General features: G+C 43.3%; 7 protein-coding genes, 2 long non-coding RNA genes and 1 pseudogene across 10 annotated transcripts in view; 5 read left to right on the top strand and 5 right to left on the bottom strand.

Moving 5' to 3' along the window:
• Positions 1–369, top strand: part of LOC308284760 (histone H1-like) — a gene marked incomplete at both ends in the record, with an annotated part of 807 nt that extends 438 nt beyond the window's left edge. The window contains one exon of the mRNA XM_080725490.1: positions 16–369. Coding sequence (XP_080581616.1) covers positions 16–369 — 354 coding nt within the window. The remainder of the gene's footprint in view (positions 1–15) is intronic.
• A 13,176-nt stretch (positions 370–13,545) lies between these two features.
• LOC308284759 (histone H1-like) lies at positions 13,546–14,157 on the bottom strand (the record flags this gene model as incomplete). Its single annotated transcript, XM_080725489.1, has 1 exon — positions 13,546–14,157. The coding sequence occupies one exon, from the start codon at positions 14,155–14,157 to the stop codon at positions 13,546–13,548; it is 612 nt and encodes a 203-aa protein (XP_080581615.1).
• A 392-nt stretch (positions 14,158–14,549) lies between these two features.
• LOC308284952 (histone H2A-like) lies at positions 14,550–14,993 on the top strand (the record flags this gene model as incomplete). Its single annotated transcript, XM_080725675.1, has 1 exon — positions 14,550–14,993. The coding sequence occupies one exon, from the start codon at positions 14,550–14,552 to the stop codon at positions 14,991–14,993; it is 444 nt and encodes a 147-aa protein (XP_080581801.1).
• Positions 14,994–15,801: 808 nt separating this feature from the next.
• LOC308284951 (histone H3.2-like) lies at positions 15,802–16,589 on the top strand (annotated as a pseudogene). The gene is made up of 2 exons: positions 15,802–15,881; positions 16,188–16,589. The product of its transcript is annotated as a histone H3.2-like (transcript).
• Positions 16,590–25,097: 8,508 nt separating this feature from the next.
• Positions 25,098–63,130, bottom strand: LOC308284758 (histone H1-like; the record flags this gene model as incomplete). The annotated part of the gene is made up of 2 exons (XM_080725488.1): positions 25,098–25,232; positions 62,618–63,130. The coding sequence occupies 2 exons, from the start codon at positions 63,128–63,130 to the stop codon at positions 25,098–25,100; spliced, it is 648 nt and encodes a 215-aa protein (XP_080581614.1).
• On the top strand, positions 56,634–56,945 carry LOC308284764 (histone H4; the record flags this gene model as incomplete). The annotated part of the gene is made up of 1 exon (XM_080725494.1): positions 56,634–56,945. The coding sequence occupies one exon, from the start codon at positions 56,634–56,636 to the stop codon at positions 56,943–56,945; it is 312 nt and encodes a 103-aa protein (XP_080581620.1).
• On the top strand, positions 58,263–58,637 carry LOC308284762 (histone H2B-like; the record flags this gene model as incomplete). The annotated part of the gene is made up of 1 exon (XM_080725492.1): positions 58,263–58,637. One exon carries the CDS (start codon positions 58,263–58,265, stop codon positions 58,635–58,637), a length of 375 nt encoding a protein of 124 aa, XP_080581618.1.
• A 35,137-nt stretch (positions 63,131–98,267) lies between the features above and the next one.
• Positions 98,268–100,310, bottom strand: LOC308284767. Its single transcript, XR_013962042.1, has 3 exons — positions 100,136–100,310; positions 99,836–99,951; positions 98,268–99,244 (listed from the first exon to the last, which is right to left on the bottom strand). It is a non-coding gene; the product is annotated as an uncharacterized lncRNA (long non-coding RNA).
• Positions 100,311–100,492: 182 nt separating this feature from the next.
• Positions 100,493–105,733, bottom strand: LOC308284766. Its single transcript, XR_013962041.1, has 9 exons — positions 105,621–105,733; positions 104,237–104,339; positions 103,502–103,597; positions 103,073–103,145; positions 102,569–102,660; positions 102,153–102,317; positions 101,474–101,570; positions 101,174–101,289; positions 100,493–100,582 (listed from the first exon to the last, which is right to left on the bottom strand). It is a non-coding gene; the product is annotated as an uncharacterized lncRNA (long non-coding RNA).
• Positions 105,734–123,060: 17,327 nt separating this feature from the next.
• On the bottom strand, positions 123,061–125,864 carry LOC308284950 (histone H2B-like; the record flags this gene model as incomplete). The annotated part of the gene is made up of 2 exons (XM_080725674.1): positions 123,061–123,417; positions 125,829–125,864. The coding sequence occupies 2 exons, from the start codon at positions 125,862–125,864 to the stop codon at positions 123,061–123,063; spliced, it is 393 nt and encodes a 130-aa protein (XP_080581800.1).
• Positions 125,865–129,918: the final 4,054 nt, after the last annotated feature.

Below are 129,918 nucleotides of genomic sequence, written 5' to 3'. Positions count from 1 at the left end.
GGCACCCTGGTCCAGCTCAAAGGCACCGGCGTGTCTGGCTCTTTCAAGATGAACAAAAAGGCAGAGGCGGTGAAGGCGAAGAAGCCTGCTGCGAAGAAGGCAGTTAAAGCAAAGAAGCCCGCTGCCGCCAAGAAACCCGCAGCGGCTAAGAAGCCCAAGAAGGCGGCAGCGAAGAAGCCCGCAGCTGCCAAGAAATCACCCAAGAAAGCCAAGAAGCCCGCCGCCAAGAAAGTAGCAGCTAAAAGCCCCAAGAAGGCCGCCAAGAGCCCCAAGAAAGTGGCTAAGAAGCCCGCAGCAGCCAAGAAGGCTCCAGCCAAGAAGGTTGCCAAACCCAAGGCAGCAAAGAAGGCAGCCCCCAAAAAGAAGTAAACCATCTGTTCCATCTCTACCCTCAAAAGGCTCTTTTAAGAGCCAACCACTTGATTTTATGAGAGTATCCTCGCTTTATTTGTGAGCACTGGAATAATAACCAGTCCGTTGTATTAACTCACAAACGGTCTAGAAACATTTAATTGTTTATGACAAAGTTAATACATTTCGAATGTGGCCTTTCTCTCACTTTATAGAGTAGAGCCTTGCCAACAGGCCCCGCACACCTCCCCTATGACCTAATTCTGTTCGATTCCCTATTGTCCTGACTGCTTGTATGTTTTGGTTCAAATTCAACATAACAATAGCTTTAAGCAGCGATAAAGTGGCCAAGGTAGAAAAAGTAGGAAAGCAAAAAAGCATCAAGGGAAAGCAAAGAAGAAATCAAAGAAAAACTGGAAGCAGTGTTCTTCCGAACAGGTCTCCGGCAGGTCAGGTGTTTTTTTTTGGCCTAGTGGTGACTATAATAGGCCAAAGTCAAAAGGGTACCACGTGTTCTTTGGCCTTTCACGGCAATCGGACGCTGCATGCGGGATTTGAGGCATTTTGTTCCAAAAATGGGTTTTGCAAAAATTGACCCGCTGGTGGCGCTATAACAGGCCAATGTGAGAAGGGTGGCATCTGTTCCTTGGCCTAGTGGGAATGTGCGTGCAAAATCTCACACAAATAGCAGGCTGCGTTTGAGACATTTTGTTCAAAAAGGAGCAATCCTGCAAACCTTGGAATTCAATGTTAGCCAATTAGATAGAATATGATATTGGACAAATCCATCATGATTACATCACTGTAGAGATACTGTGTGCCCATTTGTGTGATTATCGGATAAAATCTGAAGGAGTAATATCGAAGAATGCGTTTTCGGCCTTCTGGTGGCGCTATAAATGACAGACTCTGCCGATTTTACACTAATCGGCATAGTTATTGGTGAAAGCACAAATTGACCTCTACACAACATGTATGCAAAAGACTATATGCAACAGACATAAAATAGTTCCAAAGAACTCAAGGTTTTAACTCAATATCTTTATTTTCCAACTGTTTCATTAGTTGTCTTTGTTGAAGAGTTGGTCATCAGGTTGTAAACCTTCAAAACAGAGGGTTAACAATAGGGATGCGGTATCGGTACTCGTGGTATCGGTACTCGACCCGATACAACCCTATTTTGCTGTACTCGTACTCGCCAGATACTTCTCACGGCAGCGCCCGATACTCTGCTGGGGCGTCACAAGGGGGAGAAAAGTGGGACTGAGTTACTAGGGCTCAAGGTGAAAGCCAGGGCCTTAATTATTTTATACTTTTGCTATTGAAAAATAGCAGATATGCAAGCTCACAGTGCCGCACTGCGAACGAGGCACCAGTGCTCCAACGATACAGCTGCGACCACTTAAAGGCATCAGCATCACGGCATGCCTTGTTGCGCTAAACTTACCTCTAAAGTTGAATCTCTTTCATATATCCTTCACCACCTCACGCAAATTGCAAAGTATAGGCTACTGTAGGTAAGTTAAACTTCCCACTAGAAAGCTGTGTGTGTGTGTTTGTTTGTTTGTCACTGTCGCTCTTGTCTTGAAAGCTCGCTCGGTGAAGTGTGTGTCTGTCTGCAGGGACGTGCAGAGACATTTTAGAGAGGCAGGGGCTGATATTTCTAGAAGGCCTTTTGGTGGACAATTCTCTTGAATGCAGCCTTCAGTTATGGTATGGAAAGGGCCCGGGGACATTTGCATTTTTTACCATAGTAAAAAAATGCATTCATGGACACTTTTTACAGACTGATCTGGCAGGGGCTCAAGCCCCCTTTGATGTCAAATTGTCAATGTGTGTACGTGCCTGCCTGCCAGTGTAGCACAGCTGAAAAAAGACGATTGATTGAAGAGAATAGAGATTCTGTGGGCTTCGCCACCTAGTGGCGGAAGAAATGACCTCTGGGAACTCAGATTGCTGTGGGCTAAATCAATGAATGCATTTCTGAGAATACCAGAAAAAAAGAATAATTTGACATTATGTTATAGTTGCGGATGAGGATGGATGCGGATATATAAATTGGATAATATTTTTTTTTAGAGGGAAAAAAAAAGCGTAATTTAAATACATTTTGTATTATTAATTGTACTCGTATCGGTACTCGGTATCGGCGAGTACTCAACATGAAGTACTTGTACTCGTACTCGGTCAGCAAAAAAGTGGTATCGGGACATCCCTAGTTAACAACCTAGCCATTTTCAGGCATGTCTTTTAAATCACAATGTTTTCAAATAATTCAAGTAGTAAACGTCTTTGTTCTGCCCTCCAGGCAGTTATTTTTGTGTTTAGCACCACCTTTGGGTTCTAGTGTGGTATTGCAGCAGCAGTGGGACTGGGGGATGGGTCATTTTGTACACACCTGTTTAGAGCATGTTTGATCTCTAGAGTAGCACCTGATGTTGTGAGTGAGTAATCAAGGCACAGGCCAGTTTCTGTCAGTTCAGCAGCAGTTTGAGGAGAGAACAGCACTCCAGTCCAGTGTTTGTTTAGCACATGTTGCATTCTGTGTACACCAGCGCAAGCATTGTCTGTAAGTAAATGTTTTTAATTTGGATTGAATGTGTAATGTAAGATTACTTTTTGTCTTGTTTGCTGACAGAATGTTGTGTTTGTTTTATTTTCTGTATTTCAGTTTACTCCTTTGTACATGCACAAATCAAGTCATAAAACCGGAGCTAGAACGCTACATCCTGACTCTCTGTGTATTATTCCATGGGAGTTTGGCTGCTGTCTACTAATAGTTAAAGGACACCTTTAGGAGGGCAGTACAGTAAAAGACAAGCGACCAGTTGGTGCAACATCAACCACTGCAACATACAACATCAAACACAGTTTGTAAAGCTACACAATGTCCAGCTCAAGGAACACATCTACATCTTCAAGCAGTGGTGCAGCAAAGGCCCGAGCCATGGCAGAGGCAGCACGCGTACGTGCATTATATGCACAGAAGGAGGCTAAACTTAAATTGGAGCAGGCTGAGAGAGAAGCAAGGCTTACGTCGGAGCAGGCTGAGAGAGAGGCGAGACAGAAAATGGAGGATGCATACAATGTTTTGGAGAAGGCAAGAGTGGAGGTTGAATTGGAAACATTAGCAGTCGAGAGAGAAGCTGCTGCCACCAGCGCACAGGCAGAGGTGTTGGAGGCAGCTGAAGGGGAGGACAAATCACAGCACAGCAAACACAGTAAGAAGTCTTCAAAGGAAGAGATTGAAGATCGCACTAGTGCATATGTAAAACAGCAGTATGAGATAAAGAAGGAGTTTATCTCATCTCCTGATGTTCCCGATCCCATGACCGACCAACTTGATAACAGCCTAGTTACATGGGGAACCCCATACAAAAAGCCTGATCAGCATACCCCGGCTGCTGATCCCGGGCCCTCCAAGTCAATTCCTCACGCCAGTAAGACCCCAGTTGCCGACCACACGCCCTCCAAAACACTTCCTCATGGCAATAATACCTATCAGGAAGACAGTAAGCCACATACTGTACCACAAGGTACGTTTTTGAACCCTTCAGCTCAGTCCTATTCTCCTCACTACCCCACACAATCCAACCCATTTAAGTCCTATACTCCTCTTCACTACACCACACCATCTGGCCTAGACTTTGTTAAGTATTTAGCACGCCGGGAGCTGGTGACTACAGGGCTTAACCAGTTTGACGACCAACCTGAGAGTTTCAGGGCTTGGCAGTCTTCCTTCCTTAACGCCATCAGAGGTCTCGACCTTTCACCCAGTGAAGAATTGGACCTCTTGACCAAGTGGCTGGGCAAGGAATCATCCAACCATGTCAGGAGGCTTCGTCAGGCGCATGTCAATAATCCTGGGGCGGCACTGAGGAAAGCATGGGACAGACTGAGCGAGTGTTATGCCTCACCAGAGGTAATCGAAAATGCTCTCTTCAAGAAACTAGACATGTTTCCCAGGATCTCCAGTAGGGATCCTATCAAACTCAGAGAGCTTGGAGACCTTCTCATGGAGATTCAGTCTGCAAAAGAGGATGGATATCTACCTGGGTTGAGCTACCTAGACAATGCTCGTGGCATTAACCCAATACTAGAGAAACTCCCTCATGCCTTACAGGAGAAGTGGTTGTATCAAGGTTCCAAGTTCAAGGAAGAACATAAGGGGCTCTTTCCTCCATTCTACTTCTTCACAAACTTCATCTGCCATGAAGCACAAGTCAGGAACGACCCAAGCTTCACTCTCCCCAGCAGCAACAATCCTCTCACCAGGGACAAACCAGTCTATCGGCCAGAAAGAATCTCAATGTCAGTCCACAAGACAAACATCTCCCCAGATACTGAATCTGACACAAACAGCTCTCCAAAGCAAGTTGAGGATCCGGGAAAGAATTGTCCTATTCATCGCAAACCACATCCCTTAAGGAAGTGTCGTGAATTCAGAGCAAAACCGCTGGAGGAAAGGAAGGCTGTTCTCCGTGAACATTGGATATGCTACAAGTGTTGTGCATCAATCTCCCATTTAGCAAAGGACTGTACAGCCTCTATAAAATGCAGTGAGTGTGAAAGTGAACGCCACATTACTGCTATGCATCCAGGACCTGCACCTGAGGTACCACCAGTTCCAACTACGACGCCGGAGCACAGCGAGGAGGAAGAAGATCCTACATCTTCAACTAATGTCACCTCACACTGCACAGAGATTTGTGGTAACGGGAAGCCAGCAATGTCCTGTTCTAAAATATGTCTGGTGCGAGTGTTTCCCCAGGGACAGCGTGACAAGGCGATCACAATGTACACCGTACTCGATGATCAGAGCAATCGCTCACTCGCAAAGCCAGAATTCTTTGAGCTATTTGATGTCAAGAGCCACTCTTCTCCTTATTCATTAAGAACATGTGCCGGAGTCATCAAAATGTCTGGTAGAAAGGCTGAAGGCTTCCACATAGAGCCAGTGAACGGAGGAGACACCCTTGCATTACCGCCACTGACTGAGTGCAGTCAGATCCCCTCCAATAGGTCAGAAATACCCACTCCGAAGGCAGCTCTCCTACATCCTCACCTGAAATCTGTGGCAGGTCACATTCCCGAGCTCGATCCGAACGCCCAAATCCTTCTTTTACTAGGAAGAGATATTGTCAGAGTTCACAAAGTGAGACAGCACATTAACGGACCAGACAATGCCCCTTTCGCACAGAGATTGGACTTGGGCTGGGTAGTGGTTGGGGAAGCATGTTTTGGAAATGCCCACAAGCCTAACACAAGCACCTTCAAGACTCACGTGTTAGAAGATGGACGTCCTTCCTGCTTGACACCCAGCAACAGTTTCATGAACCTGGAAGAGAAAGTGTGCCATGGCGGGGAACAACCGAGTAGTTTAATCAGCACCCACAAATCCAACCTGGAGAGAGCAACAGAGCACAAGCCGGCTGATCATACGCCCAGGGCGGGCTCAGCGTCCCACCTTGGAAAACCATGGTCGACTGCACAAGCTTTCCTTCATGGACCATATAAGGACATGCAAGAGGAACCCGAGTCCTTCGACCTCATCTGTCCCAAACTGGATGGCAAAACCTTGCCAAAACGTAGTCCACTCTTCAAGCTAAATTCTGTGCGCCAGAAACACCTCATGGGAATTGGTGGCAGACTAAAACACGCTGAGAAGAACACCCTTGTTCTACACGAACACAGCCACATCTCTACTCTACTAGTACGCCATCACCACAAGCTGGTAAAACATCAAGGCCGCAAGTGGGTTGAGGATCACCGCAACCTGCAGAAGGGTGGTGATGTGCTGTTGAAGGACAGCCAAGCTGTAGGAATCCAGTGGCCCATACCACTGGAAACCTCGACCTTTCCAAGCCAGTATGGTAAGGTCCGCAAGGTCGACTTAAAGACTTAAAGGAGTTCAAAGACATTCCTACTCTAAGATCCGTCACAGAAGTCATTCTTCTTTTGCCTAAAGATGACTCAATCTAAGTTGTGTGTGAACATTTTTGATAGTGGTATCTCAGATACCAGACGGGGAATGTTCTGCCCTCCAGGCAGTTATTTTTGTGTTTAGCACCACCTTTGGGTTCTAGTGTGGTATTGCAGCAGCAGTGGGACTGGGGGATGGGTCATTTTGTACACACCTGTTTAGAGCATGTTTGATCTCTAGAGTAGCACCTGATGTTGTGAGTGAGTAATCAAGGCACAGGCCAGTTTCTGTCAGTTCAGCAGCAGTTTGAGGAGAGAACAGTACTCCAGTCCAGTGTTTGTTTAGCACATGTTGCATTCTGTGTACACCAGCGCAAGCATTGTCTGTAAGTAAATGTTTTTAATTTGGATTGAATGTGTAATGTAAGATTACTTTTTGTCTTGTTTGCTGACAGAATGTTGTGTTTGTTTTATTTTCTGTATTTCAGTTTACTCCTTTGTACATGCACAAATCAAGTCATAAAACCGGAGCTAGAACGCTACATCCTGACTCTGTGTATTATTCCATGGGAGTTTGGCTGCTGTCTACTAATAGTTAAAGGACACCTTTAGGAGGGCAGTACAGTCTTCAAATAAAGTTTTTAAACATTAAGTATTGTGAAGTCTGAACCCAAACCAGCACACGGAAACAGTTCTCAAGGTGAAAACGCAATAAGCGTTGTTTTATTCAATGGGGCGTTCCCCTAAAACATGAAATAAAGTTCTTCCCAAAACCGGGGCTTTTAACACGTCTTCAAATAAACATTAAGTATTGTGAAGTCTGAACCCAAACCAGCACACGGAAACAGTTCTCAAGGTGAAAACGCAATAAGCGTTGTTTTATTCAATGGGGCGTTCCCCTAAAACATGAAATAAAGTTCTTCCCAAAACCGGGGCTTTTAACTCAAAATATGCTTCTTTCCAGAACTTAACAAACAGGGGTTACATTCGAAACACATGTTTCACAGTATGCCGTTGCTTCCATTAACACATGCCATTTCTCTTCCAAGATTCAGATGCAGCTCCTAATTTGCCTACAATGGGAACAGATAGAACCACCATTAGTACAGAGCAAATGAACATAGTGGAGTTTTGCTTACTGCTCGCTGGAAGAGTCCCTTTGAGAGCCAGCTACACAGTGAAGCAGAGCTCGGTGGTTAAGAGCAAAAACATTTGGATTGCCTGACTCGGAGAAGCTGTGTTGCGGCCAGGTGCTGACAAATCAAACTGATTGCAACAAGCAGCCATCTTAGCTGCTGCATTCTGGGAAATGTAGTTTTTCTGAAAACCAAACAAAGCCATCAGTTAGATTCAGTTCACATGCAAAAAACAGGGCCTGGATAAAAAAAAGATATCAACTAATCAGCCGATCTACAAGGTTAAAACAAAATAAAGTCAACAGATCTGCTGATTTGGAGGTTGTGATTTGCCATCCAATTTGCGTGATTTTAGGCCAAAATCTGTAGGAGCAGTGTTGAAAAATGTTTTGCAAGAATCGGCCTCATGGTGGCGCTGGAGGGCCATATGAGAAATCAGGCAGCCAAGGAGTGTGCAAAGTTTGGCATGGATAGGGGCAATGGTAGCGGAGATATGAATAGGGCAAAAGTATGATGTCACACGGACAGAGTGACAGCCGGTGGAGGTTTCGATAGTAACTGCGACCTAACAGTCGCAATAATACTCACATCTCTTTAGTTAAATGCTTACATTAAAGAAAGAGATGAGGCCACACCCCAAACAATAGTGGACACAGGCAATCATCCACAACTAAACACTCCTGACAATATAAACTAATAAAAAAAAACTAATCAGCCGATCTACAAGCTTAAAACAAAATAAAGTCGACAAATCTGCTGATCTACAAGCTTGCCATTGAACTCAAAACACATCAATAATCAACTTAGCAGCTTATCTACAAGCAATAATTACATTCCCGAAATGAATCTTTTTACATTCCAATCCCAAAACCAGAAACAAACATTTCTGAGCCACATGTTCACTTACCAATTTATCTTCCAGCCAGGTGAGGTGAGCTGAGGTGAATGAATTAAACTGAATGAATGAATTAAAACTGTTAGAAATAGGAATAGTTGTTGAAATAATGAACAGTACAGATCTGCAGCAGCTCCAGTGATGTGCACCTCACTGAGCAAACTGCAGACTGACGGTTTTATACTGGGTGTGGTGATGATTGTCAATTGCTGCGCAGCTGTGTGACTGATTGTGACTTGGGGACCGGGACCAGGGGCGTCACAAGGGGTAGGAAAGTGGGACTGAGTTACTAGGGCCCAAGTTGGAGGGGCCCTAGTAACTTTAGCTATTGAAAAATAGCAGATATACAAGCTAACAGCGCGTCGGTGCCGCGCTGCGAGCTTGTAGATCTGCTATTTTTGAAAAGTCGTGAAAATGTGTGCAAATCTTTGAATATATGTGTTTTTTAAGCGAACATTTGTAACTCAAATTTTGCTTCTGGGGTGTCCCTGGAACTAAATATTTTGAGATGGGGGTCCGTGGCTAAATACATATAATTTTGGGGGTCCTTCACATGAAAAAGTTTGAGCATCACTGACATGGAAACATATGTTTCTTGCACACATTTTCACATTTTTTTCAAAAATAGCAGATCTACAAGCTCGCAGCGTGGCACTCGGTGCCGCGCTGTGAGCTTGTATATCTGCTATTTTTCAATAGTTAACATTCATGGGGGGCCCGCTGTGAATCCTTGTACCCAGGGCCCAGAATTTGGTGTGACGCCCCTGACCGGGACCAAAACATTGCATGTGGAAATGAAGAAAACATTCCATTTAAAAATAAAATGAAACTAGGAATAAGTGTCACTGCGGCTGCTTTTTCCTACCCATAACCATAGGTCAGACAGGATTGTGTCAGTCTTTCTGCAGGCTCGCCATCTTTCAGATTCAGTTCTAGGCAATAAACCTGGCCTGGATCAAAGAAAAAGGCCAAATGAATAGAAAAACAAAAATTCAAATAATCTGCTGCACTACAGGCTTGAAACAAAATAATTCCATTAATCTGCCCAACTAGGCATTGGCATTAAACTCAAAATACATCAATTCAATAATCAACGTTGCAGCTAACATACAAGCATTACATTCCAAAAGAAATCGTTTAACATTTAGATCCCAAAACCAAAAACAACATAACATTTCAGAGCACATGGTTAGCTTACCAAGTCACATTGTTCCTCCATCACACACAGCCAGTGTATCGAGTGGATCGGGTAGGTATGGTCAGGTGAGGTAAATCTAAAAGCCAAATTATAGTATGGGTAAGTATAATGAATAAAACTGTTAGAAATTGGAATAGTTGTTGGAATAATGAACAGTGTACAGACCTGCAGCTGCTGCATAATGTAGCAGTGAGTAGCAGCAACCAGCAGCACCATGCAGCTTCCAAACAATCTGAGAGGGGGGGAGTGGCTTCAACTCAACCACTATTTATACTCTTGCTTAAGAAGGTTGCCATGTTTGGTCGGGTTGCCATGTTTAGTTGCAATACCAGGGTTTTCACGGCAAAATGTTGTAAAATGTATTTTAAATGCATGAGGTAAGGCTTGAACAGGAGACTTCTGGAATGATAGACAAAGGCCTTACCATGTGAACTATGCACAGCTCTGCACAGTGAGAAAATATTACTTTGAATGTTTGTTTTAGAGGCAGAAGAATAATTTGCATAAAACCGCAATATGAATTGAATTATTAAAGAAGCATGTTTCAATTTTTAAAAAAATCCGATCTGACATATCTTTAGATATTGGTCCAAGGTTCATGTAAAAAAAGTTCCGTGCACGTGACGCGAAAGTTCCGGAATAAAAGCGGGTTTAAGTGTTTTACAAACTGCTCAACATTGCGGAAAATCTAAGGGCGGAGCTTACTTAACAAAGACACAGATGTCTTCCGCTTGAGTCAAGGCACGCGTGTAAGCAAGTTGCATGTCTTCAAACGAAACGAGGCATGACTTATGCCCCTTTAAAGTTTGAGTTTTCAAACGCTTCGTATAGCGCCCCCCTTTGGCCAATTGGAGTAAGATTGCTTTCAGTGATATTTGGACTAACCCTCTACATATTTGCCAAATGCCATGAACGTGTCACTTTGCATGTATGATTTAGAGGCAGAAGAATAATTTGCATAAAACTGCAACATTGAGTGAATTATTAAAAAATAATGTTTCGCTTTAAAAGAAATCTGCCGAGACAGATCTGACCGCATTGGTCCAAAGTTCATGTAAAAAAAGTTTCGCGCACGTTACACGAAAATCCCAGGAGGAGATAGATTTTGACTGTTTTTCATATAATTCAAAATTGTGGGAGAAGTAAAGGTCAGAGGTCAAAAGTCAGAGCGTAAAAGTTGTTCGGCATGAGGAGACGCATAAGTGTATACAGGTTTCATTGCTGTACCTGAAACAGGGCATGAGCTACACCAGTTCAAAGTTGGCATTTTTCAAAGGCTTCCTACAGCGCCACCCTTTGGCCGATTGTTGCGAGCTTCGCATTTTAGCCGTTTGGCATAGTCCTCTGCCATACTGCCGAGTTTCGTAAAAAGCGACTGCACGGTCTAGCCACAAGTGAAAAAGTGGCGGAATAATGATGAAGTCCAATATCAATGAGTGGCCATTTGCCACTTCGTAGCCTTGGCCACTAATTACGTTATAGTTCAAACTCATTGGGAAAGGGAAAACAAATCATAAATAGTAACCCTGGTCCACCTCTACATCAAGACGATCTCATTGTGCAACAAATGGCATATCATATGTCACATTGCTCAAATAAGCGAGACATGAAGGCAAGAATTGTCCGTATTAATGCTTAATTATTTATGAATTACTATACATGCATTTAGGTTATGTGACAATAAAAACGTTTAAAGAAAAAAAATGGGGGGGGGAAAAAGTCAAAGAAATGTTTTGGGCAGAGAAGGGTGTACATAATATTTATATTTGAGAGTCTGGAATAAATGCTATAGCCCAGAGTGTGTATGCGCATGTTTTTAGTAACATCAACTATACATTGACAAGCTCTACTTTGGTGGCTTTTGGAGCAATAAATAATAGCCGATCTACAAGCTCTCAACGGGGGCGAAGCGACGCGTTGTGAGCTTGTACATCAACTCCCCAATGCTTGTGGATTGTAAATAACATTATATATCACAATTCAATGGAATAATACTATAAAAAATATATTTTTTAAATTGTATTCATTCATTGGTGAATGAATGAATAATGTTTGTGCCTATTCGTCTCACATGCAGACATACACCCATGTTTGTGATAAAATAGGTTATTCTTGCTAATTTAAATAACATTATTTATCATGATTATTATCATCAGCTGTGGAAGGTTGGGAAGAAAGAGAGAGATCGAAAAAACAAAAGTCTCCAGCGTCTATTCTCTGTATATTCTCTTCATAAACAACTTTAGAGCTTTTTTCATCATTTGTTCTCTGGTGACAAGGCTGTGGACATTCGTACGAGTTATTTTCTTTAGCCGGTGGTTCTGTTACGAGCGGCTCTGTTGCTTTTGCTACGGCCCAGAGACGAGCCTGCAGCGTGCATGTGCGCGTGCTTACTGTATGTGCGTGCTCAAAGCGCGAGAGACGGCGAGAGAGCGGCTGCCGCGCAGTGCACTGTGGGATAGCTGAGCTCAAGCCGGCTGAAGTAGTGACCATCCAATCCTCACTACAAATCCAAATGCATTGTGGGATACTTCAGTACACTATATTAGGGTACAAAAATGCTCACTATACATTCGGACACTAGTTCAAAATGGCGGAGCCCCATTTTAGTACACTACATTAGTGAATAGGGTGGATTTCGGACACAGCCCATGTTTTTGTTTGTCTGCTTTTAGGCCAAGGAATGTTTTTCATGCCAAACCAATGCTTGCAATGTATTCAGAATAATTATAAACCCATAGTTTGACCCCTCAGGCCCTCAAATGCTACTTAAAGCAGATTTTGGGGGTATTTCTTTCCTTTTATATTATAGTGTATAGTAAATGAATGGGCCCCACACTTTTACCCCCATAAAATAAATTGCTCAATGCTGATAGGCGGTCAGCAGGTGGATTCATGACTGTATGTATATAGACAATATTTTAGGCCAATAAAAAAAACTATATACCACATTCCATACCCCACCTCAGCCCAGACAAAACTGTCAAAACTCATCACAAAATCATATTTGTATGCGTCTGTTTTTAAGCCAAGGAAAGTTTTTCATGCCAAACCAATGCTTTCAATGGATTCAGAATAATTATAAACCCCTAGTTTGACCCCTCACATGCTACTTGGGGGGTATTTTTTTTTCCCCTTTACAGTATAGTGTATGGTAAGTGATGGGCCCAAACTCTTACCCCCTATAACAAAAATTGCTCAATGCTGACATGCCGTCAGCAGGTGGTTTCATGAACGTACATATATAGACAACATTTTAGGCCAATAAAAAAAAACTATATACCAAAAATCATACCTATGTTAGCATATGCTAAGTCGGCAGCCAGACTAGAGGTGAATGATTCTTGGGCTCTAAGCCATGCCTTTTTATCTGTGTTCTGAGGACGTAAGGGAGGACAGGCAGACTATGTGGGCGTTGCCATATCCCCCCATATAAATACCCCCCCACACACGCGTGCGCGCGCACACTCATATACACATACACACACACACACACACACACACACACACACACACACACACACACACACACACACACCACCCCCTAATATTTTCTAGACAAGTCCTCTATAATCTATATCATAATTGTTATTTTTTATTTATTTATTCTCCCCTATTCATATTCCTTTCAATGTGTACATTTGGTGTTACTGAATACATGGTCCTCTGGCCCATAGCATTTCTTTCTACTCTACGTATGTATTATCACATTTAAGCTAAATAAGGTATAGTAATCCATCAATAATTAAGTATACGGACTTCATGTCTCGCTTATTTGAGCAATGTGACATTTTTGCCATTGTTGCACACGTGATGTAGAGGTGGACCAGGGTTACTGTTTATAATAATGTATATGATTTTGTTCCATGACGATGGTAGTAGACTTATGTCACATTATTTGAGTGGTAGACCATTAACACACAATGAGACTGGCCAGTGCTCACATATGACCATGGTGTATACAAGTGAGGATACTCTTATAAAATGAAGTGGTTGGCTCTTAAAAGAGCCTTTTGTGGGTATAGAGAGATGGAATAGGTGGTTTATTTCTTTTTGGGGGCTGCATTCTTTGCGGCCTTGGGTTTGGCAACCTTCTTGGCTAGAGCTTTCTTGGCTGCTGCAGGCTTTTTAGCCACTTTCTTGGGGCTCTTGGCGGCCTTCTTAGGGCTTTTAGCTGCTACTTTCTTGGCGGCGGGCTTCTTAGCTTTCTTGGGCGATTTCTTGGCAGCTGCGGGCTTCTTTGCCGCCGCCTTCTTGGGCTTCTTAGCCGCTGCGGGTTTCTTGGCGGCAGCGGGTTTCTTTGCTTTAACTGCCTTCTTCGCAGCAGGCTTCTTCGCCTTCACCGCCTCTGCCTTCTTGTTCATCTTGAAAGAGCCGGACGCGCCGGTGCCCTTGCGCTGGACCAGGGTGCCTTTAGCGACCAGGCTCTTGACGGCGATCTTGACGCGGGCCTTGTTCTTCTCCACATCGTAGCCGCCGGCAGCCAGAGCTTTCTTGACCGCAGCCAGAGACACACCGCTCCGCTCCTTGGAGGCGGACACGGCCTTGACGACCAGTTCAGCGACGCTGGGGCCGGTCTTCTTGGGTCGGGGAGCCGCCTTCTTCTTAGCGGCCTTGGCCGGAGCCGGGGCGGGTGCTGGTGCTACTTCTGCCATAGTTGTCTCGGATAGTAGTTCGTCCTTTTCCTTCTATAAAGTAAAGTCTGACAGACTGGTGCCGAACGCTCTGAAGGGGCTGGACTTAAACACCACATGAGAACCATATAGAGACAACATACACACAGCTCCTCTTGTCTAGGTGGCATAGTGTGCTACTTGTGTTTTCTCCTCGATTAAAACAAGTTATAACAAACTGCGGTGCGTGTTATGAAATGAAACAAAGAGCTGACCAGTTAGCACACATGTGCCTTTTTGTTATCAATGTAACTGCGATGAAAAAAGCAATCTCGTTTTTAAGTGATACGCTCAAAACATCACCCTTGCACAGTCAGAGCATAGTGTTTCCTCAGTCATTTTGCTTCTAATGTACTTACATGCCTTTGATTTGTATGTATGATTGCAAATGCTTAAATAATTGTAAACTGCCAATTTTCAATAAAGTTCATTTAAAAATAAAAAAAAGTAAGACCGGCGGAAAGGCCAGGGCGAAGGCAAAGACTCGCTCATCCCGTGCCGGGCTCCAGTTCCCCGTGGGTCGTGTCCACAGGCTGCTGCGGAAAGGCAATTATGCCCAGCGTGTCGGTGCCGGCGCCCCCGTCTATCTGGCGGCTGTGCTCGAGTACTTGACCGCTGAGATCCTGGAGTTGGCTGGAAACGCTGCCAGGGACAACAAGAAGACCCGTATCATCCCCCGTCACCTCCAGCTGGCCGTCCGCAACGACGAGGAGCTCAACAAGCTGCTGGGTGGAGTGACCATCGCTCAGGGCGGTGTGCTGCCCAACATCCAGGCTGTTCTGCTGCCCAAGAAGACCGAGAAAGCCGCCAAGAAATAAACCCCACAAAGGCTCTTTTAAGAGCCACCAACTGTTTCAATTTAAAGATATTTTCCCCGTTTCTTAAATATGTACATTTCATATAAGCTCATTTTGTCAAGAGCATATGAGGCATTTGTAGGCAATGTAATGTAGTCGAGCCTCACTTGATTCAGCATTGAAGGCTGATAATGTATCTAACACATTCGTGTTAAATATTGAGACAATTCAATATAACTGGGCATAACTGTTTATACTGGTGTATTTATTACTAGTAAGACACCCGAGGGTGGAATGCGACCTCAGGGTGACATGCAACCTCGCCCTAAAGGGCGAGGTTGCGCCAATTCTTGATAATCTGGCCAACCACAGCGTTTCTCTGACGATTCTAGTTGTTGTCATTCTGGGGGGAGTTAGTTCATGTTTTTGTGAGGGTATCAACCCTAGGAGACACGGGGAGAACACGCAAACTCCACACAGAAAGGCCCTATCGCTCACACCCTAGGTTCGGTTGGCAATAGGGCCTTTCTGTGTGGAGTTTGCGTATTAAGGACATATCTGGAAATGCCCATATTTGGTAATGTCCACATATGGGCAGGTTTTGACATAACATAGTCAGGGAACTCCATGTATGGGCATAAAATTGATTCTGTGAGTGTGCCATCACAATGAATGTTGTCAGACTGATCTCATCACTATGACATCATTGACCTTATATAAACAAGCATCACAATTCAGTCGTGGCACAATCACGACAGACGTCTTGCAAGACCCTCAGAGGACGTGTGGATAACACCAGAAGATTCGTCGTACATCGCCACCGAGCACCATGGCACCGAGCGCCCAGGATAAGATCTTCAATGTTATGACCGCCCAGCTGTGGATGAACTGGGTTTCCATCCAGGACAAGTTAGCTGGTAATTCTCTGCCCTATATGTGGCATCAGTGGGACTACTACATGCTAAAACTTCTGAAAGGAGGCAGGGTGCAATTTAGAATTAAGGCCGGTCGAACACTTGGGTTTCGTGACCGGGACCAACTCCAGGGGCGCTGGCATATCAGCTTCTGGTATAAAAAGTAATGCCCTTATATAGTCTGTACATAATGTAATTACACCCTAAATGACATGCCTGCTTATGATTGGTTTCTATGAATGTAAATGCTTAAAAAATGACTAAACTGTACATTCTCAATAAAGTTTATTTAAAAAGCCAGAACCAAGCAGACCGCGCGCAAGTCCACCGGCGGCAAAGCCCCAGGAAGCAGCTCGCCACCAAGGCAGCACGCAAGAGCGCGCCGGCAACCGGTGGAGTGAAGAAGCCTCACCGTTACCGTCCCGGTACAGTGGCTCTGAGGGAGATCCGTCGCTACCAGAAATCCTCCGAGCTGCTGATCCGCAAGCTGCCCTTCCAGCGCCTGGTGAGGGAGATCGCACAGGACTTCAAGACCGACCTGCGCTTCCAGAGCTCCGCCGTCATGGCTCTGCAGGAGTCAGCCGAGGCTTATCTGGTCGGTCTGTTTGAAGACACCAACCTGTGCGCCATCCACGCCAAGAGGGTGACCATCATGCCCAAAGACATCCAGCTGGCCCGTCGTATCCGTGGAGAACGTGCATAAACTATCCGTCACTGTCTGAACCCCAAAACGGCTCTTTTAAGAGCCACCCATCTACTTGTCTGAAGATGACATTCCTCCTTTGTGCAATTATGTACGTTATCATCTATCGACGGGATAGACCTGTGAACAGTGCATAACCATTTGGTGGAAATGCAATGAGGCTGCTTTTTTGTTTCACCTGCAGTCCCCACAAACACAGCGATAAAATGGCATATACAGCAACATTTATTAACATAAATCACGTATTTCACTCATCAAACTACGAAAACCCACCAACATTTTGTTATGTGCCATTGTGTCATGTTTTCTGGCAAAGGGTTTAATATTGTATTTGTTTTGGTGTGTGGGCCTCATACAACATGTTCACGTGTAACTATTAGGCCTGAATAAAACGGCCTCTTGTGGAAACTGTTATGGTAGATAGTATACAAATCGATTAAATACATACATAATACAGTCTTGATCCAAGTCCAACCTTGCAAGTTGTGCTCTGAGGACGTAAGGGAGGACAGGCAGTGGGAGTTGCCCCCCCCCCCCCCCCCCCAACCCACACACTGAGTGATTATTGCTAGTCAACACCTCTATTGCATTGCTAATTACTGTTGTGTTCATTTGTAACACCATTTATTCTGGTCCACAATGATAACGTATTTTAAATAATACATTATATATAAATATATAAACTACTACTGTTAAAAGAGTTCAGACTCGGGAGTCAGCGTGGCGTGATTATGGATCCCACGGGGAAAGATGAATGGAAACGGCATAGAGCGCTCGTTTTCAGTTATTGTCCACGACATTACAAGCGGCGCGAAGGCCAGCGGACCTTGCGGCGCGAGTGGCCGCGAAGAGCAGGCCAGGGCCGGCCGCGCGAGTTACGAAGCCGTGGTGAATGCGGGTCCGCATCAGAGTTCCGACGGTCCGGTATTCCGACATGGTGAATGCGTGGTGAATGCCGTGGTGAATGCGTGGTGAATGCACGATAAACGCCATGATAATTGGGTTTTGGTGCACCTTGCGCGGTCCAAGTGACTACAACGGAGCGCTTCCTACGTCCGGTTCAGCCAAAAAAAGTGAAAACGTACTGTGCTAAAGAGAACTTTTAACTACTGTATGTACACTAAGAAAATGATGTCAATTATCACTACTGTGCTAAAAAATATTTATACTTTGTAGGCCTGTGCTAAAAAAAAGTGAAAACGTTGTACTGTGCTAAAGAGAACTTTTAACTACTGTATGTACACTAAGAAAATGATGTCAATTATCACTACTGTGCTAAAAAATATTTATACTTTGTAGGCCTGTGCTAAAAAAAAGTGAAAATGTTGTACTGTGCTAAAGAGAAAAGCCTTTATTTGCACAATGCACAGCTATTAATTTGTCACTACAGTGCTCAAAATAAACTGTGCTAAAAAAAAAAAAAAAAATCGAAACTTTACTGTGCTTTAAGGGAAAACGTTGCTAAACTGTGCAATACACAAATTGAAACTTTACTGTGCTTAAAACTCATTCCCTGCCAGGCCCGATAGTCCCGAGATTATTCCAATGTCTTTCCCCGCCAGGCCCGATAGTCCCGAGAATAAAAAAAAAAAATCAAAACATTTTTTTTTCAAAAAAATTTTTTGACCCCCAAAAATGGAGTAGGCATGATAGCAATCGCGAAATTGCATGTTTAACCCCCATAGCAACCCCATCTTTCAAGCATGGCAGCCATTTTGGCAGCCATCTTTGTTAAACATAGTGGCTGTTATCTCATGAATGCCTGAACGGATTTCCATTCGGATTTTTTTGTTTGAAAGCTGTGAGCAATGTGGACACACGTGGTGCATTATCTAGGCATGGGTGTGCATGATCCGTGCACACCCAATTACATGGAAGTCTATGGAGACGAATGGCAGGTGGGAGTACGGAGGTATGTTAAAATGGCGGTCAATGTGTTAAAAAGGAAAACGTAGCAACTTTGCTAAAGAGAAAAACGTATTGAGAAAGTTAAATTGTTATAGTTTGGATATGGCTTTGGGCGTATTATGCTGGGGTCTGAAGGCGACCAATGAAAGGCTTTCTTGATAGGGGCCAATCAGCGTGTGTCTTGTTAGCTGATGCAGCGATGGCTCCCCCATCGCTGCACCGCCCAACTGGGACACCGCCCAACTGGGACTAGCCCATGCGGACTCCGTAGTCCAAGAGGGGCTGAATTATTGCACCAGCTATGTTCTTCATGGGGGGGGAGGGGGAGGGGGGGGGGGGGGTACCGTTCACCTCCACCACCTGTTCCCTCCCCACCAGGTAAGACTGCATCCAACTCACTGCGGCGCTGTCAAAACCAATAGCTTTTATTTTCTCAATCAGAATAGAGTGATTTACGTTGTCAAATGCCTTCTGGAGGTACATCATGACCATGCCGCTATATTTGCCGTCATCCGCTTCGCGTTTGATTTGGTCAGTCAAATAGAGAAGTAATGTTTCAGTGGAATGGGATTTTCTGAATCCAGATTGGAACACGTAAATCAGATTATTCTCATTGAGATATCTTGCAATCTGTTCGTAAACTATTTTTCCATGACTTTGGATATGGAACTGGGGGACATGACCCTGTTTGATGGATAGGTTAATTAAGTGGGTAATGATTGGAGCAATGAGTCGGCTGAGTCTCTGAGAAATCTAGCTGGAATTTTATGCACATCCTATCTTCTCGGGAAGAAAAGCCTTTAAAGCCTGCTTTAAAACATGTAAATAACACCTTGGATGGTCTGATCTGTATTAAATTCAGTTAGTTTTCGCTTAATCCTGAGTATGAATTTATCTTTATAATCAGCTGGACCGAGGTGACCAGACCCAAAACGAGGAGTGACCGACAAGAGCTCCTTAACCACAACTATGTTGGCCCTATATATTTTGGGGAAATATTCAAAGCTTTTCCCCAAATGTTCATACAAGATTTGAAAATAGCCGATTTACAAGCTCTCTGTTTTTCATTAGGCATTTAAGCTTGTATATCTGCCATTTTTGCTTGTTGTCATAATAATATGACAATATCACAAGTCTGTGATATGCAATGATCCAAATGCAGTCTTTCGAGTGACCTATGTTTAGACAAACTGCTGTAATTTTGTGCTGTTAATCATTAATGTAAAAAAGAAAAAGAGAGAAAAAGATCAACCCAAGCCAAGAATCTTGGTGTAGTCCTGGACTCAGACCTGCATTTTAACAGGCACCCACACACACACACACACACACACACACACACACACACACACACACACACACACACACACACACACACACACACACACACACACACACACACACACACACAGTTTAGGCATTTAGCAGACGCTTTTAATCCAAAGCGATTTACAATAAGCAGATAAAAAAAAACATCACAATAATAAACAGGATAATATGTCAATACATCAACAGCAATAATGCAAATGGATATCTATCTAGAAAACTGAATAATCAGTCAAGAATAGGTTCTAAAAACCTAAAAAAAAAAAAAATGCTGACTAGCTTCATGTATGGTCATTGAGTTTTTCCTTTTTAAATAACTTTATTGAGATTTGCAGGGTTTACAATCATTGAGCATGTACATTAAAGTGACAATAGTCATACAAATACAACAAACATATTATAGCAAGTACAAGGAATACATGTATGTAAGGGCATTACCTTTCTTTTCTTTCTCCTTTATACCTCCCCTTTTTACATTAAAGCCACGGTCGGCCTTTAAATATTCAGTACAAAAGAGTATAAATAGACAAAATATAAAATATGAAAATGGACAGATATTACACAATAATTTTTTCTCTTTTTTTTTCTCACAGTGTCAACAGGTGCCATGGCTTTAGTCTCTTTTGTCGGGAGTCAAGTATTCTTTGCCTCTTAAGTTCAGTTTTGATTTGCTTGTAAACCACCTCTCCTGAGATGAACTCCTGTTTAATAACCATGACACTTCTTGTGTTCCAGATTTTGTTCACAACAGTGCACACAATAGACCACATGAACTCCTGGTCCATGGCAGACAGCTCTTCTTCAAAAACTCCATACATAGCAGCATTATATGTAACCTTCACATTAAAACCAATTTGTGACATTTCTCTCCAAATATACTGTGACCTGTGACAGTCGACAAGCAGGTGTTCAATCGTTTCATCTTCATTACAGTTTTCAACTGGACATTTAACAGTAGTTACGAAGCAGCTCCATTTAACTACTGCTCTAACAGCCAGCCTTCTTACTGACACCAGCCACATCACAACCCTCTTTTTTTCGGACAGGTTTTGATTCCAAATGTTTTTAATACACACCTGCTTTTGTCTGTCATCTAGGTTTTTATAGGGGAAAGTGCCACCATACAAATCATCGCATAAAATGCCATATATTTTCTTACTAGACATTTCAGTCCAATTTATATTCAAATGTGCAGACTCAAATACCTTCTATTAAGACCTGACGCTACGTTTTTACAGAAGGAGAGCCTTAATTTTAGACCCAGGTCCACAGCCCCAAGCCCTCCAAAGTACTTATTTTTATATAAAATACTTCTTTTCGTAACTTCTCTTGTAGTTCCCCAAATAAAGTTTACCAAAGTTTTATTTATCTTTGTAAGGGTCTGGTCCTTAGGAGGAAAAATGGTGGCCACAAATAAAAGTTTTAAAAGTATTAAAAGTTTTGCCACTATAAATGTTTTTATAATTATAATCTTTGTTTTAAAGCAACAACACACACACACACACACGCACGCACGCACGCACGCACACACACACACACACACACACACACACACACACACACACACAGACACATGCACGCACCCACACACAAACTATAAATAAATAAACAAATCACAAATATGCTGCTGCATACTACAATCCCCAAATCAGCCTTTGTTGTCCAAACTGCAGTGTATTGGTGCAAAGCATTATTAATATTGTTTTAGAGTCCAGTTCATGTGCATCACCAGTGATATAACTCCCATGGGTGAGTGATGTATGCATTTTGCATGACTGCATACCTTAGTTTATTAATTGTTCAGCTTTTTTTTTTTAAGTCATATATAATGTATTATTTAAAACACGTGGACCAGAGTAATTGGTGTTACAAATGATCACAACAGTAATTAACAATGAAATAGAGGCGTTGACTAGCAATAATCAGTGTGTGGGGGTTGGGGGGGAGGCTGGGGGCCAACTCCACTGCCTGTCCTCCCTTACGTCCTCAGAGCAGACACTCAAGCAGAACTTGCAAGGTTGGACTTGGATCATAGACTTGGATCAAGACTGTATTATGTATGTATTTAACCGATGTGTATACTATCTACCACAGGGGTCAGCAACCTTTTTGAAATGAAGTGCCATGTTTTTATTTTCTTGAGTGTTAGTGTGCCATGTCAACATACATTTTAATGACAAATATTTTGACATATTTTAATTGGCAGGACATTGATATAACGATCATTAGACTAGACTCAGAGCAATAATCCACCTCCCCGACTCCCTCCCCAGTCAAAGTTCAAAGTTTTAATGAATGTAGAATTTTGTGCAAGATGTAATTTGATATAAATTAGCTAACTTCATTTAACTGACCACGTTTAAAAAAAAATAATGACAACTATTTTTACATATTTTGATTGGCAGTACATTGTTACAACGATCATTAGACTCAGAGCAATAATCCACCTATCTTCCCAACTCCCTCCCCAGTCAGAGTTCAGAGTTTTAATGAATGTAGAATTTTGTGCACGATGTAATTTGCTCTAAATTAGCTAACTTCATTTAATTGACCACATTTAAAAAAAAGATTTGTTTTTAAAATAAAAATCCTCTCTCTCACACTTCTGCCAGTGTGCCGGTGATCACCCTCCCCTGTGCCAATGTTGGCACCCGTGCCTAAGGTTGCCTACCCCTGATCTACCATAACAGTTTCCGTTTTATTCAGGCCTAATAATAGCTTCACGTGAATGAGGCCCCCACACAGCAAAAAAAAAAAAAAAGGCAACTGGACCACCTATATACGACACACAAATACAGTATTAAACCCTTTGCCAGAAAACATGACAAAATGGCACATTATAAAATGTTGGTGGGTTTTCGTAGTTTGATGAGTGAAAATACGTAATTTACGTTAATAAAGGTTGCTGTATGCCATTTTATCGCTGTGTTTGTGGGGACTGCAGGTGAAACAAAGAGCAGCCTCACTGCATTTCCACCAAATAGTTATGCACTGTTCGAACATTCGGCAACATTCGAACATTGTACAGCTGTATTAGTAAAGTGAATTCATTGAACATTGCATAAATACAGTCTAAAAGACATAGTTCTGCGTAAAATTGGGAATCGACTCGTTACATGACATGTGGGTGGCTCTTAAAAGAGCCTTTGGGTTGTTGATAGATCAATTCAAGTCAGTGGTTTTAACCTCCGAAACCGTACAGAGTGCATCCCTGTCTCTTCAGAGCATAGATAACATCCATGGCGGTCACGGTCTTTCTCTTGGCGTGCTCGGTGTAGGTGACGGCATCACAGATCACGTTCTCCAGGAAGACCTTGAGGACACCGCGGGTCTCCTCGTAGATCAGACCGGAGATACGCTTCACACCGCCACGGCGAGCCAGACGGCGGATAGCGGGCTTGGTGATGCCCTGGATGTTATCACGAAGAACCTTGCGATGACGCTTGGCGCCTCCTTTTCCCAGTCCTTTTCCTCCTTTGCCACGCCCACTAATTTTTAAGCTTTAGTTCAGTAGAAGATACAGAGTAGTCTGGCTGCCGACTTAGCATATGCTAACATAGGTATGATTTTTGGTATATAGTTTTTTTTATTGGCCTAAAATGTTGTCTATATATATACGTTCATGAAACCACCTGCTGACGGCATGTCAGCATTGAGCAATTTTTTTTATAGGGGGTAAGAGTTTGGGCCCATCACTTACCATACACTATACTGTAAAGGGAGAAAAAAAATACCCCCCAAGTAGCATGTGAGGGGTCAAACTAGGGGTTTATAATTATTCTGAATCCATTGCAAGCATTTGTTTTGCATGAAAAACCTTCCTTGGGCTTAAAAAGCCCCCCACGAAATGATGACTCATCACTAAACCATGTTTTTGTTTGTCTGCTTTTAGGCCAAGGAATGTTTTTCATGCCAAACCAATGCTTGCAATGTATTCAGAATAATTATAAACCCCTAGTTTGACCCCTCAGGCCCTCAAATGCTACTTAAAGCAGATTTTGGGGGTATTTCTTTCCTTTTATATATAGTAAATGAATGGGCCCCACACTTTTACCCCCATAAAATAAATTGCTCAATGCTGATAGGCGGTCAGCAGGTGGATTCATGACTGTATGTATATAGACAATATTTTAGGCCAATAAAAAAAACTATATACCACATTCCATACCCCACCTCAGCCCAGACAAAACTGTCAAAAGTGATGACTCATCACAAAATCATATTTGTATGCGTCTGTTTTTAAGCCAAGGAAAGTTTTTCATGCCAAACCAATGATTTCAATGGATTCAGAATAATTATAAACCCCTAGTTTGACCCCTCACATGCTACTTGGGGGGTATTTTTTTTCTCCCTTTACAGTATAGTGTATGGTAAGTGATGGGCCCAAACTCTTACCCCCTATAACAAAAATTGCTCAATGCTGACATGCCGTCAGCAGGTGGTTTCATGAACGTATATATATAGACAACATTTTAGGCCAATAAAAAAAACTATATACCAAAAATCATACCTATGTTAGCATATGCTAAGTCGGCAGCCAGACTAGAGGTGAATGATTCTTGGGCTCTAAGCCATGCCTTTTTATCTGTGTTCTGAGGACGTAAGGGAGGACAGGCAGACTATGTGGGCGTTGCCATATCCCCCCATAAAATACCCCCCCACACACACGCGCGCACACTCATATACACATACACACACACACACACACACACACACACACACACACACACACACACACACACACACACACACACACACACACACACACACACCACCCCCTAATATTTTCTAGACAAGTCCTCTATAATCTATATCATAATTGTTATTCTTTATTTATTTATTCTCCCCTATTCATATTCCTTTCAATGTGTACATTTGGTGTTACTGAATACATGGTCCTCTGGCCCATAGCATTTCTTTCTACTCTACGTATGTATTATCACATTTAAGCTAAATAAGGTATAGTAATCCATCAATAATTAAGTATACAGACTTCATGTCTCGCTTATTTGAGCAATGTGACATTTTTGCCATTGTTGCACACGTGATGTAGAGGTGGACCAGGGTTACTGTTTATAATAATGTATATGATTTTGTTCCATGACGATGGTAGTAGACTTATGTCACATTATTTGAGTGGTAGACCATTAACACACAATGAGACTGGCCAGTGCTCACATATGACCATGGTGTATACAAGTGAGGATACTCTTATAAAATGAAGTGGTTGGCTCTTAAAAGAGCCTTTTGTGGGTATAGAGAGATGGAATAGGTGGTTTATTTCTTTTTGGGGGCTGCATTCTTTGCGGCCTTGGGTTTGGCAACCTTCTTGGCTGGAGCTTTCTTGGCTGCTGCAGGCTTTTTAGCCACTTTCTTGGGGCTCTTGGCGGCCTTCTTAGGGCTTTTAGCTGCTACTTTCTTGGCGGCGGGCTTCTTAGCTTTCTTGGGCGATTTCTTGGCAGCTGCGGGCTTCTTTGCCGCCGCCTTCTTGGGCTTCTTAGCCGCTGCGGGTTTCTTGGCGGCAGCGGGTTTCTTTGCTTTAAATGCCTTCTTCGCAGCAGGCTTCTTCGCCTTCACCGCCTCTGCCTTCTTGTTCATCTTGAAAGAGCCGGACGCGCCGGTGCCCTTGCGCTGGACCAGGGTGCCTTTAGCGACCAGGCTCTTGACAGCGATCTTGACGCGGGCCTTGTTCTTCTCCACATCGTAGCCGCCGGCAGCCAGAGCTTTCTTGACCGCAGCCAGAGACACACCGCTCTGCTCCTTGGAGGCGGACACGGCCTTGACGACCAGCTCAGCGACGCTGGGACCGGTCTTCTTGGGTCGGGGAGCCGCCTTCTTCTTAGCAGCCTTGGCCGGAGCTGGGGCGGGTGCTGGTGCTACTTCTGCCATGGTTGTCTCCGATAGTAGTTCGCCTTTTCCTTCTATAAAGTAAAGTCTGACAGACTGGTGCCGAACGCTCTGAAGGGGCTGGACTTAAACACCACATGAGAACCATATAGAGACAACATACACACAGCTCCTCTTGTCTAGGTGGCATAGTGTGCCACTTGTGTTTTCTCCTCGATTAAAGCAAGTTATAACAAACTGCGGTGCATGTTATGAAATGAAACAAAGAGCTGACCAGTGAGCACACATGTTCCTTTTTGTTATCAATGTAACTGCGATGAAAAAAGCAATCTCGTTTTTAAGTGATACGCTCAAAACATCACCCTTGCACAGTCAGAGCATAGTGTTTCCTCTGTCATTTTGCTTCTAAAACATTTTAAACTACGTTAAATTAACAACAATACTAACAATACTCTTAGCAGACATACCTGGCGACGCAATACCATGCACTATACTTTGGTTTTGACATCCGTTTTGCTATAAACAGAAGGTTTTCTGACCCCAGTAAACACACTCCAATTGACAGCAGCATGATGGTGGAGTTGATCCCGACTTCCAATGACAGATGAAAACTGTTGCAGCACTAGATGGATTTATGGACAAATAACTTACTGTGATCAACATACAGCAAACTAAATGTGTTAAAATCTTCAATCAACTGTGGTATTATCTGATTATGACACGCATACACTGTCACTGGCACAATCCATGCATTACCACTGATGACAATACTGTGAACAGGTAACTTTGGAACATGTTGTATATTGGCAATTTGTAATATAAGTATATAATTATAATATATATATATATATATATATGTGTGTCCCAATCTCCCTGAGAGCCAGTCATTGCAATTTTTTTCATTTTCATGTTTTCATTTCATTTGAAAGCTGGGGATCATAGCTACAAAATGATATTTTGGTTGTGGAGATTGACCCAACAGTTTTGAAGATATGGCTTATAGAATGATGCCATGCTGAAATAGTACTTTTGAGATATTCAAGTTTTAAATACATTTCTAACCTGCAATGACCTGACTCCGCCACATGGGGAGCAATCTTCAATTCAATCTTCAATTCAAAGAAGCTTTATTGGCATGAGAACACAAACGTTTACACAGTGGTGGAAAAAGTACCAACATTGTATAATTAAGTAAAAGTATCAATTCTGCAATGTAGAATCACTCTGTTACAAGTAAAAGTCCAGAATAAAAAATGTACTTGAGTAAAAGTACAAAAGTATTGGTATCCAAATGTACTTAAAGTACCAAAAGTAAAAGTACAAAATGTTTGAAAATAGCAGATCTACAAGCTCACAACGCGTCGCACCGCAATGCGTTGTGAGCTTGTAGATCGTCTATTTTCAAATAGCCTTGGTATAACATAGGGCTAAAGTGGTTTATGTATGTTTTAAACTTTAGTTATTGCTCTCTAAAAAGATAATGCCACAACAGCATCTCAAGCATTATTGGGCTAAATGTAAAGACGCTACGCTGCGCCAACCGTGAATTCAACACAATCTGCTGTTGAGCAGTGTAACCAATTTGCTACGTACGTCTACACAAACGGTCAGATTACAAAGATAAATTGCTTAGTGAAGGCTCACAGATGTCACCATAGGGTACACTCCAGCAGAATGTCCCGTAATGATCGTATTATTTAATGAGGAGCATTTTAATCCGATCGGTCGTCGTTTCCTTAAAAAGGTATTAATGTATCTAAGTGCAGTACACCTCGCAACCGATGGGGTCGCATGGCTGAAAAACAACAGAAAATGGCATCTGATCGGATTAAAATGCAGTTTATTAAACAATACGAAAGATACAGGTAATTCTGCTTGAGCGTACCATACTGTGACATCTGTGAGACTTCAGTAAGCACTTTATCTTTGAAATATGAAGGTTTTTGTAGACGTACGTAGCAAATAGGTTTAACTGCTCAACACGAGGTTGAAGTGAATTTATTACGTGCGGATGGTCGGGCTAACTGTGCTAAATGTAGCATAATCAGTGTTTGTCAGTGCTTCATGTTACATGAGTGTTTGTGTAACTTCAGTCAGAACAGAAGGATAATCTGACCTGATAATAAAACAATCTACAGGCTTAACCGCCTCGCGTTGTGAGCTTGTAGAAGAGCAACAGAGTTGGGTCACGTTTTATTTGTTTATACGATGCCTGCGTTAGCCTGCAGCTAGCGCTAGCCGTTAGCCACTCATAGCCATTCATCCAGAATGGTCTACTCTAAAGTCAACTTTCCGACGGCGAGTGAACGATTGCATTCCATCCATGTTTTCTTGGCTGTCAATTTATTGTCCAAAAAAACAAACGCTCTGAACGTTAGAATTAGATAGTTTAGGACGACACTGATCTATTCAATGCTAAGCTAACTCAGTGACAAAGGAAGCTTCCGCACCGGAGCTTCACGGAAGACAAACGCATACGTCACAGACGTCTCCAGGCAGGAACGGATCATTTTCACCAGCGTAGAAGAAGAAACAGCGGAAGAACGGCGGAAGAATAATAAATAAAATAATACACTAAATCATACATTACGTGGTTAATAATTGTTCATTTGGAACACACGTGGCATTAAATTAATGGGATAAATACTGTGGGTTGCATCGCTAAGTAATGGAGTCCCGATATTACCGCATTTGGCTACAAACGGCTAACAAAGGCGTATTTTGTTAGCATTAGTTAGCATTTTAGCTAATATCAACTGGGAGGACTAACAGAATTATGTACCGATCTCTCACATTAATTAAAAAAAGTCTTATTTACATGCAGAGTTAAAGCCATACTGTGTAAGATGCCCAACTAGTGGTCATTAGCCCTATAGCAAACCGCGGTCGCGTCCGCGTCTTTCGGACGTTTTTCGTACCTTCAGACCCCCGCGTCTGCCTCCACCTCGCTGAGATCTATCTTTTAAGGGGTCCCTTGTTCCTGTGCGTTCAGTAATTCCAGAGATACGGACTCCTTCACCCTGCCTGGTAGGCGAAATTACCTAGAGAAGGGATGGTACAAACGGGCGACAACAAATATGGCTGCCATAGCGACCCCACTTCAAGATGCGCTGTGATTGGCCGGCAGTTGTATAACCCTCGCTGTGATTGGCCGGTAGTGTGATGACGCAATTTTGGCGCGAGATCCGGTCCACGGCAAGGATCTCAGTTTACATACAGAGAAGGCTTTACAGGCTGAAATTCACGGCGCGGATCTTCTAAAACTTTTGTGATTTAATAGTTAGGAGAATTTTAAGATTTGTTTTATAAAAAAAGTTACATAGTACAACTTTAAGCTCTGGCGTTTAAGTGAAATGTAGCCTAGATATTATGAGATGCTGTTGTGGCATTATCTTTTTAGAGAGCAAAAAAAAAAAAAAATCATATTGGCTGCAGGGAATAATCGCGTTTCCCAAAGCGATTTTCGTACGAGGGCCTTCGCTCGGCTGCGGTCCTAACGATTATGGCGTTTCTCAAACGCGCTTGTAAGAGCCCCTCGCAAAACAGCCTTCGCACGCCAGTAGACTGGCCAGAGCCTTGTATTAGAGAGTTCTGCCAACTCTGGCGCTATGTGAACGGAGATGATGTAACTCTCCCTGAAACTCCTTGAATGGCTCTGGGCTTCGGTTGACGTCAGCATGCAGCTGCGCTCCGAAATGAATTTCAGCGGCTTGTGTGATTGTATCGGCCCATAAATAAAACATACAACACTGAAAATTAACACACTTTTTAGCTGTTGGTAGACTAACTGACCGCACAGACCCCTTGTTTTAATTTGAATCTCTAATTGCAATTTTTAAGCGCTGGTATGCTATAAACTGACTGGCTGCACAAAAACCTTGTTTTGATTTTAAACTCTATATGTGGCTTAACTGCTCGTCTTGGATATTTATTAATTTGTAGACTAGTGCATCGATTCTCATAAACATACTCACTGGTGTCCTTGATTAAGCTATCGATATGCTGGAGCGTGGATCGAACCCTAGGCGCTTGCTTAACAGTCTAAGACACAACCCGTCATGCTACAAGGCTGTGCCCTGCTGCTTCCAACGCTGTTGTGTCCATACCGTCTTCGCTGTAGGGCTACAATTAGTTATATAATAGGCTAATGAATCAAATGGACCCTCATCATGGGTCTGTCACTTAGGCACATGATAACATAGCCTAGCCTACCCATGATGAGGACGAGGGTCCATTTGGTGCCTAACTTCCAACAGGCTCCCAATGCGCTATATTGACAAGTCCGCGGTCAAGTTCAAGTGACACGACGGGATATGTGTTGTACTGTGGAGTCAGTGCTCCGGGTTCTGTCCCCACCGGCTCTTCAGATTAGCAGCTAAACTGACTGTAGGCTACAAACCTCTTGTTTTAATTTGAATCTCTAATTGCAAGTTTTAAGCGCTGGTAGGCTATAACTGACTGGCTGCACAAAAACCTTGTTTTGATTTTAAAATCTATGTGACAACTGCTCGTCTTGAATATTTATTAATTTGTAGACTATAGTGCATCGGTTCTCAAAATCATACTGCCTGGTGTCTTTCATAGATCTCCAGATATGCTGAAACGGGGATCGAACCCTAAGCGCTTACTTAACAGTCGAAGACACAACTCGTCATGCTATAAGGCTGCGCTCTGCAGTATAAACGCTGTCTTCGCTGTAATAACTATAGGGCTACAATTAGTTATATAACAATGAATCAAATGGACCGGGTCTGTCACTCAGACAGAGAGTATACTCTCTGAGTTACATGATAACATACCCATGATGAGGACGAGGGTTCATTTGGTGCCTAACTTCCAACAGGCTGCCAAGGCGCTATATTGACAAGTCCACGGTCAAGTTCAAGTGACACGACGGGATATGTGTTGGACTGGGGATTAAGTGCTCCGGGTTCATTCCCCACCGGCTCTTCAGCGTATGCATTATACTGTCTATAACTTAGAATTTGCGGACCTGGAACTCCCTGAAGGATAAATCTTTACACTCATATAAAAACAAAGGATATTTTGAAATATCAGTCACTTCCTCGTTATTTTTTCATGTGTGTGCACACGCACACACGCGCACAGACATGTACCATTGTATTTATTTTATTTTATGTAATATACATATATATGCCTGTGTATATTTTTAAAGCAGGTGTGAACACTGCCGTACACTTCACTTTGTTCAATTAGATAGATAGATAGATAGATAGATAGATAGATAGATAGATGGATGGATGGATGGATGGATGGATGGATAGATGGATAGACAGATAGACTTTACATCAGCTCTAGTGGGCTTTTACTCTAAATGCACTCTTTCCTTGTAGCAAACAGGTGTATTCAAGTAGCAATCACAATTAATTGCACAGCCATGGCCTTTAAAACCCTGGGGTTGGAGCAGAAATTCAGAACACAAAATGGCAAAGGCAAAAAGCAAAAGACCTGCACCTGCAGAAGAACAAGAACAAGAACAAGAAGAACAACATGAAAGCCAACAACCCCAGAAGAAAAAAAGGAGCAAAACATTTAACCACGAAGAGCTGGGGTTCCTGCTGGAGGGGATCATGGCAAATCGTGGGCGGCTGTTTGGGGGGACAAGTGGGCCAAAAGACCTAGAGAATCGCAAGAAAATCTGGATGGCCATAGCCAGGTCAATGGCCCCCTCCAGTCCCTGTGGCCTGCGGGAGTGGTGGTCGGTGAGGAAAAAGTGGCAGGACTGGAGCAGCCTGGTCAGAAAAAAAAGAGCAAAATAACAAGGGAGGCCAAGGCCACTGGTGGTGGGCCAAAATCACCTGATGTCCTCACCCCTGATGAGGAGAAGGTGCTTGATATTTTGAGCAAGGAAGCCGTGGAGGGGATTGAAGGTGGGATTGATATGGCTGGGGGGGATGGGCTATCCTCTGCTGAGGAGGAAGAACAGAGGGAGGTCACCGCAGGGGCCACAGCAGCAACAGCAGCCTCCCTCCCCAGCAGTTTTGACATCCCAGCCCCAGCATCCAGCACTGGCAGTGAGCAATCCCGGGCAGGCCGTGGCCAGCACCGGCAACCCAGAAGGGCAGGCCGGTCCAGGAGGTGGAGTGCCGCCAGGGCCATGCTGGCGCCACCAGTGAGAGAGGAGCCCTGCAGGTGTGGAGTGGCCCTGCTGGAGAGCGAGGCCCAGAAAATGGAGGTGCTGAGGGGAATTCAGGCCCATCTGGCACAGATTGTGGCCTTGAAAACAACAGAACTTGATCAAACTGAGGCCCATAGGGCTGAACTTTTGGCCCTGAAAAGGAGGAAGCTGGAGCTTCAGGAGAGGATGATGATCCTTTCAGAGGCTGAGTTCATCCAGGGTGTGCATTTGCCCAAAGCTCAAGGTAGGTTAAATGTAGCCTGACATAGCCATACAATTCTGAAGTTAACTGCATGTATTAGTCCCTTAACATGGGTGGATAGTTTAGCTGTGCTATAGGAGGTTAACATTCTTGTGAGTGATATGCTATGATTTATATTGACCACTAGATGACAGTGATGTCCCTTTGACCCCAGCTATGAGCCACAGCTTGCTACTTTCTACCTATATACCAGTATTGAATAAATGAAATGCAAAGGCTTCTTAATTGTTAAACAAAGTTTATAAAGTCCATACGTTTCCCATGCATAATCAACCATATCCAGTTCCATTTCACTAATCAACCTCTCTATTGCAGATGATGCAGATGCTGGACCCAGTGGACCCCAGTGATGGGAGGATTGTGTTTTTTTTGTTTTTTTTTGTTTTTTGTTTTTCAGTTAAATTTCAGTGTTTTTATTTGGATTTTGCCCATCTTGTGGCATGTTTTTGTTGCAGTAACTAATAAAAAGTACTTAACACTGGTTCCTTTTCAACTGTCTTGTGTGAATCCCAGCTTTGGTGTTAGGTCCTCTTCCAGTCCTAATCAGAACAGCTTATGTTGGATGCCACATGCATGGTGGCACTGAGCTTGTTTTACTTTACTTACTACTTTGTTTGTTTTCCTGTTATACTTGTTTATTGGGGCCAATAACATCCATGGTACATTCTGTTTAAACCATCTGATTCTGAACATCTAGAATCCAGTGCTGCAATGTCTAAGTGTTACCAGAATGGTTTAATTATACCAGCATCCTGAATTCACCTGCTGACATGTCACTAAAGAGGTCAGATTCTTGAAGTAGGCTGTGTTTGATTTGTACTTGGACCAGGCTGTTCAAATAAACATTCAACTGACCATGAGCTGCCTGAAAATCACTGGCATACATGTCAAACAACTTGCTAAATGCTGGTTCAGCTGTTATATTAAGTTTGTGGAGGAGACTGTGCTCTATTTACCCTTAGGTGCCCATGAACTGTGCAAACCGTTACTTCTGATTCTCTGCAAATATTAGATTGTGGATTTTAATAAAAAAAGGTATTGGTACACACAGTGACAGCCACACACATGCACGCGCCCGTGCGCCCTCTGAGATAGCTAGATAGATCATTAGCCTACGGGGAGGAAAAACATGCATCATAGATACCAGCGGCGTCAGTTCAGAAAAGCATTCAATTATAATAAACACATACAGGACATGTAAGGGCATTACTTTTTTCATATACAACAGAATGTAATTATATACCCGTGTCAAGCGTTATTTTGTAAGTCAAATAGAAATATATTTATTTAACCCATGTCATACAACATAAACAGTCAGCAAAACATTTTCAGTTTGCTAGAAACTAATATTCCATAGTATCAGCAACTCCAGTATGAAGTGTAAGCGTTCTAGCCTGGCTCCAGCCAATAGACCCGCCCACTCTCTGAGTGAAGCCCCAGCGTAGAGTCTTGAAAATCAGGCTATAAGCGTTCCCCTCCAATCGGTAGCAGTGACTTATGGTACCTCCCCAAAGAAGTCTATACTGACCAATCAGAGAATGGCGGCGTCTCCGAGGTGCAAATAAAACGCAGCAGTCTGCGATATGTTCTCAATCTAAACTCAACTGAGTCAGAAGGAGCCATGGCAAGAACCAAGCAGACAGCTCGTAAATCCACCGGCGGAAGCAGCTCGCCACCAAGGCGGCTCGTAAGAGCGCGCCGGCAACCGGTGGAGTGAAGAAGCCTCACCCGGTACAGTGGCAGTGGCTCTGAGGGAGATCCGTCGTTACCAGAAATCCACCGAGCTGCTGATCCGCAAGCTGCCCTTCCAGCGCCTGGTGAGGGAGATCGCCCAGGACTTCAAGACCGACCTGCGCTTCCAGAGCTCCGCCGTCATGGCTCTGCAGGAGTCAGCCGAGGCTTATCTGGTCGGTCTGTTTGAAGACACCAACCTGTGCGCCATCCACGCCAAGCGGGTGACCATCATGCCCAAAGACATCCAGCTGGCCCGTCGTATCCGTGGAGAACGTGCTTAAATCTTTGTCATCGTCTTAACCACAAAGCGGCTCTTTTAAGAGCCACACACTTTATTTTTAAAGAGTTATTCATTAAGATGACTTGGTCTATCACTACAGTAATACTTTGACGAAATACTTGCGCTGGCAAACCAATTTATGCATACTGCGCACAATGTGACATGCAATGTGATTTCTGAAATGACACAATCACGTTATGAACATGCATAAAGCCAAGAAATTGTGACTATTAGACAATACATTCCAAAATGACACACACACACACACACTCTCTTAGGTCAAACATGTAGGCCTATATTATAACATGCATGGTGTAATGATCTTTCATCTATATTATGGTTTGCAGACATGAGATACAGCCCGCATATCATGGGTTAGACTGATACAATCTAAGAAAAGTGTGAAACCAACTAAAAGCCTGTAAGCTATTAGTCCATTTAAAATGATCTGTGTTAAATACATTGCCACTACACTAACACACCCTCTTTAAGTTTATTCATAGTAGTTGTTAATACTAATATTACATGCAGATCAACTCTTTACTTTCGTGCCTGTTGCTAAGGTATGGCAGCGCCATAGCTTGCCATACCCAATTGACGCCTCTGATAGATACATTCTACCACTCCCCCACTCAGATGAGACAGCAGGAAACAATCAAGTGATTGACTGCCTGTCTATATCAAGGCACGTCTCCCTCACACTTGTGTGAGATAGAATGGCTGCTAGGCATTTTATTCTCGCTCAACGGCGTCGCCGTGCGCGGAGTCAAATCACGTATGTGAATGCCTTTTGCAGAGAGCACCTATGTCATTTAGATACGATGACAGACCGTGCTCTGATAGGCCGATATAGGCTGCCTAGGGCAGAGATCCTGCGCCTCGTCGAGGTGGTAGCCCCCCATGTTAGGAGACCAACCCAGCGAAACTTCGCGCTCAGTCCGGAGGTGCAGGTCCTGGCTGCGCTGCGTTTTTACGCATGTGGGAGCATCTTCCACATGGTGGGAGATGGCACCGCCCTGAGCAAGGCATCGGTGTCACGGTGTGTGGCAGCCGTGACGCCGATCCTCGTGCGCCATGCACGGCAGCACATCCAGCTGCCCACCACCAGGGAGGAGGTCCGTGCAGTCCAACAGGGGTTCTACGACATGGCTGGGATCCCTCGGGTGATGGGTTTGCTGGATGGCACCCTGATTCCACTCCGCAACCCAGTCCTGGTGGACCCGTGCTGGGTGTGCAGGAAGCACTACACAGCACTGAATGTGCAGGTGGTGGTGGATGACGTCGGCCTGATCAGGGACATTGTCGCCAGATGGCCAGGAGCAACCCATGATGCCTTCATGTGGGAGAATTCCGCTGTGGGAGAGAGAGCGGCCAGGGGAGAGTATGGCGCAAGCTTTTTCCTCGGCGACAGTGGCTATCCCCTCCGCACCTACCTGATTACACCGGTGCCGGAGCCAGAAACACCAGCGGAGGAAGCCTTCAATGAGAGCCACACCACCACCAGGACTCACATTGAGCGCGTGTTTGGCAGGTGGAAAGCCAGGTTCCGCTGCCTCAGCCGCTCCGCTGGTGGTCTGCGCCTACCCCCCCTGAAGGCATGCCAGGTCATCGTTGTCACAGCCATGCTGCACAACATAGCTGTCCGCGCTGGGCTACCCGATGTGGAGCAGGATGAGGAGGACGACGATGAGGATGATGATGACGACCAGGACCCACCACTACCACCTCCCGGCCCCCACGAACCCAGAAACGTACTGTACCAGGCTGGCCTCCGGACCAGACAGGCTCTCATTGAGCTGTTCTGACTTCACCACCTTTCGTCACCTTTCACCAGTCACCAAGCAGTGCACCAGCTGAACACAGTCACACTACACCCCCCCCCCCCACCACCACCACCACCACCACCACCAATAATAATAAAAGCGACTATATATATATATATATATATATATATATATATATATATATATATATATATATATATCCAAACCCTTGTTTTAATTTAAAACTGTAAGACATACCATGTTATGTAGATGTAATAACATCTATTACTTTATAGGTCTATTTGACACCATATTGCAGAGAATTGGTCCTCAAGGTGGGGTCACGGGAGTCCCAGGGGATCTTTCTGTGGCCACCGCGGACGCGAGATTCGAACCCGAGGCCCTAGCATGTCAATCCAACACGCAACTAGTCATGCTATTAAGGCTGTGTATTAATTCTGCAAGCCTGTTGTCCATTCCGTCTTCGCTGGAGCTTGTGTTGTGGTGCGCTATTTCTCAGTAGCCTATATCAAAGCAAGCAACACGCATAACATAAAACATATAGTTCACCTATGTACTATATATAAATATATAGTTCACTTGTTTATTTTGTATAGCAGGTGTATAGAATAGCAGCTAAACTGACTGTACCAAACAGCTGCAAAGCGCTGTTGCCTGTATAGGTAGGCTTATAACTGACTGCACAAATGGACTTAACTGCCCGTCTTAAATATGTATTTATTTTATTTAATAGGCTAGGCCTACTATGACAGTATTGTAGACCAGAGTATTAGTTCTCAAAATGATACTCGGGGAATCTCTGTATCGTCCCATTTGTTTAAGCGGGAGTCGAACCCGAGGTTCTCAGTGTCTAGCCCAACTCACCACCCGTCACGCTATTAAGCCAGCTATGTTTAATCTGTTGTCCGCCCCGTCTTGGCTGTAATAATTATAGGGCTACAATTAGTTATATATGAACCAATGGACCCTCATCATCCTAGCCTGATTTCAGACTGGAGAACCAGTCCGCTCAGTGGTCATCATCCTACACTCTCAACTTGTGAGTTGTGATTTTGGAACCATTTGGTTCCTAACTCCAAACGTCCCAAACTAAAATATAACAGCCCTGTATCTTTACCTCAGTGTTGGCACGACGCACAAGGGGCTCGAGGCGCAGGGCTGTTATATTTTAGTTTGGAAGTTTGCAAGTTAGGAACCCAATGGTTCAAAATGTATAGGCTATACTCTCAGAGTGTAGGATGATGAGTGCCTGGCTGCAACATACTGTCTGAGCGGACTGAGTCTCCATAGGCGTGTTGGCGCGAGGGGTTGTGTGTTGGACTAACGATTGGATGATCCGAGTTCTATCACCGCTTCCACGCATCGCTGCATGCCTTGTATGTAAATGTGTGTTGTGGTGCGCTATTTCTCCGTAGCCTATAGTCCTATATCAAAGCAAGCGACACGCATAACACAAAACATATAGTTCACCTTTGTATTTTTTATTTATTTATTGCGACCGTAAACAAATATATAGTTCACTTGTTTATTTTGTATAGCAGGTGTGTAGAATAGCCTACTCTACCATCCACAAGACTTAGATAGCTTTTTAAAATAAACTTTCATAGTTATACTTAGTTATATAGTGCTCAGTTTTCTACGAAGGTTGCTTACGGGCGCCCCGGCGCACCCTTAAAAAAACCCTCGTACAGACACGTCTGCAGCACCCGTGTGAAACTTGCGGACCGGTGTTTGCTTCTAAAATCCTCCTTACGATGGCCATTCGTGAGGTGTGCATTCAACCATCATCACAGCTATTTGGTTCCATTGTACGGGACGACCGGTTTCCTGAAAGCCCTCGTTGCTCTTGATTGACAGGTGCCTGCGCAGGCTGCGAGGGACGATTTTGGTCTCAACGACCATGCCTCGCTTACGAGCACTCAAAATCGCTTTGGGAAACGCGCCCAATGACAGTCCCCGAGATGACTAGCTCTCAGGGAGATTGGGACACACATATATATATATATATACACACATATATCTATATATATATATATATATATATATATATATATGACATGACTTAACGCTTAAGTCATGTCATCCTACACAATTCAGCAATACCTGGTTCAAGTTATGATTATATCATATTATATATTATGTAAAACAGTTTAATATAAACACCTGTTTTATTGTCATTCATCATGGTCAGTGTCATCTCACATGACAGGCACCCACCAAATAATGTATGTTTATTCCACAGTTTGCGGGCCAGGAGGACAAATTGTCTGATGAGTGGATGTTTGTCCTGAGATTTTTAGCGAGGGTTCTGTCAGCATCCTTGTCTTCCCTGTCAGCATCCCTGCCATAGTCGGTTTACAGGAAAAGATAAAAACGGATCCAAACAAAACTATATATTTCTAAACGATTCCACCCAAAAGCCAAATAATTCTTTCCCCCACATTGACTTTTTGACTTTTCACTTTGTGAATAAATCCGCCCTTGTGGGCTTTCACCAACCACTGCCTCTTCCTTGCTGAGCTTTTGGGTCAATTTAGACAAGCCCTAACAGTAAGCTCTGGCCATCTAGACCCAGCCAGCATGGATTCAGCAGCCCCAACCCTCACTCCTCTTCAAGCCCAGGGACAAGTGTTGCATCGTCACTCTCAGCTGTTAACAGAGGCTTCTGTCGCAGTTACAAGTATTCAAGAAGAACTCAAAGCAGTTTCCTCACTTCAGCAGTCTCAAGCCCTGCAACAACAGACCCAGGTGAACAAACTCACTGCTTTGGTCCAGACTCTCACGGACCAGGTCACCGCTTTAAGTGCTCGGCTTTCTCCATCTCCGGGTCAAATCCCCTCTGCTTCTGCTTAATCCCAGCCTGTGCCTCCCGCAGCCCCCGAGCTAGTGGCTCCCTCCACTCGGGAGCCTCACCTGGTTGCACCAGCTCTCTATGACGGGTCTTTTGCTTCCTGCCGTGAATTCCTTATGCAATGTGAGTACGTTTTCGCCCTTCAACCTTCAATGTATTCCACTGCTGCTGCCTGCATTGCCTACATAGCTAATCTGACCACCGGGCAGGCACGCCGTTGGGTTATGGCTAGTCGGGAGGGCTCTGCACCTTACATGCAAGATTATGCAGCTTTTACCAAGGAGTTCAGGACTGTTTTCGACCATGATGTCCACGGGCAGGATGCAGATTCAGTTCTTTCATCCCTCCAGCAGGGTTCTTGCTCTGTGGCGGAGTATGCCACAGAGTTTCGCATTCTTGCAGCCCGTTGCCAATGGAACGAGGCTGCTTTGTTCAGTGCTTTCCGGCGGGGTTTGGCAGAGCCCGTGAAGGATGCCTTAGCTGGTAGGGAGAAGCCAACCACCTTAAACCAACTCATCTCCCTCTCTATTTCTCTTGATGAGCGCCACCGGGAGCGTAAACGCGAGAGGGCTCACCAGCTTCGTACTGCCACAAGATCATCTTCCTCACCTCCAACCAGCACTAGCCGGCCTGTCCAGGTGTTCCCTGCTCTCTCTATGTCAGCTGGTGAGGAGCCTATGCAGTTGGGCCGGGCCCGCTTAACCCCTGCTGAACGTGAGCACCGAAGACTACAGGGGCTCTGCATGTATTGCGGTAGCTCTGCACACCCCGTTGACTCCTGCCCCATTCTGACCTCCAGAGCCTCATCAGCCCGACTGCCAAAAGACAGGGCTCACCTGCTCGGGGGGTCCGAGTGAGCCGTCTATCCAACCCCCAATCCCACTGCAGCAAGACCAGGTTCATCGTCACTCTTGCCTGGTCTGGGCAGAGGCTCACCGTTCCTGCTATTATTGATTCAGGAGCTGATGAGAGCTTTGTTGACCAACATTACGCCCAGGAGGTGGGTCTCCCCATTGCGCTACTGGACAAGTCCCCCTCAGCTTTTGCTCTGGATGGTCATCCCATGGGTCCCGTCACCCACCGTTGCGAGCCTCTCACTCTCACAGTCTCCGGAAACCATGTTGAGGGCATTCGTCCCTACGTTATCACCTCACCTGACACCCCGCTCATCTTAGGCAGACCCTGGCTGGAGCTCCATACTCCTCACGTCTGTTGGAGCTCGGGCCGCATTCTCAGCTGGAGCATTCCCTGTCACGCCCGCTGCCTTCGGTCCGCCCAGGTGCCTTCCCAGGTCGAACGACCCAGTCCGGCTCCACCTGACCTTTCCAAGGTTCCCTCTGAGTACCACGACCTTGGTGAGGCATTCAGTAAGGAGCAAGCGTGTATGTACCCTTCCTCCCCACCGACCCTACGACTGTGCCATCGAGCTCCGTCCTGACGCTCAGCTTCCAGCCAGCCGCCTCTACAATCTCTCTCTACCCGAGAAGGCGACAATGGACAACTACATAAATGGTTGTTTGGCTGAAGGTCTCATCCGCCCTTCCACTTCCCCTGTGGCTGCAGGGTTCTTTTTCGTCAAGAAGAAGGATGGGAGCCTGAGGCCGTGCATTGACTACAGGCAGCTCAACAACATCACAGTCAAAAACAAGTACCCTCTCCCCCTCATGAGCTCCAACTTTGAACCCCTCCTCGGGGCTACCATCTTCACCAAGTTGGACCTCCGGAACGCATACCACCATGTGCGTATCCGTGAGGGGGATGAATGGAAGACCGCTTTCAAGACCCCCCGTGGACACTACGAATATCTGGTCATGCCCTTCGGCCTCACCAACGCCCCCTCAGTCTTTCAAGCTCTCATGAACGACATGCTAAGGGACATGCTAGAGGTCTTCGTGGTCCTGTACCTAGACGACATCCTGGTGTTCTCCCGGAGCCTTGAGGAGCATGTACAGCACGTCCGCATGGTTATCCAGCGCCTCTTGGAGAACCGCCTTTTCATCAAGGCTGAGAAGTGCGTCTTCCACTCGTCCTCTGTGGAGTTCCATGGACTTATTGTGGAGGATGGCTGTATCCGTCCTGACCCCCGCAAGGTCCAAGCCGTCGTCGACTGGCCTCAACCCACCACTCGCAGACAGCTCCAAGGTTTCCTCGGGTTCGCTAATTTCTACCGCCGTTTCATTCGGAACTACAGTCGCATTGCTGCTCCCCTCACTCAACTTACCTCCACACTACGTCCTTTTGTCTGGACACCTGCTGCCAGTGCCGCCTTTGCTACCCTCAAGGAGCACTTCACCACAGCCCCAGTCCTACTCCACCCTGACCCCTCCAGGCAATTCGTGGTGGAGGTAGATGCCTCAGACGTTGGTCTGGGTGCCGTCTTGTCCCAACGGTCAGTGGAGGACCAGAAGCTACACCCCTGCGCCTTTTTCTCCCGCCGGTTCGACTCGGCAGAAGAGAACTACGACATCGGGAACAGGGAGCTGCTAGCTGTGGTGGCAGCCCTTGAGGAGTGGCGCCACTGGCTGGAGGGCGCTGAAGAGCCCACCTTAGTCTGGTCTGACCATAAGAACCTAACCTTCATCCGTGCTGCCAAGCGTCTCAACTCTCGCCAGGCACGGTGGGCACAGTTCTTGGATCGGTTCAACTATACCCTTACCTACAGGCCTGGCTCCAGTAACACCAAGGCTGATGCTTTGTCCCGGCTCCATGCGTCCGAGAAGTCTTCAGCTGAACCTGAGCCCATTGTTCCTGCTTCCCGTATCATCGGGGTGGTCACCATGAACATTGAAGCTGAGGTCAAGAGGGCCCAACGTGCCGAACCTGGTCCAGACATTTGTCCCCCTCACAAGCTCTTTGTGCCTGATCCGGTGCGGTCCCGAGTGCTCATGTGGGGCCATACCAGCCAGTTTGCTTGCCACCCTGGGTTCAACCGCACCCTCTCCTTCCTTAGCCGGAGGTTTTGGTGGCCATCTATGAGGACTGATGTCCGGGAGTTTGTCGCTGCCTGTGCAACGTGCTCCCGTGCCAAGGCGTTGCATCAGCCTCCAGCTGGGCTTCTACGTCCTCTCCCGGTGCCTACTCGCCCTTGGTCTCACATCGCCTTGGACTTTGTGACCGGCTTTCCCCCTTCAGATGGTAACACTGTCATCCTCACCGTGGTGGACCGGTTTTCCAAGGCGGTGCACCTGGTGGCACTCCCTAAGCTCCCATCCTCGGCTGAGACGGCCTTACTCCTCACCCAGCATGTCTACCGGGCTTCACGGGCTCCCCAGCGACATCGTTTCTGACCGTGGACCTCAATTCACATCCCAGGTCTGGCGGGCCTTCTGTAAGGAGATCGGCGCCACCGTTAGCCTCTCCTCTGGATTTCATCCGCAGTCTAATGGTCAGGCTGAAAGGACCAACCAAAGCCTGGAGTCTGCCCTCCGCTGCGTCTCTGCTCTCCATCCCACCTCCTGGAGCAAGGATCTACCCTGGGTGGAGTACTCACTCAATGCCCTGACTTGCGCCGCCACTGGCAGGTCTCCATTCGAAGCCTCTCTAGGATACCAACCCCCGTTGTTCTCTCTCCAGGAGACTGAGGCCTCCGTCCCCTCTGTCCAGGCCCATTTCTGTCGGTGCCGGCGTGTCTGGAAGGAGGTTCGCAAAGCCTTGCTCCGCTCCAACGAGCGTTCCTGCCGTGGGGCGAACCGTCGCCGTACTACGGCTCCGGTGTACCAGGTCGGGCAACGGGTCTATCTCTCCTCTGCTGATCTACCGCTCCAGGTATCCTCTAGGAAGCTGGCCCCACGGTTTGTCGGACCTTTTGAGATCGACCACGTCCTGAGTCCAGCGGCAGTACGTCTCAAACTTCCTGCCTCCATGCGTGTGCATCCTGTGTTTCACGTGTCCAAGATCAAACCAGTTTCCTCGAGTCCTCTCATGCCCTCCGCCCCAGCCCCTCCGCCTCCTCAGATGGTCGACGGTCATCCACAGTGGAGGGTTCGACGGCTGCTGAAAGTGCGACGCCGGGGTCGAGGTTTCCAGCATAGATATATACTAGTAAGACACCCGAGGGTGGAATGCGACCTCAGGGTGACTAAAGGGCGAGGTTGCGCGAATTCTTGATAATCTGGCCAACCACAGCGTTTCTCTGACGATTCTAGTTGTTGTCATTCTGGGGGGAGTTAGTTCATGTTTTTGTGAGGGTATCAACCCTAGGAGACACGGGGAGAACACGCAAACTCCACACAGAAAGGCCCTATCGCTCACACCCTAGGTTCGGTTGGCAATAGGGCCTTTCTGTGTGGAGTTTGCGTATTAAGGACATATCTGGAAATGCCCATATTTGGTAATGTCCACATATGGGCAGGTTTTGACATAACATAGTCAGGGAACTCCATGTATGGGCATAAAATTGATTCTGTGAGTGTGCCATCACAATGAATGTTGTCAGACTGATGTCATCACTATGACATCATTGACCTTATATAAACAAGCATCACAATTCAGTCGTGGCACAATCACGACAGACGTCTTGCAAGACCCTCAGAGGACGTGTGGATAACACTATATATGGAGATAGTCCAGTCCATATGACATATTGGACTAGACTATCTCCATATATAGTGTTATCCACATCTCCATGTTAGGACTCATATATGGGCATAAAAAGTATGTCATGTGACATCACTTCCTGTACAGACAGTCAGCCATTGACTCCGGATTAACAATAGCTACTGTCTATGACGGTAGTCCCATATGACATGTTGGACTAGACTATCTCCATAAATGGTGTTATCCACATCTCCATGTTTAGACAGCCATTGACTCCGGCCTAAGAATGGCTACTTAAGAATGGCTACTTTGTATGACGGTAGTCTCATATGACATGATGGACTGGACTATCTCCATATATAGTGTTATCCACATTTCATGTAGCCGCCCTGTACATGAAGTGATGTCACAACTCGCTGACATCACACTGACATCACAGAGGCTTCGGACGGTCACGAGGATACGGAAGGAAGGAAGGAAGGACACTCAAGCGACACGGTTCTTCAGAGTATATGCGACCTTCGGTCGCAATAAGAAGGCTAGATGGCTTACGCACGCTGTTGGCCAATGGGGACTGACGTCGCCACGCGGCGGCCATCTTGCCTCGGGCCCGCTCGCCCAATAATAACATTGATGTCTATGTGCATGTATTATTTAAATGGTCATAGTATGCTCAATTTTCCACAGATTTTCCAACGGTTTGGTTTGTTATAAACGTCAGAGATGTGGTTATTTTTCTGCATACTTATGAATAATTATATCCATGTATTTAATATAAAAATAAAATAACACAACAAGTAGATAGGTAAAAGCAACTCTATACAATACAGTATTTATATTAAATCAATATGTATTATATTAAACATTTCATAATTCAATGTATTTGTAATAATAATATATTTTTTCTATAATAAATAACAAATATATATTTATTTGATGTATAACAATATGTGTCATGTTGACATTCTGTGATGGGGCTTTAAGGTTCACGGTTATTTTATTTTAAGACAAGAACAAGATAACATAATTTGTGTAAATAAATAAATAAATAAATACAAAATAAACAAAACCAACTGGACCCTCCATTAGTTTCTGTAGGGCATATTATTTCTATAAACTCAAAGCCAGCAATTTCCTGTATCATAATGTATCTAAATGTAAGATGTTTTTTAACAAACCAAACCTAGGCTGTTGGAAACATAGGTATAATAAATAGGTTGTGTTGAAACAAAAGTGTAATTTATTTCTGCATGCCTGCCTGACCACCCTCCCCCTAGTGGTGAAAGAATAGAAGACCTTCTAGGTACTCAGATACCAGGTGCACCTCTCCTGTCTCTTAGCCAGCTAATGAATACTACCACATCCACAAAAACATTAGGTTGTCATAAAAATCGTTATTGGTCTCAGGAAAACCTGTATGATAAATGAAATCTCGATTGTGGTCTCACTCAGCCTTGATAACAACAAGTAGTCACAACTATAATGTGTGATTAAACCGTTTTTCGAAAAGTAAAGCTGCAATTCAACATGTCCAAACAGCCTGAATCATAGCCACGTTAATAAGGTTTGGAATAAACCAAACCGTGAGTATATCCGTCAAGATTTCAGCGAGCTAGACTGTTTTTGTTTGTGTTGATCATCCACTACAATAGAGCATATCCCCGATCCAAGATGGCCGCTGGTTAGCGACGCTGCCGCCTCCGCCTTGAGCCATCTAGCCTTCTTATATATATCTATGGTTTCCAGTACCTGGCGGACTGGGAAGGGTTTCCCCCCGAGGAACGCAGTTGGATCTCCAAGCGACTCATCATGGATCCCTCACTCCTTCGGGACTTCTACCTGGCCAACCCTGACGCCCCTGGACGGCCGCCTGGAGGCGCCCCTCGGAGGGGGGGTCCTGTTACGGCTCGCTCCTCCTCCCCTTCACATACTGGCCCTTCTCACCACCTCCCCCCTCACTGACGGCTTCCTGGCTCAGCTCAGCACACCTGCTTCCTCTCACCAATCACCGCACCTGTCCTCCATTCCTCAATCACCAGCTGCCTACAAAGACCCAGTCTTCTCTGCGCGCGATTGCCAGAGCTTCACCAGTCAAGGTTGGTAAAGTCAGATGCCAGACTTAGCTTTCCCAGTTTAACAGTTAGCATTCGTAATCTCCTCTAGTTTTTGCTGTGTGCTGTTTTTCCTGCTGGACTTTTTGCTAACGCTGTCTCTCATCTCCTCCCCAGTTTTTCCGGACCCTGAGCTGAGCCGACAGCGAAGCCATATTCCCTTTCCCCCACATTGACTTTTTGACTTTTCACTTTGTGAATAAATCCGCCCTTGTGGGCTTTCACCAACCACTGCCTCTTCCTTGCTGAGCTTTTGGGTCAATTTAGACAAGCCCTAACAGTGCGCAGGCACACACACACACACACACACACACACACACACACACACACACACACACACACACACACACACACACACACACACACACACTTGCATTGAGATGCCAATCATTGTAACAGCTGTTTACAGTTTAGTTATTATGGTCTTGTCCACGCAGTGACGCGGGCGAACCCAGAAGGTGCAGCCTGTCTAGGGTCCAGGCTCCATTCTTCTTACACACCAGGGGGCCACCAGAGTCACCCTGAAACAACAAACAGTTAACAAGCAACAATGGTCATATAGTGTTAAGAATGTTAAGGGTGAAATGAAGAATATTATAGTTTTGTTTTGGATCGGTTTTCACAAAAGCTGTTTTTAATCCTAGACCCATTTTTCCCATATTGTTTCATTTCCCCCAATTTAGTCATTATTATGCCAATTGTTTCCACCGCACACACATTTCTGTGTCACTGCTGCTGTATCCTATGACTCACCTGCCTGTGAGGAGCCCCCACCAGGAGGACCCAGGGCCTTCGTTCTACTCCTCCTGCCCAACACTCCCTGCTTCCACAGATGCCACCCCAGCCCACAGGATTACTTGCAGTTATAACCCTCCCCGTCCCTGAACACCAATTGTGTTCCCAGGTATCAGTGAAGTCTCGATTGGGGCCATCAAGTCAAACCATGACAGATAGTCAGATCTGGCCTAGAATATCAACTGATTTCAACCAAGATAAAACCTGCCCACAGAAACGAATGTCCTGGATTAATCAGAGAGGGTCCGATCGAGGCCAGAAAAATATCACAACTAGTCAGATATGTCCCAGAATATAACCTTATATGCTCATATTTCAACTAACATTCAACTAACCTGGTAATGACTTCAAGATCATCCCCATATGGGCTGTGATCTGGCACTGGCCTAGTTCTAAACATCACCAGAGGATCATTTCATAATGTCATCATGATGTAATTTGGCTTGCAGGGATAACATTGTGTTTTCCTCTGTTTTTCATTGAAGTCAGGGTCACTCACCTGGCAGGTGCCAGCTCCAGAGCCTCCAGCACAGAACATCCATCTGGTGATGAAGTCACCCCAGTAACACACGCAGTCACTGTAGCTGACAAGGGGCAAACAAGCCTGCTGGAGCTTATCAGGTCTCTTGATAGCTAGAAGAATACACATGATTCAAACGTTAAGGATTGAGCTATATACCGGTATAGATAGATTATTCCACTGAGAATGAGACATTGAAAATCGTGTTTGTATAGAAACGCGACAAAGCAGGTTGAACACACACACACACACACACACACACACACACACACACACACACACACAGATGATATACCAGTAAGACTCCCTCCCTAATCGGGAGATAAGCGACCGTCAGGTCACATGTACAGTATACACAAAGAGGGCTGTAACTGGCATTGGTGACTGGTTCCTAGTTGTGTGGCCAATGTATAGTTTTGGTTGGCTGAGAGAATGTGGGGTTTAGCTGTGACATGGTTGCGTTTATGTCGGCAGAAAAATGTTATTATGTAGGTGGTACAAATGTGTAACATATCGGTCTGAAGGTGGGGCAAAATGGGAGAGATCCATGTTGATGACATGAGTGTAGAGCAAGTGTGTACCGATTTGTGTGATTTTAGGGCAAAATTTGTAGGAGCAGTGTCCAAAAATGTGTGTGAGAAAATCGGCCTGATGGGGGCGCTATTTGGGACAGATCCATGTTGATGACATGAGTGTAGACATACTGTGTTGGGATTTGCGTGATTTTAGGGCCAAATCTGTAGGTGTAGTGTCCAGAAAAGTGTTATAAGAAATCGGCCTGAAGGTGGCGCTAAATGGGACAGATCCATGTTGAAGAGATGAGTGTAGACATACTTTGTACCAATTTGCATGATTTTAGGGCAAAAGAATGTAGGCGCAGTGTCCAATTTTTTTTTTGCAAGAATCAGCCTCATGGTGGCGCTAGAAGAGGGCCATGTGAGATGTGGATGTTGTAGTTTGGCAGGCAAGGAGTGTGTGTGCCAAATTTGGCATGGATCGGGGCAACGGTTGCGGAGATATGCACAGGGCAAAAGTGTGACGTGTCACGTGTGACCGACGGACGGACAGCCAGTGTGACTGACGGACGGACAGCTGGTGGAGGTTTTGATAGTAAATGCGACCTGACGTTCGCAACAAACTATATACTGTATATAACTGTATATAAACTTGAAACAAATCAGCAATCTTTTGTAGAAGCTTTGGGACAAACAGAACTTTTTGTTTTCTTCTCAAAATCACATTAAATAGGATACAAAAAAGCCTCAGATTTCAAATGCATTTAAAGGTAGCAGCTCTGTTTGTATGTGCAGTAGGTCTAGAGGTCATTCAATGGTTTGTAGTCCTTAGGTGGTTGTATTCCATTTTGCTAGCCTTCTTGTGTCTTCTTGTGCTGCGTTCTCACCTTGTTATATTTCTATGGGCCGACGGCCTGGAACCGCCTCCCATTACATCTAAGGCAGTCTACCTCGGTGGACAGCTTTAAGTCTCAACTTAAGACTTATCTATGTTCTATTGCTTTTAGATAATCTTACCCTAGCCTAACTGTTTTTGCCTGTTGCTATTCTATTGTTATTGCTATTATCTTCTGTGTTAATGTTTTATTTAATTTTGTTTTTCTGTATTGTAATTATTGCTGTTTTTTTATATATATATTTTGTTGTGTGAAGCACTCAGGGCATTTTTGTATGAAGGGTGCTATACAAATTAAGTTTCATTCATTCATTCATTCATTCATAGGTAGACCTATGGAAATGTTTTGTTGTCTTTATTGGGTGAACATACTCATGAACTCCATTGCTTTTTGGAACATACATTTCACACTGGGAGGCGGTATAAGTGGGCTCCAACTTTGACCAAATATGGACATTCTATGACGGCACACTAAATGACATCATATTACTGACATCATAGACTGGCCTCCTATATAAACGGTCTTGTGTTCAATAAGTCTGTCTTACAGAGCAAGGTGGTGGAAGTATAATTTAAACCACTGTTGTTGCTGATGCTCTGTCCAATGTTGCACTGCACAGTGAAGCTGCGAGCACCCCCAAATATCGCCTATGATGTTGCTGTATCGGTGGGACACAAAGTGTACGCATTTTTTGGAGGTTACGAATTGATGCCTAGCAGACCAAGAAGAGAAGATCAGATCAAAGTGTTCATCTTCAACACAGTGTCTCTGAGATGGAGGACGTTGCCCTCAGTGACGACTACAACAGGAGAACGACCCCCTGAGGTTCCCTGTAGTCGCCGTTATCACACAGCTGTACTCATTGAAGATATTGCATACATCTGGGGAGGAGTGATGGAAGGATTGGTATATTGGAGTATGAATATTAATTATAATAATGTTGTCGTTAATTATAACAACAACATTCTTTATGCATTTGATGTTGACGCCCTCAAATGGATCATGACTAGGGTTTCTGGGACCATTCCAGAGAGGAGAGATCAGCACTCTGCCTGTGTCTTGGGGAAAGTCATGTATATCCATGGAGGAGAGACCCTCCGTATCACTAATGACATCTACAAGCTGGACACCACCACGATGGTCTGGTCCTTCATTAACACCAGAGGCACTCCACCTCCTGCTACAGTAGGTCACTCTGCCACCATCATCGGGACAAAGATGTTTGTATCTTGTGGCTGGGATTGCCAGGAAGACGGAGGCATCAACATCACCAGAGTGTTTGACACGGAGACCGACAGCTGGATGGACACGCCTCTTGCACAGTTTCCTGCAGAAGAACGCTTTGGTCATTCAGCCTTTGCCTACAATGGAGAGCTATACATAATTGGTGGTTGGAACTGCAAAGATATGTGTGGTTGGAACTGCAAAGATATGTGGAAATTCAGTTCAGAGACCTTCTCCTGGAAGAACGTTAAGCCCAAAGTGAATGACTCGTTTTGGAGGGCAGAGGGTTGCTGTTGCATGGTGGGAAGTCGTGTCTTCATCTTTGGAGGATATTATTATAAAGGCTCACGGGGCATTAGGGATGGCCCCATCGATGGCCCCAACGATGGCCTGTACATCCTAGACTTGAGTCCTAGTCTTGAGACGCTATGCAAGCTAGCAGTTATTCAGTACGATCTGGAGCAGTCAGAACTCCCACACGACATCAGGTGGAAACTGGCAGCCATGACTTATGGACAGGCCCGTCGCGAGCCTAATCAGCGCTCTATGAGAGCTCTCTCGAATGTGCTCCTCTCCGAAATGCACAATTTCTTTTCGTGCGCGGTATGGCACACAAAAATGTTTTTGCGTTTTTCTTCCATACGTTGGCTACAGAGGAAATTAATAAAATGTACTTCATAAAATAAATCATGCCTGTTGCTAAGGATTGAGCCAGAGGAGGAAGGTTTTTATTTTATCAGAATTAGTTATTATTTTTATTAGTTTTGAGGTTTTGTTTTCAATTACAGTTTAGTTTTAATTCGTTTTTAAAGTGAGGTTGCTAGTTTCGTTTCGTTTTTATTTTTTGAAATGCTTAGTTTTAGTTTAGTTTTTATTAGTTTTAGTGTTAGTTTTAGTCGCGGCACGCCAGGGTGCCCCGTCACCCACTTTGAAAACCCCTGGTATACACACACACACACACACACACACACACACACAGAGAGAGAGCTGCAGCCTACTACCGCCACCTGGACAATTACATTACATGGGTTCATATCTAAACCTAAATAGGAAGGATTGTAAAATGAGAATGAAAGACCACTCCGTTAATGAGATACAGCATAGTAGATAGAGATACAGAACACCCTGAAATGATGCCAAGGATACCAAGTTCAACCAATCTTAAGACAGTCAAGTGGAATAGAGACACACGGGCGCCTACAAATATGGCCGTCCTATTGTGATAGCGACCCCACTTCGGGTAAGGGAGAACGGTGCACTGCAAGCCAGCCCATAGAAAGTCATTGCAATTCAGCTGTGGTTAGCCTAATATTAAAATAATCATACACGAACTGCAGACTATCTTGATTTAAATAAAAATATGTTTCCAGATGTATGGCCTGACCCTGACAACATATCTTCTTGTTTGCTAAATACATGATTTGTGTCACGTTTAATTTGCCACTTGAATGGATTACCCATAATGTTAACAGAGAAGAGGGGAAACGGCAGACACAGAACCTGTCGCTTTTCAGTGACATCACTGTCTTTACTGCTGTGCGTTTACGAGCGCCGACTTTGAAGATCCCGACTTTTTCAACTACAGAGTGGATTCTCCAGGTTAGTATTAATCCAAAAATAACCTGCAAGACTCCGTTTGGAAAAGGCGAGATGCGATAATTTCCCAAAAATAAACAGCCTAATTATACATGAGAGACGAGCGTATCTGGGTATAGAAAACCTTAACCTGTATAAGTAACTTTCACATTAAAACCAATCCGTGACATTTCTTTCCAAATATACTGTGACCTTTGACAGTCGACAAGCAGGTGTTCTATCGTTTCATCTTCATTACAGTCTTCAACTGGACATTTAACAGTAGTTACGAAGCAGCTCCATTTAACTACAGCTCTAACCGCCAGCCTTCTTACTGACACCAGCCACATGACGTCCCTTTTTTTTTCGGACAGGTTTTTATTCCAAATGTTTTTAATACACAACTGCTTTTGTCTGTCATCTAGGTCTTTATAGGGGAAAGTGCCACCATACAAATCATCACATACAATGCCATATATTTTCTTGCTGGACATTTCAGTCCAATTGATATTCAAATGTACAGACTTATATAAAAGATCTCCAAACATAATTTTAAAATAGGGAAATGAGCTTCTTGCTCGACCCTTTTTTTTAGTCCAGCTCAGTGCCTCTCCTATCCATAAGGACCTTCTTGTAAGGCCTGACGCTACGTTTTTACAAAAGGAGATCCTTAATTTTAGACCCAGGTCCACTGCCCCAAGCCCTCCAAAATACTTATTTTTATACAAAATACTTCTTTTCGTAACCTCTCTTGTTGTTCCCCAAATAAAGTTTACCAACGTTTTATTTATCTTTGTAAGTGTCTGGTCCTTAGGAGGAAAGATGGTCGCCAAGAATAAAAGTTTTGCCACTATAAATGTTTTTATAATTATAATTTTTGTTTTAAAGCAACATGATTTATTTTCCCATTTATCTAGCTCTTCTTTAATTTCTTTCTCCTTGTCGTCCCAGTTTTTTCCATAACAATCATGATTACTAAATGTTATGCCCAGGACTGTCATTTTATCTGTATCTTTTATCTTGAGTTTTGGCTTCGCCTCGCTCCTCCCGAACCAGACAACCTCCGTTTTATCTTGGTTCAATTTTGACCCTGAGACCTCTTCATACAGAGATATGTGTTTATTAACAATATCGAGCTCTTTTTGATTTTTAACAATAATGGTTATATCATCGGCGTATGCCAATACAACCACCCGCTCACCACCACTAGTTTTTACACCTGTGAGCCTTTTATCTTCTTTAATCTTTTTTAATAACGGGTTAATAGCTAGAATATAGAGAGCAGCCGAGAGGGGGCACCCTTGCTTCACTCCCCTCTTAATTTCAAATGCCTCCGTTAAAACACCATTTACATTCACCTGGACAATGGACTCTGCATACAGCAACTTAATCAAGTCAATGAATTCCTGTTTAAAACCATATACTTTTAAAACTTCCCACAAATACTCTCTAGAAATGTAATCAAATGCTTTTTTTTGGTCAAAACTCACAATGAAGAATTCATCCTTTACATCTGAACCAGTGATATCTCTTAAAATCCCCAAGTTATCCCACATGAGTCTTCCCTTAATGGCACAGGTCTGTTCTTTTTCTATTAGTTTTTCTAAATCCTTAGTTAGCCTATTAACTACTATTTTGGCAAATATTTTATAATCCGCATTCATTAGTGTAATATGTCTCCAGTTATCAAGATCAAAGGAGGAGCCTTTTTTATACAACAGCGATATAACACCGTGGTAAAAGGAGGCGTGCATTTTTCCTGACCTGATCCCATCATTATATGCACAGGTTAGCAGATCAACTAAATCTTCTGTGCACGAGAGATATAGTTCATTAGCCAGGCCGTCTGGGCCTGGTGCCTTACCCTTAATTAAATGTGAGATAGCCTCTCTTACTTCATTCGAAGTAATTTCCCCCCCTGCCGAGTTAAGGCCTACCCCGCCTAAAGCAATGGAATCCAGAAAAGAATGCAGCCTTGATTCATATATGGGTTGTTTCTGATACATCTTTTCACACAATTCTCTAATAGTTTCCCGTTTTGTCTTCTCATCCTCTATAATTTGACCGTTGCCATTTAGTATAGCACCAACATGTTTATTTTCCAAATTATTTTTATTACTACGTATCAGATTGTGTGCATTACTGGTACACTCTGTATCACCCATGCCTGCCTGTAGGCGAAGGCAATGGGAGACATCGTTCAATTTTGCCAATTCAGTTTCTGTTTCAGCTAGTTTCTCATTATCCGCCTCGGTTTTATCTGCTTTGGTTTTAAGGTTAATAAACTCGGCCATTAATATATCGTATTTTTTATTTAGCTCCTTATTTAAAATTTTAGATTTGTATTTAAAGAAATATCTTAATCGCTCCTTAATAATTTCCCATAGTTCAACATAAGATCCAGTTAATACATTTAAACTTTTAGCAATTACGATTTCCTTTTTTAATTCTGCAAGTACATCATTGTTCTTTAAACAGCTCACATTTAGTTTCCAAAAGCCCTTTTTTTCTGTCTGACCAAATCTTAAAAGCACTACTACAGCGAGGTGATCAGAATTGACCAATACACGGGTTTTATAATTTAGAGGCGTAATGTTTGAATTAATAAAAAAGTGGTCTATTCTTGTTTTTACATTTTTGTCAAACCGAGTATATCCCACCTCAGTTGGATGCAACATTCGAAACACATCTTTTACTCCACAGAATTCACTCATTTTTTTCAGTTCAATTCCTTCTCTATTTCGGCCACAGGGATTAACATGTAAGGCAGATATTCTGTCATTCTCCGCAGTATAAGCATTAAAATCTCCACACAGTATAGTAAAGAAACTAACAGTTAACAACTCATATAACCGTTTAAACATTCTTACTTTAGTTGCGGAGTCTGGTGGAGTATACACGTTAATAATTCTCATTTTTATATTTAGATAAAAACAGTCAACCAAAAGAATTCTACCTGGTATAATTTCTCTTTTCTTTATAATTTCAGCTTTAGTATTAAAAAATATACCTATTCCATCAGCTCTGTCAAGACCAATAGAAATTATCGAAGTGCCTTTTTCCCACGTAGACTCTACATCAGCAATATCATCCTGTGATGTTAATCTTAATTCTTGCGCACATATAATGTCATACCTGGTGTTGTGGAGAATGTTCATCTTAGTCTTTCTGTTCTCCAAAGATTGAATTCCTCTCACGTTACAAGTAACAAATGAGATGGTAGACATAGTGATAAGTTAGTGATGATAATCCTGCTTTCATGCATGTCTATGCTTCTTCTCTGCGTTTGCCAGCGGCGACGTCTGTCGCTTCTGGCCGTTAGCACTCACATGAGCTCCGTCTCCTCGAATCACCTCTGCTGTAGCGGGGAGGAGCCCCTCTCCTCCGCCAGAATCAAAACTGCTGCCCGAGCTGCTGTTGCTCCGCTCGCTCGGCTCCTCGCTTGCGGAGTCGTAGGCGTCCGACTCCTCGTCCTGCACCTCCTCGCGTTGTTTAACATCCTCAGCTCCCTTCTCCTCCTCCACTCCGGAAGAATCGGACCAGGGAGGCAGGATATTTTTTACAGCATTCTCCAGCTGTCTCACAGCCTCCTCCGTCTCCTCTGCGGCAGCTGCCTCTGGGCACGAGGATGGCGGCGACTGCTGCTGCTGTCTCACCATCTGCACGATCGCCCCTCCGGAGTTCGCTGCGGCTGCTCTCATGTTGGCGGCTGAGAAGGAACTTCTCCCACGGCCTCTCCCTCTGCCTGGCACCAGCTGCTGGTTCCCCTTCGTCTCAGCTGTCAACCCAGCTTCACCGTGCCCCCCACTCGGAGTTGGTGTTGTAGCGCCGGGTTCCAGCTGAGTACGGCCTCTCCCAGGCACCAGTTTAGAGAGGGAACTCAGGATTGCGATCGGCCTGTAGTTGCCAGTGTCAGGCTCCTTCCTCCCCGTCCCCGCTGTCAACCCAGCTTCACCGCGCTCCTCAGTCGGAGTTGATGTTGAAGCGCTGGGTTCCAGCTGCGGACGGCTCTGTTGCCCACTGTCAGCCGACTGTGGGGTGCTGACGTCACCATTGAGTTATAGTAAGAGGGCGGCACCTGCTGTGACTGTCTGCTGCTCCTTAGTAGCTCAACGACACGTCTCTGCTGTCTTGCTGCTTGTTCCTTGCGATGGTCCTTTGCCTTGTTGCTGTAGGACTTGGGGCACTGGAAGTATGAGTGCCCGATCTCTCCACACAGGCTGCATTCCGCGCTGTTCTGGCAGTCCTTCGCCTTGTGTCCCAAGCCCGAACACTTCCAGCACTTCACCTCCTTGCACTCCCGGACCTGATGCGCCGCACTGCCACACACGAAGCACCTGGTCTCCTGGCCCGGGTAGAACACACGGCCGTTGTAAGGGCCCAGGGAGATGGAGCTGGGTAAAGACACCCGCTGGCCGTTGGAGTCGCGCTTGATTTCCACTTTAAACTTGCGTACTCCGTACCAGATCCCAAAGGCGTCGACTGGCTTGTAAGGCTTTTCCAAAATGTTGCAATAACGTTTGAGGTACAGCTCTACATCATGATCAGAGACCCGACCGGTCCAGAACTTAACCACAACGTTCACGATGTTGATGCTCACCGAGGACTCTATAGACCAGTCCTTCCATTTCACTTCCTCCACATCAAAGGCATACTGCTCCAAAAAGCGACGTAGAGTCGTTTCCTGATAGAAACAGAGTTCGAACTCACGCCTGTTAGGCAGCGCAATGAACGAATATATATCATTAGCACACACGAGTTTGTTTTTAAACAACAGCTCTTTGCCAACAAACTCCCGTGTGGGGAGGTCTGCCTCGCCCGTATACTTTAAACGAGCCCAGTTATGGACAAAACGGGACGCAAACGTAGTAGTAGACATTGTTACTACATTATAACGCCGGTTTTTCCTCGCCCGCTCATTTTCTAGGTTTATTTCTAGAGTATAAGCTCGAAGAAATGTCGCCCACGACGTGACCATTATAATAAAAAATCTGTATGAGCTAGACGTGATAAAAGAGCACCTGTCACTTTATGAAGAGGTCTCCGGTTCTAAGCTGAATCCAGATAAAACGGAGGGTGTCTGGTTCGGGAGGAGGGAGGCCCGGCCAACAGTAAATATAAAAGACAGTGAAACAATGACAGTACTGGGTATCAAGTTCAGCAGCAGTGATAGTTATGGGAAAAACTGGGATGACAAGGAAACAATTATAAAAGAAGAATTAGATAAATGGGAAAATAAATCATGTCGCTATAAAACGAAGATTATAATTATAAAATCATGTATTGTATCAAAACTATTATTCCTCGCAACCATTTTTCCTCCCAAGGACCAGACACTTAAAAAGTTAAATAAATTATTGGTCAACTTTATTTGGGGAACCACCAGGGAGGTGACCAAAAGAAACCTTTTATATAAAAGTAAGCGTTTTGGAGGTCTTGGAGCTGTTGACCTGGGATTAAAACTAAAACCAAATGTACATTGACAAGAATATGAATGGGGCGATACGTTTAAAACATTAACAATTATTATGATATAGAGGACTTGACTAGCAATACCGGTATTACTATAAACTAGGGGGTGATGTGACCAACATGAACAAGGGGGAGGTGCGTGTGTGGTGGGGGAGGGGGCATGTGGCAGTCTGCCTGTCCTCCCTTACGTCCTCAGAACACAGATAAAACGGCATTGCTCAGAGCTCTGGAATCATTCACTTCTGAATCTTCAACTGAACTGAAGCTAGAAAATGAGTGGGCGTGGAAAAGGCGGAAAGGGACTGGGAAAAGGGGGCGCCAAGCGTCATCGCAAGGTTCTCCGTGATAACATCCAGGGAATCACCAAGCCCGCTATCCGCCGTCTGGCTCGCCGTGGCGGTGTGAAGCGTATCTCCGGTCTGATCTACGAGGAGACCCGCGGTGTCCTCAAGGTCTTCCTGGAGAACGTGATCCGTGATGCCGTCACCTACACCGAGCACGCCAAGAGAAAGACCGTGACCGCCATGGATGTTGTCTATGCTCTGAAGAGACAGGGACGCACTCTGTACGGCTTCGGAGGCTAATAATGCTGACTTGATCTACCAACAACCCAAAGGCTCTTTTAAGAGCCACCCACACGTTATGTAACAAGTTTATTCCCAATATACAGCCTCTATATAAATACAATATGATCAGTTAATAATCCATAACATGAATATGCTGTGCTGCTAGAGATACAGTTGTAATTCGACACGCACGACCAGGCAGAGACGTCTTATTTCCAAATTAAACCTCGCTTTGCTTCATAAACCCATTTTAAGCAGCATGGGGCTTGGAGCCTCGCAAACAATCCTTGATCTAAGACGTAACCTGTCTTTACTTGTGGAGTAAGTTGTGATTTAAATATTAACGTGAAACAGTATAGGGCCTATATCACGCTCTGCGATGAACCATAGTACAACTGGGTTTAAACAAGCGCTTGTGACTGCCATTATTAGTCTATAAACATGTAGAGGCGGGAAAACACACTGAGTTCATTATCTTACTTTGAAATACTCAGAATACAGAGTCTACATTACATTGTCCCAACTGAAGTTAACTGGAGTGATGGAACTAAATCAATTCTGCTTTCATTGTCTTGAATTAATAAATAAACGGGCTAGGAATGGAGAAAAATAAAGTAACACACACACACACACACACACACACACACACACACACACACACACACACACACACACACACACACACACACACACACAGAGAGAGAGAGAGAGAGAGACACTGCTGGAAATGGAACCCAAACCCAACCCAGCTCTGCCTGCACGTTACCGTGATGCATGAAAACTGTTTTCACCTGTACATATTTTGTTCTCATTGTATTGTATTGTGTACACTTCTGCTTTGGCAATGTAAACGTATGTTTTCTCATGCCAATAAAGCCCTTTGAATTGAAATTGAATTGAATTGACTGCTGCCAGTGCACCCGGTTCTCTATTTTGTTTTTATTTACACATTATAATACTTAATTAACTTATTAATATTGGGAATAATGTCATTGTCTCAATGAATAGACAGATTGATATAGTCTATAGTCTCTATACCTTTTGTTAGTCAAGAAAGCACTATGGCTTGTTTCCATTTGGGGACCTTTATGGACATTAAAATATACATTTACCCTAAGTACATGTTTAGCCGCTCAAAATATTACAGGGACAATAGAGCGCACGAGCGGGAGAAATAATACAGAAATAAAGACACCGCCCTCTTTGTAGGAGGATCAGCCAATCATCTGCTGGGAGTCACACAACCACATTGGCATTGGCTGTGTATAAATAATGGTGCGACAGCGCTTTCTCATCACATTGGTCACTACAAGCCTCTGACAGAACACAGTCAAAATGCCCAAAGTTTCCAAGCCAGCGCCCAAGAAGGGCTCCAAGAAAGCCGTCAGCAAGACCGCCGCCAAGGGCGGCAAGAAGCGCAGAAAGTCCAGGAAGGAGAGCTACGCCATCTACGTGTACAAGGTCCTGAAGCAGGTCCACCCTGACACCGGCATCTCTTCCAAGGCCATGGGCATCATGAACTCCTTTGTCAACGACATATTTGAGCGCATCGCTGTTGAAGCCTCTCGTCTGGGTCACTACAACAAACGCCGCACCATCTCATCCAGGGAGATCCAGACCGCTGTCCGCCTGCTGCTCCCCGGTGAGCTGGCCAAGCACGCCGTGTCTGAGGGCACCAAGGCTGTCACCAAGTACACCAGCTCCAAGTAGACTGAATCGTCTGCTATTCAAAACAAAACGGTCCTTTTAAGGACCACACATATTTTCAAGAGAGAGTTTATTCGAATACTAGCAAGAGCACTTGATGAAACCTTACCACGGGGCCTTCCTTGCACATTTTTCTTCTTTCCTCCTTACTGTTACATCAGACACTCTAGGAGTGACCTAAAGCTGTCATCCTAGTAAATTAAATAATGAACTACATGATAAAAACACTAATGATAGTGCTTAAACATGTTAAGATCAAACTAGATATGTAACTAACGTGCATTCCACACAGTGGACGATTTGATGGATATGAATAAATGGCCACATATTGTAGAATACAGGGGTTATTTTTAATTCATAATTTTGTGTATCGGGTCCATGTAATGCGTATGAACTGGGACTTTAGAGAAGCTTGTGAAAATGTAGGTTCCTAAATGTCCTTTATGAGATCAATGTGTTGTGAAGTGGATGGTTTTGTTCCTTACTTTACATGAACAAATAGTTATTCCTCCTGTTGTGCACCATATTTGTCAATTCAATCTTTATTTCAGAGCCAGGGAGATCCATATCACGGTTACAATACTACATGTCATGGAGTCATGTTTCATTTTGTCCCTAAAGTAGAAATATATATGCCATACTCCATTGTATTTGAAGTCTGCTGGAAATGACCCACGTAGCCAGCCCTGTAAAGGGGATGTGCACAATCGCTATCGTTGCCTACCGTGTAAGTCCAGATTGCTTTTATGCTGGAATTTACATTAGATACTAGCATGATTTAAATAGATTTTCCCTACATTAGCATTAGAATTGACTCTTTGTTGATACGGTGGGTGGCTCTTAAAAGAGCCTTTGTGGGGTTTGTTTTACTTCTTGGCGGCTTTCTCGGTCTTCTTGGGGAGCAGGACAGCCTGGATGTTGGGCAGCACACCGCCCTGAGCGATGGTCACTCCGCCCAGGAGTTTGTTGAGCTCCTCGTCGTTGCGGACGGCCAGTTGGAGGTGACGGGGGATGATACGAGTCTTCTTGTTGTCACGGGCAGCGTTTCCAGCCAACTCCAGGATCTCAGCGGTCAGGTACTCGAGGACAGCCGCCAGATAGACCGGGGCGCCGGCACCGACTCTCTGGGCATAGTTGCCTTTACGCAGCAGCCTGTGGACACGACCCACGGGGAACTGGAGCCCGGCACGGGATGAGCGGGTCTTAGCCTTCGCCCTGGCCTTTCCGCCTGTCTTACTTTTTTTTTTTTTTTCAATAAGATTCTCCCTGGAATGATTTCTCTTTTCTTTATAATTTCGACCTTACTTTTAAAAAATACAGCTATACCATCGGCCTTATCAAAACCTATAGATATAACACAAGTACCTTTTCTCCACATAGCGGTTACATTAGCAATATCATCTTGAGTTGTCAGCCTTAATTCTTGCGCACATATAATGTCATACGTTGTGCTGTGTAGAATGTTCATCTTCACCTTTCTATTCTCGGAAGACTTAATCCCTCTCAAGTTACAAGTAACTACAGAGAGCGTAGACATGATGGCACAGTGTTAGTGCTAACAACGATTTCATCGCTGCCTGTGCTTTTTATCAACATTGACCAGGGGCGACGTCTGTCGCTTCTGACCGTAAACACTCACATGCTCAGCTCCTTCTCCTCGAGCCCCATCAGCAGCAGCGGGGAGGAGCCCCTCTCCTCCGCCCGAAACAAAGCTGCTGCTTGAGCTGTTGTCGCTCCGCTCCTCGCTTGCTGAGTCGTAATCTGACTCCTCGCCCTTCTCCTCATCACGTTGTTTCTCATCCTCTGCTCCCTTCTCCTCCTCAACGCCAGACGAGTCGGACCAGGGAGGCAGGATGTTTTTCACCGCATTCTCCATCTGTCTGACCGCCTCCTCCGTCTCCTCTGCGGCGGCTGCCTCTGGACAAAAAGGCGGCGGCGACTGCTGCTGCTGTCTCACCATCTGAACGACCGCCCCTCCGGAGCGCGCTGCGGCCGCTCTCATGTTGACTGCTGAGAAGGTACTTCTCCCACGGCCTCTCCCTATGCCTGGCACCAGCTGCTGGTTCCCCTTCGTCTCAGCTGTCGTCCCGGCTTCACCGCGCTCCCCACTCGGAGTCGGTGTTGTAGCGCCGGGTTCCAGCTGAGTGCGACCTCTCCCAGGCACCAGTTTAGAGAGGGAACTCAGGATTGCGATTGGCCTGTAGTTGCCAGGGTCAGGCTCCTTCCTCCCCGTCCCCGCTGTCATCCCAGCTTCACCACGCTCCTCAATCGGAGTTGATGTTGTAGCGCTGGGTTCCAGCTGCGAACGGCTCTGCTGCCCACTGTCAGCCGACTGTGGGGTGCTGACGTCATCCGATGGCGGCACCATAGAGTTATAGTAAGAGGGCGGCACCTGCTGTCTGCTGCTCCTCAGTAGCTCAACGACACGTCTCTGCTGTTCCGCTGCTTGTTCTTTACGCTGTTCTTTAGCCTTGTTGCTGTAAGACTTAGGGCACTGGAAATACGAGTGCCCGAGCTCTCCACACAGGCTGCATACCGCGCTGCTCTGGCAGTCCTTCGCCTTGTGTCCTAAGGTCGCACACTTCCAGCATTTGACCTGTTTGCACTCTCGGACCTGATGCGCCGTGCTGTTACATATGAAGCACCTGGTCTCCTGGCCTGGGTAGAAAATGCGCCCATTGTACGGACCCAGTGAAATGGAGCTGGGCAAGCACATCCGTTTGCCGTTGGTGTCGAGCTTGATCTCCACCTTGTACTTTCGCACTCCATACCATATCCCGAAGGAATCCACCGGCTTGTACGGTTTCTCTAGGAGGTTGCAGTAGCGCTTCAAGTATAGCTCCACGTCGTGGTCTGAGACCCGTCCGGTCCAAAACTTAACCACCACGTTCACCACACTGATGCTAACAGAAGATTCTATGGACCAATACTTCCATTTCTCCTCCTCGACCTCAGAAGCGTACTGTTCAAGAAAGCGACGCAGCGTCGTCTCTTGAAAAAAACACAACTCGAACTCACGCCGGTTCGGCAAGGCGATAAAAGAGTAGCTTGCTCTTAAACAAAAGCTCTTATCACACAAAATCCCGTGTGGGGAGGTCTGCCTCGCCCGTAAACTTTAAGCGAGCCCAGTTATGGACGAACCGGGAGCCAAACGTAGTAGACATTATTACTACATTATTACCGCTTGGTCCTGGCCATTTTCCCTCTTTTGCTTGAATAAAGAAGATTCAGAAGTGAATGACTCCAGAGCCCTAAGCCATGCCTTTTTATCTGTGTTCTGAGGACGTAAGGGAGGACAGGCAGCCTATGTGGGCGTTGCCTCTACGCTAAGCAGTCCACTCAGAGAGTGGGCGGGTCTAAACCAGGCAAGTTGCCATATCCCCCCAAAATACCCCTCCTCCCCCCCCCCCCCTCCCCCCCCCACACACACACACACACACACACACCACCCCCTAATATTTGCTAGACAAGTCCTCCATAATCTATATCATAATTGTTATTTTTATTTATTCTCCCCTATTCATATTCCTTTCAATGTGTACATTTGGTGTTACTGAATACATGGTCCTCTGGCTCATAGCATTTCTTTCTACTCTACGTTTGTATTGTCACATTTAAGCTAAATAAAGGTATAGTGTAATCCATCAATGATGTAGAGGTGGACCAGGGTTACTGTTTATAATAATGTATATGATTTTGTACCATGACGATGGTAGTAGACTTGTCACTAATTATTTGTGAGTGGTAGACCATTAACACACAATGAGACTGGTTATTATTCCAGTGCTCACATATGACCATGGTGCATACAAGTGAGGATACTCTTATAAAATGAAGTGGTTGGCTCTTAAAAGAGCCTTTTGTGGGTATAGAGAGATGGAATAGGTGGTTTACTTCTTTTTGGGGGCTGCCTTCTTTGCGGCCTTGGGTTTGGCAACCTTCTTGGCTGGAGCGTTCTTGGCTGCTGCGGGCTTCTTAGCCACTTTCTTGGGGCTCTTGGCGGCCTTCTTCGGGCTTTTAGCTGCTACTTTCTTGGCGGCGGGCTTCTTGGCTTTCTTGGGCGATTTCTTGGCGGCTGCGGGCTTCTTTGCTGCCGCCTTCTTGGGCTTCTTAGCCGCTGCGGGTTTCTTGGCGGCAGCGGGCTTCTTTGCTTTAACTGCCTTCTTTGCAGCAGGCTTCTTCGCCTTCACCGCCTCCTTGTTCATCTTGAAAGAGCCGGACGCGCCGGTGCCTTTGAGCTGGACCAGGGTGCCTTTAGCGACCAGGCTCTTGACGGCGATCTTAACGCGGGCCTTGTTCTTGTCCACATCGTAGCCGCCGGCAGCTAGAGCTTTCTTGACCGCAGCCAGAGACACACCGCTCCGCTCCTTGGAGGCGGACACGGCCTTGACGACCAGCTCAGCGACACTGGGGCCGGTCTTCTTTGGTCGGGGAGCCGCCTTCTTCTTAGCGGCCTTGGCCGGGGCTGGGGCGGGTGCTGGTGCTACTTCTGCCATAGTTGTCTCGGATAGTAGTTCGTCCTTTTCCTTCTATAAAGTAAGGTCTGTCAGACTGGTGCTGAACGCTCTGAAGGGGCTGGACTTAAACACCACATGAGAACCATATAGAGACAACATACACACAGCTCCTCTTGTCTAGGTGGCTTAATGTGCCACTTGTGTTTTCTCCTCGATTAAAACAAGTTATAACAAACTGCGGTGCATGTTATGAAATGAAACAAAGAGCTGACCAGTTAGCACACATGTGCCTTTTTGTTATCAATGTAACTGCGATGAAAAAAGCAATCTCGTTTTTAAGTGATACGCTCAAAACATCACCCTTGCACAGTCAGAGCACAGTGTTTCCTCTGTCATTTTGCTTCTAAAACATTTTAAACTACGTTAAATTAACAACAATACTAACAATACTCTTAGCAGACATACCTGGCGACGCAATACCATGCACTATACTTGTAAAAAACCCTCGTACTTGGATGATCATGTTTCACTTATCAGTGGGTGTGGCCCAAGTGATTGGTACCAGGCTGCTCACCTGTGGTGAGCCCATATAGGCTCAGGCAGCTCCACAGAGCAAACATTTGCCTCAAGCCACACTATGGGACCCACGGCTAGGAGTTTGATATGATGCATTATAGTAAGTTTGTGTTTCTTTTCAGTTCTTTAGATATCGTTTTCCTTGATGTATTTGTTAAGTTTCTTTGCACTGGTTTATGTATGCCTTTGTTTGTTTATCTGAGTTACTGATTGTTGTTGTTTTCTTCATTTTCTATGCAGTCAAAATCATCACTATCATCTTCAACTTCATTCTCATCTGTCTACAATAAACAGCTTCAAATGCTAAATGGTCTGGTCCTTATGCTCTAATCAGCATACTGGTGTAGGGGTACATAACTGAACTGTGTAGCCAGTGGTCCCATAGTGTAGGCGAGGTAAAGACATTTTAAATGGTCCTTCGAGCAGGGTACCCCGCCACAAGATATGGACCAGACCAGACAAGAGAATGATCAGCCCATCCCCCCACATACGAGCACAAGCGCTGGACACGAGAGTGGTGTCTTGGAACTAGTCCTCCACTCCCCAGAGCCTCTCCTGGACCCTCGGGCCAGGTTTCCCTCGTCACCTGCCCGGAGCCCTTGGGTGCTAACACCTTACCAGCTGGTGTCATCAACTAGCCCTTTTTACGAGCCAACGACACCACCTTGGATACCAGGCCCCCACACCAAGCAAGCGCTGCCACCAGGCCCCCCCATCCAGCAAGCACAGCTACCAGGCCCTCCCAACCAGCAAGCTCTGCCGCCACCTGGCCCCCTTATCCAGCATGTGCTGCCACCCGGCCCCCACACCCAGCAAGTGCCGCCACCTGGCCCCCTTATCCAGCATGCGCTGCCACCCGGCCCCCACACCCAGCAAGTGCCGCCACCCGGCACCCCCAACCAGCATGCGCCGCCACCCGGCCCCCACACCCAGCAAGTGCCGCCACCTGGCCCCCTTATCCAGCATGCGCTGCCACCTGGCCCCTACACCCAGCAAGTGCCGCCACCTGGCCCCCTTATCCAGCATGCGCTGCCACCCGGCCCCCACACCCAGCAAGTGCCGCCACCTGGCCCCCACAACCAGCATGCGCCGCCACCCGGCCCCCACACCCAGCATGTGCCGCCACCCGGCCCCCACACCCAGCAAGCGCCGCCACCTGGCCCCCTTATCCAGCATGCGCCGCCACCCGGCCCCCCCAACCAGCATGCGCCGCCACCCGGCCCCCCCAACCAGCAAGTGCCACCACATGGCCCCCCCACCCAGCATGCGCCACCACCTGGCCCCCCCACCCAGCATGCGCCGCCACCTGGCCCCCTTATCCAGCATGCGCCGCCACCCCGGCCCCCCCAACCAGCATGCGCTGCCACCCGGCCCCTACACCCAGCAAGCGCCGCCACCTGGCCCCCTTATCCAGCATGCGCTGCCACCCGGCCCCCCCATCCAGCAGGCGCTGCCACTCGGCCCCCCCCATCCAGCAAGCGCCGCCACCCAGCCCCCTTATCCAGCATGCGCCGTCACCTGGCCCCCCCACCCAGCAAGCGCCTCCACCTGGCCCCCTTATCCAGCATGCGCTGCCACCCGGCCCCCCCATCCAGCATGCGCTGCCACCCGGCCCCCACACCCAGCAAGCGCCGCCACACGCCCCCTCCCCTCAGCAGCCTTGGCCCCCGACCTCTTATCAGCTGCAGCCCATAGCCTTCCATCAGCTGCAGCCCACAGCTTCCTATCAGTCGCAGCAGTGCCCCCCAGCCCAGTTTCAGTCGCAGCAGTGGCCCCCAGCCTCCTCTCCGTTGCAGCAGTGGCCCCCAGCCTCATCTCCGTTGCAGCAGTGGCCCCCAACCTCCTTTCAACCATGGCCCTCAGCCCCCTATCAGCCGCAGACCTCAGCCCCCTCTCAGCAACAGCAGCAGTGGCCCCTAGTACCCCCTCAACCATGCCTCCCAGTTTCTCAACAGCAGCAGTGGCCCACAGCACCCTCCCAGCCATGGCCCTCAGTCTCCCAGCAGTGGCCCCCAGCCGTCTCTCAACCAAAGCCTCCAGCCCCCTCTCAGCCACAGCTGTGGTCCCCTGCACCATTACAGCAGTTTCCAGTAACCACTCTTTATCAGGTACCTTCAATGCCCTTCCCACCACAGCAGTGGACTCATCCAGTATCTCTCCCCACCCTAATGTACGTTCCACAAATGTACCCAGGCCAACCATTCGGGCATACACCCTCTAGGGTTGAGGGACCTACATTTCCCAACCTAGATAAAGAAGATCCTCATGAGTACACAATGCTTAAAATGGCCCTTTCAAACCTACTTTCCCCTTGGGAAACTGAAACATACAGATACCATATCTTGCTAGATCACCTAAAATTACCATCAGCACGCCATATAGCACTGGCCTATGCTCATGACCCCAAGCCCTATACCAAGGCCCTAGCTGCTCTAGATCAACAGTACGGGCAGCCCCACCACCTGGCCTTAAGAGATATTACAGCGATAACAAGCCTCCCAAAGGTTCAACCTGGGGACCCTAAAGCATTCCATGCCTTTGCAGTTAGGGTTCAGTCCTTGGTAGGAATGCTGCAAGCCATGGGTCAGAGTGAGGGTGCGGCCGAGCTTGCATGTTCGTCCCATGTGCAGCATCTTCTGAGCAAGCTGCCAGTGGATTTCGTGGCAAACTTCATTCGCCACACACGCTCAACTCGGCCAGGAACTCACTACACCCTAGTGGACTTTGCTGCGTGGCTCCAACGTGAGGCTGAATGCCAGTCAGTAGCTCTTCAAGTTCAGAACCTGACAACTGACGCTCCTACACCAGCCATGAGGTCAGTGCCGAAGCCCCCGTCAGTGCCGAAGTCCCCCCCGTTTACAGCTACCATACTGCACAGCACCAGCCCCGATCCCCCTTCATCCCCTACCAGTAAACAAAATGGATTTAGAGCATGCCAGTACTGCAATTCCCCTGACCACCCTTTCATGCACTGTAAAGAGTTTAAGGAGCTGAAGACAGGAGATGCAACTGGATGGATAAAGCAAGAACGGAGGTGCTGGAGGTGCGCAGGACCTCACATGGCCGTGAACTGTAACCTGAGAACGCCATGCCCCCAGTGTAAAGGTAAACACCTAGGTATTCTACACCACGTTAATAATGGGGGCACAGAATCCAAGGTCCTGTACGTAAACCCTCAGCCTAGTTCCCCCAAAGTCCTCTTAAAGGTCGTCAAGGTGATATTACGTAACAAACATCATACTCTAGATACTTATGCTATTCTTGACGATGGTTCTCAGCGTACAATGCTCCTACCAGCAGCATGCAAGCAATTAAGGCTTGAAGGAGACCCTGAACGGCTGGTTGTACGCACCATCAGACAACAAACCGAGGCACAAGATGGTAATTCGGTTAGTTTTGAGATCTCACCCTCCTCTAATCCCCAGAAAACATTCTCAATTACGAACGCATTCACGTCAGCTAAGTTGTCACTGATGGAGCAGAGCTATCCAGTGGATAAACTTAAAACACGCCATCGACACCTACAGGGCCTACCCCTCCAGTCATTTTCCAAAGTACAGCCCCTTCTCCTTATAGGAGCAGATAACACTCACCTCATAACCCCAACCAAGAGAGTCAGGCAAGGGCCAACAGGGACACCCATAGCCCTCCATACCCAGCTAGGCTGGACACTCCAAGGGCCAACCTCCTTCCAGGAGCATCCAAATGCTGCCCAAGCTCTCTTTACCTCAACCGTTCCCCCCTATGCAGAACTCAGCCGCCATGTTGAAAAATGGCAGTCGGACGGTCTCCACTTTAAGAACGAGAAACGAATTGCAAGATCCAAACAGGACAAAGGGGACATGGGGGACACGAAGTGGCTGGAAGCTAAAACCCTCAAAGTGGAAGTTGATGGGTTTAAACGCTATGCCCGTGTTCCTAACGCTTCGAAGCTGCAACCTACCCAAGACGCTGTTATGCCCCTCTTGCGCCAGACTGAGCGCTGCCCGGCCCAAAAACCCGAATTGGCCCAACCCTACTGCCAAGACATGGATGGGGTGCCACAGAGTAACGTACTGCCTGACCTCCCCGACCTGAGAAAATTCAGTTCAAAGCTTGTAGAGGCCACCTACCAACACCTTCAGGACCCTGCTAAACATGGAAGTGTGGGGGAAGGAGATCCAGCTGACCCTGTGACCCCAAACCTCCTCCTCATGGGGCGACAGGATGCTTCTCTCCCTCAGGTGGCATACAACAGACTTTAGCTAATCCTGAGCCTGCTTACAAAGATAATGACCCTTGAACTGTGATTATTTTGTTTCGTTATTAATTATCAAATTAGACCAAGTCTATATTTGATGGGGCGACTGTAAAAAACCCTCGTACTTGGATGATCATGTTTCACTTATCAGTGGGTGTGGCCCAAGTGATTGGTACCAGGCTGCTCACCTGTGGTGAGCCCATATAGGCTCAGGCAGCTCCACAGAGCAAACATTTGCCTCAAGCCACACTATGGGACCCACGGCTAGGAGTTTGATATGATGCATTATAGTAAGTTTGTGTTTCTTTTCAGTTCTTTAGATATCGTTTTCCTTGATGTATTTGTTAAGTTTCTTTGCACTGGTTTATGTATGCCTTTGTTTGTTTATCTGAGTTACTGATTGTTGTTGTTTTCTTCATTTTCTATGCAGTCAAAATCATCACTATCATCTTCAACTTCATTCTCATCTGTCTACAATAAACAGCTTCAAATGCTAAATGGTCTGGTCCTTATGCTCTAATCAGCATACTGGTGTAGGGGTACATAACTGAACTGTGTAGCCAGTGGTCCCATAGTGTAGGCGAGGTAAAGACATTTTACAATACTTTGGTTTTGACATCCGTTTTGCTATAAACAGAATGTTTTTGCCTGTTGCTATTCTATTGTTATTGCTATTATCTTCTGTGTTAATGTTTTATTTAATTTTGTTTTTCTGTATTGTAATTATTGCTGTTTTTTATATATATATTTTGTTGTGTGAAGCACTCAGGGCATTTTTGTATGAAGGGTGCTATACAAATAAAGTTTCATTCATTCATTCATTCATTCATAGGTAGACCTATGGAAATGTTTTGTTGTCTTTATTGGGTGAACATACTCATGAACTCCATTGCTTTTTGGAACATACATTTCACACTGGGAGGCGGTATAAGTGGGCTCCAACTTTGACCAAATATGGACATTCTATGACGGCACACTAAATGACATCATATTACTGACATCATAGACTGGCCTCCTATATAAACGGTCTCGTGTTCAATAAGTCTGTCTTACAGAGCAAGGTGGTGGAAGTATAATTTAAACCACTGTTGTTGCTGATGCTCTGTCCAATGTTGCACTGCACAGTGAAGCTGCGAGCACCCCCAAATATCGCCTATGATGTTGCTGTATCGGTGGGACACAAAGTGTACGCATTTTTTGGAGGTCACAAATCGATGCCTAGCAGACCAAGAAGAGAAGATCAGATCAAAGTGTACATCTTCAACACAGTGTCTCTGAGATGGAGGACGTTGCCCTCAGTGACGACTACAACAGGAGAACGACCCCCTGAGGTTCCCTGTATTCGCCGTCGTCACACAGCTGTACTCATTGAAGATATTGCATACATCTGGGGAGGAATGATGGAAGGATTGGTACATTGGGGTACGAGTTATTATAAGGAATTGATTATTGATTATAACGACAACACTCTTTATGCATTTGATGTTGACGCCCTCAAATGGATCATGACTAGGGTTTCTGGGACCATTCCAGAGCTGAGAGATATGCACTCTGCCTGTGTCTTGGGGAAAGTCATGTATATCCATGGAGGAACGACCATCCATATCACTAATGACACCTACAAGCTGGACACCACCACGATGGTCTGGTCCTTCATTAACACCAGAGGCACTCCACCTCCTGCTACAATAGGTCACTCTGCCACCATCATCGGGACAAAGATGTTTGTATCTTATGGCTGGGATTGCAAGGAAGACAGAGGCATCAACATCAGAGTGTTTGACACGGAGACCGACAGCTGGATGGACACGCCTCTTGCACAGTTTCCTGCAGAACTACGCTGTGGTCATTCAGCCTTTGCCTACAATGGAGAGCTATACATAATTGGTGGTTGGAACTGCAACGATATGTGGAAATTCAGTTCAGAGACCTTCTCCTGGAAGAACGTTAAGCCCAAAGTGAATGACTCGTTTTGGAGGGCAGAGGGTTGCTGTTGCATGGTGGGAAGTCGTGTCTTCATCTTTGGAGGATATTATTTGGAGGATATTAAAGGCTCATCGCCACCCAACGATGGCCTGTACATCCTAGACTTGAGTCCTAGTCTTGAGACGCTATGCAAGCTAGCAGTTATTCAGTACGATCTGGAGCAGTCAGAACTCCCACACGACATCAGGTGGAAACTGGCAACCATGACTTATGGACAGGCCCGTCGCGAGCCTAATCAGCGCTCTATGAGAGCTCTCTCGAATGTGCTCCTCTCCAAAATGCACAATTTCTTTTCGTGCGCGGTATCGCACACAAAAATGTTTTTGCGTTGTTCTTCCATACGTTGGCTACAGTGGAAATTAATAAAATGTATTCATAAAATAAATCATGCCTGTTGCTAAGGATTGAGCCAGAGGAGGAAGGTTTTTATTTTATTAGAATTAGTTTTTATTTTTATTAGTTTTGAGGTTTTGTTTTCAATTACAGTTTAGTTTTAATTCGTTTTTAAAGTGAGGTTGCTAGTTTCGTTTAGTTTTTATTTTTTGAAATGCTTAGTTTTAGTTTCGTTTTTATTAGTTTTAGTGTTAGTTTTAGTCGCGGCACGCCAGGGTGCCCCGTCACCCACTTTGAAAACCCCTGGTATACACACACACACACACACACAGAGAGAGAGCTGCAGCCTACTACCGCCACCAGGACAATTACATTACATGGGTTCATATCTAAACCTAAATAGGAAGGATTGTAAAATGAGAATGAAAGACCACTCCGTTAATGAGATACAGCATAGTAGATAGAGATACAGAACACCCTGAAATGATGCCAAGGATACCAAGTTCAACCAATCTTAAGACAGTAAAGTGGAATTGGAAGTGATGAGACAAATACATGCTGTTCTACATTTACCCACTAGGTGGGAGCATTTCATAATGTAGCACTGGGTGCTCACTGCCCAGCCATGGCAGTCCTGTTGATAAATGACCTGCAGGCAGTTGTGTGTGGGAGGGTTCAGGTTAGTAAAACAGGACCCGTGCAGGACTCTGTGGGAGAGGATTGAAGGGCCGCCGGGAGAGTGGATTCTATCCATTATAACTCATTTGTGAGCGATGGAATGTACAGAACCGTAATAGTGATGAAGAGAAGTGGTTCACATACATAATTTTACCAACACTACTGGACAGGCAGCAGCTAAAAGGTGTAATCAGGACAGTATCAGAAAGTGAACCACTTAAGTCCTAATAGGCCTATTTTGTTTTACTATGGCCTATTCACGAGACGTGACGTGATGTGATGAGTTCAGTTGTGAGCTTGTAATTATGGTAGATCAGTTTTCTTTTGTTGGAAAGGGTTCCCCCAGCAAAAGTAGTTTATATAGCATCACAATCATTTTAACAATTGTTTTCCATTTGTATGTTGGCTATTAAAACATAGCAGATGTTGTTTACATTATGTATTTTGAAATACTTTTTTTTTTTTTTTTTGTCAAATCACAGTAGTTGTTTTCACATATGTTAAGGGTCTTGGAATATATACTGTAGGCTATACATTTTTTTGTTTCCACCAGCCACTGATTTCTTTTAACTATTATTTTGTATTTTTAAATACTGTAATTATTGTTTTCAATATATTTAAATATCTTTGCACTTCTAGAATAATTCACAGTTTGTTTTGTCTGCTTTGGGATCATCTACTTAACATAGGCAGAGGGAGGGTGATCACTGGAACACTTGCATAAGTTTGAGAGAGAGGATTTTTCTTTAAAAACATTATTAAAAGGTATAGTCAGTTAAATTAAGTCCCCTCACACATCTATACAAATTACACCCAGCACATAATTAATCATGAATTTAAACTCCTAACCCTGACTGGGGAGGAAATCTGGGTCTTATGACATTTGAGTCTTATGATCAACACTACATCCTGATGTGAAAGAAAATATTCACAGAAAATGAAAGGTTATGTACAGCCTATTGACCACCACACCACACACACACACACACACACACACACACACACACACACACACACACACACACACACACACACACACACACACACACACACACACACACACACACACACACACACACACACACTTGAAGTGTTAGTTCAGCAATTTTTGACACAAAGCTGTGTGAAATACTTGCCATTAACATAGTGGTTACAAATGTATTAATTGATTACCAGAGTCCCGTGGTCAGCGTTCTGGTCAGTTTCTAATGAATATTAAGTAGTTCCAATGGGGTGGGGGCCATTTGGCGTGGCCCAATCATTGAAAATAGATTAATCCACAAAACTAGCGTAATTTGTATTGTTGGCCTATTTCTACCATATAGAGCGAGGTTTCGTTCTGATCAACTGACTGCAAAGCACCTTGTTTTGGGAAAATATGTTGCAGCGGCGTAGTGATACTGGACACAAAAAATAGTACCATGTGACAGAGGGGTCAAAGTTGAACGAAAGTTGGTCTATTTGGTAGAAATAGGTCAACAATACAAATAACGCTATAGTTTTGTGGATTCATCTATTTTTAATGATTGGGCCATGAGCCCCTGCCAAATCACCGGAACTACTTTATATTCATCTAAAACTGACCAGAACTCTGACCACGGGACTCTGGTAATGAATTAATACATTTGTAACCACTATTTTAATGGCAAGTATTTCACACAGCAATGTAAAAAATAGCTGAACTAACACTTTAATATGGAAAGTTATACTTAATATGAAAGCTATCACCATAGTTACATGCAACAATGACCCCCCATGAGAGAGAACGAGGGATATAGAAAGCGAGAAGAATAGAGAGGACATGTTATCATTGCGAACGTCGGTCACAGTTAACTATGGAAACCGGCACATCTTGTCCACATATCTTGGCCTGATACTGTGGTTACCCTGACACATCACTGTGACATCACAGGTGACATCACAGTCAGCTACTCAGAGCAGGGATCTCCATATATGGGCATAAACAGGTGACATCACAGTGGTGTGGCTGGTTCAGACAAGGATCTCCATGTATGGGCATAAATGTATTGTATGTTGTGATGTCATGGTCAGCGGCTGCCCCTTCTCAGGGACCTGGTGAGCCAGGCGAGCCAGGAGATTTTCCACCCGGAGCCCCAGCACCTAGACCTGTGGGTCTGGCGCCTGAAGGGGAGAGGCTGAGGGCAGCTGGTCTGGCCCCTGCGGTCATAGACACGATGCAGAGGGCCAGGGCTCCTGGTACACTTGAGGTGTACAGGGGTAAATGGGAGGCCTTCGTCTCGTGGTGCAGGTCTAATCGCCCTTTGGTGGTTCCGGCCTGTGCTTCGATGAATGATCTTCTGGATTTCTTGCAATCTTGCGTGGTCCAGAAGTTGGCAGTCTCTACTATTAGAGGCTATGTGGCAGCTATTGATATCTGTCACAACGGTTTCGAGGGTTCTAAGCCTTCTAAGAACTGATGCGTAATTCTGTATCCTAATAGTCCAGTTAAGACACGTTACACAGGAGCACCTTTCAGCTATTAAAACTCAGCATTGTTTAATGATTACACAGGGTAGATTCCCCACATGAATATATAAACATATGAACAGCAAATGCATAAAAGTAACACAGAATACAAGCCTCTATTTTGCGATGTTTTAAGTCGCTCCACGACAGGCAGGAATCAGTGTCCAGCCAAAAACAAGCTTGGCTGCACACCGGAGAGAGTCTCTGAAAGAATCCTTATCTACAAGTCCATATATCAACTCTGCCTGCAGCGGCCCTCCTTTCTCTGATTGGCCGGCAGCGCTCAGGGAGCACTCTAAAGAAAGATGGTTGTTTTAGGCTTAAAGGAATAGTTCACACATTTTCACATTAATCCCTCCTTGATCACTCTTAATAGTGATCACTCAGTTTTAAAATGTTGAACACAGTTTCTAATTATTTCATGTAACATGCTGAGTTTTAAACAACAATAAAGCAAGGTCCATTATTTATGAGCTAGGTGAGCAGAGGAAACCTTTTTAGGCGAAACTCTTACACTAGGGTTTTTTTTTTTTTTTTTTTCTTTTTCCCCTACCATTCGGACACTGCTCACATTCACTTGGACCATTATTGACATTCATGGAAATTCATACAACAAGCTTTACAGAAAACAATTGCATAAAAAATGTTTATATTGAGTTGCATACAAATGTGTAACATTGAGTATACAGTATATATTTCTTTATGCATCTTCTGAGAGACAGGTCTTTTGCTGCGTCCCAGGAATTGATTCCGTTCTCCGATACTCCAAATTTCACCCACTGCCAATTAATATTTCACATGGCAATGAGATGAAAGGATTAAAGGGAGGTTCCCCTTCCAGGACACAGCTTGACCTGCCCCTCCTATTTGTATCCTTCACCCTCCACCGGACTGATGGAGTGGTGTGGGTGTAATCTTAGGTCAAGTTGTGGGTCAAGGGGGGTGCTCTAAAAGGCCCTCTGTGTATGGTTACTCATTTTCTCACATTCTATGTGCCAAGGGAGTATTGGGCTTACTGTGCCAAAAATGTCTAAGGAGACAAAGATATCACTGGGAAAATATCTCTGTTTGTTTTTTGACATACATCTATCCCATCATAATGTTGCACCTATTTTTTATACATAATTGTGTTATGCCCCTCCTAGATCAAAATAAACATGTGTAGGAGTGTAGGTGTCATTACTATGCTAAGGGTGACTAAATGTCATGTGATGAGTGAGGGGTGACACCATGTTAAAACTAAGGCAGTAGACTGTGCACTTGAACTGTGAATATTTAATTCCTAAAAGCCTGTGAAATAGGGACACAGCTGTCTCTACTATCTACTGAGAATAGGGAGTAGAGATTTACAGGAAAGCAGAAAGTTAACCCCCCCTTTTATGACTCACATAAAAGCGAATAACAAAACGTGTTATTCTTTACCCCAATTAAAATCTTATAGCTGAGGAATATAGTATATTTATACCTCCCTCCTTGACATGCCAGTCATGGCATGGCACATGTATAAACGTAGTACTTCGTTTAAATAATAGGGCACATAATTTTGTTACTCTTAGCATCGACTAACTAACAACGGGGAAACACAGCAGCATATAACACTAAAGGACAGGGAGACACCGCACCATGGGTAAAATTACTGACAGGGTCACGACTGCACCCATCAATAACAACATTATCAATTATTGTCCCCAATGTGAAAATAGTACAAATCCAAGTTTACTATAGGCAACCGTCACAATGTTATTTTCACATACCAGGATTTAGCTGTAAGCGGAGTTCTTCTTCTTGGAGATGTATTCTCTGAGAGACCTACTGTAGCCTACACCCACACAACCACGGCGTATATTCCTTATCAAATTGCACTGAAGTTCTTGAGTCCTTATAATCACGGCCTAAGCCATCGTTACGCCTCAAGCAGTTGTTGGGACATTTTTTTGGCTCCCAGAAAGAAGGCAATATGGCACAGTGACCATGGCCAGACAACAGCAAACCTCACCAGCTTTTTTCCTGCACAACCAAAATAAAGGCTGCATCAAACAGCATTATAAATTGAATAATAGTTGGCTGCCAAGTGACACTACAATTTGTACTGTTACACTTATAGGACAAAATAATAACAATAACAATTTAAAATAATCCAACATGGTGTGCGCCCACGTAATCCTTCAGATCTGCCAACAAATAAATGACTACAACTAGAATTATCCCAGAGGTAGGCAACTTTCATTACAGTTCCGGAATTGTTTTCTGCAAAATAATTATCATAACCTACAGGAAATAGGTGTTTTCACATGCCCTTATTGGCAGCAACAATACAAGTATAAAAGACACCCAATTTCACTAGACCCATTGTAGTGGCATGAACATCATAGCAGTAAAGACCAGTGTTGCCAGGTTTTGCCAGAGAAATAAGCAACAAGGTGAACAAAACTAACACTCGAAAGTGATTGTATACATATAACGGGAAAAATCTCGGAGGTGTCAATAGAGGCAATTGGAAATAATAGTTAAAAGAACACTATAACGTACCACTGTTTTAACCGGCTACACTATACAAATCAGCGTATGAAACACAAAAAAAAAAAAAAAAAAACACTTACTTAAAACAACTTATGTTACAATATGTATAACAAATACTCATGAGACGCAAAAGGTTCTCAAACTAAACAGGATACATAGATGCATGAACTCTGGACGAAACACCATTTGGCCAGCAGGAAGAGAGTGCCCCATTTCTCACCTTTCTTACTTACAGAACAGCGTATACCAAACTACCGCACTTAAAACATAGCAGATCATATAAATGCACTAATTCACAACGTTGCCCATCAGGAACAGTATATTGACCCTCCTTGACAAAGAAATTAAAATAAAACAATAAAAAGTAACAAAGCCCTCTCTAACTGTGGGTCATGATATTTCAGTTATATATAAAATAAATGTCGCCATTCAAACACCTAATTTTTCATCAATATTGTTCATGTAACCTGATGTGGTTCGGCTTATCCATTATAATTACAAAATCGGATCACTTCCTCATTTACTCAAAGAGGAGTCAGACTCCCAGAGGACTGGAGATGAGATTTATGGCTCTTTGAAGTGAGCCGGATCTCTGGGATTCGGTCCTTTCAAAGAGCCGTCCAAAAGACATTTACCTCTACATTGCAATAAAAGAATGTTTGTATTCTTTCCACAACTACTCATTAGAAAAAAAAGTGGCCCCCTATGCTGCAAACCAGATCCCATCACTCATATTTCAAAGAGCCTTTCTAAAGACCCAAAGGAGGACCCGATGAAATTTACCGGGGGCATAGAATGTCAATAAAAACCCTGACCTCTGGCTGGGGACTGGGGAGGGAGTCAGGGAGATGGGTGGGTTATTGCTCTGAGTCTAATGATCATTATAACACTGTCCCGACATCAAAACATGAAAGATTTTTTACTATGGGGTGTCATTAAAACTTTGTTGACAAACAACAAAAAAGAAAAAAATACTACTAATAATAAACTTAAAACTATAAAAGAAATATGGTGTCATTGTCATTAGCAGTGCTATGCATATACTGTACACTGATCAACATAGGGAGAGAGGAGCTCTTGAGGCTGATTGAAGTACTCAAGTATACAATATAGAAGTAATCAATTTCCTCTTCATTTGTCATAATACAAGTTGGGAGATAGATAAACATGATTGGGGAAAAAACAAAAGAAAAGAAAATCAACACCCCACGGATAAGTGACCACTCGAGTTAAATAGCTTCTACAAAATGATTGGGCTCATAAAAACACGAACAAAATAAAATACAACAACATTTGCCAAACAAAAACAAAACAGACATGTGTATAGCTTACACATTTCAAACACACATGAAATCTTTCTATAAGCCCCTTGGCTTCTACATGTCTTCTGCACCACAGTATAGGTATATAGCCTACAATACAGTACAGTCACTGCTGTGCCCATTATTTGTCTTCACGGCAGTTGTACAAGCGCGTCTCCCCTATTCTAACTTATCTGCCTGTACACTGTGGAATGCAGGGCGGGGGAACACAAAAGGGAAGGAAAATCAAAAATAAAAAGGTGAGTGTCCTCAACAATACAGCTATGATTGTTTTGACCTGAGGCTAATAAATCCAATATTCATTGGTCAGTGGGCCGTTGGTGAGGCAGTCACTAATGCCATAGGCTACTTTTGAGATTCTTGTCAGGCAGACAGACAGCTGTCACTCTGGGCTCTTACAAGTTAAATAGACTACAGCTCTGTTAGGAGTATAGGCCTACATGTTGTTTAATCAAATGAGTTCAAACCACAGGACGCTCATTGGCTTGATTGCATTGGGGCCCCTTTGTACTCAAGTCATAAAATTTAAATAAAATAAACAAAGAAAATCTATTATTAACAAGGCCACACGTAGTAATATTGTGCTCAAAGTTTCCATGGCATTTCTACAAGCATATTCTAAACCTTCAGCCTTCCAGTTAGCTGGAATTCAGGGAGTACACACTTACAAATGCATGTGTGGGGGAAATAAAAGGGAGGGACGGGTCCCACAAACCAAGCACTGTGGGAAGACCATGACTGACCTTGACTGAGTTCTGCACCTATGCACAGATTCTGAGGAACTGTAGGTCTACTATTCTAATTGTTTTAATGCTTATTACTCTTACTCGTGTACATTTCCAAGACAAAATATTTTACTGGAGTCAATTTCTAAGAAGGCTGAACAGTACATTCTGGTTAGCTGTTGTTTCTAAAATGCAACAAGGCTTCTCAATCTAGTTCCAACTACCAGTATATATGTTTTTTATATCAGACACGGCTACTGCATGGCAGTCTTGTATGGGCGTGTAGTTACTGTATTCCTCCATAACTGCTATGTTTTATATGTGTTTCTACAAGCTCTGTATAATGTAGCGGTTCTACAAACAACCAGATGGGTTTAGAAAATTACTTCCCTGAGAAAGGAAACAAATAAAAGAAAAGAATATAATAATGATTACAGGGTCACATAAATCACTTATGTGAAAACTAAGAAAAGTACTTCCTATACTTCTAATTGTCCTGATAAACATTTTTGAACCAGTATACACAGAATTTGGGTAATCATTAATTCATAAGAGCACATTCGTGCACTTAATTCCTCTATATTGTTTCAACATAACTATTAAATTACTTGTGGAGAGGTTTTTTTTTTTTTTTTTTTTTTATCACATATCCCAAATACATTAATTTTGCTTCTGAATGATTTCATAAATTAAGGCAGTGATGAATGTTGGGGCCTGCAGTCCCCAACACTATAGCACCCTCCATTCAATCCATTAAGTATAACAGTATCGTTATGCTGTTTGAATTTCACTCATTCATGCATTAACACTACACATACAAGGTTTTGTTAGTGACAGGAGGAATGCAGAGGAATTTCCCCTGCTCTCCTTCTCACACACATGCACTCACTCCCACACAAACATCACTCATGAGTCTCTCTCTCTCTCTCTCTCTCTCTCTCTCTCTCTCTCTCTCTCTCTCTCTCTCTCTCTCTCTCTCTCTCTCTCTTGGACACACTCAAACACGAACACACACTCTGTAGGCCTACACACACAAACATTCAACACTTAACAAGACTTTTACATGACAGACACATGTATTGTGTGTTCACCAATCTTCGAGATTCACATGTGAATTTCAGTTCAGATACCCAAAGAACCATTCTCAACCATTTTCAAAACGCAACGACACAACGGATCTGGTGGCATTTGACCTTGTTCTGGACAGCTGCATTCACACTGGTGTGGATCCCAGATTAAAACACCCTCTTACTGCCTGTCTCTTTCTATATAAAAAAAAAAAAAAAAAAAAATAGTGACATTCCGTCACAAAGTCATGTTATCAGAGTATCTGTTTTTCAAAAAGTATGTTTGTTTCACCATTGGGGTGGTGACGTAGAAATCCTACATAATTTATGGCCTCATGACTAGAACGCAGCGGAATTGAAGACTCACAAAAAGTCTGTTCACTTTGCTTCAGATGCAATATAAAATGACACAAAAAATCTTATGTACAGCGCTATAACATTCACACATCAGCAAAGCAAAAAGATAGATTTCCCTTTCCCCCCTCTCAGTCCATTATTAATTTACTAAAACTCTCCTTTTCTCCTGCGCTCATTAAATGCCAATGACCTTATCTCTTACCACAGCAATAAAACAAAGAGGCCTCTATGCCCTCCTTGCCTGTCCTCCCCAGCAGCTGTGTCTCAGGGCCAGGCACCTATGGTACAGTCTACTAAAACAAAAACAAAAAAGAATAAGAATCACACCCAATGTGAAGCGAGCGGTGTTAATGCTTGCATAACATCTTCAGACTTGGATTTAAGTCTAGGATGTACAGACTACAGGAAAAAAGCTACAGACATACGCACAGCCTCTTATAAAAGCGGTTTGCACCGCTCAAAAATACCAAAATCACTTCATAACGGTTACAAACTTTACATGATGGTCTTGCCTTCAGTTTGCCCTTATGCTCACTGCCCAAAAAAGGTTGACCTTACTCAGCAGTACATAGACATAGTTATAGTTAGTCATGTTTATGACAAACAACATGGTCGTATAAGGAAGACTCTCAAGACTGGACATCAATCCAACAGAACCACCCATTATGCCTAATGGCTGCTGTTGTACCAGACATATGACTATGGGTGGCTGTGATTTGGCTCAGACTGGAATGGTGGGGGATCACTGACTTGGCCTTGAGGTTGGCTGTGTTGGTTACCTCGACCCCCTCTATGTGTTCCTCCTCTAGCCCTATGATTCTCATGGGTCTGGGGTGGAGCAGCGTGTCGACAATGACGTGCGAGGTGACCAAACTCCTGACAATTCCAGCATTGATACATGCCTCTTCCTTTCCCCCTTGAACTGCGAGCATGTCTTCTGAACCCAGAGTTCTGCTGTGGGTAAGTATTCTGATAGTACATGGAGGGAGGTGGGTCCTTGAAGGGCAGTTTGTGCTCCGCCATAACATGGCTCAACATTGCTGGTAGCTCATGCAAACTGGACTGTGAGCTAATGACAGATTTACTTCTTGGCATGCTTGGAATGTGCACACCGGAGCTGGACTTTTGGGCTAGCGCCTCCAGTATGTCAGCATGCTGCGGTGATCTCATAGGGATTATCAAGTCCCCAATTGTGTTCACTGCAGTGCCAGTGGCAAAGCGAAGAAGATTTTGATTCACTTCCTGCAGCATGCTACTGGCTCGCTGCAAGATTTCTTGCTGTTCTAGAATGTGTTTGAACAGCTCAGGGATGGTTAACCCAACCTTAACGTGCGTGGAACTCACACCGTCACTGCCTATGTCCACCTCATTGTTTGTCACTTCGACAGGATTTGTAACAACAACGCCCTCACACTGTAAGTTAGATTGTGCATCATCGAAAGTAGCCATGGGTGTGGGAGGGGAAGCAGAAGCATAAGGCGGGGGAGGCGGACCCAGCTCGGACAGAGCCTGATAAAGCGCTTCACATGCCAGCTGTGCCTTAGATTTTTTCTCAGGAGAAGTCAATAACAGTCTTTGATAGAAAAGATTGGAGACTTGATGGCGCTTCTCAGCGTTTTTCTCTGTACTGCTAGAAAATACAGTTTTCTTCTTTTCTTCATTGGCAAACCGCCAGCGCTCCTCCTCGAATGTATGTATTTGGCATATTTGATCTCTTGTGACAGGCCAATGGTGGGGGTCAGTCTGTACACAGCCACATTCACGAGGGTGTAAGGTTAAGATCAGAATTCCTTCATTCTTCCATTCTGTCAATAAGCGATTGGTCCGATGGAGAAGGGAAATAGCCTTTGTCCCATGTGTGGAGTCAAGGCTCCTTTCATATAAAGTGAACTGCTGTTCAAAAGTAGTGGCCATGTTGACGATTTCACAAGATTGGAGAGAGGTTCTTCCTGATTTTTTTTTCCTTCTGAGTGTCTGCTGTCTGTCAATCGTGGGGGTATCTATATGTCAATTTCCAGGGGAGTATGCCTCAATAAAACTGAAGTGTTTTTTATTTAATCAAATTTAATATAGTGGGTGTCTTGGTTGTAGATCAAGTGAATGTGAGTTTTTTTTTTTTTTTTTTTTTTCACAAGTTGCAAATCTCTTCCACCCCGTCAAAATCCTAGGTTTGCCTGCTTTCACAGGACTTTACAGTACGCCGCTAGCTCAAAATAAATTAATAAACAAATATTAATTTATTTAAGCGAATATGAGTTGTCAAACAACTTCGTCCTCAAATCATAAGACTTGTGGCATGTTTGACCTGTCATAGACACGGTAGACCATCAGTATTTCCCTACAACCCCTCCCCAATCAGCTTTGTGTTTTGCGGCAAACCTGATAAAATATAATGACTCAAAAACGGACTGTACTAGGACACAAACGATTGAGAGCCATTTATGGAACCGTGTTTGCCACAGCCTATGAATTATAAGTGGGTGCGCCTATCCACTCACACCTAGCCTATAACTTTAACCCAATACACCTTTCTCTTGTCACTTACCCCTCAAAGGGACCACACCCTAAACTAGTAACTGGTTCTCTTCACAAGGTCATGAGCTCAACAGCAGGCATGTGCTTGTCTGAAAAGTGGACGAAAGAGAAGAAAGAAAAGGAGAAGAGAGAAAAATAAAATAACAATACAAAAATATATATATATTTATATATTATCAAAACCTGTCGCTTATCTTTTTATGTCGAGGCTGAGCGACTAGCAGTCTCACCGTTTGCACTTCATCTCCAACGTAAAGAGCATTTAACATTTGTTTTTGATCGAGACAACAATTTTAGCAGTCTCACCGTTCGCACCTCTCCAACGTACAGAGCATATGTTTTTGATCGAGCCACGAACACCTGTCGAGCTATATTTTTAATCTATCCACGAACACCTGTCGTACAATATTCTTTTAAATTGATCTACAAACCCCTGTTGTGATCTACAAACTCCTGTTGTAATCTACAAACTCCTGTTGTAATCTACAAACTCCTGTTGTAATCTACAAACTCCTGTTGTAATCTACAAACTCCTGTTGTAATATTATTTTAAATTGATCCACAAACTCCTGTTGTGATCTACAAACTCCTGTTGTAATCTACAAACTCCTGTTGTAATCTACAAACTCCTGTTGTAATCTACAAACTCCTGTTGTAATATTATTTTAAATTGATCCACAAACCCCTGTTGTGATCTACAAACTCCTGTTGTAATCTACAAACTCCTGTTGTAATCTACAAACTCCTGTTGTAATCTACAAACTCCTGTTGTAATCTACAAACTCCTGTTGTAATCTACAAACTCCTGTTGTAATCTTATTTTAAATCGGGCCACGAACACCTGTCGTGACCCACCGTTTCACTGTCTCAAACGTAAAGAGCTAATCGAGCCAGAAACACCTGTTCTAACCCACCGTTGTCACATCTCAAACGTAACAAGCTAAAACAATATATTATTGATACAGGAAGATTAAATGCCTTAGGTTTGCACAGAAGTTATTCAAATGCTGTAAAAGATCTATACCACACCTTGCCTAAGCATTTAACTCAAATTTGACCTTTATCTCAGACTTCACCAGGCAAATCTACACCCTATGACCTCAAAGCATTACTGGTAAATGTGATCTCAAACTTCACCATCCAAATCCACACAAGAAATCAGATGCTGTTCATAATTCATGTCATTATCTTAACACTTTAATAATAACACTATCATGACCTAAATTTGGTATAATGCAGTTTTCGTACAATACTTTACATGGTACAATTAACTATACTAAGCATATAACATGCATTTTTCAGGGATCCCTAAATTGTACCATCAAATATTGCTAAAAACCTGCAGATGGGTCCCCAATGGACCGAAAAGTCTCCTGGACTGGGCGCCTGGACTCCGGACAGGATACACGTCGGGGTCACCAGCTGATGCGTAATTCTGTATCCTAATAGTCCAGTTAAGACACGTTACACAGGAGCACCTTTCAGCTATTAAAACTCAGCATTGTTTAATGATTACACAGGGTAGATTCCCCACATGAATATATAAACATATGAACAGCAAATGCATAAAAGTAACACAGAATACAAGCCTCTATTTTGCGATGTTTTAAGTCGCTCCACGACAGGCAGGAATCAGTGTCCAGCCAAAAACAAGCTTGGCTGCACACCGGAGAGAGTCTCTGAAAGAATCCTTATCTACAAGTCCATATATCAACTCTGCCTGCAGCGGCCCTCCTTTCTCTGATTGGCCGGCAGCGCTCAGGGAGCACTCTAAAGAAAGATGGTTGTTTTAGGCTTAAAGGAATAGTTCACACATTTTCACATTAGAACCCTTGGGTGTCACAGTTTTTGGCAGGGGTCAAACGGGACACCGTCTCGGCTAGACCCTTGGTCCCCTCCTGGGATTTGGAGGTGGTCTTAAGGGGTCTTAGTCAGGCTCCCTTTGAGCCTTTGGAGAGTATTTCTTTGAAGCTCCTTAGCTTCAAGACTGCTCTTCTCCTGGCCTTGACTACGGCCAAGAGGGTTAGTGACCTTCATGCTCTCTCTGTGGCTGAAGGTTGCATGAGGTTTTCTGGGGACGACTATAAGGTCTTACTCAAACCTCACCTCCGGTTCTTACCTAAGAACGGGGTGGTACAGGAAGTTCCGGTGGAACTTCTGGCCTTCCACCCCCGCCCTTTGCCTCGGAGGAGGAGAGAAGGCTGAACTGTCTTTGCCCTGTCAGGGCGCTGAGAGTTTACTGTGAGAGGACTGAAGACCGAAGGCGGTCGAGTAGTCTGTTTGTCTCACATGGTAAGTCCACTGGCAAGACAGAGATTGTTAAGTCGACTCTTTCTGGGTGGATTGTGGAAGCCATTATTTTGGCTCATGACAGTGCGAAGGTGGCTAGGCCCTTCGGCCTGAAAGCCCATTCGACGAGGGGAGTTTCCTCTTCTTGGGGTCTCGCTAAGGGGACCTCCATTCAAGAGGTGTGTATGGCGGCTATTTGGAAGTCGCCGTCCACTTATGAGGCTTACTATCACCTGGACCTGGCGCCTCGCTCCTTGGCGCATTCTGTCCTTCAGGTGGCCGCTTCCTCCCCTTCCTTCTGAGGTGAGACTCATAGTAGTGTTCTCCCTCGGTTTGGTTTTGTAAGTGTTTTTACACTTTTTCTTCCTCCGCCCGGACCAGAGGGTAGTGGTCGTGGTGGAGGGGACCCTTTTCCTGGGTTAACCCTTCGGTTATACTTGGGGCAGACTAGGTTTGAGGTGGGTTCCGGTGGGCCTAGTCTGTAAGGGTTCCTTAATTCTTTTTTGGTCGTTTCCGCTACCGGGAGTTTATGTTTCCCATAGGAATGGAGTGCTGACTGGAGATTTGTAAACAAACACAAGTGTTTCGTATGAAACACATGTTTGTTAAGAATCGGAAGGAAGCACTCCATTCCGCTTAGGACCCTGTTCGTGCGTTACGCAGGGCTCTCAAGAGGGGGAACTTCCGGTGGATGTGGAATTTATAGGGGCCCGCCTCGAGCGGGCACGTCATTTGATTGACAAACCCTTCGGCCAATGAGAATTGTCCTACGGGAGTTTATGTGAGTGATTCTGTTATCTTGGCTGCGCATTAGCGACACCCATAGGAATGGAGTGCTTCCTTCCAATTCTTAACAAACAGGTGTTTCATACGAAACACTTGTGTTTATATTTATGGTAAAGTGTGTGGGTCATAGACAAAATGTCTCAAGGAAAAACATCAGAAGGGCCCCCACAGCCAAAGGAAACCCCTGGTTTGCCAAATGCTCAATCCGAACCACTTAAAACAAAGGAATCAGTGCCACCAGAGTCTACAAAATACGTTAAAGATGCAGGAACTGAAACTTGGAACCTCGCAGAGGACAAAGAGGTCGCACTTTGACTGAAAAAGGAAAAGGGTTGCAAACCAATAAGTTAAAGGGATTGTTGTAAATTTTTGATGGTGTTTATGAGTATTGGAAAATACAAGCAAAGAGAATTAAAAGGGCTGTAATTAACCAGGCTCCCCCTGAAGTACTGGAACAAGAGATCAATGCGGTTGAGAAATACCAGAAAGAACTAAATGGCACTTATAACGAATATCGAACCATTGATGCTCCACCTAATGACCTGCGTCGCAGAATTGACAAGAGCAATCAAGTGCAAATGTTGTGCAGAATGCACAAGTTCTCATTCAAGAGACAGGAGAAGATATTGAATGAAGTAAGTAAGAAGTAAGAAGTAAGCACTGTTTTTGACACCACCACTGCTACACAACTCCATCTTTACCAGCAACACACCATGGTCAAGAGGATGAGCAAACCCAACAAGAGGAACCAAAAGACCATGCTGCTGAGAACCAAGCCACCCAGAACTTCGGCTGAGCAGGAACTGCAACAACAGAGGCTAAATCAAATGGAGGCTGAGAACCTCACACGGGTACAAGAAATGGAAAAGATCAAAATGGAGGTGGAGCGTCTGGAGCAACTCAAAAGGCTAAATGCTGCTAAAGCTAATCTAAAGGTTCCTCAAGCTAATTCAACCCCAGGCAATATGAGTCAGCATTATCTACCACCACAAGAGGGTGTCAACGTGTCAGACTTGGTTAAAGTGCTGGCTGAAGCCATTACATCCAATAGACTACCCATACCTGATTCTGCCGTTTTACTGGTGATCCTTTAAAGCAGTGCTACTCAACCCGCGGCCCGCGGGCCGCACCCGTCATGACCATACCAATAAAAATATGATTTTTTCTATGTTCAGAGTGAACCGAGCATTTCTCAGTGTGAATAAATAATTTCTAACAATCTCCTCAAGAGGGCGATGATGCATATGCAGTGGGTGTGTTGTTTTGATGTCTGATTTATACTTAGTTGCACGACAGTGTTCCGCGCCAAACATAGACGATTTGCAAGCCCACAAGTGTTGAATGCCTGACGAGGTGAGGACTTGCAGAGCCGCGCCGGCACGCGACGACACTGCAGTACGAGGAAGTGCAAACACAAACAGTGACAGCGTGCACTGCACACAGAAAACAGTGGAAACATGGCGAAGAGCAAAAGAAAGATTTCTGACGAACACCGCGCCTTTCAACAAACATGGGAGGAAGAGTTTGCTTTTGTGGAGGTAAAAGACAAGCCAGTGTGCCTCATATGCAAAAGAACAATAGCTGTCATGAAACGTGACAACCTTAAACGCCACCATGAAACCCACAATCAGAACGGTGAGACATTTTCAGCAGCATATCCACCAGGGAGCAACACAAGAAAGGAAAAAATCCGCCTTCTTAAATCCGGCTTGCATGGACAGCAAAGCACACTGAGATTCCACTGTAAGGAAAGTGACCGAGTCACAGAAGCATCATTCAAAGTAGCCTGGAATGTGGCGAGAAGCAAACGGCCTTTCACTGAAGGGGAGCTGATGAAAACATGTTGGCTGGACGCTTGTGAGTCTCTTTTTGCTGATTTTAAAAACAAAGACGCCATAATTAAACAGATCGCTAAACTGCAGGTTTCTGATTCAACCCTCTGTCGACGTGTGGAAACCATTTCGGATAATTTGTTTTTGAAAATGATTGAAGATCTCAAGAAATCAACCCATTTCAGCCTGGCCCTTGATGAGTCAACTGACAAGTCATCATAAATTGCCCGCCAGACTCGCCACAACTGATTTCAGTCAGTTGGATCGCATAGGAACCAAAAGTGTTATGCACGCCTGATGGGCTCAGAGACGGGTGCATAGGCAGGGATCAATGTATAGAAAAACAAAAAGACTTATTATTTAAGCAAAGTTTCAGTCACATACTGTAGGCGTTCTTCAGGCATCTGGTTTCAGTATGTTACACTGCGAAAAATGAGAGACAGCCGCTGACTCTCTGCGTCCACGTCTGAAGACGCGTCTTATGACCCGTCTGATGCCGCGTCCGTGCTTAAATAGCGGTCAAGACGCAGCTTTGCGTCCAGGACGGAGCTCCCGCGGCGATTCTCGGTTTCAATCACTTCAATCACGTCTTTGCGTCTTCTAGACGCGAAACCGCGGCTCAAGACGCGATTCTCGGTTTCAATCACGTCTTTTAACCTCAAAGACGCGGCTTGGACACTACAATCGCGTCTTTGATCCCAAAGACGAGGCTTGGAATCGCGTCTGGCTGGAACTCGGTGTGGCCGTAAAGGAGACATGTAACCCGCAAAGTCTGCTGTGTGCTGTCCTTGTATCTATTAGATACATTTTACTATTATTTATTGTCAATGGAACATGCTATATTCTACCATATTGTCGGCATTATAGTGTGTCATAACGTTTTTAGTGCGAAAATATATCTTTTCCTTTCTTTTTTTTTTAGCATTTAAAAAAAAAAGGCAGGTTATATCTGCCTGGATTCATGGCACAGAGCAGAACGTTTAGCTCAGTCGCTAGAGCGGCCGCCCCGTTGACCGGAGGTTGCTGGTTCGATCCCCGCCTCAGTCACTCTTTATTTCTAAGCACTGTGAAACACGTTTTCTTGCGGCTCCAGACGCGAATCTCGTTTCAATCACGTCTTTGAGCCAAAAGACAGGGCTTGGACCGCGTCTTTGAGCCCAAAGACGGGGCTTGGACACTACAATCGCGTCTTTGGGGGCTTGGACCGCGTCTTTGAGCCCAAAGACGGGGCTTGGACACTACAATCGCGTCTTTGATCCCAAAGACGTGGCTTGGAGGCTACCGCGTCTGGCTGGAACTCGGAGCGGAGTCAAGTTCATTGAAAATAACGGGGCCGTATGTTTTGACGCGGCGCCTCCGTGCGGCCGATGTGTCTAGTGTGTGTTCCCCTTCAGACGTCTGCTGTCTGCTCTCCGTGAAAAAAAAAAAAAAAGGGTGTCTATTGTATGTATTTTTTGATGGAGAATTCAAATATTACCTTCTTTTTTGCATAGGACAACTCTAACCTGCATCAATTGGTATTTTATAATTGCCAATTGTACCCTATCCATCTAAAAAACAAATAAGATGTCTATTGTAGGTATTTTTTGATGGAGATTTCAAATATGACCTTCTTTTTTGCATAGGACAACTCTAACCTGCATCAATTGGTATTTTATAATTGTCAATTGTACCCTATCCATCTAAAAAAACAAATTGGATCTCTATTGTATGTATTTTTTGATGGAAAATTCAAATATTACCTTCTTTTTTAGATAGGACAACTCTAACCTGCATCAATTGGTATTTTATAATTGCCAATAGTACCCTATCAATCTAAAAAAAACAAATTGGATCTCTATTGTATGTATTTTTTGATGGAAAATTAAAATATTACCTTCTTTTTTTAGATAGGACAACTCTAACCTGCATCAATTGGTGCATCAACCTTCTATCTATCTATCTATCTATCTATCTATCTATCTATCTATCTATTTATACTTCACCTTTAGTCAAGAAGAGAGTTCAGCCTCAGGAACTTGCACACCTGGAACTCTGTCATGACTGTGTCATGGAGCTAAGCAGAACTATGTTAAATACTCACAATGAGTCTGATGGACCAATCAGAGTGGTGGTGGGGGGAGGGATCAACAATAGACAGAAACTGGATAATGCTTTGTTAACTGTCCCACCTAAGTCCCTGCTAGTCTGAACAAATCACCTTCCCTCTCATAACACTACTACTACTACTACTACTACTACTACTACTACTACTACTACTACTACTACTACATTTATATAAAGCTGCTCTTGCATTTGAATTCAAGTCTGACACAAGTTAAGGTTAACTTAGGTAGTAGTTCATTTTGCTGGCTTTTGTGTGTGAGTGTGTAGGCCCACAAATTATTATAATTGTCTGTCATTAAGTGACTCAAAGGGAGACGTCTAATGGGTGTTTATTATTTTAATATTAACTGTGGGAAGATTATATATATTTTATTTTGCACTTACAGTGTTGTGATATTATTCCTGAAGGAAGAGGGGTATTTTCACAGCCCAGGCTTTGAACCTAAATGCTGTTTACATGCTCTATAAATATTTATTTCTATATAAAACTCAGTTGTGTGGAGTTATTGTGTGCCTTTTCTTGTAGCTAAAGAGTCCATTTGTTCACTAGACATTAAGTCAAGGTTACTATTTTGAGTTGAAGCCAAGTGTTTTATTACTTTGTGGTTTATCATTATTTAAAAGGCAAATTCATTGTTATGGTTACTTTAGAAGACTGCTTTTGCATTCATGAGTTAAAAAGAGAGCCAAGCTAATTCAAAGAGTTAAGTTAAAGGAACACAAAACGTGACTTAACTCACAGCTGCCATTGGACAGACAGTTATAACATACTCTTATCTTTCACAGAACAGACAATTATCATTTATTTTATCTATTTGAGACATGTAGCTGCTCTAGGGGAAATAGAGCATTAATTTGGGATCAGCCTATTCAATTGATAATGACCAATGGGTGCCAGTTTCTAAGTAGTTAAGCATATTACCATAACAATATATGTGGCCTAGACATGGATATTGCCCACTCAACTCGTAATCTACAGAAATGTCCACCACATCACACAGTATAAAACCTAGTAGAGAAATCTGCCTTCTCCTGTATTGTATTAGTGACATTCATTAATAAATAGTAAAATAACAGGACAGAGCAGAACAGGCCTCTGCTGTGTCTTTATTATGGGTGCATTCCAATGCAAATGGATACTCTGGAACAATCTGAAACAATGTATCTTTCCTGTGGCTGTTATAATGAACACAAACAGATCAGAACGCAATTTAACATTAACCAGTTACATTTATCATACAACAATGTAAGGGATGGATTCCTTTCTATTGTGTGAGTTACTTAAATGCTGATCAATATGTGAATCTGGCTCTTTTAAAAGAACACCAGAGAATTCACACTAGAGAGAAGCCCTATTGCTGTGACCAGTGTGGGAAAAGCTTTATTCGATTGTCTTATCTCAAAATACATGAACGAATTCACACAGGAGAGAAACCATACGGCTGTGTCCAATGTGGTGAAAAGATAGTCCGAAAGTGCACCAGAGATTTCACACCGAAGATGATGCATATCACTGAACATTTTCGCACACTGGACACAGCAGTATATGGCTTCTCACCAGTGTGGATTTTCAGGTGTCTTTTCAGAGCCGTCTTCAGAGTGAACCTTTTCCCACATTGGTGACAGCAGTAAGGTCTCTCTCCAGTGTGAATCTTCTTGTGTTGTAGGCTAGATTTTACAGTGAAACGTTTGCCACAGTGTTCACAGCAGTAAGGCTTTTCTTCGGTGTGAAATCTCTGGTGCACTTTCGGAGCAGCCATTAAACTGAACTTTTCCCCACATTGGACACAGCCGTATGGTTTCTCTCCTGTGTGTATTTTCTGGTCTACTTTGAGATAATAAATTGAGCTGAAGCTTTTTCCACATTGGTGACAACAGCACTGTCTTGGTTTAACTGAGGACAGCACAGGACAGGGAGAGAAAACACCCACCTGATAAGAGCCAGATTCACATATTGATCAGCATTTAAGTAACTCACACAATAGAAAGGAATCCATCCCTTACATTGTTGTATGATAAATGTAACTGGTTAATGTTAAATTACGTTCTGATCTGTTTGTGTTCATTATAACAGCCACAGGAAAGATACATCGTTTCAGATTGTTCCAGAGTATCCATTTGCATTGGAATGCACCCATAATAAAGACACAGCAGAGGCCTGTTCTGCTCTGTCCTGTTATTTTACTATTTATTAATGAATGTCACTAATACAATACAGGAGAAGGCAGATTTCTCTACTAGGTTTTATACTGTGTGATGTGGTGGACATTTCTGTAGATTACGAGTTGAGTGGGCAATATCCATGTCTAGGCCACATATATTGTTATGGTAATATGCTTAACTACTTAGAAACTGGCACCCATTGGTCATTATCAATTGAATAGGCTGATCCCAAATTAATGCTCTATTTCCCCTAGAGCAGCTACATGTCTCAAATAGATAAAATAAATGATAATTGTCTGTTCTGTGAAAGATAAGAGTATGTTATAACTGTCTGTCCAATGGCAGCTGTGAGTTAAGTCACGTTTTGTGTTCCTTTAACTTAACTCTTTGAATTAGCTTGGCTCTCTTTTTAACTCATGAATGCAAAAGCAGTCTTCTAAAGTAACCATAACAATGAATTTGCCTTTTAAATAATGTTAAACCACAAAGTAATAAAACACTTGGCTTCAACTCAAAATAGTAACCTTGACTTAATGTCTAGTGAACAAATGGACTCTTTAGCTACAAGAAAAGGCACACAATAACTCCACACAACTGAGTTTTATATAGAAATAAATATTTATAGAGCATGTAAACAGCATTTAGGTTCAAAGCCTGGGCTGTGAAAATACCCCTCTTCCTTCAGGAATAATATCACAACACTGTAAGTGCAAAATAAAATATATATAATCTTCCCACAGTTAATATTAAAATAATAAACACCCATTAGACGTCTCCCTTTGAGTCACTTAATGACAGACAATTATAATAATTTGTGGGCCTACACACTCACACACAAAAGCCAGCAAAATGAACTACTACCTAAGTTAACCTTAACTTGTGTCAGACTTGAATTCAAATGCAAGAGCAGCTTTATATAAATGTAGTAGTAGTAGTAGTAGTAGTAGTAGTAGTAGTAGTAGTAGTAGTAGTGTTATGAGAGGGAACGTGATTTGTTCAGACTAGCAGGGACTTAGGTGGGACAGTTAACAAAGCATTATCCAGTTTCTGTCTATTGTTGATCCCTCCCCCCACCACCACTCTGATTGGTCCATCAGACTCATTGTGAGTATTTAACATAGTTCTGCTTAGCTCCATGACACAGTCATGACACAGTTCCAGGTGTGCAAGTTCCTGAGGCTGAACTCTCTTCTTGACTAAAGGTGAAGTATAAATAGATAGATAGATAGATAGATAGATAGATAGATAGATAGATAGAAGGTTGATGCACCAATTGATGCAGGTTAGAGTTGTCCTATCTAAAAAAAGAAGGTAATATTTTAATTTTCCATCAAAAAATACATACAATAGAGATCCAATTTGTTTTTTTAGATTGATAGGGTACTATTGGCAATTATAAAATACCAATTGATGCAGGTTAGAGTTGTCCTATCTAAAAAAGAAGGTAATATTTGAATTTTCCATCAAAAAATACATACAATAGAGATCCAATTTGTTTTTTTAGATGGATAGGGTACAATTGACAATTATAAAATACCAATTGATGCAGGTTAGAGTTGTCCTATGCAAAAAAGAAGGTCATATTTGAATTCTCCATCAAAAAATACCTACAATAGACATCCAATTTGTTTTTTAGATGGATAGGGTACAATTGGCAATTATAAAATACCAATTGATGCAGGTTAGAGTTGTCCTATGCAAAAAAGAAGGTAATATTTGAATTCTCCATCAAAAAATACATACAATAGACACCCTTTTTTTTTTTTTTTCACGGAGAGCAGACAGCAGACGTCTGAAGGGGAACACACACTAGACACATCGGCCGCACGGAGGCGCCGCGTCAAAACATACGGCCCCGTTATTTTCAATGAACTTGACTCCGCTCCGAGTTCCAGCCAGACGCGGTAGCCTCCAAGCCACGTCTTTGGGATCAAAGACGCGATTGTAGTGTCCAAGCCCCGTCTTTGGGCTCAAAGACGCGGTCCAAGCCCCCAAAGACGCGATTGTAGTGTCCAAGCCCCGTCTTTGGGCTCAAAGACGCGGTCCAAGCCCTGTCTTTTGGCTCAAAGACGTGATTGAAACGAGATTCGCGTCTGGAGCCGCAAGAAAACGTGTTTCACAGTGCTTAGAAATAAAGAGTGACTGAGGCGGGGATCGAACCGGCAACCTCCGCTCAACGGGGCGGCCGCTCTAGCGACTGAGCTAAACGTTCTGCTCTGTGCCAAGGCCATCGCGTGTTTGTCGAGGTTGCGGCAACAGAAAATGAAACGATCCGCCAATCAGAGTAAACCGCACACACACTGGATAACAAGTCAACAACATCGAATCCAGACAGAGCCTTTGTAGCCTATACCATAACGTAACCATAATGCATTAACATTAACATGACATGTTACTATCTGAAGTAATGTTACTGCCCTGTCCCTGTGATTTTAATATGCAAACTGCTAATAAAGTAATCAATCAAAAGAACGAGAGATTTATCTGGGTGACTTACAGTGCGTGCGCCACGGTGCATGCATGAATGTTTCTTTCTGACAACCACCTAAATATTGTCCAATTACCGTAGCAGACGCAATTTATATCCGACACAAATTGATTAGAAGTTTTCCCTGCCGGGAACTCAACTAGTGAAAACAGCAGATCTACAAGCTCACAACGCTCTTCACTTGCTGTGAGCTTGTAGATTGGATATTTTCACGAGGCCTCTTCTTATTCTTTTTATATGTAATTTCTTAAATGTGTTCGCTTGTTTTAAAACAATATGAATACATAATCATGTAGGCTATGGATAGGCTATGCGGTCGGGTGAAATGACGCAAGGAGGAGGCATAATATAGGCCTATACACTGGACCCATATAGCCTACTGTAGCTTGTTATAGTCTTGAAATAAAACATAATTTAACAGACAAAACTATAGCCTGCATGTAGGCCTACTGACCACTGTTATTACAATCGGGGTTATAGGCTATATATTTCTTTATAAAGACAACGGGTAGCCTATTATGTCCATGGCGCGCCAGAGCGCCACAGCCACAGGCGTGATTTTTGATTGATAGCATGAATAGAAAGGGAGATAAACTATCACATGTCATACAAAAAATAAATAGAGAGTTCACAGAATAAATACAAATTTGAATAAGAGCAATTGCTTGAGAAATGACCAGGGTCTGGGAACTGAAGCAGCTATGGGGCGATCAACATTATCCTGCACCCGGCTTTACTATAGCTTTTTATTGCTGTCAGACTATATTTTGTTTGGTTTAAATAGGCCTATACTGTTACATTTCATAATGAAATGTTTGGCTATTTATTATGATATGGTTAAACCATGGCGTGATCATTTGCATTTGGTGCGTTGTATTATACCAATAAAAACACTATTTCTGTTAGAAGCTGTTGTCATTGATTGTTCTTTAGATTCAGGAAACACCTAGGCTATGAAGTGTTTTACTAGCTCAGAAATAAATCAATTAGTCTATTAAGTGTTTTGTAGCCTTATTCTATAGATATTATTAACCGTAATCTAGCCTACTTGCGTTCTGGAGTCATTCAATGAAATGTCGGGTTGATGCGCTGCCGTCTCCAATCTCTCCATGTGTCCAAAATAACAGATGTATAAACTGTCGACAGGCCATGACGCAATGCGTTGGTATCTTGCAACTCTGTTTTTTTGGTGTGGCGCACCGCGCATCGCGCACGATCACGGAGAAAAAGAAAGACTCCACCGTTTGATTCAACAATGGTTTGGTTTAAGCTATAAAAAAAGGTCTTCTCATTCTTTGGAAATCCCAGCATGACAATGACCGTGTCCCGTTAGTAATCATGTCTTTATTTGCTGTGCAATTAATGAATGAAACTGATGGAGCAAAATGGCATGCCACACAAATCATTTATTTGAATAGACTCATCTTATTTACAGAATTGACAATGAACTGACACTCTATCACTTCTGCTAATTATATAGGTATTCTAGGACTAGGTATTAGTATTAACTGAATGAGTGGTTGGTTTGATTTTATTTATAATTGAATTGAAGGCAGAAACAAGCATTCATTCATTATTTAATCGTGCGAAGACAGCCGACCCAAATTTGCGCAAGGAAACCCCACCTGCGGTTTTATTAGAATGCTATAAATAAAGTGCTCATGCTTCTCAAATAGACTACACAAATACAATAATTTGAGTTTAGCTATGCAGCAGGGATTATTAATTCCAGGGGTGATGTGCGGGGTGTAACCAAAACCAGTGTCTTTCTTTTCTTTTCTTTTTTTTGCAAAGATGCATGCAGCAGCAGCAGCGGACCAGCGGTCCATAAATAATCAAAGCAAGCATGTAACATAATGATGATCAGTCAATCAAATTGGATATTAAAATGATGCCCACACAGTCTGTGTATTTTGGAAGGAGTCCGGTGCATCACATACAGCAGGCCATGACAACCAAATGAGAAAGGTAAATAGCCAAACATTTCCTCGTTGCAATGAACAGCTAAATGATTTCCAAATAGGGTCACATTAACAGCCACAGCAACTAGACCATAGAATGACAAAAGAACAAGCTGACAGTGTCAAAATCTATCAAAATCAAACGTTATCTTGTATTTATTCCTTGGCTGGCTTCTGCGTCTGAACGCGGAAGAATGGCTGAGTGTCTGTTGATTCTGGAGGTGGAGGGGCTTGCTTGATTGCTGGTATTCCCGCAGCTGGTCCGTTTTCCAGTAAAGTCCAGGGAAACAACGATCGCGCCGCCGAGATTGGCCGTTTTGTCAGAGGCGCGAGAGATTTGTTTGGTCCTTTTTCTAAGACATCTCAGGGAAACGGGGACAGGGATTGGCGGCCCAACCTCGACAGAGAAGTCACAGCAGGCGCCATGAATCCAGGCAGATATAACCTGCCTTTTTTTTTTAAATGCTAAAAAAAAAAGAAACAAAAAGATATATTTTCGCACTAAAAACGTTATGACACACTATAATGCCGACAATATGGTAGAATATAGCATGTTCCATTGACAATAAATAATAGTAAAATGTATCTAATAGATACAAGGACAGCACACAGCAGACTTTGCGGGTTACATGTCTCCTTTACGGCCACACCGAGTTCCAGCCAGACGCGATTCCAAGCCTCGTCTTTGGGATCAAAGACGCGATTGTAGTGTCCAAGCCGCGTCTTTGAGGTTAAAAGACGTGATTGAAACCGAGAATCGCGTCTTGAGCCGCGGTTTCGCGTCTAGAAGACGAAAGACGTGATTGAAGTGATTGAAACCGAGAATCGCGCCTTGAGCCGCGGGAGCTCCGTCCTGGACGCAAAGCTGCGTCTTGACCGCTATTTAAGCACTGACGCGTCATGAGACGGGTCATAAGACCCGTCTTCAGACGCGGACGCAGTCTGCGACGGCTCTTGCTGGAAAAAATAGCCGATCTACAAGCTCTCAATGCGTCTGCTTGTAGATTAGGCTATTTCCGGTCATTTAAAGATTAGAGCATTTTGAAGCGGTCAAACTATATGTTCAGTCTCAGATATTTCATATAAAACAAAGGTTATGCACGCACGCACTTTCTTAGGTTTATTACACACACAGAAACACTATGAAGTGACGGGAGGATGTGAGACATGATGGAAGAGAGCAGAATGCATAGGAACCGAACAGAGCATGCATCTTTATAATGCATTAACATTTTCACTCCCAGCACCTTATATTTATAGCATATTGTCGTTGTCAGGTGGAAACCTTGTATGTCCAAAACCGTTCGTTTTGTATTTATCATCTATAATTCCACTAGTTTTGTCCGACAGTCTTGTATGATGAAGCAGGGCTTTGCTTTACCAAAAGACGTACACATTTGAAACTTGGAAATACAAGGTTTCTGCCCGACAGTGACAATATTTTAGTGATTATGTTGCGAGGAAAACGTTGAGATAATAGCCATTTTGGTTAGAACTGACTGAAAACAACTTTGTACTTCAAGTTTAAAATTATACTAAATATTGTTCAAGTGTTCAAATAAATTCAAATTATTATCAAATTATCTCCCGGCACCCCTGGACTGCCATCACGGCACCCCAGGGTGCCCCGTCACCCACTTTGAAAACCCCTGCTACACTGTAAGCCCGAATTAGTAACCAATACTCAAAAGTTTTGAGGGAATCATTTACCTCAAAAATTTTGAGTTAATAAACTCAAAAGTCAGACGTATTCAGAACGTAAACTTTTTAGTTACATGTACCATGTGTCAGTTATCAGAACTTTAAAAAATAGAGTTGCTCGTACTTATAAATTTCAGTTACATGTACCATGTGTCAGTTATCAGAACTTTAAAAAATAGAGTTGCTCGTACTTATAAATTTCAGTTACATGTACCATGTGTCAGTTATCAGAACTTTAAAAAATAGAGTTAATTGTACTTATATATTTCAGTTACATGTACCATGTGTCAGTTATCAGAACTTTAAAAAAATAGAGTTACTTGTACTTATACATTTCACTTAACATGTACCATGGATCAGTTATCAGAACTTATAAATTAGTTACTTGTACTTCTATATATCAATTACCAGGAAATAATTGTATTAACCGTTTAATTAAATCACAACTAAAAAAGCAGAAATTCAAGTTCCATGAAATCAGTTTATTTAACATTTTGAACATTGACATACGATAAGTCAATTTTTAAACTTTAAATACAAATGACATCTTGTAGCCCCCAAAAACTTCAAAATCAATCATGAAAATAAACTGACAAAAGCAAATGAAGATACATTTTGCAATTACAATAGTATCAACCATTTCCAGTGCGTGGTAATACCCAAGGTATAGTGTATGAATTTAAAGTGCAAACAATGAATTGTCCAAACACATGTAATGACCACACCATAAAAGCTATACAAACATGCCTTCAGGCCAGTTTATGTTAACGTAGTGGTTAACTTTATAAAGACTATTTTACAAAAAGTGAAAAGTATCATGTCATTTTATTTAAACTGTTACATCCACGAGCAGATTGTAAACAACAAACAACTGTCTGCATAAAACTACTACTGATTGCTCCGAGTTTGACGTGTGTGCCGTCTGCCTGCCTGCCTGTCTATGTATGTGTATGTCTCTGCCTGTCTATGTGTGTGTGTATATAATTATATATGTGTGTGAGCACCACTTGGTTCACAGCGCAAGTATACTACAGACAGTACCATGTACTTTTTTAACACTGTTAAATACATCCATAATCTTGTCATGAACAGATTGCAAACGTCAAACAACTGAAATGTAATATTAAACGGTGCAACTAAAATTAATTCCAGGGTTCCCACACATCTTTACCAATTCATTTTTTCCAGAATATTTAACCCAATTTCCAGGACTATATAACAATAATTCAGCCAAATAACAGGTCACTTAATCCTATGCGCAATGCCCAAAGACAGGTAGAGTATGCCAGTGGTTCTCAAACTTTTCAGGCCGTGACCCTCAAAATCAATCATGTTTTAACTGGGGACCCCTCCACCCTGACGAGCAAGAGTTGAGGAATTCTGTATAACACGGTTTGTGAAAATACCTTTTTTTCCCAGGACCTTCCAGGACCCTTGATAAATTCCAAAACTTTTCCAGTAGTGTAAAAATATTTTTCTAATTTCAAAATATTTCCAGGAATTTCATGACCGTGGGAACCCTGTAATTCTCATTTAATTTGGTCATACAGTTTAATAACTGGACGGTTGATGAATACAGCCATAAACTAATTCTAAACTTCAAACTACAACTGAAATGTACACTTTTAAATGCAAGTGAAATCAGTAGTCACTGAATACAGGTTAAGTAAATACAAGAAAAACAGAGACAAGATCCTTGAAGATAGAAAAGAAAAACTAAACCCTGTGTACACATGGGTATTGAACAATGTCCAACACATTCACTCTCTCATCTTGTCCAACTTGTTTATAGTAGAGAACTGTGGATACACTGACCTCAAGGCCTGAAGGAAGGCCCTTGACGTAAAAAAAAAAGAATACTATCTGGGAAGGGAGATCACATCTTCACCTTCAATGATGACTGACTTCCCTCGGGTTGTAGTGTATAGCCCGCCTGACTCCAACTGCCGCCGCCATCAGGAGCACAACTCCGCCAAAGAGCCCTGGATCGTTGTCAATTTCCTGAAGGAATGAAGGAAATGTACATCACATACTAATCACATAGTAATCGCATCACTCAGGAGTTCAATAACAGGTTTCTCCACCTTCCTAGTATTTAGTATTATGTTTGATCAGGAGAATGAACTCGGGACAGGATAAACAAGTGCAATTCAAAGTGATCATAAAATAAAAATAAAACAAAAAGACAAATTTGGAACTGTAATACTAGAGAATTGAAGCTGATCTTTGTGGCGTTCTCTTCTGAGCGGATAAAATTGGTATGAAGTTTCTATTTACCGAAGAGCTTAAGGAAATGGGCAACCCCAGTTACTGAACAAACTAAGCAGCAATATACAAATCAGCCAAAAGCATTTGTAACTGGTATACTGACCATGGTATTACTGTAGATGACTGACCAGCAAACTGGTCACAGTCTAACAAAAATGAACCATTAAGCACCCGCATTGGTATTGTGAAGAAAGCTTCCACAGAAAATAGCAGATCAACAAGCTCACAACACAACGCGCTGCGTCACTCCGAGCTTGTCGATCGGCAAATTTCAGCCAACACTTTCCCTAGAATAACAAAACACGTGTGATAATGAGGACTCACCGTGCACGTTTTGAACACTGTAGAGGCATCCTCTCGCAGGAACGCCATCCTCTCGCAGGAACACCGGAGGGGCATGGAGCACAGTTGTACGCTTCGTGTAGATATCATGCACATTCCTATGAAGATTAAAAAAGTGTAAATATTTAGACATTTAGTAATGAATAGATCAACAAGCTCACAACACAACGCCCTGCGTCACACTCTGAGCTTGTCGATCGGTACATTTCAGCCAACACTTTCCCCGGAATAACAGAACACAGAAGTATGAAGGTTAATTTAGGTGTGATAATGAGGACTCACCGTGCATGTTTTGAACACTGTAGAGGCATCCTCTCGCAGGAACACCGGAAGGGCATGGAGCACAGTTGTACGCTTCGTGTAGATATCATGCACATTCCTATGAAGATTAAAAAGTGCAAATATTTAGACATTTACTAATGAATTAGCTAAAATACAAGTCTTAGGGACAATACTAGTTTATTTGCCTCTTTTTTATCCCATGACTTTGTAACCCATTTTTCGCCAGGTGCCAATTTGCCTAAACTGTAATCCTGAACTCTGCGCTCCCTCTGCCAACCTGGGGAGAGACCCAAACTGAGCTCATGCTTCCCGCTTCTTATCACCTGACAGGGGGAACGTCCCCGGTTGGATGTAGTGCGGGTTGTAGTGTATAGCCCGCCTGACTCCAACTGCCGCCGCCATCAGGAGCACAACTCCGCCAAAGAGCCCTGGATCGTTGTCAATTTCCTGAAGGAATGAAGGAAATGTACATCACATACTAATCACATAGTAATCGCATCACTCAGGAGTTCAATAACAGGTTTCTCCACCTTCCTAGTATTTAGTATTATGTTTGATCAGGAGAATGAACTCGGGACAGGATAAACAAGTGCAATTCAAAGTGATCATAAAATAAAAATAAAACAAAAAGACAAATTTGGAACTGTAATACTAGAGAATTGAAGCTGATCTTTGTGGCGTTCTCTTCTGAGCGGATAAAATTGGTATGAAGTTTCTATTTACCGAAGAGCTTAAGGAAATGGGCAACCCCAGTTACTGAACAAACTAAGCAGCAATATACAAATCAGCCAAAAGCATTTGTAACTGGTATACTGACCATGGTATTACTGTAGATGACTGACCAGCAAACTGGTCACAGTCTAACAAAAATGAACCATTAAGCACCCGCATTGGTATTGTGAAGAAAGCTTCCACAGAAAATAGCAGATCAACAAGCTCACAACACAACGCGCTGCGTCACTCCGAGCTTGTCGATCGGCAAATTTCAGCCAACACTTTCCCTAGAATAACAAAACACGTGTGATAATGAGGACTCACCGTGCACGTTTTGAACACTGTAGAGGCATCCTCTCGCAGGAACGCCATCCTCTCGCAGGAACACCGGAGGGGCATGGAGCACAGTTGTACGCTTCGTGTAGATATCATGCACATTCCTATGAAGATTAAAAAAGTGTAAATATTTAGACATTTAGTAATGAATAGATCAACAAGCTCACAACACAACGCCCTGCGTCACACTCTGAGCTTGTCGATCGGTACATTTCAGCCAACACTTTCCCCGGAATAACAGAACACAGAAGTATGAAGGTTAATTTAGGTGTGATAATGAGGACTCACCGTGCATGTTTTGAACACTGTAGAGGCATCCTCTCGCAGGAACACCGGAAGGGCATGGAGCACAGTTGTACGCTTCGTGTAGATATCATGCACATTCCTATGAAGATTAAAAAGTGCAAATATTTAGACATTTACTAATGAATTAGCTAAAATACAAGTCTTAGGGACAATACTAGTTTATTTGCCTCTTTTTTATCCCATGACTTTGTAACCCATTTTTCGCCAGGTGCCAATTTGCCTAAACTGTAATCCTGAACTCTGCGCTCCCTCTGCCAACCTGGGGAGAGACCCAAACTGAGCTCATGCTTCCCGCTTCTTATCACCTGACAGGGGGAACGTCCCCGGTTGGATGTAGTGCGTGGAATGAACACGTTATTCCAACCAGTTACAATCCCCTCCATCAGGCGCCCTGGCTGGCCAGGGGGAGGGATTATAGTGACCAGGATTACCTAGGAGACACGCCAGGACATGCAAACTCAGAAAGGCCCTTTCACCAACCCAACCTAGGGTGTGTGCCTGTGGGCACTGTGGATGCGGAATGAGAGAACTCACCCCCAGCTTCCCGATGGGAATTGAAACCCACCTTCTAGCTGTGAGGAGACGGGTCTTCTGACTGCGCCACCGTGCCCTTAATTTGGGTCATTACACTGGTTATATCATGCAGATACATAATATCTACCTGTTCATCATGTAGCTTGAACATTCCATTCAATGCATCTGCGACCGCTCCAGATCTGGATGCCTCTTCTCGAAATATTGCCATCAAGGGAGTGTGGCGATCCAACTTGGTGTAGAACTTGTTGGGCAGGTTCTGGTTTGTTACCCGCTGGAACTCAGCATAGACCTATAAAAAACAAAAGGACAGAATAAAAGGTTCAGATACTTGTAGGGGTGCAGGGAAAAGATTGATAGGGGTGCAGGGAAAAGATTGATTTGAACTTGACTCTTGTACCGGCAGGGACCTGGAAACAAAAAACATGCTTCCATGCTTAGCAAGGGAGGTGGGCTGCCTCCACATCGCCAAGATATACTGTACATACAGACAGTGTAGAATTTCCCCCTTGGGATAATAAAGGTATCTATCTATCTTGTTACCTGCTGCGTTTGGGTCTTGGGCTTATTGAAGTTCTTTCTGACTCTGGCTCATCTGGTCTGTTGCAGTTGGGTTGAGTCAGCTGGGTCTGGACCTACAGAGTAAAGACACAATATTAAAGCAATAGGAAACATACAAGTAGGACAGCAACTAACCACCATTTTACTTATTAACCGGTTTATGATTTCAAATCATCACTGTTGGTTGGATACACCCACCGTACTTTGCTGAACAAGCGTGATTTCATTTTAGCCCCAGCAGCATAAATGTCAGTTAATATAAGCCTACCATTACACTACCAAATGTACAATTTAGGTAGGGTAAGTGAAATCTTTGGTTTAAAACTTGTTTTGTTCAAAGGTTCAAGCTTGATATTCTGACAGTAATCATAGCTATATTGTGTTTGTTCAGTGATGTTAGTACCTTGGCTGGCTGGTGGATAAGGTGGAAGTTAAGGACTACTGTTACTGAATCCAAACCAGCTTTGTTTTCAGTGATGTTAGTACCTTGTTCTATGCTTGCCCTGGAGCTGCTGCTTTGAGCCTGTGCCACCTCCAACGCCTGCTTGGACTTCGGAGCCTGGAGGGAAGTCAAGTCAAAAGCCACTGTTAAATATACCACTATGGAAAGAAAACCCAATGTTGTCTTTCATTCTGATTGATTGATTATTTTAATTGAAGTTTGTAATGGGAAAAAGTACAGTTTCATTACAGCACAAATCACTGGTACAAGGTCAAATAAAAGGAGATCCTAGAAAGCTTTACGGCTTCTTTACACAGGACACTTTGTGCATCTCATATACAGTAACATTGAAAGACAGACAGATATAACAGAGTACTTTGCATAGGATAACTAAGGCTGGCTGGTGGATAAGGTGGAAGTTAAGGACTACTGTTACTGAATCAATCCAGCGTTGTTTTCAGTGATGTTAGTACCTTGTCAAGTGGCTCTGTTCTATGCTTGCCCTGGAGCTGCTGCTTTGACTCTCCTGTTGCTACCTCCAACGCTGTTGCCTTCTCTGACTTCTGGTCCTGGAAAGAAGTGAAAGTACAATCAAAAGCCAGTCCACTGTTAAACAATATACCAGGGGTCTTCAACAGTGGGTCCAGGACCCCTAGGGGGTCCTCAGAGTTGCTACAGGGGGCCCTCCAAATCTTTGAGTGATAGAAACTATATTTTTTTCTTTTTTATATTAACCACTTGAACCCTAGTGTCCTTATTCTGAGAACTGTAGCCAAAAATAGCAGATCTACAAGCTCACAACGCAGCGTTGTGAGCTTGTAGATCTGCTATTTCTGGCAAAGAGGTTTGGTGTAGAGGGAAAAATAGAGCAGACCAAGTACAGAGTGAAAGGTCAAGTTTATCAAGTATTGATGGTTCAAGTGGTTAAATATCTGAAAACACAAATTGACATGAATCCAAAATACACTGATGATTGTGCTGTCAAACAATGAAACTATATGGAATCTATGAACAGGTTGTGGGGGTCCCTGCTTCTTCTCTCTCAACTAAGGGGTCCTTGGCCTGAAAACGTTGAAGACCCCTGCAATATACTACTTTGAATAATGGTGCTTTGCATAGGATAACTAAGGCTGGCTGGTGGATAAGGTGGAAGTTAAAGACTACTGTTACTGAATCCAATCCAGCGTTGTTTTCAGTGATGTTAGTACCTTGTCAAGTGGCTCTATTCTATGCTTGCCCTGGAGCTGCTGCTTTGACTCTCCTGTTGCTTGGAGTCTCCTCCTGTGCTGTTGCCTGCTCTGACTTCTGGTCCTGGAAGGAAGTGAAGGTACAATCAAAAGCCAGTCCACTGTTAAACAATATACTACTTTGAATAATGGTCACCTAACACAAAATATTTTAGACAATGTGTTTGGATTTTTATTTTTATTTGTTTCAGTTCTTATTTTGTAACCCAGTAACCGTCATGTTTTATTTTATCTACTACGATACTATGGCATATTCCATGGTTCTCAAATGTTTTATTTTTAAGGACCCCTTAACTGAGTGTAATGGAACCAAATGGACCTGCAGAGTCTATTTGGTTCCATTTGGACACTCAATTCAAAGGAGCTTTATTGGCATGAGAAAACATACGTTTACATTGCCAAAGCACACTCAGCGACAACGAGTAACAGACCTGTAAGGGTTCATTTGGTTCCATTTGTAGACTCAAGAGTTACAGACCTGTAAGGGTCCATTTGGTTTCATTTGTACACGCAAGAGTTAGTGTTATGTTCATTCAAGGCTAGCTCTGTTTTTCTGGTAATATTGTCTGCTCCTTTCCCATGTCTGACAAAAAGAAAATGACAAAATATGTCCACCATAAGCCAACATGGTATTGACCCTTGGACACAACTAATATACAGTAATGAAATCAAACTGTAGGCCTACATAATTTTAAGCAAATAAAACATTCTGGCAGGGCTACTCACCAAAAAGAATAGATCTACAAGAAAACAACATATGGTCGGTACCATTGTGTATCACAATGAAGACTTGGAATTTAGGCGTGCCTTGGTGAAAATAACAAATACAGAAAATGGCGAATTGTGTTGTGACACGATGTATGCTTGTGAATCTGTGCCAGGGAGCATAATAAATCTGTCTTCCTTCATTTAGAACAAATGATGAACGTTTCAACACAATGTAGCTACCATTTACAACCAGCAAAATCAAATACTGCTCTAAATACAGCCTAATAATGCTACACAAAGCAAACAATGCGCGCGCGCGCACACACACACACGCACGCACACACACACACACACACACACACACACAGAGTGGGCAGCGAGCATTTTAGGCAAACATGATGTTATTTTTTGGAGTGTGCTCTTAACCAAGACTCCAGTGTTATCAAAATTATTAAAACTACCACAAGTTCATGTTTAATGACTCGCTTCATATAGTTTAAGCAACTCACACGCACGAACGCACACACACACACACTACACAGGGTTTCGCGGGCAAACTTCTCCGACACGGAAAAAACGAATTTAACATGAACAAATTATAAAAACAACTATTGAATTCATGTGTAAAGACACTTACCGTTAACGTGTTCTGCTTGAGGACTCGTGGTCATCGTGGAAGTTGTAGAATATGCAAAGAAAAACTTTTGAAAGTTCCGATGCGTCCGAGCCAGCGCAGAGCAGACGGCAGCCATTACAGAAAATGTTTCAAAGATTGTAAACTCCGCGCTTTGAGCAACTACGTCATGACGCAATGTGACGTCTATGTGACAAATCGTTCAGATGAATATAATATTAGCTTTAATATTACTGAAAGAGGACAAAAGTGCTCCACGCACGCAATAAGTTTCAGTTAGTAGAACTCTTTAACACATTTCAAGTATTTAATACATAATCCAATCAGTGTTTTACTGCATCAGGGATTACAGTGTATGAGGACACTGCAGAGAACACAGGTTGTAAAGAACAGAACAGAACTATCAGGCCTGGAGAGACAAACTGTGTCATCTTGACTTCTCTCTCTTCTCTCTGCCTGCAGCTCTAAATCCCTCCACCTCCTTCTCCCACTATACTGTGTTGATGTACAGTACAGTATATTGCATTGTTTTTGTTGCACAGATCACACAGATCATGTCCCACCAACGTTTCACTGCTTGTATTATATACTATCTTGATATTATATTGAAATTGTCCGGTGGTATGTTTTCCTGTTTTCTTTTTCTTTTATATACATCATACATCTTTTTTGTTGACATTTTACAATCACTATGTCCATTTTATGGTTGTAATCTCGATAAAGAAAACTTTGTCCGTCATGGACAGACCTGTTCTTGATTCTAATTCCTCCGTTCCCACAGCTTTCAGCCTTATTAATTATTGTACTGAATGTACGCTGTGTTGGAACGTGAGACAGATCTGAGGAAAACCTCATTTTATTCTTACTGTGCAGCTTGGGAGTTTAATAATCTACAAAAAATATCTAAAATGAGACACATTTATATTATCGACTCAAAGCATTTAAGGGCATCATATACCATGTGGTGAAGGAGGCATGCAATATTTATTTTCCTGAGAGGCCTCTGTGATTGACAATCTATGTTTGCTTTATTGCAAATTAATGCCTTACTTTGTTCATACAAAAGAAGCAGACCTACAATCTCAGACTTACAAGCTCAAAACATGCCGCAAGCCGCAAGGCTATGCATTTTGAGCTTGTAGATCTGCTATTTTTTGCTACTTTTGAATCCTGAAAACAAACACAGTTTTGGTCTTATTTTTTGCAACAATATGTTGTATCTCTCTTACTGTATATGGCCAGGTCTCTCCTGTGAAATACATTTCTATAGCCGGGCCCAAAAGCTCAAAGAATAGGATTTTACCTGTGACTTCTTATTTTTGTTTTTTTCTATTAATTTGGTCATTAAGGTACACAGAATGAGAGGCCTGCTCTGTCGGAAACATTGCGAAAAAATGTTATGGCCATTTGTATCACTGTCCCATCGACTATACAGGAAAGAAACACACCAAAATAAATATGCTTTAAGTTGCATGTGAGGGGTCAAACTAGGGGTTCTTGATGATTCTGAATCCATTGCGAGCATTTGTTTTGCATGAAAAACATTCCTTGGGCTAGAAAACGGACCAAAATAACGGTGAAAAGTGATTACTCATCACTTTTCACAGGTTTGAGAGGCTGAAATCTAGCCCAAGGAATGTTTTTCATGCAAAAAAAAAAATGCTTGCAATGGATTCAGAATCATGAAGAACCCCTAGTTTGACCCCTCACATGCTACTTAAAGCATATTTTTTGGTGTGTTTTTTCCAGTATAGTGAAGTCAATGGGAAACCTTTTTTTCGCAATGTTTCCGGCAGAGCAGGCCTCTCATTCTGTGTACCTTATTGACCAAATTAATAGGAAAAACAAAAATTTGGAGTATGTCATGACATCACAGGTCTCTCATTTTGGCACAGTGGCTCCCCGGCTACTAATATCGGTGGGACTTGGTGGTTGGTATTAAAAAATATATATCTGTCTCCCCTGGGTGCCAGACAATGGGCAGGGTGTCCCGGAGGTGCTGCTTGCAGAGGAGATGTCTCTGGTCGGCTGCTACGGCGCGCCTCCTCCAAGGCCTACGACCTCCTGACTTTCAACCCCGGGGCGTGGGGCTCGGCGGCGGGCCGCGCGGCGAGATGATCTTCTCAGAGAACAACGTTCCAGACTCCAGAATGTTGGAGAAACCAGACCGGTACCCCCTTGGGCAGAATAGTCACCATCAATGTCCAGTTGTAATAATAATAATAGTTACCTACTCCTCCCGCGAGGGAAATTCAGATATCGCAGCCCAACCCAGCTGCTTTTTTTATCAGCTTTAACCCAGCTGAACTCAACCCAGTGATGCTCACAAGGAGCCCAAGGGGGAAGGGGAGCAGTGATAGCTGGAGCGGGGAATCGTACCTGCGACCTCTGAGGCCTCCGGAGTCCTAGGTATGGACACTAACCACTCAGCGATCACTGCTCTAGTTGTGCAATACCCGTTGTATCCGTCTGTCTGGCTGGCACTCTTATGCCCATATAGGCCAGTCTGTGATGTCATCTCCAAATTCGGACACTGTAGTGATGTCAGTCAGTGATGTCAGTTGGGCTTCGTTGATGTCAGTTGGGCATTTTTACCATGGTGGTGACGCTGTTTAGTATCAGTGATGTCAGCATGCTGACAGATGGCAGACAGCCAATAGTTAGATTGGGAATTGTGGGTTGCTTGTTTCAAAAGTGTAGTTATTTTGGGTTTGCTTCCTAACGGCCGGGCTACACCAGGCATTTCAAAGCGAGCATACAGTATGCTGCTCGAGTACAGCACGTTTTGATATCAATGATGCCGGCTACACCAGGCTTGCGGATATGCGAGCCCCGCATACTCAGGTTTTAAAATAGGACTGGATCTACAGTATATATGTGTGTGTTTTTGCATAACAACTCCTAAGTATTGATTTTTATGACTAACACACAGTGTATGCCTCATATTCCAGGAGTTTAAAACCCAGACTAAACTGTCAGAAAGTGTCAGACAACAGAGCCATGTTACTGACAGAAATGTGAGTGTGGTGAACTGTCCAGACTGGTCGACTACACCTCCATCACAGAAGATCAAAGATGTCCTTCTATCCGGTCTGAGTCTGTGCTCTCCTGGAGCCCACGCTGTCCTGCTGAATGTTCCTGTCAGGTCCAGTTTCTCAGAAGCTGACAGAAGATCAGTGGTGGAACACATGGAGCTGTTGGGGGACAGAGTCTGGAGACACACCATGGTTCTGTTTACATGGGGAACCTGGCTGCGAGAGAGACGTGTGGAGGAGTGCATTGAGTCTGAAGGAGAACCTCTGAAGTGGATCCTAGAGAAATGTGGCTACAGGTTCTAGACTTCCAAAATAATTACATTTCAGAGGTAACAGAGCTGATGGAGAAAATAGAAGACATGGTGACGAGGAACAGAGGACACTTTGGACCTGGTGACGAGGAACAGAGGACACTTTGGACCTTCAGACTATAGAGATGAGAGGTCGGTCAAAGACACTTTGGGATGGGACCTGGGGCAAGACAGAAAACACTGTTTGAAAGACTGAAAGGGAAGAAGAATTAATGGAGAAGAAAGAAGAGGAGATGATTGACAGGATGCTGAAGGCTGTGGTGACAGAGGCAGAAGAACCAACCCTCCCAGCTGTGAGGAGGAAGATGAGCAAGCAGTTCAGGCATCCGAGCAGTGAGTGTCATTGTATTGATCTGATAACAGACTTCAATGTGATGTGACTTCAATGTGACTTCATTGTTGTTCTTACAGTGAATATAAATGTAACATGTCTTTGTCTGATTAACTCTGATAGTGTGTGTATTGAATCCCTCAGTCAGTAGCCTAATGGCAATTATAAACTTGAAGTATGGAATAATTAATTATTATAAGTTGAAGTTCTCTTATTCTTTACCATTGTAAAATGTCTTGCTCTCTGTTGATTTGTGTTCCAGTGAGTGGAGGAGAACAATCTGAAACAGGAAGTTCATTCTACCAGTCACCTGCCAAGGTTTCTGATTGGCTGCTGAAGAGGCATCCTGGACCAATAGCATCCTCTTCAGGATATGACACTGTCTGAAGCTACCAGCCAAGTTGACCCTGATGTGACGAGTATGACAGATACAGTTGCATTATGTTTAACATGGAACCACAGACATTTATTTTATAAAGGGAAATATGTACGCCTCCAAAATAATTATCTGTGAAGAAAATTGTAAGAACACTGATCAACTTGAAACAATTATGTTCATATAGGGTCATTGTAATACTAGAAGCATGTGTTTACCTCCCAAGTTCGTATTTCTTTTATAACATCATTTAAGGGAAATAAGGATATCTCCATCATTTTCAACCAGGAACTTGGAACAACTTGTTTGGTTTGATTTAATTCATGTCAACGTCGTGCAATGTAGCTCAATTTATGTCGATATCAATGTGTATTTTAAGGTTAAATTTGTTTGGGTTGCAGTCAAAATGCATGTCTATGTATAGACACTGTGTTGCTGTAATGTATTGACTAACTCAGAATTGATTAAACAACAAACCTGCTAGAAGAAATGGCTTTCCTCAACACACATGAGGTCTACAGCACCTGCTGATTCATTGTGAAGTTGATTGAAATATAAATGCTTTATGGATTCATGTATGTTGTATAAATGTGTGAACGATCCTGTATCAATAAATAGATGTCTGTCATTTTGAAAAGTACAGTATCCTGTTAACTCTTATTTTTAGATACCGGTAACTGATAGATAGATGTATAATGTTGTTATAGAAACCTCTTATCTCTATATTCTAACCCCCCCACATCCTACAGTGTCACATAAAGCATCAAAAGTTGCAGATTTACAAGCTCAAAATGTTGCGTGAGGCGAAGCTTGAGATCCTGAAAAGTAACAGTTTTGAACATATGAGGTTTCCACCCGACAGAGCCAATATGACAGTATAGAGCAGGGGTAGGCAACCTTGTGAGGGTGATCACTGGCAGGAGATATATTTTAAAATCAATTATTGTTTTAAATGTGGTCAATTAAATTAAGTCCTGCACATAATTCTACATTCATTACATTCTGAACTTTGACTGGGGAGGGAGTCGGGGAGATAGGTGGATTATTGCTTTGAGTCCAATGGTCGTTATAACAATGTCCTGACAATCAAAATATGTCAGAAATATTGATGGGGTGTCATTAAAATGTATGTTGACATGGCATACCGACTACCTAGAAAATGAAAACATGGCACTTAATTTCAAAAAGATTGCAGACCCCTGGTATAGAGACTTTTCTTCAGGTCAGACATGAACCAAAGAATGAAACAAACATCAACGACTGTAGCTTTTTCTATCCTTTTGCCAAGGACCCCTCCCCCATCTGAAAAAAAGGTTTTGTGCCCCAAAGTAGAGAATTTACATTTTTTTAAATCAAAGTATTTTTTGAATAGCCAATATAGAAGGAAATAATGGGGATGGGGACTCCTTCCAAAAGATCAACAAAAGAAAAGGGATCTGCTATAATTACAAGCTCACAACACATCACATCACCACATTATGAATTCATATAGGCTGTAATCAAATACAATAAATGACTTTTTAAAGTTCTGATAGTGATTCCAACTGATAGGTGTTGCCTGTCCAGTAGTGTTGGTTGGTAAAATGATGTATTTGAACCACTTCTCTTCTCTTTCAACAACTCAGCATCACAATCACAGGTCTGTAGAGTCCATCACACATGAGTTAAAATGGATAGCTTTGCGTTTTCAAAATATCTTTATTGAATTTTCACAATATTACAAAGTCTTATTACATGATAATAAAGAGGCATTTCAGGGATACATTATTCACAACAAAAATAAATCCATTTAAAAAGGCATTTCTAAAATACATTCAGTTGCAGTGAATAGCAGTGCATTACAAAATCACATCCACAAAATAATAATAAAATTCACAAGGTGATTGCTGGCCAGTTTAAACTAGGGGAGGCCCTCTTCAAGTCCATTCTTCTCCGTTTCCTCAGTTCAGTCTTTATTTGTCTACAAACTGTTTCAGCGCTCACGAAAACATTATCAGTTGACATTTTACATCTCGTTTTCCAAATTTTATAAATAGTTACAGAGATGCAGAGCCAAAATAAATCAAAATTTTCACTTGCACAAATAAATTTGGCATATAGAATGTCTCTATGGCAAGGCACTCTGACCCCCATGTCATACATTTGAATCCATACTTCTTTTGATCTGGGGCAGTCGATCAACAAGTGGCCTATCGTTTCCACCTCCTTACAATCTGGCACAGGGCATTCTAATGTGTTAACAAAAGTGGCCCACCACACAACCGCTCTGACGGGGAGTCTACCGTGCACTGTGAGCCAAATTACGTCTCTAATGGCTCCAGTGATGAGGCCGCTGTTCAAAGACTTCACCAGCAGTTTACTTTGTTCAGGTGATTGGTCTTTAAAAATAACAGGCCCTCCATATAGATGATCACTTATTTTATTGGACTGGGTCCCCCAATTAATATTTAAATTCTTATATTTATCTATAAAGTCTCCATATACTAATTTATAATAGGGCAGGGTTGCTCGACCTCTACCTCTCTGCTTGTTCCATTTTCGGGGGTCTCCTGTCCATGTTGCGTTACCTAGAATGCCCGTTGCCACATTTTTACAAAAGGAAATCGTTATCTTAAGACCAACATTAAGTGCCCCAAGGCCTCCTTCTAAAGTGCTTTTGTGCATGAGCGCTCTTTTAGTAACCTCACGGTTGTTTCCCCAGACCAGCTGTACGCACAGCCTAGGATATATAGTAGATAGAAACATCAATTTTGATAGAATAAAGGTTTTAACTATGCCAATTCTAGATGTATAGGTTGTATCTCTTACTTTCCATTTGTCTACTACTTCTTTTATTTCAGATACTTTTCTGTCCCAATTCTTTTTAACACAGTCCTTGTTACTGAACATGATGCCAAGGATTTTCATGTCATCTTTCACCTCCATGAGCAGGTCCGGCCTCACACTTTCCTCTCCAATCCAGATACATTCTGTTTTTGCTTCATTCAGCTTAGCCCCTGCGGCCTGTTCATAGAGGTGAAAGTGCTCTTTAACAAGATCAAGCTCGGTTTGGTTTTTAATAAAGGTGGTCACATCGTCCGCGTATGCAGACACCTTGGCAACTGTACCGTTAAAATAATTACCTTCTATTCTTATATCATTTTTAATTCTATTTAATAATGGGCTGATGGCCAAAACGTAGAGCGCTGCGCTCAAGGGGCAGCCCTGCTTCACACCTTTCTGTATTTCTATATAATTGGACATCCTGCCATTAACTTTAACCGCCACCTGTGATTTAGCATATAGTAGTTTTATTATTTTTATAAAGTCCTGTGGAAACCCATATTTAACTAGAACACTCCATAAATATTCACGATTTATAAAATCGAAGGCCCTTTTTTGATCTAAACCAACAATAAAAAAGCCAGGCCTATGGCACTCCGATATCATCTCTAAGGTAGACACCTTTAGAAGTGATCTGGATACCCTACGAACTGATTTTGATTCACGTGAGCGTGATATTGACGCTCAATTTCTAGACCTGAGAGAGGCATCAAAAGCCGACTCTCGAGACCTGAAAAAGCATTTTGCAGCCAGGCCGACTCAGAGGCGATCCGGAGTGAGGTGCGAAATGAAATACGAGGCTTACGGGACCTCTTTAAGGCATCATCCCCCAGATTGCGCTCCATGGCTACCACCACCACTAGACGATCGCGGGTATCGATCCCTTCCCTATCCCGTGACCCTCACCTGTCTTATGACGCAGAGCTTTCCCAACCACCACCCACACGCTCTCATCCTCACACCAACCATGTTAAGCCAACTTCTACGAAACGGAGACCACCTCTCGTTGAAAGTACTCGCCTTAGCTATGATAACGATGACAGCAATAGCGACGATGACGGCGACTACCAACAGACCTTTATGGACCAAGCGCGAGCCTGGCCCTCCGTCAGAACGTCCACCGACTATACCGAGCTTTCCGGCTTTCTTCGGAGTGCCAACTCCCAACTTGGAAGGACACCGGATGGCCGTTTTACATCTATTACCCTATACTACGTCCTCTATCATAAATTACGTTCCACTGCGAGACAGCGTTGGATTGAGATGCAGTCTTCCATTCGCCGACAATTCGCTAGAGAGCCTAACCTTAGTGATTTCGCTGACTTCATCGACCATCAAGGTTGGAAATCTCGCAACAGCAAGACAACACAGCCCTCCCAAAATTATTGCCTTGATTGTGGGACGTCTCCTCGAGACGGGGGGACGAACGGTAGCAAGCACTATTTGTCTCGTGGATCACCCACAATCAACTCACATCCAACAGGTCTTAATCTCAATCACCAATCCTCAATTGAAGACCCAACTTTGAACGCAGCACCATTAACTGTACAGTCCCCATTTAATGCCCCCAAACCCAAAGAGTCACAAAGCACTCGAGAACAGCAACAAGCGGAAGTCACACAGGAATGTGAAGAATCACTCGACTCCAGTCTTCCCAATGGCCACCTCGAGCTTCTAAGTACAACACCATCCATTCCAGATTCCAGCCCATTGGAGTGCAATCCAACTCAACTAGAGGAATCAGACAATGTTCAGAAAGTTAAAGATAACCTCCCTGTATCAACATCGACACCTGAACTAATGTCAATCCCATCACCGCAGTTATCGCAATTTCCATGTTCAATAATCAGTATTAGCTCTCTCTCGGTTGAACCCATAGAAGACAGACTTATTGAAGTCCCACAAGAGCTCACAGGACTTCCATTATTACAACACGATCATGTCGAAGAGATCATTGATTCCGAACAAGATGCAGTTATGATAATTTCACCTTCTGTAGAACCATCGCAGTCAACGTTCAACCTACAAGAGACATCACAAGAACAGTCCATTGTGTCAAATGGTTTAAATGACAACTCTCAACGCCAAGATACATCGGTGGCAGAGTCACAAGCCTATTACCAAGATGACCGTCTCCCGACCTCACATGCTATTCAACATCTCAAAGACGACTTCTCTAGAACAACTGCACAATCTACCTACGTACAGATTATGCAGGGGGGGGGGGACTCTCTCAGAAGTCGATCTCTCTCTACTGAAACGAATAGCCAACATCCGAATATCACAGATGAATCGATGCAATTGATCCTTTATTCAGCACTAGCAGAACAATCAGATAAAATTAAGATTACAGAATGTTCTCCATTACCACATCAACATTCATATCAACGACTACACCACCGCTTGACTGCGCATCATTGTCTATTTATCCTTCCCCATGCCAAGAACCTTAAAGTAATATTACTACGCATTTGGTGGAAAGAAAGATTCTGGGATGATCAGAACATAAGAAGCTGCCGGCTACTTGAGAAAGCCATATGGGGCGACTGCATAAAGCAATCCAGAACAGCCTCACTCCATCATTTAACTTTAAGTGAACAGCGATTAAGAACAGAAGCCTATTCCCCTACCATCGAGAAGGAGGACTCAATGACAACCTATGACAACTCAGACAGACACCCGTACATACATACATGGCACACCTTGCTACATTTACTTCACAATATTCTACAAGATAGAACAACAACATAGAATTAGGTCTCATTACTTTTAGATGTAGTGGAATCCCCAAGTGATTTCACGGGGCGACTGTTACCAAGGAATCAGACCTAATAGGAAATATGATGTCATACTGTAGAATGACATCATATGACATCATAATTAGTCCTATAAAGACTAGAATCACTACTAGTTAAGCGAAGTTCCTCAGAATAGGATTCCAATAGTAAGTTAAGTTAAGTTCAAAAGTATTATTAGTATACTATTAGAACATACCAAGGTAGAGGAGAAAGACTATTTCCTCAAGAGAGGCGAACCGAGAACCATTAAGGCTAATTGATTTAGATCTCAATAGAGACGGATTAGAACTTATAAGGATAAACTCACACCGACCTTTTAGGAGAATAGAATTGAAGTATATTGAAGAAGAGAGCTTATTGCTCACCGACTTAGAAGGACTAGAGATAAGTCCATTGAGAGATAGAATCGAGACCTATCTTATATAATTAGAATATATATAAGATTGCACTGAGCACAGTGCAGTCAGTAGGCTCTGGGTCTCCACTACAGGCAGGCCTAGGCATAGAATAGGAAGAAGTTGAGATAGAACTTGCTATAGTGAAGTTATCACACTTAATCTTGATTACACTGATCATGTTAAGGTTGTCCCACATTACGCGTCCTTTAAAGGTATATTCAGGAATGCGCATTCATTCAAATAAAAATAAAATGTGTACATTTTCCACTAATCCTCCTGACTATAATGTGCGCTGACCATATAAGGACTTCCACCAAGGTCCGTGTTACGAGCTTAGCTGGATTTTGTTTTCAGAGGCGACCAGCCAAACCTCCACCAATCAGGATAGAGTATGGCCTCAGTGCGCGTTCTAGTCTGTTCCTCTGCGCGTCCACTCTTAGTGAGGCGCGGGTGCACAGTTCCTCCATTATGTAAACACTGCCACTGGAGCCTGTACGTTACATTCCGCGGCCGTTTTAACTGCTTTAACTTGCTATTTTAATTCACTCTTTCTATTTCAAGTCTCTGATTGTATGTTTACTTTATTTCGCGTTCGTTTTTTATCGATTAGTGTCTCACAGTTTAACTTTTTACAAAGGGAAGAGTTTCAGGAAGTTGAATGTGGACAACAGGCTGAGAGATGCTGAACAAAGAAAGGAGGTAAATAAGAAATATTTTATAATTGTCAGAGTGCAACAATCTATTTCCTAAGTAAACGTTTGTTAGGTGGGTTTGTCACATTGGGATCTTTGAATGGTTTTGGGCTATATTTCTTGTAAAAAGTTTCGTTTTAAAGTTAGTCACATTGTGGGAGAATCCGCCCTAAAAACAATACATTGATCTAATAAACAGGGGCCATTACATGAGACATATGTCTTGTCTATAACTTGTAAATGATTCCAATGTCCACACAAAGGACACATACAAATAGACTTATACTTGTAAGTTACTTCAGCCCATAGCTTCAGCCATGAATAAACACAACGTGAGTCACAATTGACGGCTGACGTAAAACACATCTACAGAACGTTAGCATCGCAAGGTAGGCTACATTCACAACATAGCCCATATTATCAAGTCATCCTATATTTTATACCTCTATGATATCAACACCGCATGTGTTAGACCCACGCTTGTTATTCCAGAAAGATCTGAACGTTATTCTGTTGGTTTATATATTAGAGCATTATATAAAACATTAATTGTTGTCCCAGTGGTGCTGTTGTGATGTTTGGAGGGGGTCGCTCAACACCTAGCTACTTACAGGTCTATTGTTATGCTTAGGTCCCTGAAGGGTTTATTTGGTTCCATTTGTACACTGTCAGATATTAAGGGAGACCTTGAAATCTAAAACTTTGAGAAACACTGCACTAGGCCATTAGATCAATGTATTGTACTGTACTGTTTTATGTCTAATTGTAAAATTTACTTTTGTGTCAATATTTTAGTCTGCTTACTACCATAACCAATCTCACCAATTCAAATGTACTTCTACATGCAAGATATACAGATTCTGCAAATCTATTCTGCATGAAAATCTAATCTAAGCATCATCTCCTTTATTTCTATACAGGCAGGGACCCCAATTTGATGTCTGAAGAAGAGCAGCTGTACATCCGATCACACTACAATTATGACACCAATAAACATTGAAAAATATATATGTATATATAATGAGGCAATCTATACACACAAATAGGGTAGGCTATTCTACAGTCTGGAAGATGCAAGACTCCACTCCACTTCCCATTTTCACCTGCAAACCGTTACCTAAATAAACAAGTTTTGTCAACCTGAAACATTTTTATTTATTACAAATGCCAGAAATGTTATGCAGCTAAACGATATGATATTGCATTTAAATGGGGTTTCATACCAAAATGCTTTAGTGTATGAAACAAACAATATAGCGTTTTCACAATGTTTACAACTTCCCATCATTGTAAGCTTTCAGGTCAGAACACATTCAAATAACTTTGAAACATTTACCATTGACTAGATCAGAATGAAATCGAGACATTACAGTTTATGTATATCAAAGCATCATTTTATTAATCATGTTTAGATCATGTCAGTTATGTCAGTCTTTCATGCAGATCATTAGTGATGGTAACGACTGCTCAGAAAATAAAAGCCTTTTAGTTAGCATAGTATGCTTTCTTGTTGTGCTCTTCACGAGCGAAGATCAATCCAGATCAACAGTAACAGCGATGATGAAACAAGGTACCTGTATGAAAAAAAGGGTAAAGAATGATTAGATTAGCAGTCATAATAAATGCCTCAGTCTATTGAATACTGCAGTGTTATTCATTTATCGTTAGACCCGCAGCATAGATCATTTAGCAGCTCCAAAGTTATTAATCCAGATACAGGGTCGTCGTCATGTTGGCTTGTGTGGACATACTGTCAAAATATATATTTTTTGCCCCAGACATAATTTGACCAGACAGTATTATTTACCAGAGAGGCAGAGCGCTAGCCCTGAATGATCAAACAGGTCTGTAATCAAAAGGACCGTAGGGTTCGGGTAGTTATGATGGTCCAAATACAAGTTTTGAGTCTGCTGATAATTATGCTTAGATTGTAAACTACTGAACTAATAAAATGCCAGTGACTGTCTCGTATAAATCAGTATCATACATATTCTAAAGCTGGAGAAGTAGGCCTACCGATACTCAGTAATTGTGTCTTGTGATCAAAATGAGAACATTATAATGGTGTAATAAAAAAATAAACATTTCCAAAGCTGTAAGGCCAGTAGGATGACTATAACACGGCCGCATGCCAAGCGATACGGTAGCGTTAGTTAAATGTAATTGTCACATGTCTAAATATGTTTGCATTTGTAAATAAAGATGACTTTTTATTTCACTTACCGATTGGAATGTGTAGAGCTTAATCGATCCATGCTATATAGAGTAAAGATGTTAGTTTGTTTGTTTCAGTTTGTTTACATCTGGCCGCCATTACAGGAAACTGCTGGGCAAAGCGCGTGCTTGTGATGGGGCAAAAAACTCCTCTCCCGCGCCCTCTGCTGGAGAGGAGCCACATTTTCATTAAACCTGAATATGCCTTTAATAGCGCATGTTTGTTCTTTTTCAATTATTTTATTTAATACTGTGTTTAATCTTAACATTATTATTTTAGCAAAACTCTTATATTCTATGTTAGATATCGTAATTTGTCTCCAGTTATTTAATTCATTTTCATCACCTTTTTTAAAAATCAGAGAGATGGTACCCTGATAAAACCCATCGTGCATGCCTTTCTTAATTCCATCATTAACACGTTGACGTCCGAAATAGAATGGTGGTTGGTAGATTAGCCGTGACATTTCTATTATTGTATTGTGATCTGAGACATAATATTATGTTTATAAACATGACCCCGCAGCCCCTCCATCTTGAACAGCGCCGCTGTTTTTTCTTTTTTTTTTCCCCCCAGGCCAGTAACTCACCATGATTTTCTCGATTTCCGTTGGGATAGAATGGGGGTTTTGGCCGATCGTCGATGTCCCCGTGCGTTTCGCGTGCGCGATCCTTTCACGTAAATGTCCCCGCAAATAGTCCATGTGTGACTGAAGAACAGAACTGAAAAGTTTCGCTAGCATAGCCCCAAGCATGGCTGCAGGAGGAGCTCGAGTGTGTAGACAGTAAACGGATGGGTGGAAGGTGCCTTGGAGAAGGAGAGGCGCTGACGTCACCTCTGCTTCATGCACGGTCTGCATGAGCTATCAGTGCACGAGTGGTGACTAGGGAAGGTTAGACGATCGCCGATTTTCGGATCAAAAGCTTTTATTCCGGTTTTAAAGACAAAGTCCGGGAATGTACGACGTGGCTGAGAGTCCCTGGGGGGATGTGCGATATAGTACGGTTTTAACATTAAGGGGCTCCCCTTGGCTTAGAAGGTGTTAAAAGCAGAGGCCAAGATATCACAGAGGTCGCTGGCAAAAGCCTGATATAGCTCAGTGGGGAGGCCATCTGGGCCAGCTGCTTTGCCCCGGTTTAAAAGTGAGATCGCCTTTAACACTTCTGCGCTGGTGATGTCACCAAGCAGAGTTTTAAAGTGCACCCCATCAATTGTTTTGACCTCAGATAGAAAGGCCTCTGCGTTCAGTGAACCACCATCAACTTCACAATACATTTCTTTAAAATGATCGTCGTTGCTTACAATTTGACCATGTTTGTCTCTCAAAGAGTCGATGCAATTAAAGTCTTGTCTCTCTTTATATTTCTGTATTACCTTATGTATATTTGCTGGCTCATCTATGACGAATCCTGCTTGCACTTTAGCTGCATTAAAGTATTCATTATTAAAACCCGACAATTTGCCGTTAATTTCTTCCAATTTCTTTTCATCGGGTTCAGCCAATGGGCCGCCTTCACATTTTAAATCAACATATGATTGCATCAACTCTTTATATTCTATATTTCGTTCTTTGTTTAAAAATGTACACTTTAAAATGAGGAGTCGTTTTAAGCACCTCTTCATTTCCTCCCATAATTCAACATAGGATTCAGTGAACACCCTTAATTCCTTTACTCTATTTATTTCGGATTTCACACACTGTATTATATCTGGGTTTAATAAGCAGTTAATATTCAATTTCCAATTATTTATTCTAGGTATATTATTAAAACAAATATTGGCTCTGACTGCGAGGTGGTCAGAGTTCACCCATGCCTCTGTTTTGTATGACATCACCTTTCTTTAAAGACATATATTCTGTCTATGTGCGTTTTGTACCTGGAATCAAAGCGCGTATAGCCAGAGGCATCAGGATATAATACTCTACTCTATACGTGTCTTTCATTTCAAAAAGCTCAAAAGTTTCCTTCATCAACTTATTGGTTCTGAGAGGGTTGAAAGGGGCAGTTGGTATTCTGTCTTTTATGTCAGTGATTGTATTAAAATCACCGGCCAGGATTGTACACTGACCACCGCATGACTTCTCTTAATTTATTAAAAAGCTGTATTTTTTCACAGTATCTCTGGGCTGCATAAACGTTAATAAGGCGCATTTTCTGCTTACGTAGGATGCAGTCCAGGACGAGCAGTCTGCCAGGTATTAATTCCCTTTTTCTTTGAATAATTATTTGTTTAGTGTTAAACAGAATACCAATGCCATCTGCGCTATCGCCACCAATAGAAAATTCAGACACCCCATGGGACCAGGACTCTTTAACATTATAGGTCTATACATCATTAAGTGTGTTTAGTCGTAGTTCTTGTATAAATATAATATCTGATCTAATGTCTCAATACATTCAATTTTTCTAGTCTAGTGCTTGCTTGCTGTATCCCTCTGACGTTTATGGTCGCTATATTAAAGTTCATCATTGAGAATAGTAGGCCTACAGCAAGCAAGCACATCATCATAATCAGATTTTAAAAGGCTTCTTCGATGCTTGATGTTTTTGCTTTTTACCGTGGTTTTGGTGGTCAGGCGATGCCCTCTCCCTCTTGCCTGGCAAAGGTGGAAAGTGTTCTGGTGAATGCTGCATTAGGAAGGGTATAACGTGTCCCTGCTCTTGCGTACCAGCCAGACGCCAGCCGCGAGCGAGTGATTTGCAATCTTGTCTATGAAGGGAGCGCTCGTTTTATGGTTAGATGTCCCAGTTATTGTCCACGACATTGCAAGCGGCGCGAAGGCCAGCGGACCTTGGCCAGGGCCGCGCGGCCGGCGGAGCTCTTCAGCCTTTGGCCCGCAAAACATGTCAATGGCTTCTTCTAGGCCAACAGTATGGTGCTGGCCTTCGTTGGTTTCTAGCTCTTGTAGCATGTCGAACAGACTGTCCCGGGTAACGTTGTTTGGTGCTTGGTAACTCGGAAGACTGGCCTGCGTGGCAGTGTCCTGACTGCCGTTGGTAGTCAGAACGCTGGTGATGCGCTGGTGCGCTGGTGATGATAGAGCCGTCGCCCCCGCTCCATGCTCCGCTGCAGGTAGAGTTGTTGGAGACGCCGGTGGTATAGACGCGGAGATCGCAGCCGCCGCTGCGTCCGTCCCCGTTGTCCCTGCCCGCGCCGTCGTCACCTCGTCCGCTGGAGCTGCGCCAGATCGCCGGTTCCTGCTCCTGGGTTTTACCGTGGGCTTGTTGACTGGCTCCTGCCCGCTGGCTGCCGTTGTTGATCGCTGCTTTGCAGATGACGAGGCTGAGGGCTGCTTGCCTGCGCGTGATTCAAAATAACGACGTGGTTCGGCCAGTGGAGACGCCCCTCTCGTTCCGCTTGCCTCTGATTGGCCCGTTGCCTTAAGTATGACAGTAGTAGCTTTAAGGAAATGCTGAGTATGAACCTCTCTATGGTATGAACGTTAATTCACATTTTGTGTAAATAAACAGTTATGTCTGCATTTTCTAAGTTATGTCTGCATTTCTCTAGTAGTGACTTTTCAAAGTGTGTTGTGAGCCGTTTTCACTAAAGACTCGTATCACCCCCGTCACCTCCAGCTGGCCGTCCGCAACGACGAGGAGCTCAACAAACTGCTGGGCGGAGTGACCATCGCTCAGGGCGGTGTGCTGCCCAACATCCAGGCTGTCCTGCTCCCCAAGAAGACCGAGAAAGCCGCCAAGAAGTAAACTACATTCTCCTGAACAAACCCCACAAAGGCTCTTTTAAGAGCCACCCACCCAATCACCAAAGAGTCAATTCTAATAATTTAGGGGGGAAAACATCATGCTAGTATCTAATGTAAATTCCAGCATAATAGCGATCTGGGCTTACACGGTAGGCTACGATAGCGATTGTGCACATCCCCTTTACAGGGCTGGCTATGTGGGTAGTTTCAGCAGACTTCAAATACAATATTATGGTGCGCAACAGGAGGAATAACTATTTGTTCATGTATAAAGTAAGGAACGAAACCATCCACTTCACAACACGTCATAAAGGACATTTATGAACCTACATTTTCACACGCTTCTATAAAGTCCCAGTTCATCCACTTCACAACACGTCATAAAGGACATTTATGAACCTACATTTTCACAAGCTTCTATAAAGTCCCAGTTCATACGCATTACATGGACCCGTTTCACAGCGGCCACAATCCTGAATTAAAATAACCCCTGTATGCTATATATGTGGCCATTTATTTATATCCATCAAATCGTCCACTGTGTGGAAAGCATGTTAGTTACATATCTACCTTGATCTTAACATGTTAAGCACTATTATATACACATAACAGGTTTAGTATTTTTATCATGTGCAAAGAAGGCCCCGTGGTAAGGTTTCATTAAGTACTCTTGCTAGTAATCGGATCAACTCTCTCTTGAAAATATGTGTGGTCCTTAAAAGGACCGTTTTGTTTTTAATAGCAGACTATTCGGTCTACTTGGAGCTGGTGTACTTTGTGACAGCCTTGGTGCCCTCAGACACGGCGTGCTTGGCCAGCTCACCGGGGAGCAGCAGGCGGACGGCGGTCTGGATCTCCCTGGATGAGATGGTGCGGCGTTTGTTGTAGTGAGCCAGACGAGAGGCTTCACCGGCGATGCACTCAAAGATATCGTTGACAAAGGAGTTCATGATGCCCATGGCCTTGGAGGAGATACCGGTGTCAGGGTGGACCTGCTTCAGGACCTTGTACACGTAGATGGCGTAGCTCTCCTTCCTGGACTTTCTGCGCTTCTTGCCGCCCTTGGCGGCGGTCTTCGAGACGGCTTTCTTGGAGCCCTTCTTGGGCGCTGGCTTGGTTTTTCAAAATATCTTTATTTAATTTTCAAAGAGTTACAAGTTATTCAGAACTTTGCATAATAATAAAGGAGCATTCCAAAAATAATTCAGGTCATTCAGGGCATACATAATAAAGGAGCATTTAAATCAATAAAGTTCGCAAAGTTACAAAACATTCAAGTATACAAACAAGATAAATACACTTCAAAAATAAATTCCATTAAAAGGTAACAGTGCATAAACTATACATTAAACAAGTATTACAAATCATAAAGTGATTGCTGCCCAATTTAAATTTGGGGAGAGTCTTTTTAAGTCCATTGTTTTACGCTTTTTCAGCTCCGTTTTTATTTGTTTAAAGACCGTTTCAGAGTCCACAGAGATGTCAGTTGACATTTTACATCTTGTCTTCCATATTTTATAAATAGTTATGCATATACACAGCCAATATACATCAACATTTTCTTTTGAACAAGTATAATTGGTGTACAAGAGTGGCAGGGTACCCTGACACCAATGCCACGCATTTTACTCCATACTTCCTTTGATCTTCTACAATCAATTAATATATGGCCTATTGTCTCCACCTCTGTACAGTTAGGCACCGGGCATTCTGTGGTCTTAACAAAGCACACCCACCTTACAGGGAGCCGACCGTGTACCGTTAACTTTTTAAATAAACTTTATTGTGAATTTGCAGTTTACAGTCATTTTTTTAAAGCATTTACATTCATACAAACAAGTCAGAAATAGGCATGTCAATATATTAGAATATAATTACATTGTACCAGATCACATCTCGTGTGAAACCGGTGACAAGGCCGCTATTTAGGGACTTTATACGTTTTTTGCTTTGTTCAACAGATTGGTCTTTGAACGTTACAAAACCCCCATATAGATAATCACTTAATTTATTATATATTATTTTATTTGACTGCGTTCCCCAATTAATATTTAAAGTCGTATATTTATCTATAAAATCTCCATATACTAATTTATAATATGGTAGGGTGGATCGGCCTCTACCTCTCTGTTTCCTCCATTTCAGGGGTTCTCCCACCCATGGTGCTCCACACAGAATGCCCGTTGTCACGTTCTTGCAAAAAGCAATCACAATTTTAATGCCGACATTCATTGCCCCAAGGCCTCCTTCTAAAGTGCTTTTGTACATCAGAGCTCTTTTGGTTACCTCCCTGTTGTTTCCCCAGGTCAACTGGACACACATTCTATTGATTTGTTTTATGTATAAATCAGGTGGCGGATATATAGTTGATAAGAATAATATTTTAGATAGAATAAAGGTTTTTATTATACCAATTCTCGATCTATAAGTTGTGTCTCTTACTTTCCATTTATCCACTTCTTCTTTTATTTCAAATACTTTTCTGTCCCAATTCTTTTTAACACAATCCTTGTTACTGAAACAGATGCCCAGAATTTTCATTTCATCTTTCACCTCCATGAGCAGGCCCGGTCTCCCACTTTCCTCTCCGATCCAAATGCATTCCGTTTTGGCTTCGTTCAACTTGGCCCCTGCGGCCTGTTCATAGAGGTGAAAGTGTTCTCTGACGAGATGGAGTTCTGTTTGATTTTTAATAAAAGTGGTTACATCGTCCGCATATGCAGACACCTTGGTAACTGTACCATTGAAATAATTACCTTCTATTCTTGTATCATTCTTAATTCTATTTAATAATGGGCTGATGGCCAAAACGTAGAGCGCTGCACTTAAAGGGCAGCCCTGCTTCACACCTTTCTGTATTTCTATATAATTGGACATCCATTCACTTTAAGCGCCACCTGAGATTTAGCATAATAGTAGTTTTATTATTTTTATAAAGTCCTGCGGAAACCCATATTTAGCTAGGACACTCCATAAATATTCACGATTTATAAAATCGAAGGCCCTTTTTTGATCAAAACCAACAATAAAAAAGCCGGGCCTGTGGCACTCTGATATCATCTCTCTGATCATGTTAAGGTTGTCCCACATTACGCGTCCTTTAATTGCGTCCTTTAATTACGCTGGCTTGGTTTTTCAAAATATGTTTATTGAATTTTGCACATTTACAATTCATACATTTTACAATAAAGGAGCATTTCATGAACTTTCTTTACAAAGTTACAAATCATTCAAGACATTCTGTAGCAAAAAAGGAGCATTTCAAGAAAAGTTTTTACAAAGTTACAAAACATTTAAAGTATTAGGCTACAGTTATAAGACATTTAAAGCATTAGGCTACATGATTATTATAAGAACATTTCAAAGATAAATTACATTTACAAAATTAACAGTGCAGGATTACGTTAGAAAAATAAATAAAAAGGAATCATAAGGTAATTGCTGACCAATTTAAAATTGGCAAGGCTCTCTTCAAGTCCAAAGTTCTCCTCTTTCTGAGTACAGTCTTTATTTGCCTGCACACTGTGTCAGCGTTCACAATGATGTTATCAGTGGACATTTTGCATCTTGTTTTCCAGATCTTGTAAATAGTTACACAGATGCACAGCCAGAATAAGTCAAAGTTTTCTTTATCACAATTAAAACTGGCATATAAAATGTCTCTATGACAGGGCACCTTGACCCCCATGTCATGTATTTGACTCCACACCTCTTTTGATCGCTTACAGTCTATTAATAAATGTCCTATAGTCTCTACTTCTTTGCATTCAGGCAACGGGCATTCTGTTGTTTTTACAAAGCAAACCCATCTTACCACCCCTCTCACGGGGAGCCGACCGTTAACAGTTAACCAGATCACATCTCTAATAGATCCGGTAATCAGGCCGCTGTTTAGACACTTTATAAGCTTTTTGCTTTTTTCCAAAGTTTGGTCTTTAAACATTACAATCCCACCAGATAATCACTTGTTATATTATATATTACTTTATTAGATTGGGTTCCCCAATTGATATTTAAGTTAGTATATTTATCTATAAAATCACCATATGCTAATTTATAATAAGGTAGGGTTGCTCGACCTCTGCCTCTTTGTTTTCTCCATTTCAAAGGGTCTCCCGCCCAGGGTGCTTTACACAGATTTGTCACATTTTTACAGAATGCAATAGTTACCTTGATGCCAACATTCAGTGCGCCAATAAGGCCTCCCTCTAAAGTGCTCTTGTGCATAAGAGCCCTTTTTCGTTACCTCACGATTGTTTCCCCAGATTAACTGTACACACAGTCTATTAATTTGTTTTAGGCCTATATATAAATCAGGTGGTGGGTATATAGTTGATAAGAATAATACTTTAGATAAAATAAAGGTTTTTACTATGCCAATTCTTGATTTATATAGGTTGTATCTCTTACTTTCCATTTATCTACTTCATCTTTTATTTCAATTACTTTTCTTTCCCAATTTTTTTTTTTAACACAATCCTTATTACTAAAACAGATGCCAAGGATTTTCATTTCATCTTTCACCTCCATGGACAGGCCCGGTCTCCCCCTTTCCTCTCCGATCCAAATGCATTCTGTTTTGGCCTCGTTCAACTTGGCCCCTGCGGCGGCGCGGCCTGCTCATAGAGGTGGAAGTGCTCTCTAACGAGATCAAGTTCTGTTTGGTTCTTTATAAAGGTGGTCACATCGTCCGCATATGCGGACACCTTGGCAACTGTACCATTGAAGTAATTACCTTTAATTCGTCTGTCGTTTTTAATTCTATTTAATAAAGGGCTGATGGCCAGAACATAGAGCGCTCCACTTAACGGGCAGCCCTGCTTCACACCTTTCTGTATATCAATGTAACTGGACAGCGTCCCATTAACTTTAACCGCCACCTGAGATTTGGCATATATTACTTTTATTATTTTTATAAACTCCTGGGGAAACCCGTAACGTTCTAAAACACACCATAAGTATTCTCTATTTATAAAATCAAAAGCTCTCTTTTGGTCAAACCCAACAATAAAAAAGCCTGGCCTGTGGCACTCCGATATCATCTCTCTGATTGTATGGAGGTTATCCCACATGACGCGTCCTTTAATTGCGCATGTTTGTTCTTTTTCAATAATTTTATTTAATACTTTATCTAATCTTATCATTATTATTTTAGCAAAAATCTTATATTCTATGTTAGATATAGTAATCTGTCTCCAATTATTTAATTCATGTTCATCACCTTTTTTAAAGATCAGAGAGATGGTAGCCTGATAAAAACTGTTGTGCATTCCTTTCTTGATACCGTCATTAAAAGCAGAGTTTTGCTAGTTGTAATTTGGAATAGCTGACCACCCAAGGTTCTCCCATAAAAGAGAATGATGTGACACTCAGACAGTACTGCAAATTGACATGATATTTATTCTTCCAATGCAGTAGCCATGGTTCTGGCAGAGAAACACAAACAAATGGAAGCAAATTAATAAACAGCATTTAAACCAAACAAATCCAAAGTAAATCATATTGTAAAGTAAGTCAAATCAGTAAAGTAAATCATAGTAAATAAACAATAGAACAAAAGCTTACATTTGTCATGTACGCATGGCTGCATGGCATGGAGCTGGGAACTGTGTTGGCTGGTGACTGAATACTGGAGTGTGTGTGAGAGTTTGTATAAGGGACACACCCGGACAGGCATTGGTTGACAACTTCAAATCAGTTATGGCTGACACCTGTCCATTATTGGTGGGGCAGTGACGGGGACCTGGCCTATGGAAGGAAAACGGGGCCAAATGTTTTCATCATTCATCCAAAAAAAAATTGTGAAAAAATAAAAAATGAAGTGAAAAAATAAGATTTGAACCCGAAAAAAATAAAATTTGAACCTGAAAGTCTTGAATTTCGATTTTGAACTCGAAAAAAATTAAATAAATGTAACTTTGATTCGCTTTTTTAATACTTTTGAATTTTTCTTTTTTTTATTTCAATTTAATATATATTTCGATCTTGGAGTCCTTTTCTTCAGTTGTTTATTTATTTCAGATTCAGATCTTATTTTTACGGATTAATTTTTTATTTTTTTTTCGGTTTCAGATTTATTTTTTTCAGTCTCAGATCTTATTTTTACGAGTTCAACTTCAAAAGTTTCAGGTGCACTTTTGGCCCTGTTTTTCCATGGGGGCGGGGCCTCAACTGAGAGGGGCGTGGAATCATGAGTGACAGGCCTCCCGGAACCAGTTGTTGCCATGTCCGCTTATTATAAGCGACTTAATTATTACCATTATTATTATTAATATTAATAGTAATTCTTCATCTCCAGAGGCGAGGGGCCGGCGGCCGACCGAGGGGCCTCTTGAGTCGGGGTCCGACCACCCGGGGACCCCCTGGAGCCCCGGGGACCCCCCGCGGACCCCCTGCTATCTAGTCCCATGTATTTTAAAAATGTTCGGCTCTACAATGGTTTCAATGGGAGGGCCGACATTTTTTGGGGAAATCCCCCTCCAGGGGGCCCAGGGACCCCCGCAAATTATAAGCGCCGTCACTGCAGCGCACATAAACCTCCATAACTCGGGCTAGGAGCGACCGTTTGAGACGGGACCGGTACCCACGCGTCCGGCTCTGGGCCGACGCCAAACAGGAAGTGCCTCTAGATCTCATGAACCGTTTGTCGTACAGACGCGCGGGTGGCGTCATATGACTTGATTAAGAGTCCTTGACCTTAATTGGTGCAACAGGAAGTGCCCTTCGCCAAACAGGAAGTGCCTCTATATCTCATGAACCGTTTGTCGTACAGACGCGTGGGTTGCGTCATATGACTTGATTAGGAGTCCTTGACCTTGGTTGGTGCAACAGGAAGTGCCCTTCGCCAAACAGGAAGTGCCTCTATATCTCATGAACCGTTTGTCGTACAGACGCGTGGGTGGCCTCATATTACTTGATTAGGAGTCCTTGACCTTAATTGGTGCAACAGGAAGTGCCCTTCACCAAACAGGTAGTGCCTCTATATCTCATGAACCGTTTGTCGTACAGACGCGTGGGTGGCCTCATATTACTTGATTAGGAGATCTTGACCTTAATTGGTGCAACAGGAAGTGCCCTTCACCAAACAGGAAGTGCCTCTATATCTCATGAACCGTTTGTCGTACAGACGCGTGGGTGGCGTCATATCACATGATTAAGAGTCCTTGACCTTAATTGGTGCAACAGGAAGTGCCCTTCGCCAAACAGGAAGTGCCTCTATATCACATGAACCGTTTGTCGTACAGACGCGTGGGTGGCGTCATATCACATGATTAAGAGTCCTTGACCTTAATTGGTGCAACAGGAAGTGCCCTTCGCCAAACAGGAAGTGCCTCTATATCTCATGCACCTTTTGTCGTACAGATGCGTGGGTGGCATCATATCACATGATTAAGATTCCTTAAAGGAGTAGTTCACCCTCAAAATGACTTTTTTTCTATTGATTACTCAGGCCATGGAGAGTAGAGTTCAATAATATTTTTTGGTTTTTGTCACATTCCTAAGACATAAATGTGATAACAATAAATTTACCCCCATTGATTCCGGATGGTGACCCGTTTCGAAACGGGTCACCATCCGGAATCAATGGGGGTAAATTTACTCGAATCAAAATT

The sequence above is a fragment of the Nannobrachium achirus genome (genome assembly GCF_963921795.1).
Source record: "Nannobrachium achirus genome assembly, chromosome: 5".
NCBI classification, from domain to species: domain Eukaryota; kingdom Metazoa; phylum Chordata; class Actinopteri; order Myctophiformes; family Myctophidae; genus Nannobrachium; species Nannobrachium achirus.
The sequence above is the reverse complement of the archived record's forward strand: the minus strand, read 5'-3'. Positions and strand labels throughout refer to the sequence as shown.